Source organism: Calonectris borealis, chromosome W (genome assembly GCF_964195595.1).
Source record: "Calonectris borealis chromosome W, bCalBor7.hap1.2, whole genome shotgun sequence".
In the NCBI taxonomy this organism is placed as follows: domain Eukaryota; kingdom Metazoa; phylum Chordata; class Aves; order Procellariiformes; family Procellariidae; genus Calonectris; species Calonectris borealis.
The window spans coordinates 31,919,316-32,063,494 of NC_134351.1; the positions used below are offsets into that span (position 1 = coordinate 31,919,316).

Consider the following 144,179-nt stretch of genomic DNA (forward strand, 5'->3'; position numbering starts at 1 on the left):
GAGTGGTCAGGCCTTGGAACAGGCTGCCCAGGGAAGTGGTTGAGTCACCGTCCCTGGAAGTATTTAAGAGACGTGTAGATGAGGCCCTTAGGGACATGGTTTAGTGGGCATGGTGGTGTTGGGTTGACGGTTGGACTTGATGATCTTAGAGGTCTTTTCCAACCTTAATGATTCTATGCTTCTATGATTCTAAGACATGATAGAAGACATCAGATCCCTCCTCAGTCATCTTTTTCCTAGCCTGAGCCAGTGTGTCCTCAGGCCCCCTGGTTTGGGGGGTAAGGGGACTCTCACTGCTCTCCTCTGGGTCCCCCTGGCCTTTCCTACAACCAGTGCCCAGAGCCACTGTGCTCTGCACTCAGGGCAACCTTGCCAGCATCAAGCATAGCAGAGTCATTGCTGCTGGGGCTTAGTCCCCCTCAGACTCAGGCACAACCCCAGACACTGTAGCGACCTACAGCAATGACAGCAGTCGCAAGGCACCGTTGCCCTCTACTTTTCTCGTGATAATTCCAGCTCTCACACTATGCACTACCTCTAACTGCAGAACATTACCGGAGGCGCATGCATGCGCATTTTTTGAACTGGAGGGGGCCTCTCTCCTAAAGAGGGGGACGGAGGCATAGAAGGGATTTGTGGTGTGTGCGTGCGTGCGCCTGACCCTGAGGTCAGGTTCGGGTTCTTGGGTTGGTGTTGGCGGCGGTGGGTCTGCGCCTGTGTCGCGGCAGTAGTGGTCCAGCCACACTCCAAGGGCAGGAGGAAGTCGGCCTGCTGTGTGAGACTGAGGTGATGGGTTGGGTGAAGACATGTTGGGCTGTTTCTCAGGGCAGAAGAATCCTGTGGCGTGTGTGCGCGTTCCTTGCCTCACATCGGGGAGAAGGGAGAGTCGCGTCTCTGCTGCTGGTAGCAGCGCGACCTGCCTTCCTCGGTCTTGCCTTACCGGGGCTCCAGGTAGAGCGAGCCTCATAAAGGAAGTCAGGGTGCCCAGAAGCCTTCGGCGGCGGCCGGTGTGCTGGTGCTCTGCGGTGGGGCAGACGGGCGTCGTGCTGGCCCCTCCGCTGCGGCGGGGTGGAGGCGCCGCCTGGCCTGTCAGTGGGCAGCCCCGGCACAGTGCTGTGCCCAGCTCCAGAGTGTAGGGGGAAGGCTATATGGCTACTCCTGGTCCTTTAAATATGGCCTGGTGAGTTGCGAGGCGGTCGTGCAGTGTGTGTGCTGCGGTGCTCCTGGAGTCGAGGGCAGTGCTGGGAAGTGGGGACAGGTGATTGGGGGAAGGGGGAAGCTCGAGAGGGTCTACCTTTGCTGACTTTCATTTTAAAAAAAGGTATCACACTTTAGTTTTAGACTTTTTTTTTTTAATTAGCTTTCTACGTATTTCCTTGTCCCAGCTTGTTGAGACTGGAAGTTTCTGTGGTCATTTGAGAACTATTGACATGAGAGGAAGGGAAACTGAGTATTACTTAGGTGAAGGGACTTCTAGACTCGTCGTTCAAAATCGGATTTCCCCCTGCTGCCCTTCTGGTTTTGTCAATTGCTGTATGCCTGGGAGGTCTAATGTAATGGAGGCCTTTGATTAAAGGTGTTTAAAGCTCTCGGGCCTCATTTATATCTCAAAAATAAGGATCAACAAAAATAAGATGATAGTTGATGTTGCTGATATCTCAAAGGCAAAGCATAAAATTCTTCAGGGCTGCTCCACATGCTGTGAAAGCATAAAATCAGCTTGAAATAATCAGTGCAGTTAGCTTAAAAACTATATTTCAGATCAAAGTTGCTTAATATTGCTGTGGTAATCTTGGTGTTGCTTTATGCTGAAGAAGTTGGAGAAAACGTACTCATTTTCGAAATTTTGTTTTGATATGCTTTGGGCTCATAACAAACTTGTGTGTGGTCAGTTTTATACCTCCCTCTTTTTAATGTAGTGTAAAACACCCCCCAAAAAAATATTGTGATATCTACATCTGTTGTTGTCCTGGTTCCGGCTGGGACAGAGTTAACTTTCTTCCCAGTAGCTTGGGGGGTGTGCTCTGTTTGGGGTTTGGTATGAGAGGAGTGTTGATGGCCCATTGATGCTTTGGTTGTTGCTGGGTGGTGCTTGCACCAGGGAGTTTTTGTTTCTCTTTTCGGCCTCCCATGCCCTGCCACGTGCAGGGGAAGCTGTGGGGGGGGAGCCTAGCCAGGATGGTTGACCCAGCTGGCCAATGGGGTATTCTATACCATGTGACATCATGCTCAGTAGAAAAACCAGTTGGGGGGGGGGGCTCGCCCCCATTTGTGACACGCAGTCGGCAGTTGGTGAGCAGTTGCATTGTGCATCGCCTGCTTTGTATATTCTGTTATTGTTGTTGTTCTCATTGTTACTATTACTGTTCTACTTAGTTTTATTTCAATTATTAAACTGTTTTTATCTCAACCCGGGAGTTTTCCTACTTGTGCCCTCCCGATTCTCTCCCCCATCCTACTGGAGGAGGGGGGGTGAGCGAGCGGCTGTGTGGTGTTTATTTGCTGGCTGGGGTTAAACCATGACAGTTGTAAGGGAGGATTTTTTGAGGTTGTTTCCTGTTTTATTTCAATGTTGACTGCACTTTTTTTTAATGGCTCTCTCTTGCTAAAGTTTTGCTATCCTTGGCTTTTGAGGGTTCATAGCCAAGAAGCTAGTTGTAGGAAAACTGACTAAGAAAATAATATTTTTAAAAATTTTTTTAGGAATAAGTTTTTTTGGGCTGGTTGTACTTAACAATAGCTGTAATCAGATAAGCTTGTTTCCCTTTCTCTCCTCATTATTACAACCCTTTCTGTAACTTGTTCATAATGTGCAGTGTCCTTGATATGGATTTAAAGGTGTAATATCATGATTATGAAAGCTTCAGTAGAAGATGATGATTCGGGATGGGAACTTAGTATACCTGACATGATGCAAGAGAGTAATACAAGCTGGGTAGATATAACCCAGGATTTTGAAGAGGCTTGTAGAGGTGAGTTGTACTACTTGCATTCTGAAGAAAAATTGGAATCTTTTGGAGGACTAAGCATAGTTCTTGAGATCTTTTAGGCAATAGTTTGACCCTGGTTCAAGCTCCACATGAATGGACCAAATTGATTCTGGGTTTGCCTGTATTAAACTTGGGAATGTCAAAAGAACCATGCCTTGCTTCCCCTTCCAGATTATAGAAATATAGATATTTTTCATTCTGTTTTTCTCTTTGCAAAGATTTTCCCCTTCTCTTCTGCTAAACGGAAACCTTGTTCATTTAGGACCCAATGATTTGTTAATTTAATTGGTCAGTGCATCATTTTTAGTCTTTGAAACGAGACTGAGCTTCTGAGATGTAATGCATTCCAGTCACTTGGAAACAGTTGCTCTTCTTTAAACAGTGTCTTTACTAATTAATACTATTATTAGATATTACTTAGTGTTAGTTTACTCTGACAGTGACTTTATTTTTTTAACTGATTTTTATGATTATGCAAGCAGAAAAATAAATATAAACCTGAACTTACTACACGCAATAAGGTAGACAATGATAAACACAATTTCTATATACCACCGAAGGATTACTTTAAATTAATGATATAGGGCTTGTATACCCATGAAGTACAAGTAAAGGCTCCATGAAAAAATAACGAGGAAAACAAGCCTTTCACTAAACACCTCCCCTGGAGAAAAATAAATAAAAATTAGATGTCTGGTTAAAGGAGCCTTAAAACTACCGTCCTGTGTTTCAGGCTATTCAGAAGCTGTTGTTTGGTAATTTTAAAACCCCTTCAACCGCTGGAATAACAGAAAGGAATGAGAAAAGACTGTGAAGAACTGTTTTCTTAGCCTTTCAGTCTTGAAAGCACTTTATAAGTGAAAGCAAATAAAGGTGTAGTAGAAATGTCTGGTCTGCTTTGCACAGCTTGTTCTCTTCTAGCATGAGACAACTTGGTGAGTGATACAACTATCTTGGAAAAATTGCTTTAGAAGGATAATGGTAATTTATCCTGTTCTGTTCCTTTGTAGAACTGAAGTTAGAACTGCTTCACGACAAGCTGTAAGTATGCTATTGGGATAGTTCTGGTTCTTTATGGTTTCTTCTTATATGTATTAATGTTTACTAATGAACAAGTCATGCAGTGCCAACTAAGCTTTTTTAAACTTCTACTTTAAATAAAATAGTCAAAATAATTTGGAATAACATTAATTCTCTGCAGTATATACATGATGCATCTGTATGAATGCTAAATGCTTTTTCATAGTGCCAGTATAACATTACCTTTGCAGTTAATAGATTTAATACAAGCACTAGAATTTTATAGTGTATCTAATCATCAGTTGTGTTGACACTGCTGAACTATTTTACATGGTCGTACTTTTACACACAAAGGCCAGAAAGACTTTAAGGTTTTCATTCAGTTACCTTAAATGTCACCAGCAAGTTTAGGATAAATGGTCCATGTGGTTTAACATAACTCTAAAATGTAATGCTAAAATGGAAACTGAGTGCTCTACAGATCAAGAAAAGTATACTTAAAAAGCACGTGCTAAGATTTTGCTGATTCTTTTTTTTTAAAATACTTTAATCTTGCTTCATTTTAAAAATCAAGTAACTTGTATAGCCACATGGGTATGTTCATCTGCAAAAAGAAAAAATGTTGACTTAAGACTAATAGCTCAGAAAACAGAACCATGTTGTTAAATGCAAACTTGCTTAAAAACACTGGTGCAAGGATGTCACCAAGTAATTATTCAGTCATGCTGCATAATCTCTAAAAAGATGCTATGTCTTAAGCGGTTTATAGATAAAAGCATGCACAGATCTAGTAGCAGGGTATTTGGCTAAGAAGCATTCTTCAGCTTAAAAAACAAACCTATGATTTTTCTCTTACTTTTAGGCATATCTTTTCTTAGATACTTGTTGAGAGAACCTCAGACTCCTGAAAACCATGCCCTCTCAAGATCAATAATGTTTACAAGTCTTAGTTTATTGTTTATAGTAAGAATACAGTGTATTCAGGTTGTTGTCATATGTGTTCTTCTACATTTGTTTATACAAGAAAAAAATATTCATAAACCAAATTATTAAATTTGGAACTTTTTTGTATTGGTGTCCTTAGTTTTGGTCTTTTTGAAGCCATGTCTGCAATTGAAATGATGGATCCCAAGATGGATGCTGGTATGCTTGGAAACCAAGTTAGTAGAAAGGTTCTTAATTTTGAGCAAGCTATCAAGGTTCGTGTGACTTCCCTGGTTTTGCCTTTTCATTGTCTGTGTGTTTAAAAAAAAAAAAGTTTATGCTTAATTGTGCTTAACTGCGATTTGATTAATAAATGTTCTTAATATTTACATAAAATTTTTTTTTTTTTTAATAGTTAAGTAAGAAATAGGCTGTGGTGTTTGCCTTCTTAGTATCCTTGGAATTATCTAGGTTACAAACTCTTCTAGTGAAAAGTACTGTAAAATTGTTAGATATTAATACCTCAAATCCATTTCAGAAATGATGCTATAAGTTGTCCCACGCTTCTCTAAAATGTGTCTTTTATATGAAAATGTTTAGGTTAGCCCCCCTTTCAGCTGAAGGGAAACCAGCTTCTCTACAAAAGCTGTAAATTAACACTTTTTAATGTGACTGTCAGTTCATTAGCATTGAGCAGAAGCCAACTAATTTAACAAAATTATAGGGTAACCATTGACAGTACTGATTAACTTCTGATGCATGGTCAAAATGAACTGGTGAAGAGAGGTTGAAAGACTCTCCATCTGTTACTTTGGGAAAAAAAAGTATACTTGGAGAGGAAAAAATCTTTTTTTGTAATGGTACTTGGAATGGATTAAAAGAGAAGCCTTTGTAAAATAATAGCTGTCTAATTCTTGATGCAGATTTCACTGCTCTTAAGGTTGAATGTTTATGCTTTCAAAATGTTATCCCTTAATCCAGTTTAAAAAAAAAACACCAAACAAACAAAAAAACAAACAAAACTCAAGGAAAAATGATCCACTGAGAAATAATCCACAGAAAATACATACTTCATATTTTAATTTGCATTTATAGGATATGATAAGATGCTGCAATTTTGAGTTTGTTTGTTTTTTTTTAATTCTAAGAAATCATGGGAAAAATGGTAGCATTTTTGAATAATGTAAAAAGGTTATAGAACTTTTTTTTTTTTTGTGTATGATATCTGATTGCCTTTTGTATATTAGGGTTTATCTGTGTGGGAAAGTGAGTGCATAGTAACCTATAGCAATCCATTTCTCATTTTTGTACAGCCGATCTTCACTTTGAGCTTGCAGGGACATTTTGAAGAAAGGAAGTAACTAAATCCTTTTAGAAAGGAAATAGCTAAATTGTCAGTTATTTGCGAATTGTGGTGCTTTTGGTTTTGGGTTGTTTTTTTTTTTTTGCTATATATCTTAATTTCCTCAGTAAATGATATGAAATATGTTCAGATACTCTTTAACATGATATCCATAAAATTTACTTCAATTTGTAAAACATCATTTATTTTATTTGCAAAAAGCCATATAAAGGTCACTGTATATTTGATATGGTATAACATAATTCCTCTTCTTCCCTCTAAAAATATGTTGGGTGTTTTTTTTTTGTTGTTGGTTTTTTTTTTTGACTGGTCACTTTAAAAATCTGATCCTTCTGTGTTTCATGATATTTCAAGATGGAAACCATGTTTTAAATTACTGAAACTTTCCCTGTAGTTCATAGCAGCATGACAGTAATAGAGGGGATTATGAAAAGAAGCTATGAAGTTGTAGAAAAGAACATGCAAAGTATTGCTGAATTGTTTCAAAGCCACGTGCATTTTTGATTCTTTATTTGTATAGAGGAAGTTTACAGATCTGATGGTCTGTTAATGTCACGTCTATGCCACAAAAATTGGAGCTGAACTTTGTGGAGGAGGCTTACCAACCGTGAATTTGATAGTGTTTAGGGTTTAGTAACTTACTGACTTCCACAAATAGAGAACGGTTAAAGGGTGAGAGACCTTTGCCCCTTTTCCATAGATGGAAGGTTGCCATAATACAGACTTCCTTAAAGACTCACTGAAGCAGGGTAAGATGGAAAAAGAATGAGGATATAAAAACTTGGCTCTTGTAAGTAAAGCATTTAATTTTATTTTTCCTAGATAACATGGTTAGAGGGACATTCCTTGGCACAGACAGTATTCACTTGCCTTTATATTCATAATCTAGACTTCATAGAAGATCCTGCTATGAAGGCTTTTGCTCTGGGGATCCTAAAAATCTGCGATATTGCCAGAGAAAAAGTTAACAAAGCAACTGTTTTTGAGGAGGTATGTTTCAGTGTATATCCTGCATTTAAATGTGTAACACTATGTAGACTCCTTAACACACAAAAGTGTATTACAGGAATTTATTACTGTTTGATTTGGAGGGTATTGCAGGAGAAGCAGTGCATCCTCTTAAACTATTAAACTTGATCTCTTTTAAAATGCAGTTTTCTTTGATGAAAATGTTGCATGCTCTTTTCTGTATTTTGCAAGAATATTTGAGCAACATTAAAATATTTTAATTGGGAAAATGCAAAACTTGTTGCTAACCACTTGAAAATAGATTTTTCTGAAGTTTTCTTTTTGTTTAACAACTTTGGATTTTCTACTTTAGATACGCATGATTATATTTTGTCTAAAATGTCCTCTTGATGGAATGAGAATCTGGTTTTCTGTGAACTTAGACATATCACTTCTCACTAACTCTATATCTAAAATTGATTAAATAGTACTTTTCATCCATAGTTCTTGAAACATTTTGACAGGACAATGCTAGATAAGAATTATGATATAACTCTTGAAGTGCCTACTGGCATTAAGGATTTATGCAGACAATAATTGCCCCAAGCTCGATTTATGCAGGAAAGTTACCCAAACCATGGGTGTGTTCAGCTATGCAGAATAAAACTGAACTTCTATTTTATGCTCAGTGTAGTTTTAACCACCCCACCCCACCCCCCTTCTTTAAGCTGTAACCATTTGTTGTGGTTTAACCCGGCAGGCAGCCAAACACCACACAGCTGCTTGCTCACTCCCCCTCCCCCACAGTGGGATGGGGGAGAGAATCAGAAAAAAAAAAAAATCCGTGGATTGAGATAAAGACAGTTTAATAGAACAGAAAAGGAAAGGAAAATAATAATAATAATGATAGAATATACAAAATGAGTGATGCACAACGCAATTGCTCACCACCTGCCAACCCATGCCCAGCCAGACCCCGAGCAGCGATCGCCCCTCCCTGACCAACCCCCAGTTTATATACTGAGCATGACATCATACGGTATGGAATACCCTGTTGGGCAGTTGGGTTAGCTGTCTTGGCTATGCTCCCTCCCAGCTTCTTCTGCACCTGGCAGAGCATGGGAAGCTGAATGTCCTTGAAAAGGGAAAACACTACTTAGCAACAACTAAAGCATTAGTGTGTTATCAACATTCTTCTCATACTAAATCCAAAACACGGCACTATACCACCTACTAGGAAGAAATTTAACTCTATCCCAGCCGAAACCAGGACACTATTACTGTTTATATTTCATAAACATGTGCTTTTCTAACTTTTATTTTTAGGAAGATTTTCAGTCAATGACTTACGGATTTAAAATGGCCAACAGTGTGACAGATCTTAGAGTTACAGGTGCAATTTGTGCTTTGTGTGTGTCTGTCCATTAGTCTTTCTCTTTTGAGCATGTTGGTTATTTTTAACCAAATCTGATGAATCGGTAGGAATCGCAGATGTTAAGTTTTCTCTTAGTCTTATGAAAACTGATGGCTTGGTAAAAAGAGAGACCAAATTATTTTTCTTGGAAGAAAAGGGTTCAGCTGTTTTTTTCTGGGGATTTTTGTTTGCTTCTGTCGTGGTTTACCCTGGCAGGCAGCCAAATACCACGCAGCCGCTCACTCACTCCCCCCACCCCCAGCGGGACAGGGAGACAATCGGAAGGGTAAGAGTGAGAAAAACTCGTGGGTTGAGATGAAGACAGTTTAAGAGAACAGAAAAGGGAAAATAATAATGATAATATACAAAATGAGTGATGCACAATGCAATTGCTCACCACCCGCGCTGACCGATAACCAAGTAGCGATCGCTACTTCCTGGATCACGCCTACCCTTCATATACTGAGCATGACGTCACATGGTATGGAATATCCCATTAGCCAGCTGGGCTGGCTGTCCTGATTATGTTCCCTCCCATCTTGTGTACCTAGCTCAGTCAGTAGGCATGGGAGCTGTCCTTGGACTAGGAGGGCACTTAGCAACAACTGAAAACATCAGGGTGTTATCAACATTCTCCTCATACTAAATCCAAAACACAGCACTAGGAAGAAATTTAACCCTATCCCAGCCGAAACCAGGACAGTATACACCCCTTATTCTATACCATTTACGTCGTGCTTAGGTCTCACATTTTTCAATACATTTCAATTAATCACCACTATCTTTCTTTTTATATATACATATATATATATACGCACACACAGATATCATTCCCTTAGTCTATGGACTATCCCACTAAGATGTCAATTGAGTTCATCTAGTTCATGACTTTGGGCTCCATCTGTCATAACAGTCTTTCAGGGCAGAAGAGATGGTGTGTGGTTTTGGGCTGTTGCATGCTGAAGCCAGTTCTCATTTCGGTACTGCTGCGCTCATCCAGTTCTATCATCGTTGCACTTCGCTCGGTTTCATCGGAGTTAGTTCATTCTTCATTAATCTGGGTGATTTTTACTGCTATACCATTGATAGCAACCATAGAAATAATGATATACAATATCATATCACAACTGACATCATACAATCCAGTTCATTGGCTATTTTCACACAAAATCAAATCCCCTTGAGGTACACACCGGAACTCCCCATCCTTTCACATTACCCACCAAGTGCACCCAGGTCCTTCAGCAAAAGCAATCCCACGAAAGGGTTTTCCCTTGCCAGAGGCAGGAGTAACCCAGACTGTCTTCCCCAGCATATTTCTTATGTGCACGACAGGGACTTGATCTCCATCTACAGTACGTAAAAGTCTTGATTGGGCAGGGCCAGCTCGAATAACAGATCCCCTAGTGTTGACTAACCAGGTGGCTTTTGCTAAAAGTGTATCCCAATGCTTGAATGTCCCACCACCCATTGTTCTCAGCGTAGTCTTTAGCAGTCCATTGTATCGTTCGATTTTCCCAGAGGCTGGTGCATGATAGGGGATGTGATATACCCAACTATCTCCCGTTTAATTTGTTCAAAGGCTTGTTGTTGCTCAGGGCCCCATTTGAAGTCGTTCTTCTTCCGGGTCACTTGATAGAGAGGGCTTACAATCAGGCTGTAATTTGGAATATGCATTCTCCAAAAACCCACAACACCTAAGAAAGCTTGTGTTTCCTTTTTGCGAGTTGGTGGGGACATGGCTGTTATTTTGTTGATCACATCTGTTGGGATCTGACGACGTCCATCTTGCCATTTGATTCCTAAAAACTGGATCTCCTGTGCAGGTCCCTTGACCTTACTTTGGTTTATGGCAAAAGCGGCCTTCAGAAGCATTTGGACTATTCTCTCCCCTTTCTCAAAAAATTCTTCTGCTGTGTTTTCCCATATGATGATGTCATCAATGTATTGCAGGTGTTCTGGAGCCTCACCCTGTTCCAGTGCGGTGTGGATCAGTCCATGGCAAATGGTAGGGCTGTGTTTCCACCCCTGGGGCAGTCGGTTCCAGGTGTACTGGACGCCCCTCCAAGGGAAAGCAACCTGTGGCCTGCACTCTGCCGCCAAAGGGATTGAGAAGAACGCATTAGCGATATCCATTGTGACATAGCACTTGGCTGCCTTTGACTCCAGTTCGTATTGATGTTCTAGCATGTCCGGCACGGCAGCACTCAGTGGCGGCGTGACTTTGTTCAGGCCACGGTAGTCTACTGTTGGTCTCCATTCTCCATTGGACTTTCGCACTGGCCATATGGGACTGTTAAAGGGTGAGCGAGTCTTGCTGATCACTCCTTGGCTCTCCAGTCGATGAATCAGCTCATGGATGGGAATCAGGGAGTCTCGATTGGTGTGATATTGCCGCTGGTGCACTGTTGTGTTAGCAATTGGTACCTGTTGTTCTTCAACCCTCAGCAACCCCACAACAGAAGGGTCCTCTGAGAGACCAGGCAAGGTGGACAGCTGTTTAATTTCCTCTGTGTCCAGGGCAGCTATACCAAAAGCCCACCGGTACCCTTTTGGGTCCTTGAAATACCCTCTCTTGAGGTAGTCTATGCCAAGGATGCACGGAGCCTCTGGGCCAGTCACAATGGGGTGCTTCTGCCACTCATTCCTGGTTAGGCTCACTTCGGCCTCCAATCTCTCACTTCTTGCAAACAGAAGTCCAGAATTTCTTCATTAGAATCCAAAGAAAGGTCAGCCCTTCTACTCTGTCTGGGGAACCGTTCACTGGAAACTGGACCGTCATGAGATGGGTTTTTCCTGCAAACTGGAACAGCATTTTTGCTGGGAGAACCCCCTTGTGTCATTGTTTTTCCTTGCAACTCACGTACCCGTGCCTCTAGAGTGAAGGTAGGTTTTCCATCCCACTTCCTCATGTCCTCTCTGTGGTCACGCAGGTAAAACCACAGGGTGCCCCGTGGTGTGTACTTTCTATATCCTCTCTCTTGAGCAGAAGAACGCTGACTCCTAATGCCTGAGATACTGGTCCATACAGGTGGAGAATAGGACATATCCTCTTTGAAATGCTGGACCTCCCGGGACAGTTTCTCCACAGCCGAGACAAGGGAGGAGGAGACAGTTTCTTCATATTCCCGGAGTCTGCCAACCATGTCATCCACCGTTGGTGTTTCTTCCTCTTTCCAGGACAGTACTGCCAACGAACTGGCATATGACGCTGGTGCACTCCGTACCAACTTCCGCCACATGGGTCGCGTGCACTGGACGTCATCTGGATCTTTGGGCGTTTGGTTGTTGTCCAGGTCACTATAAACCACCTCCACCACGCCTAGTTCTCTCAGGTACTGGATACCTCTCTCCATAGTGGTCCATTTGCCTGGGCGATATATAACATCTTCCTTGAAGGGATACCTTCCCTTCACGCCTGATAGCAGTCGCCTCCAGAGACTGAGGGCCTGTGTCCCTCTTCCAAACGCTTTGTCAATGCCCCCTTCCCTATCAAGGGATCCCAGCTGTTTGGCTTCCTTCCCCTCTAATTCCAGGCTACTGGCCCCATTATCCCAGCATCGGAGTAGCCAGGTAATAATATGCTCGCCTGGACGTCGGCTGAAATCTTTCTGCATATCTCGCAACTCACTCAGGGATAGGGATCGTGTGGTTTCCGTCTCATTTATGAGTTCTTCCTCTTCCTCCTCCCCTCCTCGTGATGGCCCTGCTTTTCCATCATCCCTTTCTAAACGACTTGACTTCCGCTTCCAAGATTTCTTCTTCTGTACATGGGCTACAGATACCGGCAAGGGTTGGACCTCTGGTTCAGCTGTAGTACCCGTCGTGGGGGTTGGAGTAGCCGCAGTGACCGTCACGGGGTTGGAGTAGCCACAGTGCCTGTCGCGGGGGTTGGAGTAGCCGCAGTGACTGTCGTTTTGTCATCAGATCCGGAGACCTTCTCTCCCCCTTGAGGATTCTGAATAGTATTGAACACGGCTCGTCATGCATGGGCCAGGCCCCAGCACGTTGCAGTAATCTGGGTCTCTCTGGAATTGCCAGGGTGACAGCATACGTTTCCCAAACATTTTACTAGTTTTTCAGGATTCTGCACTTGTTCAGGGGTGAAGATCCAAAACATTGGAGGTGACCACTGTCCTAGGCACTTGCCCATAGTATCCCACACACCCTGCCACTCATAACTATAAAGCCTCGGGGTAGATCTCTGGGACGTATTCTTAAATACAAGGCCTGAAACACATTCAGGAGACATAGCAATAGGAACATGCTGGTTTGAACAACCCAAGGATATTCAAAATCCTCAAGAGCTATTGTAATCAGCCTGGAGGAGAAGGGGAAGGTGAAGGAAGCTGTCTCCACTGTAAATTGGCTCTCCAAGGAGAAGGGGTAAAAAGTGTAATTATTAATAGTTTCCAACAGATAGCTCCACGAGAACAGGAATGACGGCAGTGCTGAGTACAGGCTCCTGACCAATAATTTTACCATAACATAAACCAGTGTCACACAGTATAGCAAAGCGATGACCATAATCCATTTCCCCGAGGTGATAAACCCCACATAAATACTGATAGTCAGCAATATAGACAGCCAGTAAGGTGCTACATACCAAAACTCCAAGAAAAGGTCCAACAACTCTGAGAGCAAATAAACCAACATTGTGACCAGCGAGTACTAAACTGATATAATGAATGCTTATAACAAATTTGTTTTAACCCGTTCGGGTCAGATGTGTCGTTATCTCAACCCTTCATGCCCCACGTTGGGTGCCAAAAAGGCCTGTCGTGGTTTAACCTGACAGGCAGCTAAATACCACCAGCCGCTTGCTCACTCCCCCCACCCCCACAGTGGCATGGGGAGAGAATCAGAAGGGTAAGAGTGAGAAAAACATGTGGGTTGAGATAAAGACAGTTTAAGAGAACAGAAAAGGGAGAATAATAATGATAATAATGATAGAATATACAAAATGAGTGATGCACAATGCAATTGCTCACCACCCACGCTGACCGATAACCAAGTAGCGATCGGTACTTCCTGGATCACGCCTACCATTCATATACTGAGCATGACATCACATATATGGAATACCCCATTGGCCAGCTGGGCTAGCTGTCCTGGCTGTGCTCCCTCCTAACGCTTTTTTTGTTTTGTTTTTTTTTTTTCTTAAGCTGAATGTCCTTGAATAGCAGGTTACCTTGCAGCAACTGAAAATATCAGTGTGTTCTCAACATTCTCCTCATACTAAATCCAAAACACAGCACTAGGAAGAAATTTAACTCTATCCCAGCCGAAACCAGGACAGATGGAGAGGAACAAACAGTGGATGAATTGGCTGGCCAACTCCGGCAATAGGAAGAAAGTCTCTTCCTCCCTACGGGCCTGCATCCCGGGACGTCCAGCATCTCAAAGAGGATATGTCCTACTCCCCATCTGCACGGGCCAATATCTCAGCCATTAGGGTAAGCGTCCCTCTACTCAGGAGAGGAGATATCTTGGATACACATCCCGGGGCACCCTGTGGTTTTACCTGCGTGACCACGGAGAGGACATGAGGAAGTGGGATGGAAAACCTACCTTCACTCTAGAGGCACGGGTATGTGAGTTGCAAGGAAAAACAATGACACAAGGGGGTTCTCCCAGGAAAAATGCTGCTCCCGTCTCCAGTGAGCAGTTTCCCAGAAAGAGCAGAAGGGCTGATTCCACTTCCGATCTTAATAAAGGGACTTCTGATTCATACTTACAAGAAGTGGGTAGTGAATACAATGACCAGGACTAGAGGGGCCCTGCCTCCAGCCAGGTGGAGGAAAGGGACAACCGGGTTTACTGGACTGTGTGGATTCGATGGCCTGGCACATCAGACCCACAGGAGTATAAGGCTCTCGTAGACACTGGTGCACAGTGTACCCTGGGGCTATAAAGGGGCAGAACCCATCTGTATTTCTGGAGTGACAGGGGGATCCCAAGAGCTAACTGTATTGGAGGCCGAAGTGAGCCTAACCGGGAATGAGTGGCAGAAGCACCCCATTGAGACTGGCCCAGAGGCTCCGTGCATCCTTGGCATAGACGACCTTAGGAGAGGGTATTTCAAGGACCCAAAAGGGTACCGGTGGGCTTTTGGTATAGCTGCTCTGGAGACGGAGGAAATTAAACAGCTGTCCACCTTGCCCGGTCTCTCAGAGGACCCTTCTGTTGTGGGGTTGCTGAGGGTTGAAGAACAACAGGTACCAATTGCTACAACGGTGCATCGGCGGCAATATCGCACCAACCGAGATTCCCTGATTCCCATCCATAAGCTGATTCGTCAACTGACTGGAGAGCCAAGGAGTGATCAGCAAGACTCGCTCACCCTTTAACAGTTCCATATGGCCAGTGCGAAAGTCCAATGGAGAGTGGAGGCTAACAGTAGACTACCATGGCCTGAACGAAGTCACGCCGCTCTTGAGTGCTGCCGTGCCGGACATGCTAGAACTTCAATACGAACTGGAGTCAAAGGCAGCCAAGTGGTATGCCACAATGGATATCGCTAATGCGTTCTTCTCAATCCCTCTGGCGGCGGAGTGCAGGCCACAGTTTGCTTTCACTTGGAGGGGCGTCCAGTACACCTGGAACCGACTGCCCCAGGGGTGGAAACACAGCCCTACCATTTGCCATGGACTGATCCACACCGCACTGGAACAGGGTGAGGCTCCAGAACACCTGCAATACATTGATGACATCATTGTATGGGGCAGCACAGCAGAAGAAGTTTTTGAGAAAGGGGAGAGAATAGTCCAAATCCTTCTGAAGGCCGGCTTTGCAATAAACCAAAGTAAGGTCAAGGGACCTGCACAGGAGATCCAGTTTTTAGGAGTAAAATGGCAAGATGGACGTCGTCAGATCCCAATGGATGTGATCAACAAAATAACAGCCATGTCCCCACCAGCTAGCAAAAGGGAAACACAAGCTTTCTCAGGCATTGTGGGCTTTTGGAGAATGCATATTCCAGATTACAGCCTGATTGTAATCCTTCTCTATCAAGTGACCCAGAAGAAGAACGACTTCAAATGGGGCCCTGACCAACAACAAGCCTTTGAACAAATTAAACAGGAGATAGTTCATGCAGTAGCCCTTGGGCCAGTCCGGGCAGGACAAGATGTAAAGAATGTGCTCTACACCGCAGCTGGGGAGAATGGCCCTACCTGGAGCCTCTGGCAGAGAGCACCAGGGGAGACTCGAGGTCGACCCTTAGGGTTTTGGAGTCAGGGATACAGAGGATCCGAGGCCCGCTACACTCCAACTGAGAAGGAGATATTGGCAGCATATGAAGCATATGAAGGGGTTCAAGCTGTTTCGGAAGAGGTTGGTACTGAAGCACAGCTCCGCCTGGCACCCCGACTGCCGGTGCTGGGCTGGATGTTCAAAGGGAGGGTCCCCTCTACACATCATGCAACCGATGCTACGTGGAGTAAGTGGGTCGCGCTGATCACACAACGGGCCCGAATAGGAAACCCCAGTCGCCCAGGAATCTTGGAAGTGATCACGAAGGCAAAGATTTCGGAATATCCCCAGAGGAGGAGGTGACGCGTACTGAAGAGGTCCCACTGTATAATAAACTACCAGAAAATGAGAAGCAATATGCCCTGTTCACTGATGGGTCCTGTCGCCTTGTGGGAAAGCATCGGACGTTGAAGGCTGCTGTATGGAGACCTAAACACCAAGTTGCAGAAACTGCTGAAGGAGAAGGTGAATCGAGCCAGTTTGCAGAGGTGAAAGCCATCCAGCTGGCCTTGGACATTGCTGAACGAGAAAAATGGCCAGTGCTCTATCTCTATACTGACTCATGGATGGTGGCAAATGCCCTGTGGGGGTGGTTGCAGCAATGGAAGCAGAACAACTGGCAGCGCAGAGGTAAACCTATCTGGGCTGCCGCACTGTGGCAAGATATTGCTGCCCGGGTAGAGAACCCGGTTGTAAAAGTACGTCACGTAGATGCTCACGTACCCAAGAGTCGGGCCACTGAAGAACATCAAAACAACCAGCAGGTGGACCAGGCTGCTAAGATTGACGTGGCTCAGGTGGATCTGGACTGGCAACATAAGGGTGAATTATTTATAGCATGGTGGGCCCATTACACCTCAGGTCATCAAGGAAGAGATGCAACATATAGATGGGCTCGTGATCGAGGGGTGGACTTGACCATGGACGCTATCGCACAGGTTATCCATGAATGTGAAACGTGCGCTGCAATCAAGCAAGCCAAGCGAGTAAAGCCTCTCTGGTATGGAGGACGATGGTTGAAATATAAATATGGGGAGGCCTGGCAGACGGATTATATCACACTCCCACAAACCCACCAAGGCAAGCGCTATGTGCTCACCATGGTGGAAGCAACCACCGGATGGTTAGAAACATATCCCATGCCCCATGCCACCACCTGGAACACCATCCTGGGCCTTGAAAAGCAAGTCCTATGGTGACATGGCACCCCAGAAAGAATTGAGTCAGACAACGGGACTCATTTCCGAAACACCCTCATAGACACATGGGCCAAAGAGCATGGCATTGAGTGGATCTATCACATCCCCTACCATGCACCAGCCTCTGGGAAAATCGAACGATACAACGGACTGCTAAAGACTACAGTGAGAACAATGGGTGGTGGGACATTGTCCTGGTTCCGGCTGGGACAGAGTTAACTTTCTTCCCAGTAGCTGTTGGGGGTGTGCTGTGTTTTGTTTTTGGTATGTGAGGAGCATTGATGGCCCATTGATGCTTTGGTTGTTGCTGGATGGTGCTTGTACCGGGGACTTTTTTTTCTTTTCGGCCTCCCATGCCCTACCAAGTGCAGGGGAAGCTGTGGCGGGGGGAGCCTAGCCAGGATGGTTGACCCAGCTGGCCAATGGGGTATTCTATACCATGTGACATCATGCCCAGTATAAAAACCGGGGCGGGGGGGGGGGCTCGCCCCATTCGTGACACGCAGTTGGCGGTCGTTGAGCAGTTGCATTGTGCATTGCCCCCTTTGTATATTCTGCTATTGTTGTTGTTGTTATCATTGTTATTATTACTGTTCTACTTTGTTTTATTTCAATTATTAAACTGTTTTTATCTCAACCCGGGAGCTTTCCTACTTGTGCCCTCCCGATTCTCTCCCCCATCCCACCGGAGGGTGGGGGTGAGTAAGCGGCTGTGTGGGGTTTATTTGCTGGCTGGGATTAAACCACGACACCTAGGCAGGAGTCCAGCAAACCCTTTGTCCATTATATTTTCTTACCATAGTGGAGCACATAGTATTAGGTTCTAGATGAATGAAGCAACTCCTCTGTTTGTCTTCCCTAAAATCTTTAGGGTAAGGATTCCTAAAATTCTGACCAGGGAGTCTATAGGATGCATCCAAGGACTTCTTGTTACATCTATTGAGCTATTGCATTTTTAGATTAATTTTGTTGAGTAAGTAGACTGAGAGTCCTCTGTGGTGTCTGTAATCCAATGCTAATTCCATTCCTTGCACTGTCCTTCTTGTAACTGTCAATCTGTATAATGTAAGCAGAGAGGTGAATGAGCCTTCTTTACAAAACACTTGTAAAAACTCAGAATAACATTTAGCAATTTATATTGTAAAGTAAGTAGCTCTTAAATATGTGCTCCAACTGGTTTTGAACATTGCTCTGGAATAGGTGTTGAAAGAGCAGGGAGAAAGGTACATTTCCACTTGCTGGAAATGTATTTCTCTGGCAGTAAGGGTATGAAATAAGAAAATACTTTCCAAGTTGTGCATGATAAGTAGAACATTAGAGGAACTTGGGTGTGTGGAGGAGGGTGTTGGTTTTGTGTGCTCCAGGTTTGGTTGAGAGTTTGTTGCAGTGCTGTAGCTGAGACACACTGTGAGGGGTTGGGGGTGGGGGGAACACACACATGACACAGACGACTCATCCCCCTCGTAACAGGTTTTATGGATGATGTGTTCAGGACTATTGACAATATTCCAACTGTGGGAGACTTCATATCTTCCATACAGTTACTTTTTGAGACTGAATAGGTCTTACCAATACTTTAGCTTCTCTGGTGGGCCACAGTATGATTCTTGTTTTACCAAGCTTGTAATTTTTTTTTTTAATCTATGTGCAATGGAAAAAAGGTTATACATTGCTGCTGTAGCAAAATGTATAACATCTTGTTAGGGTTTTTGAGGTTTCCAGTACTCGCGTGACTGCTATCGGACAATACTTCTTAAAATGAAAGATTTCAATAAAACTAACGCTATTGCTGGTCAATAAAATTATCTTCCTGTATTACTGTATAGAATATTTGTTCAGCTGAATTGATTTCTAGTCATATGAATAACCTGTAGTAATTGATTCAGTGTTGTGACAGTTCTAGGCTAGAAAGGGTGACAATATCTGGAAAAAAATAATTTTGTCTTTTTTAATCTGGAGCATGGGTTTACTTAACAGAAATAGAATACAAATTGTGTCAGATTTTATTTCTGGCAGAACTTGAATGCTGTCTCAGCTATATGTTCTTTCCTGTCTGTTACTGAATAGTTGATTTTGCTCTTTTTTTTTTTTTGTAGGCAGAGAAAGTAGATGCAGCACTTCATAGTATGTTACTGAAGCATGAACCACAAAGGCAACATTTGGCTTGCTTGGGCACCAGGGTCCTTTATAATAACCTTCGTATTATGATACAGTATCTTCTGAGTGGCTTTGAGTTGGAACTTTACAGTATGCATGAATATTACTACATATATTGGTAAGAGGATGTTTTATTGAAAGCTATTGGGGAAGGGGTGTTCCCACGGAGCTCTAGTTGCAAATATTTAGAAGAGAGACTGCAACTACTTATTTCTAATCTCAAACTTGCTCAACACATTATTTAGTCAAAATACATTCTTTTCCACTTTATTTTTCATAATAGATGGCTTGGTCCAAAAGAGAAATAACGTTAGATGGTTCGCTTTTAATTCAGCATTTAAAAAATCAGTGTTGAATTTTTCTATGTTAAAGTGCTTCTGTACCTTGTTTTCTTTTTATGAAGCTACTAATAAACTACGAGGTAAGCTGTCATCAATTGTATTTGAAAGATTAGACCAGCTTAAAAGACTTGAATTTCAGCGAATCTTTTTTCCTTATGTACCGAAAGCTTAATTTCACTGTGCTTCAAATAATGTTTCTACATTGTTTCATCAGTGGATTAAACACTGAGTGGGAAAAATAATATTCTAGATAATTGCTAGAAGATGGCAATATTTATAAATAATATACTATTTTTACATGTCCATATTCCCCCACATTTTATTAAAATCACTCTTAATCAGAACTGTCTTCTCAAATGTTTTTATCTCCTTCCTGAGTGAAGAAAAAAAAAGAGGAAATCTGCAAATGAAACTTACATCATTATTTCTCAGTAACTTTTTCCTGAATTATGACTGTTTATGAAGCATTATTTCTTAATGTGCTTCAGATATGCAATTTTTCCACTTCCTTATTCCCTTTCCTTTTAATTTGAAGTCAGGCTAGATATTTATTGCAGGACCTACTGACACTCAGTAGGAAATCTCTCTTAAAGAATTCTTAAATTTTTCTCTTGGATCCACATGCAGTTCTTAAAGATTTAATGTTCCTGTGGGCTTGGCACTTTGATGTGATAATTCATGGTTTAATAATGATTAAAATAGATCAATATTAACCTTGTTTCCCTAAACAGTAACTCATAACAAAACTAGAAAAATAGAATTAAGATAGTACCTCTTTAAAAGAATGCTTGTTTTGCTTGGGAGGGGGAGGAGGAATTCTAGAAAAATTTGATCCTATTATGGGTTTTGAAAAAGTAAAAAGCTTGCATACTGTCATAGTTTAACCCCAGCTGGCAACTGAGCACCACACAGCCACTCGCTCACTGCCCCGCAGTGGGATGGGGGAGAGAATCGGAAGGGTAAAAGTGAGAAAACTCGTGGGTTGAGATAAAGACAGTTTAATAGGGAAAGCAAAAGCTGCGTGCACAAGCAAAGCAAAACAAGGAATTCATTCACTACTTCCCATTGGCAGGCAGGTGCTCAGCCATCTCCAGGAAAGCAGGGCTCCATCACGCGTAACGGTTACTTGGGAAGACAAACGCCATCACTCCAAACATCCCCCCCTTCCTCCTTCTTCGCCCAGCCTTATATGCTGAGCATGACGTCATATGGTATGGAATACCCCGTTGGCCAGTTGGGTTAGCTGTCCTGGCTATGCTCCCTCCCAGCTTCTTGTGCACCTGGCAGAGCATGGGAGCTGTCCTTGGACTAGGAGGGTACTTAGCAACAACTGAAAACATCAGTGTGTTATCAACATTCTTCTCATACTAAATCCAAAACACAGCACTACACCAACTACTAGGAAGAAAATTAACTCTATCCCAGCTGAAACCAGGACAGCATCCACCCCTTATTCCATACCATTTACGTCATGCTCAGGTCCCACACTATGCAATACATTCTCATTACCCACCACCCCCCTTCCCATCCTTTGATATAATACACAGATATCATCCCCTTAGTCTATGGACCACCCCTGTGAAATGTCCATAAAATATCCATAAATGTCCACAAAATGTCCACTGCATTCATTTAGTCCATGACTTAGGGTTCCGTCTGTTACGGTGGTCACTGAGGTCAGGAGAGGTGGTGTGTTGCGTGGAGTTATTGGGCACCAAAGCCGGCTCAGGTCGGGTCACTGCTGCACTTGCACTGCTGCTTGTGAGGCTTGTCCTCCATTGGTTCAGGTGGTTCCTGCTATAGTAATTCTTATAACATGCAACTCAAATCATGGGTTACAACAATTTAAAGGTATTTCCATTACAATCTCCACCCCTGGTCCCTTTGGACCAGACCATAGGGCTTAACGTTGCAATGAACTCCTCCCCTTGCCCCTGCTCCGGCTTGGACTTATCCACAGACTGCAGTCCCTTAGGGGTGTACCTGCTCCAAGTGGAGCCTTACCTATGAGCCACAGTCTCTCCAGGGGTATACCTGCTGTGGCACAGGCTTATCCACAGCCACAGTCGCTTCGAGGTGCACTGGCTCCAGCGTGGCCTTCTCCATGGGCCACAGTCCCTTCAGAAGTAAACCTGCTCCAACATGGCCGTACCCATGGCTGCAATCCCTCCAGGGGTGTACCTGCTCTGTCGAGGGCTCATCCATGTCCACACGCTTTGAGGTGCTCCAGCATGACCTCATGCACAGCCACTGACACTTCAAGGTGCACCTGCTGCAGCATGGACTCATCCACAGCCACAGATGCTTCAAGGTGTACCTTCTCCAGCGTGGACTTATCCTTAGGCCACAATCCCTTCAGAGGTATACCTGCTGCCGCACGGACATAATCACGGCCACAGACACTTCGAGCTGTACCTGCTTGGGCATGGGCTTATCCACGGCCACAGATGCTTCAGGGTGTCCTGCTCCCACGTGGACTCATCCACAGGTCACAGTCCCTTTGACTCAAGTTCACACCGGAGTTCCAGCCTGTCCAGTACAGCAGCACAGAAACAGCAGCGATGCCCTGGCCATCTGCCAGCCCAGGCACATCGCCATTGCTGTTATTAAAACGTTCCCAGGCACAGCAGTGTAAGGTGATAAGCAGTACAGCAGTACAGCAAGCAGCGAAAGCAAAAAGCAGCAACTAACGAGCACAAGACTCTAATATACAGTAAGGCAAGCAAGCCCCATGGCAAGCACAGGAGCCTGCGAATTAATAGCTAAACAGCAATAACAGCTATAAATTCGGTCTAGCACATTCCAATCAAACCTGTCGTTACCTTGAACCCTTCAAGCCCCACGTTGGGCACCAAAAAGGACTGTCGTGGTTTAACCCCAGCCAGCAACTAAGCACCACACAGCCGCTCACTTACTCCCCCCCCGGTGGGATGGGGAAGACAATCGGAAGGGTAAAAGTGAGAAAACTCGTGGGTTGAGATAAAGACAGTTTAATAGGGAAAGCAAAAGCTGCGCACACAAGCAAAGCAAAACAAGGAATTCATTCACTGCTTCCCATCGGCAGGCAGGTGCTCAGCCATCTCCAGGAAAGCAGGGCTCCATCACACGTAACGGTTACTTGGGAAGACAAACGCCATCACACCGAACGTCCCCCCCTCCTTCTTCTTCCCCCAGCCTTATATGCTGAGCATGACATCATCTGGTATGGAATAGCCCATTGGCCAGCTGGGCCAGCCGTCCTGGCCATGCTCCATCCCAGCCCCCTGCACATCTGGCAGGGCACGGGAAGATGAAAAGTCCTTGACTAGCGTAAACATTACTTAGCAACAACTAAAGCATCAGTGTGTTATCAACATTATTCTCATACTACATCCAAAACACAGCACTATACCAGTTAATAGGAAGAAAATCAACTCCATCCCAGCTGAAACCAGGACACATACCTTGCTGTCTAGGGTTGAATGTGTATGGAGTCTTTTTTAAAACAAACAAACAAACAAACACCCACAACAACACAAAAAACCAAACCAACCAAACAAAAATAATCCATGGAATGGGGAATAATTGGATAATTGGTTAATGTATAGGCTGGATGAGCAGACAGTGAGGTGGACTGAAAAGTGGCTGAATGGCAGGGCCTAGAGGGTGGTGATCTGTGGCACAAAGTCTAGTTGGAGGCCAGTAACTAGTGGTGGGTAACACAGGGGTCAATACTGGGTCCAGTCCTGTTTAACATCTTCATTAATGATCTGGATGATGGGGCAGAGTGTACCCCCAGCTAGTTAGCTGATGACTCAAAACTGGGAGGAGTGGCTGATACACCAGAGGGTTGTGCTGCCATCCAAAGGGACCTCAACAGTCTGGAGAAATGGCTGCAGTTCAACAAAGGGGAAGTGCAAAGTCCTGCATACCTGGGGAGGAACAATCCCATGCACCAGTACATGCTGGGGGCCACCCAGCTGGAAAGCAGCCTGGCAGAAAAGGACCTGGAGGGGCTGGTGGACACCAGGTTGAACATGAGCCAGCGATGTGCCCTTGTGGCAAAGGCGGCTAACGGTATCCTGGGCTGCATTAGGCAAAGCATTGCCAGCAGGTTGAGGGAGGTGATCCTTCCCCTCTCCTCAGCACTGGTGAGGCCACACCTGGAGTACTACGTCCAGTTCTGAGCTCCTCAGTACAAGAGAGACCTGGACATACTGGAGAGAGTCCAGTGAAGGGCCACAAAGATGATGAAGGGACTGGAGCATCTCTTCTATGAGGAAAGGCTGAGAGAGCTGAGGCTGTTTAGTCTGAAGAAGAGAAGGCTTAGGGGGGATCTCATCGATGTGTATAAATACCTGAAGGGAGGGTGCAAAGAGGACGGAGCCAGGCTCATTTCAGTGGTGCCCAGTGACAGGACCAGAGTCAATGGGGACAAAGTGAAACACAGGTGGTTCCGTCTGAACATAAGGAAAGACATTTTTACTGTGAGTGTGGTCAAACACTGGAGCAGGTTGCCCAGAGAGGTTGTGGAGTGTCCCTCCTTGGAGATATTCAAAAGCCATCTGAACATAGTCCTGGGCAACTGGCTCTAGGTGGCTCTGCTTGAGCAGGAGGGTTGGACCAAATGACCTCCAGAGGTCCCTTCCAACCTTAACCGTTCTGTGATTTCAGCCATCCATGTTCTTCAAAAAGAGAGATTCAAATGCCCTAAAAGTTGCCCCTTATCATTAGCTCTTTGAGTAAAAACTTGCACTGAGTGAGGATGTGTGCATTATGAATAAGTTTTGCTCTGTAACAGCTGTGTACTGTTTCTACCATAGGTATCTATCAGAGTTTCTCTATGCCTGGTTGATGTCAACACTGAGCCATGCTGACAGCTCTCAAAAGGCAGAAGAAAGAATAATGGAGGAACAACAGAAAGGCCATAGTAGTAAGAAAGCAAAGAAAAAGAAAAAAGGTATCTGAGGTGTGGAGTGTAACTCAGACTTCTCTGCCATGCAGCTGTGCAGAATTAAGAACTAATTTTTCAAAGTAAATGGAGTCAACACTGGTGTGGGTCGGAAAAATGTCCTAAAGTTTACATAGACTGGAAGTAAAACATTTCAACTAAAGAAGTCTTAGCCTCTGCATAAGAATTTTCCCTCTTTTTGTGTGTGTTGGGGTTTTTTTTGTTTTTTGTTTTAAAATAGGTCTTTCAAAAACCCCCAAACTCATTTATGTTCACAGCTCCACCAGTTGTATTGTTGGATGCTGTGAGATGTAATTAACAGGCACAGAGCAATTGCCTCTGAAAAATACTGCTATTTATAGTCTGGAATTCCTGTGGAAGCATGGTTTGTCTGACTGTAGTTAGATCCAAAGATTAAAATTTCAGCATATTTCTGTAATTTCTCTTTGGCTTCAGAAGGTGTTTAAGCATGTTTCTTAATCTTACAATGGTGAATTGCTCCCTTCCAATTCAGTGGTAGTACTATTGTGCAAAAGCCTCCTTTTAGTTATCTCACACCTTCTTTGGTGTATATGTATGAGACAAAATTAGAATTTCCCTTCCTGCATCATTGCAGATCAGCTCTGTGGTCAGAGCTGTAAAGCTGCGACCAAAAAGACTGCCAAAACCAATGTTTAAATTGCATTTGATACAAATTTGCCATGCCGAAGAGGCTGCTAAGACTGTGATATGTCAATGTTACCTTAGCATTAACATTGCAAACAAATGAACTGCGTGCAGAAGCTGTACTACTTTGCTATTCCTTCTTTTTTGTGTGTTTATCTTTGTCGTCTTTTCAAGGGGAATAAACAATTAGATATGTACAGCTCTAGATCATTTCAACTAAATTCTCTCTAAAAATTCAGAAAATTACTACCATATTCTATACTTATCTTAAAAAGGTGCCAAATGTGGGGGCATTTTGGCACTAATTAAACACTGGAAGATAAAGGGGAGCTTAAAGGAATATTAGGATAAAAATCTTCCTTGTTATAATGCTTTAACCTTCTAGTCTTAAATGTTTGTTTTTTAAAAAACCAAACAAACAAAACCTCCCCCCCCCCCACCACCCCCCAAAATAAAAACCACAAACATGCTGAATTAAGCAAATGGGCTTCTCACCTAAAAGTTCTAAACTTAAGATTATTGCTTAGTGTTGTATAGTGACATGTTCCATGGCTCAATGTCCAGATGGAGATCAGTGACAAGTGGTGTCCCACAGGGGTCTGTATTGGGACCAGTACTGTTTAATACCTTCATCAGTGACATAGTGGGATCGAGCACACCCTCAGCAAGTTTGCAGAGGACACCAAGCTGAGTGGTGTGGTTGACACACCTGAGGGATGGGATGCCATCCAGAGGGACCTGGGCAAGCTCGAGAAGTGGGCCCATGTGAACCTCATGAGGTTCAACAAGGCCAAGTGGAGGGTCCTGCACCTGGGTCAGGGCAACCCCCGGTATCAATACAGGCTGGGGGATGAAGGGATTGAGAGCAGCCCTGCCCAGAAGGACTTGGGGGTACTGGTGGATGAAAAGCTGGACATGAGCCGACAATGTGCGCTCGTAGCTCAGAAGGCCAACCGTATCCTGGGCTGCATCGAAAGAAGCAAGGCCAGCAGGTGGAGGGAGGTGATTCTGCCCCTCTACTCTGCTCTGGTGAGACCCCACCTGGAGTACTGCATCCAACTCTGGAGCCCTCAGCACAAGACAGACATGGACCTGTTGGAGTGGGTCCAGAGGAGGGCCACAAAAAAGATCAGGGGGATGGAACGCCTCTCCTATGAAGAAAGGCTGAGAGAGTTGGGGTTATTCAGCCTGGAGAAGAGAAGGCTTCGGGGAGACCTTATTGCAGCCTATCAGTACTTAAAGGGGGCTTCTAAGAAAGATGGGGACAGACTTTTTAGCAGGGCCTGTTGCGACAGGACAAGGGGGAATGGTTTTAAACTAAAAGAGGGTAGATTCAGACTAGATATAAGGAAGAAATTTTTTACAATGAGGGTGGTGAAACACTGGAACGGGTTGCCCAGAGAGGTGGTAGATGCCCCATCCCTGGGAACATTCAAGGTCAGGTTGGACGGGGCTCTGAGCAACCTGATCTAGTGGAAGATGTCCCTTCCCATGGCAGGGGGGTTGGACTAGATGACCTTTAAAGGTCCCTTCCAATCCAAACTATTCTATGATTCTATGTTAATACTCTTGACTGTCTGGACCAGTCTATTTCATTGAAGATTGTGGTGTTCATGTAATTGTTATTAAGTATGTTTTGAGATATTGTGCTTAATAGGGACTCGGGTGAGCAGACATGCATGTCCATGCCTTTTTATGCTTCAGTTTTCTTTCCTGAATTCTGGTGATATTTTATAACTAAATCACTTTCTGAAAAAAAAAAAAAAGAAAGCAATGTTTTTATCTGTAGTTATGTGCATTTATGTTAAATAAAACAAAAAAATCTTTTTATGTGAAATTTGCAGTTCGCCCTCTCAGTAGGGAGATCACTGTGAGCCAAGTGTACCAAAATATGTTTGCTGGGATGTACAAGGTAATTTATTTGTGCTTGCTGAACTCAACAATGACTTCAAATTTTTTAATAGGAATCAAGTGTACATTGCATGCCCTCTTGTTTTTATTGGGGGTGGAAACGAAGTTTAAGTTTGTGGTAAACTCTCTACTCCCCCGTTATAGCTAAATCATGACTTTCATCTTGCATACAGCAAAACATGACGTAAAGCTAAGTTTTTTTTCATTATATTCTCTTTTCCTCTCTTCTCCTCTTTAGACAATGATCACATTTGACATGGATAGCAAAGTAAGAAAACCTAAGTTTGAACTAGACAGTGAACAAGTTCGATACGAGCACAGGTTTGCTCCATTCAACAGTGTTATCACGCCACCCCCAGTGCAGTACTTGCAGTTTAAAGTGAGTAGTCAAAACAAGATGACATTCATGCTTTTATAAAAAAATAATCATATTCCACCTGTTTTAGACATTGTTGTCGTTGTAAAAAGGACCTTTTAACATTTCCAAGTTCATATTAAGGCGTAAGTCATCATGGCAAGGACTTCTAGCTTTAGTTGCATGTTTGTATATCATCAGGAAAATATATTGCTTTGAATTCTTATGAAAATTAGACTCTTATGTTTAAAAGTTGGACTGCTGTGGCAGTTTGAGATACTTGTGTTGGTTTGCATGAAAATAAAGTCCATTGACAGACTCTTTGGTTGTGGTGTATGTAGCAGAATGTTTTTATTAGTGCAGCAAGCAAACAGGAAAATGAAATAAATACAAAAGTAACTTTGAGTGTTATATCACAGAAGTGTTGGTCGGAAGGGACCTGTGGAGGGTTATCTCATCCAGTCTCTTCCTTGAAGTAGCATTACAGATCAGGTCAGCTGTGGCTTTGTCTAGCCATGTCTGAAAATCTCTAAGGATGGAGGTTCTCCAACCTCTTTGGATAACCTTATTCATTTACTTTTTTTGATCTGGTTACTCTTTGCATAACCTCATTCAGTGCTGCACTGTTCTCCCTTTCTCCTAGTGTCCAGCCTGAATCTCCCAATCCACAATTTGTGGCCATTTCCCACTAGTTATATTATCTGCCACCATCAAGAAGTTTTTGTCTTCTGACAACTTTGTAACTGCCTTTCAAGTAGTTATAGGCTGCTATTAGATTACCTGTTAGCATCCTTCTCAAACTAACCAAGTCCAGGTCCGTTAAACTCTCCTCATGGGTCATGTGCTCTAGGCCTCTAGCCATCTCCATAGCTCTCCAATTTCTCAACACCCTTCTTGAACCGAGGGGACCCGAAACTGGATGCAGTATTTCAGTTACAGCACAAGTACCAAGTACAGGGGAACAATAACCTCTCAATCTGCTGGCAAAACTCGTGCTCATGTAGTCCTGTATGAGGTTTGACTGATTTGTAATAAGAGCACTCTGTTGGCTTGTATTCAACTTAGTGTTCACTGTTAACTCTACTGCTCAGCCAGTCAGTTACCAACCTCTATTGATATGTGGGGTTTATTCTGCCTCAGGTGCAGAAATTTGGACATTTCCTTGTTGAACTTGGATTTCTGGTGGCCAATCTTTAAGTTTCTGAAGGTCTCTCTGGACTGAAGCTGTACTATTTTGTATGTCAAATGCTCCCCCTCATTTAGTGTCATGAACAGTTATAGTAGAAATTAGACTATCCTTGCTTCTTCCCTGTCACTGAAGTTATTTCATCTCTGATATTATTTAAAAAACAAACAAACAAAAAACCCCACCAAAAAAAACCCCCAAGTATCAAAATTATATAAAATGAAGTTTTGAAAAGTGTTCAGTATATTGCTTGCTATAAATGTGCATTGAGTAATTATACAATATCATATTTTTTTTCCCCCTGCTTTCTTCTTACCTATAGTTTCACTCCTTACTGCATGGCATTATTAGAGCAAATAAATGGCAAGTTGTTCAGAACAGGATCCAGAGTATGAGAAGTTCATTGCATTTTGTGGAGCTATAAAATAATCATTAAATGGTGTATTGTAGCTTGATATTTACAATTTTCAATAAATATTTTTAACTATACTATTTATTCTTAAAGTAGTTGACATAACTTTTTTCTTGAATACAGTAATTTGTTTTCAATTTAAGGTGATAAAAATACAATTTGTTGGCAATTAATTTTAATAAAGACTTTTTATATTTTTGTAACATGCTAGGAAATGTCTGATTTAAATAAGTACAGCCCCCCTCCTCAGTCATCAGATCTCTACGTGGCAACTAGCAAACACTTCCAGAAAGCTAAAATGATTCTTGAGAATATTCCTAATCCAGATCATGAGGTAAGGCTGAAATACTGGAAAAAGGAGTAGATGCTAATAATGGAATGCAAGCGTATTTGTCCTTGGCTGGATCTGCTTGAGATCCAAAATGTCTGTACTCCATCAAAATGCTGAGCAAAGCTGAGTGTTTTAAGTAAGGTGTGGAAAGATATGGGTGGTGGCAGCTTATACGGTGGTTTGTTCTAATGTTTGATAACTAAATCTGGGTTGTGCTCACTGTTCCAGAATCTTTTCCTGCTGAGTATCTTAAGTGTTAGACGGCAACTTAGTTCCTTCTTGTATGCTGCTTTCTGTCCACATTATACAGTCATATGCCCCTTTACGGAAAGAGTTATAATTTCAACAAGGTGTGTCGTGGTTTAACCTGGCAGGAAGCCAAATACCATGCAGATGCTCGCTCACTCCCCCCGCCCCCCACAGTGGGACAGGGAGAGAATAAGAAGGGTAAGAGTGAGAAAAACTCATGGGTTGAGATAAAGACAGTTTAATAAAACAGAAAAAGGAAAATAATAATAATAATAATAATAATAATAATAATGATTATAGAATATACAAAATGAGTGATGCACAATACATTTGCTCACCACCCACGCTGACTGATAAACAAGTAGCAATCGCTACTTCCTGGAACACACCTACCATTCATATACTGAGCATGACGTCACATGGTATGGAATACCCCGTTGACCAGCTGAGCTAGCTGTCCTGGCTATGCTCCCTCCCAACACTTGTAGTTTTTTGTTTTGTTTTTCTTTTTGTTTTTTGTTTTTTGGGTTTTTTTTAAAGCTGAATGTCCTTGACTAGCAGGGTACTTAGCAACAACTAAAAACATCAGTGCGTTATCAACATTCTTCTCATACTGAATCCAAAACACAGCACTAGGAAGAAATTTAACTCTATCCCAGCCGAAACCAGGACAGTATCCACCCCTTATTCTATACCATTTACGTCGTGCCCAGGTCTCACATTTTCCAATACATTCCAATTAATCACCACCACCTTTCTTGTCTTTTTTTATATATATATATATACACACGCACAGAGATATCATTCCCTTATTCTATGGGCCATCCCTCTAAAATGTCCATTGAGTTCATTTAGTCCATGACTTAGGGCTCCATCTGTCATAACAGTCTTTCAGGGCAGGAGAGATGGTGTGTGGTGTTGGATTGTTGCATCCTGAAGCCAGTTCTGATTCGATTATCACTGCGCTTCTCCAGTTCTATCATCATTGCACTTTGCTCGGTTTCATCAGAGTTCATTCTTCATTAATCTGGGTGATTTTTACTGCAATACTGTTGATAGCAACCATAGAAATGTACAATATCATATAACAATTAACATCATACAATTCAGTTCATTGGCTATTTTCACCCAAAATCAAATCCCTTTGACGTACACATGGGACTTCCCCATCCTTTCGCATTCGTCCTTGAGCAAAAGCAATCCCACGAATGGGTTTTCCCTTACCAGAGGCAGGAGTAATCCAGACTGTCTTGCCCAGCATATTTCTTATGTGCACGAGAGGGACTCTTGCCCAATCTAGAGTACATAAGGATTTTGATTGACAGGGCCAGCTCGATTGAAAGATCCCCTGGTGTTGACTAGCCAGGTGGCTTTGCTAAACGTGTATCCCAATGCTTGAATATCTGTCATGGTTTAACCCAGCCAGCAAATAAACCCCACGCAGCCGGTGGGATGGGGGAAAGAATCGGGAGGGCACAAGTAGGAAAGCTCCCGGGTTGAGATAAAAACAGTTTAATAATTGAAATAAAACAAAGTAGAACAGTAATAATAACAGTGAGAACAACAACAACAATAGCAGAATATACAAAGGGGGCAATGCACAATGCAACTGCTCACCGACCGCCAACTGCGTGTCACGAATGGGGCGAGCCCCCCCCCCGCCCCGGTTTTTATACTGGGCATGATGTCACATGGTATAGAATACCCCATTGGCCAGCTGGGTCAACCATCCTGGCTAGGCTCCCCCCGCCACAGCTTCCCCTGCACTTGGTAGGGCATGGGAGGCCGAAAAGAAAAAAAAGTCCCCGGTACAAGCACCACCCAGCAACAACCAAAGCATCAATGGGCCATCAATGCTCCTCACATACCAAAAACAAAACACAGCACACCCCCAACAGCTACTGGGAAGAAAGTTAACTCTGTCCCAGCCGGAACCAGGACAATGTCCCACCACCCATTGTTCTCACTGTAGTCTTGTATCCTAATGCTTGAATGTCCTACCACCCATTGCCCTCAGGGTAGTCTTTAGCAGTCCATTGTATCCTTCGATTTTCCCAGAGGCTGGTGCATGGTAGGGGATGTGATAGACCCACTCAATGCCATGCTCTTTGGCCCATGTGTCTATGAGGGTGTTTCGGAAATGAGTCCCGTTGTCTGACTCAATTCTTTCTGGGGTGCCATGTCGCCATAGGACTTGCTTTTCAAGGCCCAGGATGGTGTTCCGGGTGGTGGCATGGGGCACGGGATATGTTTCTAACCATCCGGTGGTTGCTTCCACCATGGTGAGCACATAGCGCTTGCCTTGGTGGGTTTGTGGGAGTGTGATATAATCCGTCTGCCAGGCCTCCCCATATTTATATTTCAACCATCGTCCTCCATACCAGAGAGGCTTTACTCGCTTGGCTTGCTTGATTGCAGTGCATGTTTCACATTCATGGATAACCTGTGCGATAGCGTCCGTGGTCAAGTCCACCCCTCGATCACGAGCCCATATATATGTTGCGTCTCTTCCTTGATGGCCTGAGGTGTCATGGGCCCACCAAGCTAAAATAATTCACCCTTATGTTGCCAGTCCAGATCCACCTGAGCTACTTCGATCTTAGCAGCCTGGTCCACCTGCTGGTTGTTTTGGTGTTCTTCAGTGGCCCGACTCTTGGGTACGTGAGCATCTATGTGACGTACTTTTACAACCAGGTTCTCTACCCAGGCAGCAATATCTTGCCACAACGCGGCGGCCCAGATGGGTTTACCTCTGCACTGCCAGTTGTTCTGCTTCCACTGCTGCAACCACCCCCACAGGGCATTTGCCACCATCCATGAGTCAGTATAGAGATAAAGTACTGGCCATTTTTCTCGTTCGGCAATGTCCAAGGCCAGCTGGATGGCTTTCACCTCTGCAAACTGGCTCGACTCACCTTCTCCTTCAGCAGTTTCTGCGACTTGGCGTATAGGACTCCATACAGCAGCCTTCCACCTCCGATGCTTTCCCACAAGGCAACAGGACCCATCAGTGAACAGGGCATATTGCTTCTCATTTTCTGGTAGTTTGTTATACAGTGGGGCCTCTTCAGTACGCGTCACCTCCTCCTCTGGGGATATTCCAAAATCTTTGCCTTCTGGCCAGTCCCTGATCACCTCCAAGATTCCTGGGTGACTGGGGTTTCCTATTCGGGCCCGTTGTGTGATCAGTGCGACCCACTTACTCCACGTAGCATCAGTTGCATGATGTGTAGAGGGGGACCCTCCCTTTGAACATCCAGCCCAGCACCGGCAGTCGGGGTGCCAGGAGGAGCTGTGCTGCAGTACCAACCACTTCCGAAGCAGCTCGAATCCCTTCATATGCTGCCAATATCTCCTTCTCAGTTGGAGTGTAGCGGGCCTCGGATCCTCTGTATCCCCGACTCCAGAACCCTAAGGGTCGACCTCGAGTCTCCCCTGGTGCTTTCTGCCAGAGGCTCCAGGTAGGGCCATTCTCCCCGGCTGCGGTGTAGAGCACATTCTTTACATCTTGTCCTGCCCGGAGAGGCCGAAGGGCTACTGCATGAACTATCTCTCGTTTAATTTGTTCAAAAGCTTGTTGTTGCTCAGGGCCCCATTTGAAATCATTCTTCTTCCGGGTCACTTGATAGAGAGGGCTTAAAATCAGGCTGTAATCTGGAATATGCATTCTCCAAAAGCCCACAATTTCTAAGAAGGCTTTTGTTTCCTTTTTGCTAGTTGGTGGGGACATGGCTGTTATTTTGTTGATCACATCCATTGGGATCTGACGACGTCCATCTTGCCATTTTATTCCTAAAAACTGGATCTCCTGTGCAGGTCCCTTGACCGTAGTTTGTTTTATGGCAAAACCGGCCTTCAGAAGGATTTGGACTATTCTCTCCCCTTTCTCAAAAACTTCCTCTGCTGTGTTGCCCCATGCAATGATGTCATCAATGTATTGCAGGTGTTCTGGAGCCTCACCCTGTTCCAGTGCGGTGTGGATCAGTCCATGGCAAATGGTAGGGCTGTGTTTCCACCCCTGGGGCAGTCGGTTCCAGGTGTACTGGATGCGCCTCCAAGTGAAAGCAAACTGTGGCCTGCACTCTGCTGCCAAAGGGATTGGGAAAAACGCATTAGCGATATCATTTGTGGCGTACCACTTGGCTGCCTTTGATTCCAGTTCGTATTAGAGTTCTAGCATGTCCGGCACGGCAGCACTCAAGAGCGGTGTGACTTCGTTTAGGCCACGATAGTCTACTGTTAGTCTCCATTCTCCATTAGACTTTCTCACTGGCCACATGGGACTGTTAAAGGGTGAGCGAGTCTTGCTGATCACTCCTTGGCTCTCCAGTTGATGAATCAGCTTATGGATGGGAATCAGGGAGTCTCGTTTGGTGCGATATTGCCGCCGGTGCACCGCTGTGGTAGCGATTGGTACCTGTTGTTCTTCAACCCTCAGCAACCCCACAACAGAAGGGTCCTCCGAGAGATTTCTGCCACATGGGTCACATGCACTGGACTTCATCTGGATCTTTGGGCGTTTGGTCATTGTCCAGGTCACTATAAACCACCTCCAGCAGGGCTAAATCTCTCAGTTACTGGATATCTCTCTCCATAGTGGTCCATTTCCCTGGGCGATATATAACATCTTCCTTGAAGGGATACCTTTCCTTCACGCCTGATAGCAGTCGCCTCCAGAGACTGAGGGCCTGTGTCCCTCTTCCAATTGCTTTGTCAATGCCCCTTTCCCTAGCAAGGGATCCCAGCTGTTTGGCTTCCTTCCCCTCTAATTCCAGGCTACTGGCCCCATTATCCCAGCATCCTAGCAGCCAGGTGACAATGTGCTTGCCTGGACGACGGCTGAAATCTTTCCGCATATCTCGCAACTCATTCAGGGATAGCGATCGGGTGGTTTCCGTCTCATTTACGAGTTCTTCCTCTTCCTCCTGCCCTCCTCGTGATGGCCCTGCTTTTCCATCATCCTTTTCTAAATGAGCTGACTTCCACTTCCAAGATTTCTTCTTCTGTACAGGGGCGATGGATACCAGCAAGGCTTGGTCCTCTGGTTCAGCTGTAGTACCTGTTACTGGGTTTGGGTAGCTGTAGTGCCCGTCGCGGGGGTTGGAGTAGCCGCATTGCTTGTCGCGGGGGTTGGAGTAGCCGCAGTGCCTGTCGTTTTGTCATCAGATCCGGAGACCTTCTCTCCCCCTTGAGGGTTCTGAATTGTGTTGAACACGGCTCGTCATGCATGGGCCAGGCCCCAGCACGTTGCAGTAATCTGGGTCTCTCTGGAATTGCCAGGGTGACAGCATACGTTTTCCAAATATTTTACTAGTTTTTCAGGATTCTGCACTTGTTCAGGGGTGAAGCTACAAAACATTGGAGGTGACCACTGTCCTAGGCACTTGCCCATAGTATCCCACACACCCTGCCACTCATAACTATAAAGCCTCGGGGTAGATCTCTGGGGCGTATTCTTAAACAGTTGTTTAACCTTAAACAAGGCCTGAAACACATTCAGGAGACATAGCAATAGGAACACGCTGGTTTGAACATCCCAAGGATATTCAAAATCCTCAAGAGCTATTGTAATCAGCCTGGAGGAGAAGGGGAAGGTGAAGGAAGCTGTCTCCCCTGTAAATTGGCTCTCCGAGGAGAAGGGGTAAAAAGTGTAATTGTTAATAGTTTCCAACAGATAGCTCCCAAAGAACAGGAATGACGGCAGTGCTGAGTACAGGCTCCTGACCAATAATTTTATCATAACATAAGCCAGTGTTACACAGTGTAGCAAAGCAATGACCTTAATCCATTTCCCCGAGGTGATAAACCCCACATAAATACTGATAATCAGCAGTATAGACAGCCAGTAAGGTGCTACAGACCAAAACTCCCAGAACAGATCCAACAACTGTGAGAGCAAATAAACCAACATTGTGGCCAGCGACTACTAAACGGATATAATGAATGCTTATAACAAATTTTTTTAACCCGTTCGGGTCAGATGTGTCGTTATCTCAACCCTTCATGCCCCACGTTGGGCGCCAAAAAGGCCTGTCGTGGTTTAACCTCACAGGCAGCCAAATACCATGCAGCTGCTCGCTCACTCCCCCCACCCCCCGCAGTGGGACACGGAGAGAATTGGAAGGGTAAGAGTGAGAAAACTTGTGGGTTGAGATAAAGACAGTTTAATAGAACAGAAGAGGGAAAATAATAATAATAATAATAATAATAATAATAATGATAATGATAGAATATACAAAATGAGTGATGCACAATGCAATTGCTCACCACCCGCGCTGACTGATAACCAAGTAGCAATCGCTACTTCCTGGAACACGCCTACCATTCATATACTGAGCACGACGTCACATGGTATGGAATACCCCGTTGGCCAGCTGGGCTAGCTGTCCTGGTGTCCTGGTTCCAGCTGGGACAGGGTTAACTTTCTTCCCAGTAGCTTAGGGGGTGTGCTGTGTTTTGGGTTCGGTGTGAAAGGAGCGTTGATGGCCCATTGATGCTTTGGCTGTTGCTGGGTGATGCTTGCACCGGGAGGGGGGAGCACAGCCGGGGTGGTGGACCCAGCTGGCCATTGGGTATTCTATACCATGTGACATCATGCTCAGTATAAAAACCAGCTGTGTGTGGGGGCTCGCCCCCCGTTCGTGACACGCGGTCGGCGGTCGGCGAGCGGTTGTGTTGCGCACTGCCTGCTTTGTGTATCCTGTTATTGTTGTTGTTCTCATTGTTATTACTACTGCTCTACTTAGTTTTATTTCAATTATTAAACTGTTTTTATCTCAACCCGGGAGCTTTCCTACTTGTGCCCTCCCGATTCTCTCCCCCATCCCACCGGAGTGGGGGGGTGATCGAGCGGCTGCATGGCGTTTATTTTTGCTGGCTGGGGTTAAACCACGACAGTCCTTTTTGGCGCCCAACGTGGGGCACGAAGGGTTGAGATAACGACAGATTATTTAGAGCATATTAAGGAATTTATATCTGGTAACATATTAATTTGTTCTGCACCATGCTCTTGTTTTTACTGTACCTGTTAAAAATTGGAGTTGGGTTTTGTAGTCTGTTGTGCTCTGCCGTGATTAATGATGTTTTGCCTGGGAGATTTGTTACTAAAACGCTGGCATTGGGGGTTATTTGGTATTTGGGATTCGTAATGAAGCCGTTTCTGCATTTCGGGTACCACCTCATGGAGACCATTAGCAATTATACCTTTTCCTCCGAGAGATTTTTTATGGAGGAAATAGAGAATGGCACCCTCGCTACCTTCCTCTATGATGTCATCTCCTTTGTTAAAATAACTTGCCAGTACCTTGAACATCCCTGGGTAGTTAAGATACATCTATTGGTACTCCTTGGGAATATTGTTGCGGTTTTATCCAAGGTTAGTAAGCAATTTAAGAATGTCATCCAGAGATCTGCCCCAAGGCTGGATAGTTATGAGTGGCAGGGCGAGTGGGATAGCATGGGCAAATGCCTAGGACGATGGGCACCCCCAGTGTTCTGGAACTTTACCCCTGAACAAGTGCAGAACCCTGAAAAATTAGTAGAATATTTGGAAGAAGTATGCTGTCACCCTGGCCATTCTAGGGAGACGCAAATCACTACAATGTGCTGGGGCCTGGCCCACGCCTACCGAGCCCTGTTTAACACCACTCAGAACCCCCAAGGGGAAGGAAACGTCTCTGCAGCTGATGACAAAGCAACAGGCCCTGTGGCTACCCCACCCACCACGGCAAGCACAGGGGCTCCCTCACCCCCCAGGGCAGGCACGGCAGCTACTCCGCCCCCTGCGACAGAGAACCAACCCATGCCGGTATGAGTCGCCCCTATACAAAAAAGAAAATGCACAAGAAAATCAGCTCGTCTAGTAAGGGATGAAGATGAACCAGGGCCATCACGAGAACAGGAGGAGGAGGAGGCAGAACCCGTAAATGAGATGGTGACCACCCGATCCCTATCTCTGGGTGAGCTGCGAGATATGCGGAAAGACTTCAGCCGTCGTCCAGGTGAGCACGTTGTCACCTGGCTGCTCCGATGCTGGGATAACGGGGCCAGTAGCCTGGAATTAGAGGGTAGGGAAGCCAAGCAGCTGGGATCCCTTTCTAGGGAAGGGGGCATTGACAAAGCAATTGGACAAGGGGCACAAGTCCTCAGCCTCTGGAGACGACTCCTGTCAGGCGTGAAGGAAAGGTATCCCTTCAAGGAAGATGTTATATGCCACCCAGGCAAGTGGACCACCATGGAGAGAGGTATCCAGTACCTGAGGGAATTAGCCGTGCTGGAAGTGATTTATGATGACCTGAACAACGAGCAGTTATCCAAAGACCCAGATGAAGTCAAGTGCACCCGACCCATGTGGCGGAAGTTTGTACGGAGCGCACCAGCGTCACATGCAAACTCATTGGCAATAATGACCTGGAGAGATGGAGAGGAACAAACAGTGGATGAACTGGCTGGCCAACTCCGGCAATATGAAGAAAGTCTCTCTTCCTCCCTACGGGCCTGTGTCTCTGCTGTGGAGAAACTGTCTCAGGAGGTCCAGCAACTCAAAGAGGATATGTCCTGCTCCCCACCTGCACGGGCCAGTGTCTCAGCCATTAGGAGCAAGCGTCCCTCTGCTCAAGAGAGGAGACATCGTGGGTACACACCCCGGGGCACCCTGTGGTTTTACCTGTGTGACCACGGAGAGGACATGAGGAAGTGGGATGGAAAACCTACCTCGACCCTAGAGGCAGGGGTACGTGAGTTGCAAGGAAAAACAACCACAAAAGTGGGTTCTTCCAGGAAAACTGCTGCTCCAGTCTCCAGTGAGTTCCCCAGACAGAGTAGAAGGGCTGATTCCACTTCCGACCTTAACAAAGGGACTTCTGACTCATACTTACAAGAAGTGGATAGCGAATATGATGACCAGGATTAGAGGGGCCCTGCCTCCAGCCAGGTGGAGGAAAGGGACAACCGGGTTTACTGGACTGTGTGGATTCGATGGCCTGGCACATCAGACCCACAGGAGTATAAGGCTCTCGTAGACACTGGTGCACAGTGTACCCTGGGGCTATAAAGGGGCAGAACCCATCTGTATTTCTGGAGTGACAGGGGGATCCCAAGAGTTAACTGTATTGGAGGCCGAAGTGAGCCTAACCGGGAATGAGTGGCAGAAGCACCCCATTGTGACTGGCCCAGAGGCTCCGTGCATCCTTGGCATAGACTACCTCAGGAGAGGGTATTTCAAGGACCCAAAAGGGTACCGGTGAGCTTTTGGTATAGCTGCCCTGGAGACGGAGGGAATTAAACAGCTGTCCACCTTGCCTGGTCTCTCAGAGGATCCTTCTGTTGTGGGGTTGTTGAAGGTCGAAGAACAACAGGTACCAATTGCTACCACAACAGTGCACCGGCGGCAATACCGCACCAACCGAGACTCCCTGATCCCCATCCATGAGCTGATTTGTCGACTGGAGAGCCAAGGAGTGATGAGTAAGACTCGCTCATCCTTCAACAGTCCCATATGGCCAGTGCGAAAGTCCAATGGAGAGTGGAGACTAACAGTAGACTATCGTGGCCTAAACGAAGTCACACCGCTCTTGAGTGCTGCCGTGCCGGACATGCTAGAACTCTAATACGAACTGGAATCAAAGGCAGCCAAGTGGTACGCCACAAATGATATCGCTAATGTGTTTTTCCCAATCCCTTTGGCAGCAGAGTGCAGGCCACAGTTTGCTTTCACTTGGAGGCGCATCCAGTACACCTGGAACCGACTGCCCCAGGGGTGGAAACACAGCCCTACCATTTGCCATGGACTGATCCACACCGCACTGGAACAGGGTGAGGCTCCAGAACACCTGCAATACATTGATGACATCATCGTGTGGGGCAACACAGCAGAAGAAGTTTTTGAGAAAGGGGAGAGAATAGTCCAAATCCTTCTGAAGGCCGGTTTTGCCATAAAACAAACTACGGTCAAGGGACCTGCACAGGAGATCCAGTTTTTAGGAATCAAATGGCAAGATGGACGTCGTCAGATCCCAACGGATGTGATCAACAAAATAACAGCCATGTCCCCACCAACTAACAAAAAGGAAACGCAAGCTTTCTTAGGCGTTGTGGGCTTTTGGAGAATGCATATTCCAAATTACAGTCAGATCGTAAGTCCTTTCTATCACATGACCAGGAAGAAGAACGACTTCAAATGGGGCCCTGAGCAACGACAAGCCTTTGAACAAATTAAACAGGAGATAGTTCAGGCAGTAGCCCTTGGGCCAGTCCGGGCAGGACAAGATGTGAAGAATGTGCTCTACACCGCAGCCGGGGAGAATGGTCCTACCTGGAGCCTCTGGCAGAAAGCACCAGGGGAGACTCGAGGTCGACCCTTAGGGTTCTGGAGTCGGGGATACAGAGGATCGGAGGCCCGCTACACTCCAACTGAGAAGGAGATATTGGCAGCATATGAAGGGGTTCGAGCTGCTTCGGAAGTGGTTGGTACTGAAGCACAGCTCCTCCTGGCACCCCGACTGCCGGTGCTGGGCTGGATGTTCAAAGGGAGGGTCCCCTCTACACATCATGCAACTGATGCTACGTGGAGTAAGTGGGTCGCGCTGATCACACAACGGGCCCGAATAGGAAACCCCAGTTGCCCAGGAATCTTGGAGGTGATCACGAACTGGCCAGAAGGCAAAGATTTTGGAATATCCCCAGAGGAGGAGGTGACGCGTGCTGAAGAGGCCCCACCATATAACAAACTACCAGAAAACGAGAAGCAATATGCCCTGTTCACTGATGGGTCCTGTTGCCTTGTGGGAAAACATCAGAGATGGAAGGCTGCGGTATGGAATCCTATACGCCAAGTTGCAGAAACTGCTGAAGGAGAAGGTGAATCGAGCCAGTTTGCAGAGGTGAAAGCCATCCAGCTGGCCTTGGACATTGCTGAACGAGAAAAATGGCCAGTCCTTTATCTCTGTACTGACTCATGGATGGTGGCAAATGCCCTGTGGGGGTGGTTGCAGCAGTGGAAGCAGAACAACTGGCAGCGCAGAGGTAAACCCATCTGGGCTGCCGCGTTGTGGCAAGATATTGCTGCCTGGGTAGAGAACCTGGCTGTAAAAGTACGTCACATAGATGCTCATGTACCCAAGAGTCGGGCTAGTGAAGAGCACCAAAACAACCAGCAGGTGGATCAGGCTGCTAAGATTGAAGTAGCTCAGGTAGATCTGGACTGGCAACATAAAGGTGAATTATTTATAGCTCGGTGGGCCCATGACACTTCAGGCCACCAAGGGAGAGATGCAACATATAGATGGGCTCGTGATCGAGGGGTGGACTTAACCATGGACACTATTGCACAGGTTATCCACGAATGTGAAACATGCGCTGCAATCAAGCAAGCCAAGCGAGTAAAGCCTCTTTGGTATGGAGGACGATGGTTGAAGTAGAAATATGGGGAGGCTTGGCAGATTGATTATATCACGCTCCCACAAACCCGACAGGGCAAGCGCTATGTGCTCACCATGGTAGAAGTAACCACAGGATGGCTGGAAACATATCCTGTGCCCCATGCCACTGCCCGGAACACCATCCTGGGCCTTGAAAAGCAAGTCCTATGGTGACATGGCACCCCAGAAAGAATTGAGTCAGACAACGGGACTCACTTCCGAAACACCCTCATAGACACCTGGGCCAAAGAGCACGGCATTGAGTGGGTCTATCACATCCCCTACCATGCACCAGCCTCCGGAAAAATTGAACGATACAACGGGCTGTTAAAGACAACACTGAGGGCAATGGGTGGTGGGACATTCAAGCATTGGGACACACATTTCGCAAAGGCCACCTGGTTAGTCAACACTAGGGGATCTGTCACTCGAGCTGGCCCTGCCCAATCCAAACCCTTACATACTGTAGAGGGGGATAAAGTCCCTGTCGTGCATATGAGAAATATGCTGGGGAAGACAGTCTGGGTTGCTCCTGCCTCTGGCAAGGGAAAACCCATCCGTGGGATTGCTTTTGCTCAGGGACCTGGGTGCACTTGGTGGGTGATGAGAAAGGATGGGCAGGTCCGGTGTGTACCTCAAGGGGATTTAATTTTGGATGAAAATAGCCAATGAACTGAATTGTACAATGTTAGTTATTACATAGTACTGTATGTCATCACTTCTATGGTTACCATATGCCATATTAACAGTATTACAGCAAGAATCACCCAGATTAATGTAGGATGAACTCCGATGAAACTGAGCAAGGTGCAACAATGATAGAACCGGACGAGCGCCCAGAACTGGCCTCCGCATGCAAGAGCCCAACACCACACACCATCTCTCCTGCCCTGCAAGACTGTTATGACAGGTGGAACCCGAAGTCATGGACTAAATGAACTCAACGGACGTTTTAGAGGGATGGCCCATGGACTAAGGGAATGATATCTCTGTGTGTGTATATATCAAAAGGCAGGGAAAAGTAGCGGTGACTAATTGGAATGTATGGGAAAATGTGAGACCTGGGCATGATGTAGATGGTATAGAATAAGGGGTGGGTATTGTCCTGGTTCCAGCTGGGACAGGGTTAACTTTCTTCCCAGTAGCTTAGGGGGTGTGCTGTGTTTTGGGTTCGGTGTGAAAGGAGCGTTGATGGCCCATTGATGCTTTGGCTGTTGCTGGGTGATGCTTGCACCGGGAGGGGGGAGCACAGCCGGGGTGGTGGACCCAGCTGGCCAATGGGGTATTCTATACCATGTGACATCATGCTCAGTATAAAAACCATTTGGGGGGGGGGCTTGCCCCCCGTTCGTGACACGCGGTCGGCGGTCGGTGAGCGGTTGTGTTGCGCACTGCCTGCTTTGTGTATTCTGTTATTGTTGTTGTTCTCAGTGTTATTATTACTGTTCTACTTAGTTTTATTTCAATTATTAAACTGTTTTTATCTCAACCCGGGAGCTTTCCTACTTGTGCCCTCCCAATTCTCTCCCCCATCCCACCGGAGGGGGGTGATCGAGCGGCTGCGTGGCGTTTATTTTTGCTGGCTGGGGTTAAACCACGACACCTGGCTATGCTCCCTCCCAATGCTTGGTGTTTTTTGTTTTGGTTTTTTTTCTTAAGCTGAATGTCCTTGACTAGCAGGGTACTTAGCAACAACTGAAATCATCAGTGTGTTATCAACATTCTCCTCATACTAAATCCAAAACACAGCACTAGGAAGAAATTTAACTCTATCCCAGTCGAAAGCAGGACAAGGTGACATATGCCTGTCCTACTTACCTGTAACCTGGTAATTCACACGTTCTCCTGAGAGACGGGAAAAATAGGTTTTAATGTCACCAGGCTGAAAAGAGCATTTGAATTTGGCCTTGTTTTCTGGAGCAATTTTCTGTGCACTAGGCTGTAAACATGGGTAGGAATTTCTCCTTCTTTGTCCTTAGCCTAAAAACAAAGCATCTCTGACTTTTTTTTGGAGCAAAGAGGAGGACACTGATTCTGTCGCATCTGAGCAGGTTAACAACAGTTATAGGATTAGGTCCTCCTGAGAATTAAGGAATCCCTGCCTGTTCTCTGGAACCTAGTAGTACTTAGGCAAGCGCTAGGTGGTTGACCTTGGCTGGCTGCCAGATGCCCACTCAGTTGCTCTCTCACTCCCCCTCCTCAACAGGATAGGTGGAGAAAATAAGATGGAAAAAGCTTGTGGGTTGAGATAAAGACAGGGAGATCACTTAACAATTACTGTCACGGGTAAAACAGACTCAACTTGGGGAAATGAATTTAATTTATTGCCAGTTAAAATAGAATTGGATGGTGAGAAACAAAGAGAAACACTAAAACACCTTCCCCTCACACTGTCCCCCTCTTCCCCTCCCCCCCCAGCTCAACTTCACTCCTCCATTCCTGACTCCTCTCCCCTTTCCCCCAGCAGCACAGGAGGAATGGAGGAGTCACATTCAGTTCATAACAGTTCCTCTCTGTCACTCCTTCCTCCTCATGCTTTTCTCCTGCTCCAGGTTGGATTCTTTACAGGCTGTAGCTCCTGTCAGGAGAACCTGCTCCAGCATAGGCTCTCCACAGGCTTCAGTTCCTTCAGGGAATATCCACCTGCTCCACTGTGGTCTCTTCCAGGGGCTGCAGGAGAATATCTCCTCTGGCACCTGGAGCACCTCCTTCCCCTCCTTCTCTGACCTTGTTGTTTGCAGGGTTGTTTCTCACACTTTCCCCCCCTCACATTTTTGCCCTTTCTTAAATATGTTATCACAGAGGCACCACCAGCTTTGCTGATTGGCTGAGCTTTGGCCTGTGGTGGGTCTGTTTTGGAGCTGGCTGAAACCGGCTCTGTCAGGCACAAGGCAGCCCCTGACCTCTTCTCAGAGGCTACCCTTGGAAACCCCCACTACAAAAACCTTGCCACATACATCCAATACATTGGTTTAGGCTAACGGTGTAATTAGGGGTAGTTTGAGTGTGCTCAGAGCACTTCCAAGCAAAAGGCCATCTTTTTGTACTTGAGTTGCCCCTTCTCATAGGGTTTGCATCAGTACTGGGGGTAGATGCTTAGAGTCTGTCTAAACCTTAATTGAACAAGTGCCCCAGAACCTGCCATATTTTATCAGTCTTTGAACATATCCATGGAAAGCAGTGGTTTCTATGGTCTGTTGAATAAAAAAGCAACTACTGAAATACATGTCTCCTTCATTAAACTTCACTAATCCAACTGATATACTTAAAAGTGAATCCAAAATGCCTTCGCCTCTGTCAAAATAAACTGAGAGGACTGCTGTTTCCTGTTTAGGTCAGTCAAATTCTAAAAGTTGCTAAACCCAATATTGTGGTCATGAAACTGCTGGTAGGAGGTCACAAAAAAGACTCTAAGGTAAGAAAATTACAATTGAATTGAATGTAAAATGTAGTATTATGTACAGTGTTATCACAAATCTTATAGCTGAATTAATAGATTCAGGCCATAATTATTCCAGCTCTTATAAGAACTGAGGAAGTGGCATAATTAATTTTTTCCCTATTTTGCTTTTTTAAATGTAGAATTAAAAAAATTGGAAATAGTCTGTTGCAGTTATTTAAATAAGGAAAGCTTTCCTTCTTTAAGTGTCTTGGAAAAAAAAAATTAACTGGGAAGCTTGTGTGGGATGACGTGTACAAACATGGGTAGTCTTCAAGAGCGGGAAGGAGAGAAGTACTTGGTAGGAGTGTATCAGCAGCTTGTGTCAACACAACAGGGAGAATGCTGGCTTGGAGGATCAGGAGGTGCCACGTGGGTCGGGGGAGGAAAGGGCATTGCATGCTTCAAGCTTAATGGAGGGTAGGCACAGAAGAAGGAAGGAGCACCCTGAAATAAGAGACACACTGGTGCTCTCAAACTCTGTGCCAATCACTAATGGAGAATGACGGGCAGATCCAGAACTGGGTTGGAATATTTTTTGGATATGATTTAAAGAGTTGGGATTATTTTATTTTTTCAATTTCTTGCTATTTAAAAGCATTTCTCCCATCTGTAGGGTATCCCTCAATTCAGGTATTAAATTCAGTAGTACTTCAGTGTAATGTTTTAAACCTTCTAGGTTCCTCCAGAATTTGACTTCTCCCCTCACAAATATTTTCCAGTTGTGAAGCTTGTTTGAAAGAAGAGATTATTGGTAGGGTACCTGAAGCATAATCTGTACATCAGATACCAGCTGTGGGATGGAATATCTAGTGCTGTACTCGGACTGAAAGGGATCTCTGGGATAAAAGTAGTTACATGAAATCTCTCTAGTCTGCTGCCTTTATACAACCTGAATGACAACTGCTGTTTCAAAGTGGTTTGTATAATGTTCTATGGGTGAAAGTGATCTTAATCAACTGTGTTGTTGAAAAATGTTGTACCTTATTTGATTTTTATTACAAATTTAATCATAAATCACTGTTATGAATGAAGACTGACTGAAAATAGTGTTTTAAGGATTTAATAACACTCTTGACTGAATAAAAAAAAGTAATAGCGCCTTATGCCTGATAGGCACATCTGAGTTACTGAAATTCTGCTTTGAACAAAGCCACTTGGAAAAAGTGTTAATTTCCATGCCTAAATTACATCAAACTTGCTCATTTTGCAAGTAGAAAGATTTGGGTTTTCTTGGGAAGTCCTCAAAACTAAAACAATCTTTATAGAAATTAAGGCCAGATGACAACTAGACTGTTTCATTTAGCTCCTATTGCACTGAATTCAGTGTTGCTGGGGGTTTTTTGTTCCTCTGTGTGTGTTTTTGGTGTGTGTGGGTGTGTGTGGTGGTATGTTGTGGGTTTTTTGTTTTTTTGGTGTTTTTTTTTTTCTCCTCTCTTCTCCTCCTGAAGTCAATTGTCTAGGAGGTATTTCTGTCTTGAATAGAGACATCCTTGAAGACAGGAGGAAATGGAGTCAGTTATTTCTGGTTGCAGTTCATTCCTTTATCTTAATTCTTCATGGTGCTGGAGAATCTGTATAGCTAACACTAGAATAGTCTTGAGCAACACAGGAACAGAAGACACTAGCAATGTATTTTAACTACTCTGCAACTTTATTTCAATCCTGTTGCAACTTTGCCATTACAAAGGAGGGATTGCTCATATGCTCCATTGCTCAGTAAGCTGTTGTATGACCATCACTCTAGATTTGACTGCAGTGCTGCTGCTGGGATTCTACTAGCTGCTTTTCTGCAATGGTTTATATAGGCAGAAGTACCAAACAGGAGGAGCCCCCAAACCTACCTTTCTCAGAAGAAAGTTCTTGCTCCTGTCCTCTTCTGGATCTGAAAGAACCGAGGTAGGCTCTTGTGTTGAGCAACTTTCTACTGCAAGAGGACAAAAATGTTTAAAAAAATTGATTTGTTCCTTGATGAGCCATACGGCCTAGTCTTACCTGGGACCTAAAAGCAAGGCCTCCAGGTTTGACTGTGTTGAAAGGGACAATTCTTCCTTCCAGTGCAAAATAGTTTCCTCCATAGTGATGAGCTTGTAACTTCCTTTTGGCCATGCAGGACATTGGTTCATCTTTCTCCTAACATATTTGTAGCATAGAGTAATACTGGTTTAACTCCCTCACCTAAGCAGCAGCACGGGCATGCTAGAGCAGGAAAACAATAAAGAAACCCTGAAGTGGAATACTTCGCTTGACTGTTAATGACTTGTAGCTTCTTGGAATAAGCATTAGTACTGCCCTCAAGACATGCTTTTTCCGATTTTTCTGTTAAGGAGGTTGCATAGCATTTTACAAGTTTGCTTATCTTGATTCATACACTTGAATGCTTCTATATCAGTTCCATAGGAGTGGAAATCCTGGAAATGTAGTTTTAAAGATGGCAAACTGGTATTAGTGCAGGGCACTGAGAATTCATCTGCCTTACCACTTTCTTGTAAGTTATCACAAAAATCTTTCCCCTCTTCAAAATCTTGAACTACATGACAGTGGCTCAAGGACAGCCTTCTGTATTTCTCCAAAGGAAGCAGCAAGTGAAAGAGAAGCCAAGTTCTACATCATACCACATTTATAGAACTAAAAACATAGAATAGACATATTTCCATTTTGATTACCATGGAAAGTGGATCAACTGTACAAAACAAGGTAATACACAGTAGAGAAGATTATTTTTATTTTTAAAATGCTTATCTAATCAATATCAGGCTTTGTTTTAAAAACATCAAGAACAAGTGTTAATTTAACCCCGAGATGATTACAGTCAAGAAGCTTTCTCTCATGCAAGTAAAAGTTTTAGCGATAAACAGTGCTATGTAAGCCACAGTTCCAAGCGAGTCTCCTGTTTTGTTCAACTAAAAGTCCTTTAATTTTAAAATTGTATATAGTAGAGTTATAGGCCCCTTGTCTACTAGAAATCCACCACCCTAGTTATATTCCTGTAGCACTTGAAGCCATTGAAATCAAGGTTGTATTCCTTTATGCTTTTGAACATTGCTTTTATATAGGCTTTCAGACACCTAGTGTCAGAGGTATAACAACTGTGCTGTGTATAAAGGGGATCTTATGGAGAGGACACCATCTAACTGGCTAGAGAGGATCCCAGTCAGGTTTGGGTACTGTACAGAAGTACAGCCAGCAAGACTTGTTTTAAAAGAATTCTATGACAATATATTAGTTACCTTAAGGATTTCCTTTTTGTGGGGGATTTTACTAGTTTAAAGTTAAAGCCCATTAATTCAACTTGAATACACTGCTTCACTGTACATTTCATATTGTTAGAATGTACGATCTTTTAACAATCACTATTAAACTTCAGATTAACTTTACCTCAGCTAATAGTTTACAGGTTGTCCTAAGTTGATGCCCATTTTACTCTGAATATGTGTAAATATTTTGATGTTAAAACATACCTTGGGTTGCAGAAAAATAACTTAAAAGGACCAGTAAAACAAACTTTCTGAATGTCTGTCTTTCAGGAGAGGTTTTCATATCTCCTCCTTTTCTCTCTTGCTTACAAACATTTGTTTCCTTGCTATATTGACTATAGTAGCCCAGCACAGTTAAATTGGACTTAAAAGGTAAAAAACCCACAGTAACCAAGATTAACTTGGTAACAGAGGTTGATGCTTTTCTTAGAACAATTAAAGTTACACTTGGCAAGTCTGTCAGTGATTAACTGTTTGTGGATTTAGGCATAATAGGTACTGTTTAACTTGAGCCCTTGTGTGTGGTGGGTTAACCTTGGCTGGTTGCCAGATGCCCACCAAGCTGCTCTTTCACTCCCTCTCCTTAACAGAACAAGGGGAGAAAATAAGATGGAAAAGCTCATGGGCTGAGATAAAGACAGGGAGATCACTCGCCAATTAGCGTCATGGGCAAAACAAATGTGACTTGGAGGAAATTAAATTAATTTATTGCCAATTAAAAAAATGACTCAGTGATGCATAAGTCATAATAAAATAAAGTGCATTAAGAGAAAGCTCTGACAAACACATGTTTTCTTAAACAAAGTTTCTGGTTGGGGAGTTAGTTATGTCTGTCTGTGTGTCTTCCACCATGTCTTGATGGAAGGTAGTTCGTACTTGCAAAGGTGGTTCTAAACATGGATGTCTGTCTTAAGATCATATTTGTGTCTGTTCTTTAAAATAGTTGGTAACACAATACAATTAAGACTTGGTTTGGTTTTTTGCACTGTGGTATGCATACTGCTGTCAGCAGCACCAAATAGTAGGAACCAACACTCCATATTATCTTTGCTGAGCATTTACAGGTGAGCACTGACAAATACTAAAGAGTACCTGAGTAACGGTAGGGATAAACTTGATCCCATAGAAACTGTCCCTCATCAGGATTTAACTTATGAACAGTCCATAGTGATTTGAAAACTCCTATTTGCAGCAGAAGCCTGGCCACACCATACTTTTCAAAAAAACTTTCCTGTACAATTACGTTAATCTCTTACTGAGAAGATACTGTTATCACGATCTTTGTTTACCTAAAAGCTAAGAACACAAGCAGGACACTGATTTAGTCCTGCTACAGATAATGTAAGTTAATATGTTTAGTCTATGAGGCTGAAGAAAATATATTATACTGCATAATATCTGAGAGTCTACCTTGCAGTATAAAGGTGCTGGAATTGGCATGAGAGTAGACTGCAGCATGGGCCAGTTAAATTTATTTCTTCCTTTGCATGTTTTGTCAGGGTAAGAAGTTAGTCTAAGCTCCTCCTAAAGTTAGGTTGGGGATCTCTGTACTGCATTGTGCCGGAGGGAGATCCTTAGCAGAGGACTCTTTCCCACCTACTACCCATCCACACACACTGTTGTTGTAGTATGACTGTACAAGTTAGCTGACTTCAAAGTTACTACACTTACTACTAACTCATTTCAATTTTATAATCAGGAGGGAGAAAAGTCATTACAGAGAGAGAATTAAATCTGGCCAGGGACATCAAGGGCAACAAGAAAAGCTTCTACAGGTATGTCGGGGATAAAAGGAAGACTAGGGAAAATGTGGGCCCTTTCCGGAAGGAAACGGGAGACCTGAGCAACCTGATCTAGTTGAAGATGTCCCTGCCCACAGCAGGGGGCTTGGACTAGATGACCTTTAAAGGTCCCTTCCAACCCAAACTATTCTATGATTCTATTGTATTAAGCCAGGTGTTGTTGGGCCTTTCTTATTGAGATCCAGAAAGAACCCTGCACTGTCTCTTTCTCTCACCTCTCCCCCTCCACCTCCAGTGTAGAACATTGTCTGCCACTCTCTTTCGCTACATCTCTCTGTTCCATTCCGTCTCTCTCCCCCCATCCATCTTTTTCTCTCTTTCAAACTCTCTCTCCCACTCTTTCACTCAAATTTGCCTCTCTTTTACTCTCACACTCACATCTCTGTTTCAGTCCATATCTTTCACTCCATCTTTCACTCCGTGTCTCTCTCTTCACTCCATCCCTCACTCTTTCATTCCACCCCCTCTCTCTTACTACATCCCCCCTCCCTCCCCCTCTGTCTCTCTCTCACTGTCTCCCTGTTTCACTACATCTCTCTCTCACTCCATCCCGCTCTGTCCTTTACTTTGTCTCTCTTGTTCATTCAATTCCTATCTCATTCCATCTCTCTTTCACGCCCACTCTCTCACTCTGTCTGTCTCTCTCTCAAGCTCACTCAAGCTCTCTCTGTCTCTGCTCCACCTCTCTCATTCTCTTTGCATTTGCACCTCTCTTTCTCACTCCAGATCTCTCACTCTTTCAGTTTGCATATCTCTAGCTCTGTCTCACACTCACTATCATTCTCTTTCACTCCACATCTCTCCCTCTTTCACTTCATATCTCTCTGACACCATCTAGCTCTCACTCCATCTGTCTCTCATGCTCATTTCAGTTCACAGTTCTCTCTCTCTCTCATTCTGTGATGGCTTGACCCTGGGATAGAGTTAATTTTCTTCACAGTAGCTTGATGGTGCTAGGTTTTGGATTTGTGCTGGAAACAGTGTTGATAACACACCAATGTTTTAGTTATTGCTGATAAGGGCTTACACAGTGTCAAGGCCTTTTCTGCTTCTCACAATGCTCTGCCAGCAAGTAGGCTGGGGGTGCACAAGAAGCTGGGAGGGGACACAGCTGGGACAGCTGACCCCAACTGACCAAAGGGATATTCCATACCATATGACATCATGCTCAGCAATAAAAGCTGCAGGGAGGAAGGGGGGGAAACGTTCGGAGTTATGGCATTAGTCTTCCCAAGCAACCGTTACACATGATGGAGCCCTGCTTTCCTGGAGATGGCTGAACACCTGCCTGCTGATGGGAAGTAGGGAATGAATTCCTTATTTTGCTTTCCCTATTAAACTGTCTTTATCTCAAACCACAGGTTGTCTCACTTTTACCCTTCCAATTCTCTCCCCCATGCCACTGTGGGGGGAGTGAGCGAGTGGCTGTGTGTGTGTGTGGCTTAGCTGCTGGCCAGGGTTAAACCATGACACTGCTCCATCTCTCTTGCTCCATCTCCATCTTTCTCTTCCTCTGTCCCTCTCTCACCCCATCTCTCTCTTTCCCTTCACCTCTCTTTTCCTCCATCTGTGTCTTACTTCATATCTCCTTTGTGCCTCTCTCTTTCTCTCCATCTCTCCCTTCCCCCCTCTTCCTCTCACCCCCTACATCTCTCACTCTCCACTGCCATTTCTCTCTCACTTCACCTCCCTCTCTCCATCCATCTCTTTCCCCTTTTACCCCATCTCCCCCCCACCCGCGGTGCGCTCTCCGCCACCACCCCTCTCTCTCTCTCTGTGTCCACATCCTCCCCATCTCTGTCTCCCTCCCTATGGTCCCCTCTCTCCCTCCATCTCTGTCTGTCTCTCCCTCTCCATCTCTGTCTGTCTCTCCCTCTCCAACTTGCTCCCTCTTCCTCAGTCTCTCCACCTCCATCTCTTTCTCTCGCTTTGTTTCTCTCCTCTCCCTATCTCTCCCCATCTCTCTCTCTCAATCTCCCTCTCTGTCCCTCCATCACTCCTTATCTTCCTCCATCTCTCTCCTACCCTCTGCCCCTCCATCACTCCTTATCTTCCTCCATCTCTCTCCTACCCTCTGCCCCTCCCTCTCATTCCACCCCCTCCCCTCAATCTCTCTGCCAGCCAGCCACCCGCTCTCGCGCTCTCTCTATCCACCCCCCCGCCGCCCTGCTGCCGCTGCCGACCCCCATCTCCCCCCCCCACTTCCCCCTCTCTCTTCTCCCTCCCCCGCTCTCTTCCCCCTTCCCCCTCTCTCCCCCTCCCCCCTCTCTCCCCGTCCCCGTCTCTCCCCTCCCTCTCTCTGCCCCCTTCCCCCTCTTTCCCTCCTTCCCCCTCTCTCTTCCCCCTTCCCCCAATCTCTTCCCCCCTCTCTTTCCCGCCTCCCCCTCCCTTGCCCACTCTCATCCCCCCTCCCCATCTCTCTTCCCCCTTCCCCCTCTCTCTCTCTTCCCCCCCTTCCCCCTTTCTTCCCCCCCTTCCCCAATCTCATCCCCCCTTTCTTTCCCGCCTCCCCCACCCTTCCCCACTCTCTTCCCCCCCATCTCTCTTCCCCCCTCTCTTTCCTGCCTCCCCCTCCCTTGCCCACTCTCATCCCCCCTCCCCATCTCTCTTCCCCCTTCCCCCCTCTCTCTCTCTTCCCCCCTTCCCCCTTTCTTCCCCCCCTTCCCCCAATCTCATCCCCCCTTTCTTTCCCGCCTCCCCCCTCCCTTCCCCACTCTCTTCCCCCCCACCATCTCTCTTCCCCCTCTCTCCCCCACTTCCCCCCCTCTCTCCCCCCTTCCCCCTCTCTCTTCCCCCCTCTCTCCCCGCCTTCCCCCCCTCCCTATCTTCCCCCCCCCACTCTCTCCCCCTCCCGCTCTTCCCCCCTCTCTCTCTTCCCCCCCTTCCCCCCTCTCTCTTCCCCCCCTCCCTATCAAAATGGGGACCCGATGCAGCGGAGCCCTGCTCGGGAGTGAAGCTCAAGGGAAAGCACTGCAGGGGTGGATAATAAAACTCGCACCGATTAACATATCGTACATATGCAATGTCTTCTTTTGCTCATTAGCAAACTTGCTGATGTAATGCAGGTCCTGTTGTCCGAATTCCAAGATCTGGCACCTGTGCAAGGGTATGTGCAGATAGGGGGAAATGAACTATCCCGGGTTACCGTGACAAAGTCTTCTCACATCCTACAGGGACTCTATGTAATTGTTCCATAAGGCAGCTTTAGCAGAAACAATGAATATTTCAGGGCTTCATAGGTCTAAACTAATTCTGGGCACTGAAGAGCATCCCAAAGATTAACTCTGTTCTTACTAGCCAATTTGACCAGCGTAATATTGTCAGATTTCCCAGATTTCCTTATTATTTGCACTGCATTTATTTTGATGTTTGCACCATTTGGGGGCAAACTAATTCTCTTCTTTTTCCTTGTTTGCTGTCAGGATGCTGTTCAATAACAAAGCTTTTCACATCAGCTGCACAAGATAGAGCTATTGTGTCCCAGCTGTAAGTTATACTAAGGCATCTTTAGCTCTAAGTTATTCTAATATAAGTGACATGATGTTTCTATATACAAAACTCTTCCACTGCTTTTAATTCAACACACAAGGCAAAAGTCTGAAAGCTGAGCACCCACAAACTCCCCCTGAAGCCTATCAGTATTGCAGATATAGAAGTTGAGATACTTAAATATACAGAAAACGTTCTTTATTATTCCCACTCTATAAGGACACTTGTCTCCTGGATCAAGCTCTACTTGACATGGAGTTGGAGGAGATTTCTAGACCTGGTTAATATAAAAACCCTTATGAGGTTTTTCCTAATTTCTTATTTTAGATTTTACCCAGTCCTTGCTGAGTCAACCCCCCTGCCCCAATTTCAGATGACTGAAGACAGCCTGTAGTTCACAGCTCTCCTGTATGCTCGAGAAGGGCAACGAAGCTGGTGAAGGGCCTGGAGCACAAGTCTTATGAGGAGCGGCTGAGGGAACTGGGACTGTTTAGCCTGGAGAAGAGGAGGCTGAGGGGAGACCTCATCGCCCTCTACAACTACCGGAAGGGAGGTTGTAGCGAGGTGGGTGTTGGTCTCTTCTGCCAAGTAACTAGCGATAGGATGAGAGGAAATGGCCTCAAGTTGCGCCAAGGGAGGTTTAGACTGGACATTAGGAGAAATTTCTTTACTGAAAGAGTGGTCAGGCCTTGGAACAGGCTGCCCAGGGAAGTGGTTGAGTCACCATCCCTGGAAGTATTTAAAAGACGTGTAGATGAGGCGCTTAGGGACATGGTGTAGTGGGCATGGTGGTGTTGGGTTGACGGTTGGACTCGATGATCTTAGAGGTCTTTTCCAACCTTAATGATTCTATGATTCTATGATTCTATTCTAAAATTCATTATCATTTTGGAGCTGAATTTCATTTTGTGGATGGCAGAGTTAGGCCTTACATTACGACTTCCCAGATGTTGGCTGTTCTATGGCCTAGGGTCTCTCAAGATAGACAGCAAATATGTAGTTTCATCACTTCTTGAAAACATGCTGAAAATGAGCTGTGTTCACACTTTCACAGGTGTTCTCTGTTAAAGAGACAGTCATGTACCTAGAGCCCTTCACATTTTACCTACTACTTACTTTTAGCCTTCTCAGGATAAAAAATTTATCATAAAATTTATTGGCATGACATATTGAAGGGCATAATATATCATCACAGCAAAGATCAATATGAAGAAATATGGCCTTAAAATACATTCTCCTACTTGAAACCTAAAATGAACGGAGAGATTCTGTTCTTTGCCCAGAATGCTGCCCTGCAAACGCAAGAGGCCCTGCACAAAACTCTGCAGGCAGACTAGTTTCCCAACAATATTTGGCTCTACTTTCAGAAACAGCAGTATAGTAAACAGGCATCCCTACCTTCTTTCCAAATTTTTGCCTGTTAATGTCCAGAACCATATTATATTTTCAGTACCTTTTACTACTGTTCCATGCAAGCTCTGTGGAGGCAAGTGCCCACAACCATTCAGCAACAGCAGGCAAAAATGTTCCCATGTTCAGATAAGAGAAAAAAGCATCAATTACCTTGTCCCTGCAGTTGCTGATGGCAACGATGTTTGCATTCTCAAGTTCTGTAGAACAATGCCTCCCTCCCTTAATGTCCTAAAAGAGGCATCCAGCCTGGTGTACATGTTGCAGCTGATGCATCTAGAGGCCTTTTCACTTTTCATTACTGCTTTCTCATTTTTTGTTAAGCAAAGGTTTTCTCAGTAGAATTTCCACAGCCATCACAGAAGAGCAATGTGGTAGAGTCATTCACAATTTAGAAGGTGGGGGGGTGGGGCAGCACAGTCCCATGAGGACTACTGGGCAACAAGAAGAGGCTATTACCTTCTTTGATTTCTTGATATATATGCCCTGAGTTTTGGACAAATAACAATATACTCTTGCTATACACATCACTTATGTCCTGGTTTCGGCTGGGATAGAGTTAATTTTCTTCCTAGCAGCTGGTATAGTGCTGTGTTTTGGATTTAGTATGAGAAGAATGTTGATAACACACTGATGCTTTAGTTGTTGCTAAGTAGTGTTTTCCCTAGTCAAGGACTTTTCAGCTTCCCATGCTCTGCCAGGTGCACAAGAAGCTGGGAGGGAGCATAGCCAGGACAGCTAACTGTCGTGGTTTAACCTGGCAGGCAGCCAAATACCACGCAGCCGCTCACTCACTCCCCCCGCCCCCCAGTGGGACGGGGAGAGAATCGGAAGGGTAAGAGTGAGAAAAACTCGTGGGTTGAGATAAAGACAGTTTAATAGAACAGAAAAGGGAGAATAATGATAATAAATAATGATAGAATATACAAAATGAGTGATGCACAATGCAATTGCTCACCACCCGCGCTGACCGATAACCAAGTAGCGATCGGTACTTCCTGGATCACGCCTACCCTTCATATACTGAGCATGACGTCACATGGTATGGAATACCCCATTGGCCAGCTGGGCTGGCTGTCCTGATTATGTTCCCTCCCATCTTGTGTACCTAGCTCAGTCAGTAGGCACGGGAGCTGTCCTTGGACTAGGAGGGCACTTAGCAACAACTGAAAACATCAGTGTGTTATCAACATTCTCCTCATACTAAATCCAAAACACAGCACTAGGAAGAAATTTAACCCTATCCCTGCCGAAACTAGGACAGTATCCACCCCTTATTCCATACCATTTACGTTATGCTTAGGTCTCACATTTTTCGATACCTTTCAATTAATCACCACTATCTTTTTTATATATATACATATATAATACATATACATACATATATACATATAATACATATACATACATATATATACATAAATATATATAAATGTCCATTGAGTTCTTTTAGTCCACAACTTTGGGCTCCATCTGTCATAACAGTCTGTCAGGGCCAGAAGGATGGTGTGTGGTGTTGGGCTGTTGCATCCTGAAGCCAGTTCTCATTTCGGTACTGCTGCACTCGTTCAGTTCTATCATCGTTGTACTTTGCTCGGTTTCATCGGAGTTAGTTCATTCTTCATTAATCTGGGTGATTTTTCACTGCTACACCATTGATAGCAACCATAGAAATAATGATATACAATATCATATAACAATTGACATCATAAAATTCAGTTCATTGGCTATTTTCACCCAAAATCAAATCCCCTTGAGGTACACACCGGACTTGCCCATCCTTTCGCATCACCCACCAAGTGCACCCAGGTCCTTGAGCAAAAGCAATCCCATGGATGGGTTTTCCCTTGCCAGATGCAGGAGTAACCCAGACTGTCTTTCCCAGCATATTTCTTATGTGCACGACAGGGACTTTATCTCCATCTACAGTACGTAAAAGTCTTGATTGGGCAGGGCCAGCTCGATTAACAGACCCCCTAGTGTTGACTAACCAGGTGGCTTTTGCTAAATGTGTATCCCAATGCTTGAATGTCCCACCACCCATTGCCCTCAGTGTTGTCTTTAGCAGCCCGTTGTATCGTTCGATTTTCCCGGAGGCTGGTGCGTGGTAGGGGATGTGATAGACCCACTCAATGCCGTGCTCTTTGGCCCAGGTGTCTATGAGGGTGTTTCGGAAGTGAGTCCCGTTGTCTGACTCAATTCTTTCTGGGGTGCCATGTCGCCATAGGACTTGCTTTTCAAGGCCCAGGATGGTGTTCCGGGCGGTGGCATGGGGCACAGGGTATGTTTCTAGCCAGCCGGTGGTTGCTTCCACCATGGTGAGCACATAGCGTTTGCCGTGCCGGGTTTGTGGGAGTGTGATATAATCAATCTGCCAGGCCTCCCCATATTTGTATTTCAACCATCGTCCCCCATACCAAAGAGGCTTTACTCGCTTGGCTTGTTTGATTGCAGCGCACGTTTCACATTCGTGGATAACCTGTGCAATAGCGTCCATGGTTAAGTCCACCCCTCTATCACGAGCCCATCTATATGTTGCATCTCTTCCTTGATGGCCTGAAGCATCATGGGCCCACCGAGCTATAAATAATTCACCCTTATGTTGCCAGTCCAGATCCACCTGGGCCACTTCAATCTTAGCAGCCTGGTCCACCTGCTGGTTGTTTTGATGTTCTTCAGTGGCCCGACTCTTGGGTACGTGAGCATCTACGTGACGTACTTTTACAACCAGGTTCTCTACCCGGGCAGCAATATATTGCCACAATGCGGCAGCCCAGATGGGTTTACCTCTGCGCTGCCAGTTGTTCTGCTTCCACTGCTGCAACCACCCCCACAGGGCATTTGCCACCATCCATGAGTCAGTATAGAGATAAAGTACTGGCCATTTTTCTCGTTCAGCAATGTCCAAGGCCAGCTGGATGGCTTTCACCTCTGCAAACTGGCTCGATTCACCTTCTCCTTCAGCAGTTTCTGCAACTTGGCGTATAGGACTCCATACAGCAGCTTTCCACCTCCGATGCTTTCCCACAAGGCGACAGGACCCATCAGTGAACAGGGCATATTGCTTCTCGTTTTCTGGTAGTTTATTATACAGTGGGGCTTCTTCAGCACATATCACCTCCTCCTCTGGGGATATTCCAAAATCTTTGCCTTCTGGCCAGATCGTGATCACCTCCAAGATTCCTGGGCGACTGGGGTTTCCTATTCGGGCCCGTTGTGTGATCAGCGCGACCCACTTACTCCACGTAGCATCGGTTGCATGATGTGTAGAGGGGACCCTCCCTTTGAACATCCAGCCCAGCACCGGCAGTCGGGGTGCCAGGAGGAGCTGTGCTTCAGTACCAACCACTTCCGAAGCAGCTCGAACCCCTTCATATGCTGCCAATATCTCCTTCTCAGTTGGAGTGTAGCGGGCCTCCGATCCTCTGTATCCCCGACTCCAGAACCCTAAGGGTCGACCTCGAGTCTCCCCTGGTGCTTTCTGCCAGAGGCTCCAGGTAGGACCATTCTCCCCGGCTGCGGTGTAGAGCACATTCTTCACATCTTGTCCTGCCCGGACTGGCCCAAGGGCTACTGCATGAACTATCTCCTGTTTAATTTGTTCAAAGGCTTGTTGTTGCTCAGGGCCCCATCTAAAGTCGTTCTTCTTCCTGGTCACTTGATAGAGAGGGCTTACAATCAGGCTGTAATCTGGAATATGCATTCTCCAAAAGCCCACAACGCCTAAGAAAGCTTGTGTTTCCCTTTTGCTAGTTGGTGGGGACATGGCTGTTATTTTGTTGATCACATCCATTGGAATCTGACGACGTCCGTCTTGCCATTTTATTCCTAAAAACTGGATCTCCTGTGCAGGTCCCTTGACCTTACTTTGTTTTATGGCAAAACCGGCTTTCAGAAGGATTTGAATTATTCTCTCCCCTTTCTCAAAAACTTCTTCTGCTGTGTTGCCCCACACGATGATGTCATCAATGTATTGCAGGTGTTCTGGAGCCTCACCCTGTTCCAGTGCGGTGTGAATTAGTCCATGGCAAATGGTAGGGCTATGTTTCCACCCCTGGGGCAGTCGGTTCCAGGTGTACTGGACGCCCCTCCAAGTGAAAGCAAACTGTAGCCTGCACTCTGCTGCCAAAGGGATGGAGAAGAAGGCATTAGCAATGTCAATTGTGGCGTACCACTTAGCTGCCTTTGACTCCAGTTCGTATTGAAGTTCTAGCATGTCCGGCACAGCAGCACTCAGTGGCGGCGTGACTTCGTTCAGGCCACGGTAGTCTACTGTTAGTTTCCACTCTCCATATAGACTTTCGCACTGGCCATATGGGACTGTTGAAGGGTGAGCGAGTCTTGCTGATCACTCCTTGGCTCTCCAATCGACGAATCAGCTCATGGATAGGGATCAGGGAGTCTCGGTTGGTGCGGTATTGTCGCCGATGCACTGTTGTGGTAGCGATTGGTACCTGTTGTTCTTCAACCCTCAACAACCCCACAACAGAAGGGTCCTCTGAGAGACCGGGCAAGGTGGACAGCTGTTTAATTTCCTCCGTCTCCAGGGCAGCTATACCAAAAGCCCACCGATACCCTTTTGGGTCCTTAAAATACCCTCTCCTGAGGTAGTCTATGCCAAGGATGCACGGAGCCTCTGGGCCAGTCACAATGGGGTGCTTCTGCCACTCATTCCCGGTCAGGCTCACTTCGGCCTCCAATACAGTTAACTCTTGGGATCCCCCTGTCACTCCAGAAATACAAATGGGTTCTGCCCCTTTATAGCCTGATGGCATCAGGGTGCACTGTGCACCGGTGTCTACGAGAGCCTTATACTCCTGTGGGTCTGATGTGCCAGGCCATCGAATCCACACAGTCCAGTAAACCCGGTTGTCCCTTTCCTCCACCTGGCCGGAGGCAGGGCCCCTCTAGTTCTGGTCATAGTATCCGCTTCTCACTTCTTGCAAACGTGAGTCAAGAATTCCTTCATTACAGTCCAAAGTAAGATCAGCCCTTCTACTGTGTCTGGGGAACTGTTCACTGGAAACTGGACCGTCGTGAGACAGGGTTTTCCTGAAAACTGGAGCAGCATTTTTCCTGAGAGAACCCCCTTGTGTGATTGTTTTTCCTTGCAACTCACGTACACGTGCCTCTAGGGTCAAGGTAGGTTTTCCATCCCACTGCCTCATGTCCTCTCCGTGGTCACGCAGGTAAAACCACAGGGTGCCCCGTGGTGTGTACTTTCGATATCCTCTCTCTTGAGGAGAAAAACGCTGACTCCTAATGGCTGAGATACTGGTCCGTACAGGTGGAGAATAGGACCTATCGTCTTTGAGTTGCTGGACCTCTCGGGATAGTTTCTCTACAGCCGAGACAAGGGAGGAGGAGATAGTTTCTTCGAAATCCCGAAGTCTGTTAACCACCTCATCCACCGTTGGTGCTTCTTCCTCTTTCCAGCACAGTACTGCTAACGAACTGGCATACGATGCTGGTGCGCTCCGTACCAACTTCCGCCACATGGGTCGGGTGCACTGGACGTCATCTGGATCTTTGGGTGTTCGGGTGTCGTCCAGGTCACTATAAACCACCTCCAGCACGCCTAGTTCTCTCAGGTACTGGATACCTCTCTCCATAGTGGTCCATTTGCCTAGGCGATATATAACATCTTCCTTGAAGGGATACCTTTCCTTTACGCCTGACAGCAGTCGCCTCCAGAGGCTGAGGACCTGTGTCCCTTTTCCGATTGCTTTGTCAATACCTGCTTCCCTAGCAAGGGATCCCAGCTGTTTGGCCTCCTTCCCCTCTAATTCCAGGCTACTGGCCCCATTATCCCAGCATCGGAGCAGCCAGGTAACAATATGCTCGCCTGGACGACGGCTGAAATCTTTCCGCATATCTCGCAGCTCACTCAGGGATAGGGATCGGGTGGTTTCCGTCTCGTTTATGAGTTCTTCCTCTTCCTCCTCCCCTCCTCGTGATGTCCCTGCTCTTTCATCATCCCTTTCTAAACGACCTGACCTCCGCTTCCAAGATTTCCTCTTCTGTACAGGGCCAACGGATACCAGCAAGGGTTGGTCCTCTGGTTCAGCTGTAGTGCCTGTTGCTGGGGTTTGGGTAGCTGCAGTGCTTGTCATGGGGGTTGGAGTAACTGTAGTGCCTGTTGCCGGAGCTTGAGTGGCTGCAGTGCCTGTCGCAGGGGTTGGAGAAGCTACGGTGACTGTTGCCGGGGTTTGAGTAGCCACAGGGGTTGTCATGGGGGTTGGAGTAGCCGCAGTGCCTGTCGTGGGGTTTTGAGTAGCCACCGTGTCTGTAGCCGCCCCCGAGACTCGCCGCTCCGCCCGCCCCAATGAGGCACCACTGCTTGCCCTCCCTCTTTTCTTGTTCCTGAGGGTTGATCTCTGGACAGTATTCCTGAATAGTTGTTTAACCCTAAACAAGGCCTGAACCACATTCAGGAGACATAGCAATATGAACATGCTTGTTTGAACATCCCAAGGATATTCAAAATTCTCAGGGAATATTGTGGACATCTTTGTGAAGAGGATAGAAGAAAAAGGAGTTTCTGACGATATGGAAGGGAAGATGAACAAGTGGGAGAGAGTGTCCCATCCCGTCTCCCCCTTAAATTCATTCTCCGAGGAGGAACAAGTGCAATTACCAATAATCTCTAAGAGGTGGTTCCCGAGGTACAGAAATGACGGCAGTGCCGAGTACAGATACCAGATTAGACTTACGACCAATGATTTTATCACCTCATAAAACAGCAACAAAATGATAATCTTGGCCCAGTTCCGACTGATGATAAACAGCACAAAAGGGAACACATACTGCAAGCAAGGTATTACATGACCCAACATTGAGAGCCAGCCCCACAACTTTGACAGCCAATACATCAACATTGTGACCAATCAATATAATGGATGCTTATAACAATTTTGCCTTAACACACTTTGGTCAGATCTATCGTTATGTCAACCCTTCGAGCCCCACGTTGGGCGCCAAAAAGGACTGTCGTGGTTTAACCTGGCAGGCAGCCAAATACCACGCAGCCGCTCACTCACTCCCCCCGCCCCCCAGTGGGACGGGGAGAGAATCGGAAGGGTAAGAGTGAGAAAAACTCGTGGGTTGAGATAAAGACAGTTTAATAGAACAGAAAAGGGAGAATAATGATAATAAATAATGATAGAATATACAAAATGAGTGATGCACAATGCAATTGCTCACCACCCGCGCTGACCGATAACCAAGTAGCGATCGGTACTTCCTGGATCACGCCTACCCTTCATATACTGAGCATGACGTCACATGGTATGGAATACCCCATTGGCCAGCTGGGCTGGCTGTCCTGATTATGTTCCCTCCCATCTTGTGTACCTAGCTCAGTCAGTAGGCACGGGAGCTGTCCTTGGACTAGGAGGGCACTTAGCAACAACTGAAAACATCAGTGTGTTATCAACATTCTCCTCATACTAAATCCAAAACACAGCACTAGGAAGAAATTTAACCCTATCCCTGCCGAAACTAGGACACTAACCCAACTGGCCAACGGGGTATTCCATACCATATGACGTCATGCTCAGCATATAAGGCTGGGCGAAGAAGGAGGAAGGGGGGGATGTTTGGAGTGATGGCGTTTGTCTTCCCAAGTAACCGTTACGCGTGATGGAGCCCTGCTTTCCTGGAGATGGCTGAGCACCTGCCTGCCAAAGGGAAGTAGTGAATGAATTCCTTGTTTTGCTTTGCTTGCGTGCGCGGCTTTTGCTTTACCTATTAAACTGTCTTTATCTCAACCCACGAGTTTTCTCACTTTTACCCTTCCGATTGTCTTCCCCATCCCACCGGGGGGGGAGCGAGCGAGCGGCTGTGTGGTGCTTAGTCGCTGGCTGGGGTTAAACCACGACAACTTATATCTTACAAGCTGTTAAAAAAAGGTTTGAGAAGCTAATGAAATAGAAAAGAATAGAACAGAATAGTTCAGTTGGAAGGGACCTACAAGGATCATCTAGTCCAACTGCCTGACCAATTCAGGGCTGACCAAAAGTTAAAGCATATCATTAAGGGCATTGTCCAAATGACTCTTAAACACTGACAGGCATGGGGCATCAACCACCTCTCCAGGAAGCCTGTTCCAGTGTTTGACCACCCTCTCGGTAAAGAAATGCTTCCCAACGTCAAGTCTGAACCTCCCCAGACACAGCTTTGAGCCATTCCCACGCGTCCTGTCACTGGAACCCAGGGAGAAGAGATCAGCACCTCCCTCTCCACTTCCCCTCCTCAGGAAGCTGTAGAGAGCAATGAGGTCGCCCCTCAGCCTCCTTCTCTCCAAACTAGACAGACCCAGAGTCCTTAGCCGCTCCTCATAGGACATGCCTTCCAGCCCTTTCACCAGCTTTGTTGCCCTCCTCTGGACGCATTCAAGGACCTTCACATCCTTCTTAAATTGTGGGGCCCCGAACTGCACACAATACTCAAGGTGAGGCTGCACCAACGCTAAATACAGAGGGATAATCACCTCTTTTGACCAGCTGGTTATGCTGCGTTTAATGCACCCCAGAATGCAGTTTGCCCTCTTGGCTGCCAGGGCACACTGCTGACTCCTATTGAGCCTGCTGTCAACCAGCACCCCCGGATCCCTTTCTGCAGGGCTGCTCTCCAGCCACTCCTCTCCCAATTTATACTTGTGCCTGCCGTTACTGCGTCCCAGGTGCAGAATCCGGCATTTGGTCTTGTTAAATTTCATGCCATTGATGATTGCCCAATGCTCCAATCTATCTAGATCCCTCTGCAAGGCATCTTGTCCCTCAAGAGAGTCAACAGCACCTCCCAGTTTAGTATCCTCAGCAAACTTGCTAAGGGTGCATTCAACTCCTGCATCCAGATCGTTGATAAATATATCGAACAGAACTGGCCCTAGGATTGAGCCCTGAGGAACACCGCTGGTGACTGGCCGCCAGCCAGATGGAGCCCCATTCACTACAACCCTCTGAGCCCTGCCGTTCAGCCAGTTCTTCACCCAGCGCACCGTGTACCTGCTCGTTTCACAGTTGGACAACTTGTCCAGAAGGATGCTGTGAGGGACGGTATCAAAAGCCTTACTGAAACCCAGAAAAACTACATCCACCGCCTTCCCTTCATCCACTAGGCGGGTGACCTTATTTTAGAAGGATATCGGATTATTTAGACAGGACTTTCCCTTTGTGAACCCACACTGACTGTGCCTGATGATTGCATTGTCCTTTAAATGCCTTTCAATAGCACCCAGTATGACCTTCTCCATAATCTTCCCAGGAACTGAGGTTAGACTAACAGGTCTGTAGTTTCCTGGGTCTTCCCTCACGCCCTTCTTGTAAATTGGAATAACGTTGGCTAGCTTCCAGTCAGCGGGGACCTCCCCAGGCTCCCAAGGCCTTTGGAAGATGATCGAGAGGGGTCCTGCTGTAACATCCACTAGCTCCTTCAGTACTCTGGGATGAATCCCTTCAGGCCCCATGGACTTGTAAACATTCAGCTGATACAGCTGGTCCCTTACATTTTCAGTGTCCACAAATGGAAAGGCACTGTTCCCGCAGTCGTGGTCCTCCAACTCAGAGGACCGGGCAGCCCAAGGTCGATCAGTATCATTAAAGACTGAGGCAAAAAAAAGCATTGAATGCCTCTGCTTTTTCTTCATCCCTATTTGTCAGGTGACCATCTTCAACAAGTATCCGTCCAATGTTTTCTTTAGACCTCCTCTTGCTATTAACATACTTAAAAAAGCCTTTTTTTTGTTGTTGTTGTCTGACACAACACTGGCCAGTTTCAACTCTAGTTGAGCTTTGGCCTCTCATGTCTTCTCCCTGCATATGCGAACCAGGGCTCTGTAATCTTCCTGCGAAGCCTGACCTCGCTTCCAGAGATCCTACCATTTCTTTTTCCTCCCGAGTTCCAAGAGGGGTTCCCTGTTCAGACGAGCTGGTCTTCTGCCCCGCTTGCTTGACTTGTGGCACCATGGGATGGCCTGCTCCTGTGCTTTTAAAAGGTGGTTCTTAAAATCTGACCAGCTCTCATGGACCCCCTAAGCCCTCAAAACCAGTTTCCCAGGGGACACTGCTAACTAGCTCCCTGAGTAGCTTAAAGTTTGCTCTCTTGAAATCCAGGGTAGCAACCCTGCTGACCTTTTTTCTCATTACCCCGAAAATTTTAAACTCGACCATTTCGTGATCACTGTGGCCAAGACAGCCACCTACCATCACATCTCCCACGAGTCCTTCTCTAGTCACAAACAACAAGTCTAGGAGGGCATCTTTCCTAGTTGGCTCACTGAGTACTTGTGACAAGAAGTTATCTTCCACAAACTTCAGGAGTTTCCCAGACTTGCTTGTCACAGCAGTATGGTATTCCCAGTTGATGCCTGGGAAGTTGAAATCTCCCATAAGGGCAAGGGCTACCGATCCAGAGATTTCTCCTAATTGCCTATAGCATCACTCAATCAGTGCCTACATCCTGGCTGGGCGATCGGTAGTAGACACTCACTATGACAGCTGCTTTGTTTTCCATCCCCCTAATCCTCACCCAGAGGCTCTCAGCCACATCATCCCTAACTGTAAGGGCTGTACAGTCACACCTCTCCCTTACATACAGTGCAACTCCTCCACCTCGCCTGCCCTGCCTATCCCTCCCGAACAGCCTGTAGCCCTCCACCCCAGCACTCCAGTCGTGGGACTCATTCCACCAAGTCTCACTAATACCAACGACATCATAGCTCTGGGGACTGATCAACGCTTCCAGTTCATCCTGTTTGTTTCTCATACTGCATGTGTTGGTGTACAAGCATTTCAGATGTGCTCCTAAGCCCTCAGTGCTCCCTGGAGCAGCATAAAAGTTCCCATTAGCATTGCCACGCCCAGGCAATGCCATGCCAACCCTTGGCTTACCTTCAGCTCTCCTGTTGGTATCCCCTTCCCCCATCGATTCTAGTTTAAAGCCCTCTCAATCAGTCCTGCCAGCTTATGAGCAAAGAAGTGTTTCCCCCATCGGGACAGATGGATCCTGTCAGGCCCCAGCATACCTTGTGTCTCAAAGACTCTTCCATGGTTATAAAAACCAAAGTTCTGGTGGAGGCACCAGTCCTGGAGCCAGGTATTGATGTCTTGAGCACACCTGTTTCTTCCAAAGCCTCTCCCCATTACTGGGAGGATTGAGGAAAACACTACCTGTGCTCCTGAATCTTTTAGCATTCTTCCCAGGGCCCTGAAATCTCTTTTGATCGACCTTGGACTTCTTGTTGCAACATCATTAGTACCCACATAAAAGAGCAGGAGTGGGTAATAGTCCAAAGGCTGTACTAAGCTCATCAGTCATCTGGTGACATCCCTGATTCGGGCCCCAGGGATGCAGCAAGTTTGGTTGATCTGACCTTGGTGAGAGTACTTGCATAGGTTCCTCCTCATCTATCTCATTATGCGCTTCGTCTACCATACGCAGAGCCTCATACCTATTCTGTAAAGGTAGCTGAGAGGGTAAGGAGGGGTTCCTCTTGCAGCTCCATGCAGTAACCTGCTTCCACTCCTCCCTATCCCTTGTAACGCTGCCTTCCTCCTGGCACAAAACAGAACCTGGACCTACCTCCATATTGGCCACACTGAGTTGGCTTGTCTGTCCCAGAGGTGGCAGAGCACAGCTCCATTGATCTATCTCCTTCTCAGACTCTCAGATGCTCCTCAGTCTGCCCACCTCCTCCTGAAGCTCAGCCACTAGGCAGAGCAGTTCATCTACCTGGTCACACCTCCCACATGCGTGATTGCTATCACCCTCCATCGCCAGGAATACCCTTACACATCCCTTACAATCAGCTAGGCTGATTGTTTCAGCCTGTTTTAATCATCCGCGTGGCCGAGTGCAGGCTCCGCCCCTTTCTGGCACATCCAATCAGAGGGTCCGGGCTCAGTCGCTCGGGGAACGTCCCCTGTTCAAGCCGCAGTCTCTCCCTGTCCTGTGTATCCCTCGTTGCTGCTTGCTGCCGCTGCTCTTCACGCTGCTCCGGTGTCCGCTGCAATCAGCTGGTGCCGTGACTCGGACTTCCTCCGTCTCTCTCTCCCTCTCTTGCTTTCTCTTGCTCCCTTTCTCTCTGTCTCTCCCTCCGTTACTGTCTCCCTCCCTCTCCATCTCTCTCCTTGCACGCTTTCTTTCTCTTCCTCTGTCTCCCTCACCCTCCCTCCCTCTTTGTCTCTCTCGTCCTCCATCTCTCCCCCCGTGTTTTACTCACTTTCTCTTGCCCTGTTTTTCTCTATCTTTCCCCTCTGTCTCTTTGCTTTCCTCCAGCTCTCTTCCCTCTTCCTCTCTCCCCCTCCATCTCTCTCTCAATCCCTGTCTTCCCCTCTATGTCTCTCCCCCTCCATCAACTCTCTCCTCCCCTCCATATCTCTATCTCTCTCTGCCCCCCCCCCCCCCCCCCCCGCACTCTGGGAGGCTTGATGTGAGAGAGAGATATGGAGCAGGATTCTTTCTGGATCTCAATAAGAAAGGCCCAACAACAAAGGGCTTAATAAAATAGCTGTTTTGATATGACAAAATAAAGAGAGGGATATAGATAGTGAGTAAATCTTATGTCCCTTCAGATGCTGGGCACCCCGTTTTTGTGCTGCATCAGACAGACCCTGGATGGATTTCTCTTTCTCTCTCCCCCCTCATCTCTCACTGCCTCTTTATCCATCTCTCTCTCCATCTCGGTCTGTCTCCCCCATCTCTCCCCCCCCTTCCATCTCTCTCTCCATCCCCGTCTCCCCTTCTCCCCCCACCTTTCTCCCCCCATCGTTCTCTCTCCAGCTGTGTCCCTCTGTCTCTCTCCCCCCATCACCTCTCCCTGTCTCCCTCCGTCTCTCTCCCTCACTCCATTGCTCTCTCCCCCTATGCCCCCTCTCCCTCCATCTCTCACCCCCCTCCATCTGTCTCCCCGTCTTGCTCTGCCTCCCTCCCTCTGTCTGTCCACCCCCCTCTCTCTGTCTCCTCCCTCGCCCCATTTCTCTCCCTCTCCCTTTCTCTGTCCCCCAGTCTCAGTCTTTCTCTCTCTCCCTCCATCTGTCTTCCTCCGTGTCTCTCTTCTTCCATCTCCCTCTCTCCCCCTTCCTCTCTCTCCCTGTCTCCCTCTCTTTCTTTCTCCCTCCCTCCCCCTTTCCTTTAATCTCTCTGCCACCTCTCTCTAAATCTCTCCCCCTCCCCCTGCCTCTCCATCCATATCTCTCTCCCCATCTGTCTCCCCCCGTCTCACTTTCTCCCTTCATCTCCCTCTAGCCGTGTCCCTCATTCTCTCTCTCTCTCATTCTCTCTCTGCTTTTATTTTTTTCAGAGTACATGACTGCATAGAAGTGAAAGGACTTTCAAGCTTACTTTGGGGGAAATATACAAGACGATACAGTAAATCAATAAAAGTAAACAGAATCTTATTCCACTAGGTTATTGAGCTCAAGAATAAGCTAGTACAGTAATAATTTTTTCCTCACTATTAGCTACCTCATGATTGTGCTACAAAGTTTCAGTAGTCTTGACACAGCTACTAACATCTGGTAGACACCATCCTGAGGCCAGTGACTAAAGGAAAAACAAGAGTTGAACTAAGCCCCAGAAGTCATGACATCATACCTCTCCCACTAACGGAAAGCTAAGACATACCCTTAACTGCATGACCAAAGACATGTATCCTGCTTGAATCATAAAATTCTGTTAAGAAAATAAAGCTTTAATTGTAACTATGACTTAGTGCCATCATCATTCTGCCACGGATCCCTAAAGAACCTGTCTATCCCCTTAGTGTCGGGTGACAGTGGGCCATTTAAGGATTATAATCCCAAGATCACAAGTCACAGAAAATATATTTGCCATTACAAAATAGCAGACAGAGTAATTATTCCATGTGTTGTGTGTTGCCTTAGGAGATGTTTCTAAGAAATACAAATTCAGATTTTTAGGCACTGTCTCTGAATGAGCTAGATTTCCTTGTACTTGGTAGGAAAGAGTGTGTGCATGGGAAAGTTGCCTTGCATCCTTATTTGTTCAACATATTAAAATAAGTTAATCTTATACTATACAGAGCAACAGAGGTGTACTGGGATGGAGTTAACTTTCTTCATAGCAGCCTGTATGGTGTTGTGTTTTGGATTTGTGACTAAAACAATGTTGATAACACACCAGTGTTTTGGCTATTGTTGAGCAGTGCTTGCACAGCATCAAGGCTTTCTCTTTTTCCCATTCTGCCCCCCAGCGAGTAGTACGCTCTATAAATAGGCATTCCTCCTGTTCCCCCTATCTCTACTGATAAGCAACAAGTGTAATAGTTGTGAAAACTCCTACAACAAGCCAAAGTTTCTAACTCACCACATGCAGAGGGAAGCATTCTTCTTGTTGTGGACCATGTTTATGAACCACACAAGCACAAGACCACATGCAGAGCAATAGGAATGTTACCTGCAGATCCATGCTGTGAGAGCTTGCAATCCAGTACTTGAAACCCAAAACAATGATGCATGCCACGAGTGCAGCTACAAGAAGAGATAGAGACTTCATCCCTTGGTGACCGTTTCCAAGCCCTACCATTTACTAAATAAATAAAGTGTGGAAACCTGCGGATTCAAATATATACGTTACATTGCATCCTCTGCTACGACTACTTTATACACACAATCAAACTTCTACTGTAATTCTGCAATAGCTCTCAGCTGAATGGACTACATCTAGCAAGGAAGGCATTCTGTCTAGATATTTCCATCTGAAGGATGAAAAAAGGCAATATCATACTATTAGCTTCTACATAAAGATTCACATGGACTTCAGTGGGAAGTCTCGAATATTCCTAACAATATAATGAAAACCTGCAATAAACTGATTAAACCAGCCATCTTCCTATCATGTATTTCATCCAACAAGTTGATTAGACTATACTGGTCTACAGACAGAGGATGGATTCCTTGTTATCTCATTCTAGTCAGTATTCAAATTTAGTCTCTTGGTTTCAGGAGTAATTTACACTCTGCTTTCCAAACTTGCGTAGTTTCAATTTTTCCCCCTGAAAATACTATTCTAACTTTTTGGAGTTAGACAAACGCTTCTGTTGATTTCAGTGGGAAATTGTACAAAGAAGTGTTTTTCATCCTCAGCTTTCTTCTGCTCCTAACAGAAAATAAATAACTTTGCTTTGACAAACCAGCAGGTACTGCTTGCTTTTGAGCCTTGGATTGTTTCTATGAAACAGTGTATTTTAACAAAAAACTGTGGACAAAGGGCAGTTGCAATTCTACCTGAAACAGGTCATATCTGTCCTGTGAGATGATAAAAATCTGGTGTTAATGAGCGTATTAGCACCTAGCTCAGCAAATCCTCAAACTCCACTGGGAACCTTCAGCACCATTTGTACTACAAATTGCTTTCTTGCAAACTGAGATCAACTTTTTTTTTAATTTTTTGTGCTACTGCAGACAAAGGCCAGCAACAATGAGCACAGAAAATCAGACAGCAAACACTGATGCATTGCAAGACACTAACTCAATGTGAAATGGGTGCATTTACTATTAATATATTTTACAGTCTCTGAAGGTACATGCTCTTAAATAATCCAATTTCTTTTTTCCTACAAATGCAATTCACAGGTTGTAATGTATTTAAAAATTAATAATGGTAGCAACTCTCAAAAGGTTTACATGTAGACATATACTATAATCACGGGGGGGGGAAGATGATGTCAGCAGTTAACAAGCAACAGAGATGTTGGTTTTACTACATGCCCAGTATTTAAGTCCTTCAATAGCTCACCTACATTTAACATGCACATGCACTGAGCAAAATCTCCTCTGAAACACCCCCTCATTGTATTCAAATTAAGATGTAACTGTTCTTCCTCTTTCCTCAGCAGGGAGTGCACAAGACCGCCAAACTGCTGAACATTTCAAAACTATTTGTTCATTTGAAAAGTTTATGTGCATTTATTTACAATTGGGGATGGAGCCTAAAAGTAAAACATGGCTTCCTGAAAATTCCGCCTCTTCACTCATGCTGTAGCTTCTGCAGCAGCTGGCTGACTTGTAAAACCATTACTTTTCGTGCATACACACGTATGTGTGTGTGCACGCGTGTGTAGGCACACAGGTCCAACACCCAAAGCCTGAGTTCCTTGCTTAAGCAAAATTCACTTAAGGAGCAGACAGACACATGCAGCACAGCCCCAGCAGACAACCATAGGGCCATATACAACTGAGGTAAGGTCAATGGAAAAAGCAAAGGCCAGGGACACACATGCATTTGTGTTGTGTAGAGCACAAAACCAAGATGCAGTAGATTAAAACACACACAAACACATACAAATTTCCAATATACATAGCTAAGAATTATGGAAAGACATACATCTTTGCACAGACTGCTTTCCTGCTATGCCATCTCAAGAGGAACACCAGAGAATTACATAGTCTCCTCATCTTGCACAGATTTGCTGAAAACCAAGAACCACAGATCTCCAAAGTGACAAAAACAAGAGGTAGAAAATTGGGATAATCAGCATCGCCACGTCAACTAAGAACATGATAATTCATTTCTTTGTGCTTATGTCCTGGTTCCGGCTGGGACAGAGTTAACTTTCTTCCCAGTAGCTTGGGGAGTGTGCTGTGTTTGGGGTTCGGTGTGAAAGGAGCATTGATGGCCCATTGATGCTTTGGTTGTTGCTGGGTGGTGCTTGCACCGGGGACTTTTCGGCCTCCCATGCTCTGCCAGGTGCACGGGAAGCTGGTGGGGGGGAACCTAGCCAGGGTGGTTGACCCAGCTGACCAATGGGGTATTCTATACCATGTGACGTCATGCTCTGTATAAAACAAAGCGGGGGAGGCTCGCCCCCCGTTCGTGACACGCGGTCAGCGGGTCGGTGAGCAGTTGCATTGTGCATCACCTGCTTTGTATATTCTGCTATTGTTGTTGTTATCATTGTTATTATTACTGTTCTACTTCGTTTTATTTCCATTATTAAACTGTTTTTATCTCAACGCACGAGTTTTCCTACTTGTGCCCTCCTGATTCTCTCCCCCATCCCACCGGAGGGTGGAGGTGAGTGAGCGGCTGCGTGGTGTTTAGTTGCTGGCTGGGGTTAAACCACGACAGCTTACCAGAGTAAAATATTATATTTCATGACAGATTCCAATATATTTTTGAAGTCATTCATATCCTGTTCTTCATTGTAAGAGTATTAGTTGGTACACTCGAAAACATGGAAAAATTAGTAAATGTAACACTGCCAGATATATTGCATCACTCCAAGTGTTATTTGAATTAAATAATTGATATTTTTCTGCTGGCAGTTAGTAGTAGAGAAAGCAATCCATTTTATTAGCAATAAGAACTCGCACTGGAAATTAACTACTGGACAAATATATTGGACTAGCTATTCAGTTTGAAAAGACTCAGAGGTAAAGCAACTATATTGTTCAAAAGAAGAATTATTTAGTTCATGCACCTTAAAGCACAGGCTCAAAGCAATGTTAAAGGAATGCTGATAAACCTTCCCAGAGCACAAACCAAATGACTCTTCTGTTGCTTTCAGTTATTAAAAACAAGCAGGCAAGCATTGATTTCATTAAAGTATATTTGACTTTTTCCCTCTAGAAAACACAGTGTTGTTTGCCCTTAAATAATTGATGTTAATTAGGAATATTTTTATACTCAACAGAAGGAAAGGCAAAACAAGGAGGAAAGAGAAGGAATATGGAGTTGAAACACACAGAAGAATCTTCCATCTAAATAGTGTTGACCCAAAACATTACCTCAGTTGCAGTATTGATATTTCCTCCCTCACCAGTTTAAAAAAAAAAAACAACTGTTTAATTTTCTATCACAAATACACACACACACTTCTGTTACAGAAATGAGCAAATCAGCTTAGCAAATATATTTATATGGAAATGTATTTGTACACACAGTTTTCCAGGTAATATCTGACTTGGCACAGTTATTTGAGTTGAAAAGAAAAAGCTTCTGATGTTATGGGTAAGAAAGTGATTTTACTGAACATGAAGGAATCCATCTTTCATGACTGTTTACTACAGATGTAAAAAACAGATGCTGTATCACATACATAATGCTCTACATTTGGTAGAGCATAACATTCCTGACTTCTGAACAGTAGATTTCAGTCTTCTGCTTTGCCAATCTAGCAGTACTTCATCAAGAGGGAAATATTTTAGACTCTGGGATATTCAAGTAAACTAACATATACTGTAGCTTTATTTCCCATATTATATTACTATCTTTGTGAGTTATATCTAAAATAAACTACACAGTCTGAGCAATTCCTTATTTACTGTAATCTGCTGGATATCAACTATCCTACTTCAGCTATCTCCCACTACAGATAAAATTAACAAATGCACTGACTCAAAATGAAGACATTAAAGGCAAAGACAAAGCAAGACATTTTGTGCATTTTAAACTCCCAAAAGGAAAGTCAAGTCTCTCTGCTCACAGGGTCCAAATCTGTATATTCGCATGAGACTTGCTGAGTGGGAACAAGCAGAACAGATGCAGTACTCAATAAAAACCTGGGGGGGAAAGCTTTCTGGGTAACACTTCTGCCTCCATTCAACCACAGTAATCTAGAAAAACTATCAGGGACTTGCAGAATTGATATCTAAATTTCTTATTGAATGAACCAGTGTATCTACCTTTGGAAAAATCATATAATGGATTACTAGATGAAGCTACATCAGATAAAAATAAGAAAGACTTCCCAATCAAATTTTCTTGTTCATTAAGATCAGTTATTGTCATTTCAGTGGCATATCCTAGACCTACAAGTTAATTAAGCAGACTGCATGTAGCCTGACTAGGCTATTCAGATCGACTGTCTGCATGTACCTGTCACGCTGCTGGTTATACCCATGCCATGTTAAGCAGCTGCATCTCAGGCCCACGGGCAGCAAGTCCAGCCTCACGAACCACACAACACACAACCTGCTGCAACAGCACAGGGTGGCAGATGTGCTGAGTGCACATGGCCAAGCTGATGCAGCTATGAGACCACCTTCAGCCCAGCAGCCAGGCCACTCAGCCAAGGCAATGCACAGTCAGGGAAAAAGCAAAAGTGATCTTCTGAGTACTGACCACCTCCTCAATTATCCAACCACTACATGGTACAAACCCAGCGTAAACTGGAGTAGCTCAGGACCATGTGAAGTTGAAGCAGCAACTGAAAAGCAAAGGCACGTCTTAGCAGTCTACACCTCTCTCCCAGACCCCCTGAAAAGATGGCTAACAGCAGGAACAGAGCACTGGGAAAACCCTTAGGAAAGGCAGGGCCATAACCAGAGACAAAGAGGGGAAAAAACAGAGGGCGATAGCTCTAATTGCCTGAATAAACCCGAGTGCCACATAACAGCACACGAGAAGGGAAACTGAAGAGGGAAACATAGCAGCTGTCATGGGATTGCTCACGGCCTTTTTCCAAAGCAGCCTCAACTCTTATTCCAGATTTACACCATGGACAACACTGAATACAGTAGTTCAGAGTTACATGCATAATTATGACCTGGACAGAATGGCTGGCCTGTAGAACAAAGTCCTCTCAGCATATCCAAATGGTGTAGCAATTTGCTGCCTGCTCTTTCTAATTTCAATGTATTATTCATTACCAATATCTCACAGAGACCAACTATTGCAACCCTTTCTCTCAAGGGACATCTAAGCATAGAGCATATCCCCCGGGTTTTCCCCCCCACCAGCAATGGGCTGGTTTAATCAACTGAAACAAGTTCAAAGAAGGAAGAGCTAACCAAAACTTACAGTTCTTCATCCACAAGCGGCGCGGCCAGCCCTCGCCAGCCACCTGCCTCACCCGCCGCTGGCTGCCCTTCGCCGCAGAGGCTGCGGCGCCGCTCTCCCCGCCCGCCAAACCTACGGTGGGCAGAGGGGTCGGGGATCCCCAGGAGAACGGACTAGGGGAAGCCCTTCCGGGCCCCGCCCCAGTCCCCCACCGCCCCCCTCACGCGGAGCGACGATGTCAGGGCCAATCACCCTGCCGTGGCGCTGGCGGCGCCTCCCGCCGCCGGCAGCCCCCCGGCGCGGCGGGCAGCCGCTGGCTCCCGGCCGCTGCCGTGCCTCCCGCAGCTCCCCAGTACCTCCTGTAAGGGAGAACGGCGCTGGCGACCACAGCGGAGGCAGCAGCAGGAGGCACCGCGGTTAGAGCAAGAAGTGCGGAGAGAGGAGGGCGAAGCAAATCTGCCAATTACAAGGGCAGCGGAGCGCTAATTAATGATAAAGGGGTTTCTTTACGAAATCCACAGGGAACTGCTGTATTCATTCTTGATCGTTCACTTGGGATACCTATGTAGTCAGAGTTAAGTCATTCTTTTATCTTCTAAAACGATATATAAAAGAGCAAAGGAAGAGGAGGCGCTGTTGCAGGCAAAAACAGTTTAGTGATTCAGGGAATTTCAATCAGTTTAAATTATTTGTAAAAATAAATTTTGAAAAATAAAACCAACCAACCAAACAAACCCTTAGGAAAACATCCCTGCTTCCCTCTGGACACTTCATCCCCCGCCTTTTTTGTTCTCCAGTCCCCTTGCTGCACATTGCATTCAGTCCCTTCCGTAAGGCAACGGGCAGCGCAGGAGACTGGGGTCAGTGCATTCTGATTCCTCCACTGAGAGCAGTCCCTTTAGAGTTAGAATCATAGAATCATAGAATCATTAAGGTTGGAAAAGACCTCTAAGATCATCGAGTCCAACCGTCAACCCAACACTACCATGCCCACTAAACCATGTCCCTAAGGGCCTCATCTACACGTCTTTTAAATACTTCCAGGGACGGTGACTCAACCACTTTCCCTGGGCAGCCTGTTCCAAGGCCTGACAACTCTTTCAGTAAAGAAATTTCTCCTAATGTCCAATCTAAACCTCCCTTGGCGCAACTTGAGGCCATTTCCTCTCATCCTATCGCTAGTTACTTGGCAGAAGAGACCAACACCCACCTCACTACAACCTCCCTTCAGGTAGTTGTAGAGTGCGATGAGGTCTCCCCTCAGCCTCCTCTTCTCCAGGCTAAACAACCCCAGTTCCCTCAGCCGCTCCTCATAAGACTTGTGCTCCAGGCCCTTCACCAGCTTCGTTGCCCTTCTCTGGACACGCTCCAGCACCTCCATGTCCTTCTTGTAGTGAGGGGCCCAAAACTGAACACAGTATTCAAGGTGCGGCCTCACCAGTGCCGAGTACAGGGGCACGATCACCTCCCTGCTCCTGCTGGCCACGCTGTTTCTGATACAGGCCAGGATGCCTTTGGCCTTCTTGGCCACCTGGGCACACTGCCGGCTCATGTTCAGCCGGCTGTCAACCAGCACCCCCAGGTCCTTTTCCTCTGGGCAGCTTTCCAGCCACTCTTCCCCAAGCCTGTAGCGTTGCCTGGGGTTGTTGTGGCCGAAGTGCAGGACCCGGCACTTGGCCTTGTTGAACCTCATACAGTTGGCCTCAGCCCATCGATCCAGCCTGTCCAGGTCCCTCTGCAGAGCCTTCCTACCCTCGAGCAGATCAACACTCCCGCCCAACTTGGTGTCGTCTGCAAACTTACTGAGGGAGCACTCGATCCCCTCGTCCAGATCATTGATAAAGATATTGAACAAGACCGGCCCCAAAACTGAGCCCTGGGGAACACCGCTCGTGACCGGCCGCCAACTGGATTTAACTCCGTTCACCACAACTCTCTGGGCTCGGCTGTCCAGCCAGTTTTTTACCCAGCAAAGAGTGTACCTGTCTAAGCCGTGAGCCGCCAGCTTCTCTAGGAGAATGCTGTGGGAGACAGTGTCAAAGGCTTTACTGAAGTCCAGGTAGACCACATCCACAGCCTTTCCCTCATCCACTAGGCGGGTCACCTGGTCATAGGAGGAGATGAGGTTGGTCAAGCAGGACCTGCCTTCCATGAACCCGTGCTGGCTGGGCCTGATCCCCTGGTTGTCCCGGACATGGCTCGTGAGTGCCCTCAAAACGAACCACCCCATGATCTTCCCCGGCACCGAGGTCAGGCTGACAGGCCTGTAGTTCCCCATATCCTCCTTCTGGCCCTTCTTGTAGATGGGCGTCACATTGGCAAGCATCCAGTCGTCCGGGACCTCCCCAGTTAACCAGGACTGCTGGTAAATGATGGAGAGTGGCTTGGCAAGCTCCTCCGCCAGCTCCCTCAGTACCCTCGGGTGGATCCCATCCGGCCCCATAGACTTGTGCGCGTCCAGGTGGCGTAGCAGGTCGTTAACTGCTTCCTCTTGGATTATGGGGGGTTTATCCTGCTCGCCGTCCCTGTCTTCCAGCTCAGGGGGCTGAATACCCTGAGGATAACTGCTCTGACTATTAAAGACTGAGGCAAAGAAGGCGTTAAGTACCTCAGCCTTATCCTCGTCCTTGGTGGCAACGTTCCCCCCCCGCATCCAATAAAGGCTCTCCTTTTGTCATTAATATACTTGTAAAAACATTTTTTGTTGTCTCTCACGACAGTGGCCAGGTTGAGTTCTAACTGGGCTTTTGCCTTTTTAATTTCCACTCTGCACGACCTAACGAGATCCCTGTACTCTTCTTGAGTTGCCTGCCCCTTCTTCCAAAGGTGGTAAACTCTCCTTTTTTTCCTGAGTCCCAGCCAGAGCTCCCCATTCAGCCAGGCTGGTTGTCTTCCCTGCCCGTTCTTCTTAGGGCACATGGGGACAGCCTGCTCCTGCGCCTTTAAGACTTCCTTCTTGAAGAACGTCCAGCCTTCCTGGACCCCTTTGCCCTTCAGGACTGTCTCCCAAGGGACTCTCTCAACCAGCGTCCTGAGCAGGCCAAAGTCTGCCCTCCGGAAGTCCATGGTAGGGGTTTTGCTGGCCCCCCTCCTTCCTTCACCAAGAATCGAGAATTCTACCATTTCATGGTCGCTAAGCCCAAGCCGGCCTCCGACCACCACATCTCCCACCAGTCCTTCTCTGTTTGTGAACAGCAGGTCAAGCGAGACATCTGCCCTGGTAGGCTCACTTATCAGCTGCGTCAGGAAGTTATCTTCCACACACTCCAGGAACCTCCTCGACTGTTTCCTCTCTGCCGTGTGGTATTTCCAGCAGATGTCCGGAAAGTTGAAGTCCCCCACGAGAACAAGGGCTAGCAATTGTGAGACTTCTGCCAGCTGCTTGTAGAATGCTTCATCTGCCTCTTCATCCTGGTTAGGTGGTCTATAACAGACTCCCAGCAGGATATCTGCCTTGTTGGCCTTCCCCCTCATCCTTACCCACAAGCACTTGACCTTATCATCACAATTGTTGAGCTCTAGACAATCGAAGCACTCCCTAACATACAGAGCTACCCCACCGCCTCTCCTTCCTCGCCTGTCCCTTCTGAAGAGCTTATAGCCATCCATTGCAGCACTCCAATCGTGAGAGTCATCCCACCATGTTTCCGTGATGGCAACTAAGTCATAGCTATCCCGCTGCACAATGGCTTCCAGCTCCTCCTGTTTGCCGCCCATGCTGCGTGCATTGGTGTAGATGCACTTGAGCTGGGCTACCGATTTCACCCCCAACATTGGCATGCCATCCCTAGGTTCATCTCTAGTGAGCCTGGTTTTATCCCCTTCCCCCTTCGAACCTAGTTTAAAGCCCTCTCTTAGCACCAAGACAAAGTGAAGCATTTCCACCATAGCTGCTAGTTAATTGTCCACACTTGTACCGAAACTGCTGCCAATATTAACTCACTGGCTATATGAGTCAAATCCCCTTTTGCCACCAGCAGTTTAAAGACAGTATTTACAGGATGCCACTGAAATGGAGAAAAGGGTTATTCTACCTAATCCAGGTGATAGACAGCATGACCAGAGGAGAAGCATTACTGGACCTGTTGCTCACCAACACAGATGAACAGATTGGTGGCAGCCTGGGCTGCAGCGATCATGCCCTGGTGGAATTCACAATCTTGAGGGATATGGGGCAGGTGAAGAGTAGAGTGAGAACCCTGAATTTTAGGAGAGCAAACTTTCAGTTGTTTAAGGAATTAGTGGAGTTGAGGAGGAAAAAAAAGGAGAAGGAAAAAAAAAAGCGCCCTATCTTAGGCTAGGGAAAATGAGTTATATTGACAGATTTTTGTATTTAACTTCCACTTTTATCACTGGTTGGAACAACATTTCAAAGTGAATGATGAACAGTTTTGCTGTATGTAATATTTTTTTTTTCTTTGTTGTCTTTAAGGGATTAGAATCTTTATTGAGAAGAAAGCACAGCTGACACTTCTAGGAACTGAAATGGACTATGTGGAAGACAAACTGTCCAGTGAATTTGTCTTCAATAATCCAAACATCAAAGGAACATGTGGCTGTGGAGAAAGCTTTAACATTTGAAATTTCAGGACTATTTCTTTGACTTTGAAAGCCACAAAACACTTGCTGAATATGTGGCTTTCAAAAGCAAATGCATTTTCTTCAGGTTCTTAGGCTGTGTAAAGTGTGGATGCCATTAAGGAAAATAAAGTTAATTCACTTTTTCATTTTGAAAATTTAAATTGTGTGTTAAATCCCCGCACTGATGTTTTTACACTGCAATTTGTGATTAATTGGGACCCAGAAGGTAAGAACATTAAGTGCTGTAGCATTTCTGTGTTTTCATGTATCATGGAAGTAAAATCTCACTGTTCTTTTCCTTTGCCATTTTCTTTGTCCACTCCACTTGCACTTCTCCATCCAAAAGCCATTTGCAAGAATATATTGCCTATTTATTCTGCTTTGAGTTGAAAAAAATTACCACTTCTATGTTTGTATGTGTTTAAATATTTATATATACAGACACACACTCCTCGACTTCAAAGTTCACTATGATTATGTAGATAAATAATTTGTTTTATTAGGTTTCTGATGTTTTTATATATAGACTTGTCTGGTGGTTTATTTTCCCATAAATCTAGGGAAGTCCAGAAAGCAGTTCATGTGCAAATTTAACAGTAGGCTGCCATAGCACTGCTAGTAGCAATAGTTCAAAATATGCTAACCCAACTTCAGTCTTGTTCCTTGCCTTGTTGAAGGCAGAGTCTCTGCTGTAGTTACTAAGTGGTTTTCAAGAACAAAATATATTCAGGCACTGAAATATTAAAGCAGAATATATACAGGCTTCTCGTGTTTCTGTTGTTTCTATTTGTCTTGACTGACTTAAATCACAAAACTGGTAAAACTGCCTTCAAATTCTGATTCCCGGTGTTCACAGAATGTGTATATATTCTCATATGCTGTCTGTGCACAAAAAGCTATGAACGTATTTTTTTGAGAGAGGAAGGAATCTCGTAACTTTCATTAGCTATTTGTAGTAATGTTTGTTACTAATTTTGTTACAACTTGCTCTATTTAGCAAGTTGACTCAGTACTAGGGTTTTTCCACTTACAAAGTTTATGGTAACTTCTGTTTAACTTCTCTCATGAGATTAACTTGCTAACAGGAAAACCATTTATAATTTTAAAAGGCTTCTATTTTAAAAAAAAAAGTTTAATACAGTCAGTAATTAAAATCCTATTATTATAGGAGGCCATTTTTTTTCTTTGGAAATTAAACTAATTTATTTTCTCATAATCAGAGTTGTTCTGCAAGCCAGTCCTTTTTTCAAGCTGATAAGTCTTCAGCACTTCCTCCACTGGTGCTCAGGCAGAAGTGGAAACCTCTCTATGGGCCTTCCCTAAAGCTAGTATGATAGAAATATCATTCCATCCTTTTTATATCCCTGTTTCCCTGATTGTTTAAAAGTGACATTGTTTAGCGAAGCTATTCACTTGTGCAGAAGAGAAGATAACTTGTCTGTCAGGCAATTGATCTGAACAGTTATTTAAAAGAGTAGAAATGAAATGTAGTGGACAACAAGGACCATGATATTGTAGTTAGACAGGAAGGCATTGAGATGGGAGGGAACTGAATACTGAGGCTGGAAAATCCAGAGGTCACACTGGTCTAGAGAATTGTTCGTAGACGTGGGTATGACAACTTTGGAGTACTAACATACTGAAGACATAGGAATGCAGATAGGTAGACCATGCTTGAGGGAAAGGTGTAGAGGGAAGACTAAAACTGAAAATAAAATCGTTCTTGATATATTTTATTTAGTGCACAGGAGTAGAAAGTAAAAATTTCCACAGGTATACTTTAATACTACATACTTGAATTTTAATTATATACTATATCACTTTGTGATGGAAAAACACTTGTTCCTTTAATAGTCAACTGTCATACACAGTTACTTTATTTTATATAGTAATTCAGGAAGAACTAGTAATACACTGGCTAGGTAAATTTATAATGCCGTAAGTCTTTCAGTCTTGCTGAAAAAAATCCAGTTAATGTGATATAGTTGAGGTTGTATGTCTAAAGCTCAAAGATAAAGAGCGTTTTTTCAGATTGCACTTCTCTGCTTCTTGTTAGAAGATAAGACTAGGAATGTAGCACTGGTGGTTGTTAAGAATGCTGTTACTTTATTCATTTAATTTTGGGTTTAGGTGTTTTTAGGCTTTTGGCATATTTAGCATACTTTCATGTGTTTTATGTACATGCCTTCAATACAAGCTTGCACTCCTTGAAATAATGCCCTCATTTGTCAATTTACTAAAGCACCTAATGCACAATATATTAAACTTTTGTAAAAGTGCTAATTACAGTTATATAGGAACATGGGTTTGTTGATTTGTCCATTATAACTTTGTGTAATACTGTATGTAGAGTTCTCAGTTATAATAATAAATGTTGCCTGTTGGTAAATGTGAAATATTCCTCTATTGAAATTATTGTTTACCAGAAAAAACAAGCACTGTGGCATAGCATTAGGCCAGTAGATACATTACTGTTACCGAATTCAATATTTCTGAGAAATATTTAATACTTCCAAATATTAACACTATTGGAATAGTATAAGAATATATTAGGAAAAAAAAAAGTATTAACTACCAAGTACAGGAAGGCATTTACACATACTGGAAGGGTGGGCTGTTAATACATAGACTTCTGTTACCCTTTTCTACACACTGTTGTCAGGGTAAAAATTCTAATAGGCAGATGTTTATCTTAAAAATTTCTATATACCAAAAAATTATTTTGGTACACTTTGATGCTGAAAATTATTTCAATCGAAGTAACTGTTTGCATAAAAGGTGTGGGTTTTTTTAATCAAACAGGCAATGTGAGTGGGAGAATCAACAGCTTCCCCCCCCCCCCCAATTTTCAATGGTAATCTCTCTTCCCATCTTCTCACATCTCTCAAGTCCCTGAAACTCAAGGCTCCCCCCAAGGGGGAGGAAAGTCCCTCCCATCATAGGAGATCAGGTTCAAGACCACCTGAGGAACCTGAACATACATAAGCCCATGGGACCTGACAAGATGCATCCCAGGGTCCCGAGGGAATTGGCTGATGTAGCTGCCAAGCTACTCTCCACCATATTTCAAAAGTCGTGGCAGTCAGGTGAAGCCCCCAGTGACTTGGAAAAAGGGAAACATCACACCCATTTTTAAAAAGGGTAAAAAGGAGGACCCTGGGAACTACCAGCCAGTCAGCCTCACCTCCATGCACGGTAAGATCATGGAACAGATCCTCCTGGAAGACATGCTGAAGCATATGGAAGACAGGAAGGTGATTAGAGACAGCCAACATGGCTTCACCAAGGGCAAATCGTGCCTGACTAATCTAGTGGCCTTCTATGTCGGAGGGACTGCATCAGTGGACAAGGGAAGAGCTACAGATATCATCTACCTGGACTTCTGCAAGGCCTTTGATATGGTCCCCCACAACATTCTTACCTCTAAAATGGAGAGATATGGATTTGACAGATGGACTGTTAGATGGATAAGGAATTGGCTGGATGGCCGCGTCCAAAGAGTTACAGTCAGTGGCTCAATATACAAGTGGAAACCAGTAACGAGTGGTGTCCCTCAAGGGTCTGTACTGGGACCAATACTATTTAATATCTTCATCAATGACAGAGACAGTGGGACCGAGTGCACCCTCAGCAAGTTTGTGGATGACACCAAGCTGAGTGGTGCAGTTGATATGCTAGAGGGAAGGGATGCCATCCAGAGGGACCTTGACAGGCTTGAGGAGTGGGCCCATGTGAACCTCATGAAGTTCAACAAGGCCAAGTGCAAGGTCCTGCTCCTGGGTCAGGGCAATCCCCAGTATCAATACAGGCTGGGGGATGAATGGATTGAGAGCAGCCCTGCAGAGAAGGACCTGGGGATACTGGTGAATGAAAAATTGGACATGAGCCGGCAATGTGCGCTTACAGCCCAGAAAGCCAGTCGTACCCTGGGCTACATATCATAGAATCATACAGGTTGGAAAAGACCTCTAAGATCATCGTGTCCAACCGTCAACCCAACACACCATGCCCACTACACCATGTCTCTAAGGGCCTCGTCTACACGTCTTTTAAATACCTCCAGGGATGGTGACTCAACCACTTCCACATAAAAAGAAGCATGGCCAGCAGGTCGAGGGAGGTGATTCTTCCCTCCTTACTCTGTTCTCATGAGACCCCACCTGGGGTACTGCATCCAATTCTGGGGTCCCCGGTACAAGAAAGTCATGGACCTGTTAGAGAAGGTCCAGAGGAGGGCCACAAAAATGATCAGAGGGCTGGAACACCTCTCCTGTGAAGAAAGGCTGAGAGAGTTGGGGTTGTTCAGCCTGGAGAAGAGAAGGCTCTGGGGAGATCTTATTGTGGCTTTTCAATACTTAAAGGGGGCTTATAAGAAAGGTGGAGAGAGACTTTTTAGCAGGGCCTGTAGTGACAGGACAAGGGGCAATGGTTTTAAACTGAAAGAGGGTAGATTTAGATTGGACATAAGGAAGAAATTTTTTACGATGAGGGTGATGTTACACTGGAACAGGTTGCCCAGAGAAGTTGTGGATGCCCCATCATTGGCAGTGTTCAAGGTCAGGTTGGACAGGGCTTTGAGCAACCTGATCTAGTGGAAGATGTACCTACCCACGGCAGGGGGGTTGGACTAGATGACCTTTAAAGGTCCCTTCCAACCGAAGTCCTTCTATGATTCTATACACTGCTAACATGGCAGCAGGAATAAGATACCTTTGGAATGTGTCATGTCAACAGCATTTCCAGCTTTTGCACTGCACATAAACACCTTTCACGAGCTGGTTGCCCTACAGCACAGACAAGCACATATGGACCAAAACAGTCTTGGAGCTCATCAGATCTGTATGTCATTCATTGCACTATCCCGGTTAGCTCTTTAGGCCACCCTCTGTAGAGGTGTAGTCAGAGCTGGCCCTGATCCAACATCCATAGCTCTTTATAGACTTGAAGGATCATGCATTTGAAATAATACACTCAAAACCAGAATGCAACAGCCAGCTGGATCATAGCTCAGCACAGACTGTCTCACCCAGTGCCTGAGGAGTAGTAAGTGGGGACTAATTGCATTGATCATTTCTCTTCCCTGATTGTATGAATGTAATTTTTAAGAGTCTGAGATCAGCTGCAAGTACAAGCAATTACAGATCTGAGAACCATTTCCTAATCTATTGCTGCCAACAGACTTGTGCCTGCCCTGAAATACTCCAGGACATGAGTGTGACCAATCAATGAACCTCTACGATGGAAGAAGACTCAGAGAAGATAGACAAGGATGATGAAGCTCATGAAGCTCAGAAAAGAATGTAGGAAGTGACCACAGCTATCTTAAAGGAAGCTGAACTTATCTCAATACTAAGGGGACTGGAGGGTGGTCTTTGTTGTAGATAAATGGCTGTATCATCTGAGCGGGTCAAGTGGTTATGTAAATGGCCTTCCTAAAACAATCAGTAGATAGTATTATCTTCCTAAGCCAGACAGACCAACATGGGGGAAGGGTATATGTATCTCAGCCCAACATAGAGTATAGAAATTGAACACCCAACAAAATGAACTTTGAAGAGAGCAATGGGCTTGAGCTGGCTTCAACCCACTTATTCCTTCCCAGCGATTGGGGATGCCCAGCATCATGATGGTGAGCATATAGAGACCGGTAATGAGAATCATGTTTGTATTGTGATACAACTGTATATTGCAATTGCTATATTGTGCTTGTGTTGTGATTTCAGTATATTGCTGTATCACTTTTCTAAATCAAAATCCCATTTAATGTCAAATATCTTCAAATAAGTAAATTTAGTATTAAAACTTTAAACCCTCCTCATATGGAATATCTAAAAGAACCTGGTCAGAGAGTATTGGACTCTGACACTAATGAGAATGCAAATGTTCTCACTTCTTTTACAATGGCTGCACAGCAGTGTTCTGAGTCTGCAGCCCCACTGTCAGGCATGATCTGTGTGCTGCTCTTCCCACTAATATTATTCTCCCACCACACAAAGAAAGAACTTTTCAAAATCTTCCCTTATAACAAAACAACCTTAGCAGAAAAATAATAAGCATTCAAGAAAACAACAGTTTCCTAGCTAGACCCATAATACTCTCCTATATCTGCTTTCTGAGTGGTTGCCATTTCAGGTGGGAAATGGCATTCTTTAGGTGTCTCCATCAAATGTAATCACCCTCCTCTCTATCTATACATAAGGCAACCCCTTGAAGCAATTAGTAGAACAGCCTAGCAACTGTTCTTTTGTGAATCTCAGTATATCTGCTGTGATTTGTGCCACATCTCCTATTTCTACCATGCTTCAGGCTCTATTATTTTTTTCAAAAACATGCAAATTCTTAGTATAAATTCTGCAATCCCTCAAGAAAACACAGACAGGGCCTTGCAGCACCTGCATTACATAAAATTGATAACTGTAAGATGTAACAATCATTTACACATAGCCCCATTCATGCTACTCTGGCAACACACAGGGCCTTTTACAATCAAGGGAAGCATAGTTTATATCTGCTTTGGGGAAATGCGTGTTTTACAAGGCATAATAAATAAAAGAGACTAAAGGCAAGAGCTCTTGAAAATAGTTTCCAGCTGTGATACTATGTCCATCTGACCTTGGGAGAGCAGGCTCTATACTTAAGTTTGCATGCATGTATTTGTTCTTTACAGTGGCTGTAATGTTTTTTAGCTGGTGAGGTCAGTAGTTTTCCAGTGTGTATATGTGCACCATTCATATAACACAACAGAAGCTTTACAGAACAACATCATGCAAAACAAAACAAGTACGTTATCAAGATAACACTAACAAGACAGGAATATTTACTTGTTGTACATTGGGAAACAAAAAAAAGGCCATTACCTTGTAAAAGTTTTTGTAACTTTCTCTTACACTCCCATGATCCTTATGGGTCCCTTCCAACTTGAGATATTCTATGATTCTATGATTCTGTTTGTGATCACAGCTTGAGTTGACACATGCCTATTTCTGAGAGCTTGGGGATAGCCAGTGAAATCCCCACTGAGGGTTCTAAGCAGGTGCATGAATGCAGGAGAACACTGTCACTGTCAAGCATTACTTAAAAAAAACTAACTATGAAAGCTTGTTACATGTTATAACAAGTTGTTACATATTATAGCAAATCTGTACAAGGTAAATAGTTACTCTGCTATATAACAGAAGAAAACTGCTGCATCATGCCACCACTGCATGCTACTCTTGAAACAGAATGATAAAGCAAGTTTTTAGTGAGGATTATAAAGTTCTGGTGGGGATGGACCCTTTTTTACCAAGGCAAGAAATGTCCCTGGTTCTTTATTTTTTACATATCATTTGCAAAAGAGCCTGGTCTTCTGTTCCCTCTACGGTATAACTTTATGGTGAAGCTGTGCTTCTGATGTGAGAAAAAACAACCCACTGTGACACAGCCATTCCTAACTAAGCAAGCTGGCACAGTACCAATCCTGGAGCAAAGAAAACTGGTATTGCTGCACTGTTAGATCACAGACAGAGGCAGTCTTAAAAGGACAAAAAAACCTCTTTTTGTTTTATATATTCAATTTGTTGCATGAGAAGCTAAAAATACTTGACTAGAGTGACTAGGGGAGAAAGGAGGAAGAGAAGGGAGAGGTTTAAGATCAGCTTTAAAGATCTAACTTTTAATCACCTTGCTGCATAGCTGAATTCAGAGATCCACATTAAACAGTGAGGCTCCTTATTCAGTGCACAGAATGAGGTGAGCAAGTTCCAGCACCCTGAGTGGAATAAAGCACTTCAGACTTATACATCCAACATCACAACAATCACTGAAAGTTACACACATTTTTTAATAAAGGTAACTAAAGCTCCTATTACTCCTCAAAAGGAGCAGCAGATATTGAAAGCTTTTAGAAATAGACTGCATTTCTGCCATATAGTTTTTGGTTACTCAGTTTCAGCAACAATGTTATAATAATTTTTATTAAATTCTTCACCGTAAAAACTTCTACATCAATAAAAGCATTGATGCAAAATATAGGTAAGAATGCCTTCCTCCTTCTCATTTGCTTTCCCTCCATTGACTTCTCAAAAGACATTTACAGTAATTTAATGTGTTTTAGCTCATCCATGAATGTTAAGCATCAGAAATAAAGACAGCATAAGCTGACCTCCTTGACATTAAGCGATTTTTTGTTTCGTACTAAGAAATCTTCAAACACTTCAAGAAAGCTGGTCTTTCCTGCAAATTACAGACAGTGAACCATTATGATAGTGCTACCACTGAAATGCAAGCACTACAAGTGCTGTTTTCTTTTTTTTTATAGGCACTTGTTTTAAGATCTACATAAGCTTTAATTTGTGTTACAAATCCTACACTGTCAATATGAAATGGTCTAAATAGAAATAAGATTTACATTGTGCATTTATTACTATATGCAGGAGGAATGAGAGGTACAGAGTCTGCTTTATCTTTCTGTAGATCACGCAATCTCCAGGAGCTGTTAGAATCTAAGGCACAGTCTTGCTTTTGGACCACATTAAAACAACTCCTTCTTTTTAAAGGAATAATTTCTATAGCAAATTTCTATGATCCTCCTTCAGCTAGTACCCTTTTGCACACTTTTTCAGAGGCAGTGCTTTCTCCCAGCAGTACATGTCTGGGGAATCAAGCTACATGTCTTTGAAATCAAAATTCTAAAGCAGGGACAGCTATTATCAGAAAATGGCCAGGAAACTCAGTGAATAATTATTTTTCTTAAGTCAGAAGAAATCCATTTCATGCTTTATAGTCCTAATCCAAAATTCACCGAAGTCTGTGGTTTTTCATTGCCTTTGATGGGTTTCAAATCAGGTCTTTAAAAAAAAAACCACAAAATAATACACCACCACCTAGCTGCCAACCTCTGGGTGGGGTTACAATAAAAGCTGTGCAAAGAACAACCCAGCTGAGGTTTTTCACTCAGCTCTTTTCCACACACCACCTTATGCATCTGAGAAGAATCCTTTACAGCTTTAAAGTAAATCTGAAATCCTTACATAGCTCTCATCCTGTTGAATTTCTGTGAGAATGACTAGAGGTGGGTAGCTAAGGGAGCTTTAGCCCTCTTTCCTCACATATCTTCATAAACACCATCTGATGCAGCAGGGCTGCATCCATGCTTGGTATCTCATCTGTGCAGAAAAGACTCTCCTCACCTGCTGTGTTTAACAGTCATACGTATCTCCAGGGAATCACTTGCATGATGAAGACAGAAAAAGAGCACAGTTGGGCAACTACCAGCAGTGGAGACCTCTGAGAAGCTTAGAGAAAACAGTTGTAGCACCTGGAAAGAGGGGCATCTTTGTGGAGAGGCAACACCACTGGGCTAACTGATTAGAAATAACAACCAGGCAAGCCAGAGATGTTGCTAAACACTTATGGACTGGGCTTTGGGTCTGGCAGAGAGGAAATCTCCTCTGTAATCAGAACTGAGGGGATCCTGTTATAAAACAGGAGAGCCTGATGAGTCAAATGAGAATTGATAGCAAGAGGAGGGAGGAATACACCTGGGAAATTCACCCCTGAAGCAAGACAAGCTGAAAGAGGGGTTGTCCCTTGGGCATTTGCAAGCAAAGCCTGCTTCATGACTGACAGGGAGAGACATTGAGAGAAAAGGTGATTAAAAAAAAATGCAAGGCATTGTTTGGGAAGAAGGTAGAAGACAATGGAGAAATAGAGAAGTGAGGGATTAAAAAAAATAAGGAGAGAGAGAAATGAAAGGAGGACAGAGGAGGAAGGACAGACTTGAGTTCCTTAGTCTGGGCAATGATTCCATAGCACAGGGCACAACCTGTTTAGATAAGTGGGCTGCCTAACCTAGAACATGCCTGAGCTCAAGATCACATCTGACCCAGGGACATCTCAGACAGCAGTTAACTGAGCCAAGCTCCCTAGATTGGGAATTATGTTCAACAGAAAAAGACATAATACTTGTTATATAAGCACTGACATATTACTTTCTTGGAGAGACAAAGAAATACATGTTCTTTGTCTGAAGGCTTAGATTTCCCTCCCTCAAGCTATTCCACATCTGAGGAACAGTGAAATCTTTGGAAAAGAGAGTAATTTTTTACTACTGTGTTTGTACAGCATGAAGAGGTTATGCTCCAGGCTCAATTTCAAGCTACTACCACAGCCCAAAGAATAACAAAAAATAATGATAACTTCTTAATTGTCTAAGGCACTTAAATTTTTATTTGCTTTCTCTGTTGATCTGCAGTCATTCCCATTTACATTCATGACATAGAACAGCATATGCAGGATAAACAGAGACAATTATTGAATCCTTAAAACTCAAAGGGAGGATGTAGTGTGTCTTCTTAGATGTTCCCTCTAGTATCTTGAAAGGTCTGTCATTTGCTTCTCCAAAAAATTTGAAAAGGCTCCTTCCTTTTCATTTATACAATTTCCATTGTAGTCCCCTCAGATTGTGGAAGATTGCATATATTATTTCTAACACTGGCAATAGGGTACATATTATGTTAGCATATATGTAATACTACTGTTTCTCAAAAAGAAGTAGGAGTATACTGTAACAAGGCAGAACACTGAACTCTGCATGCTAGAAACTAAATTGAAGTTCAGGACCTAACTCTGTAGTGAGGTATCTGTCCTGGTTTCGGCTGGGATAGAGTTAAATTTCTTCCTAGTGCTGTGTTTTGGATTTAGTATGAGGAGAATGTTGATAACACACTGATGTTTTCAATTGTTGCTAAGTACCCTCCTAATCAAGGACAGCTCCCATGCCTACTGACTGAGCTAGGTACACAAGATGGGAGGGAACATAATCAGGACAGCCAGCCCAGGTGGCCAACTGGGTATTCCATACCATGTGACGTCATGCTCAGTATATGAATGGTAGGCGTGATCCAGGAAGTACCGGTCGCTACTTGGTTATCGGTCAGTGCGGGTGGTGAGCAATTGCATTGTGCATCACTCATTTTGTATAGTCTATCATCATTATTATTTTCCCTTTTCTGTTCTATTAAACTGTCTTTATATCAATTCACGAGTTTTTCTCACTCTTACCCTTCCGATTCTCTCCCCGTCCCACTGTGGGGGGTGGGGGAAGTGAGCGAGTAGCTGCATGGTATTTGGCTGCCTGCCAGGTTAAATCACGACAGTATCCAAAGAGATAAATGCCTACATTGTTTTTTATTGATGGGGTTTTATTTGTTGCTTTTGTTTTTTTATAAAAAACATAGGCCTAGTCCTGCTTCCAATGAAGTGGGTGGAGAAATTCTTACTGATTACAAAGTCAGGAGGAAAAATAATTCATATATCATCATCACTGTTTGGTACCCATGTTTCCAATCTCAGTTATTAGGCCAAAAAATGACTAGCCTCAACACTTAATGACTGCACGCTCTTGCAGATGTGGGATGCTGGCAGATCAGCGAAGACAGGTTTGTACTGATGCTGCCTATGTTGCATCTGTTATTTGAAGTAAAAAACAGACCTTATCTCAGTTCAGCTTGTTTCATCCTATTCCCATGTTAAAGCCTCCTTGGTCATCTAGGCATGGATTTTATTGCTGTTGGCCTCCAGGGAACATCTTGACAGAGAAAGCATGAGAACTAATTGAAACCAGATGCCTAAATGGTTGCCTGCTTCTTGAGGATCATAAGGAAGTGGATGCTATGGCAGTCCTCAGATGCAAAGTAACCTACCTAAAAGTACTGTAACAGTAGAAACCATGCTGTATCTCCTCCAAATTGTTCCTTGGAGATTTGAGGTTACATCTGAGAATCCAGAAGCTATAAAGATGGCTTTAACTTTTTCTGAGTTATGCAGGAAGGCCACTCACTGCTATTAAACTGGTATTTTTCTTAGACACACACACTCAGAGCAAGAGTAAGATATGAAAAAGAGATACGAAGCCAAAAGTACTTTGAAGTCATGGGGATGGGGAGTAGGGGAGGAATATGGTTAGTTTGACACAGATTCTCCACTCTGCTGTTCAAGTGGGAGCAAAGATGCTCTGGTGTAGACTCTCCAAGCAGAATGGTCACAGTGTATGCAAGCCATCAGTTGTAGCAGATCCATAAAAAAGCCTGTTAATCTACTTCAGGGCCAATGTAGAGTTAAAAAAACAAGATGTCATTCAAGCACTATTGATTTGAGAATCCACTCCTTTGTTTAAATTAGGAGAAAATTGTTTTCATTGATCCAACTCCCACTGAAATCCAAGCCAAGATTCCCACTGAATTCAATGTCAGGAGCAACTAACAAGCTTAGAATAATTAACTGCCCCTGTGCATAAGGGCCAAACATAAACCACCATGAATCTGAGCAAGTTCCCAAATGTCTATCATGATTTTGTTTACCTTTTCAGTATTTGTTACAGGCTTTTATAGACAAATAAATATTTGGCATAAATACATGTAGCAGAACGTTTGCTTACTTTTGCTTTGATGAGCCTCTTTTTTCATGTCCCAGCTATTCAGGTTTCTACTATTTGGAAATTATTTCAGAGTGTAATGTCTGAGTTCTCATATTCAGGAACTGTTTCTTGAAATTCAGTCTCAATTATTTTCCTTCTTTTAATTTTTATTCTGTTGTTCCTGGCTAATCCCATTTGTGCTATTCTGAGACATCCATAAATAACTATCAATACAGGCTGCTCACCTTCAGAAGTGTGTAATTTAGAAATGGAAGAAATCTCAAATGATGGCTGGAGCGTTTCCTCTTTCCTGAAATGCTGTATTTTGCATAATACCTCCCCACTGAAACATATGTCTTGGATCAAAGAAACTGGCATAGGAAGGCAATTTCTGATCAAAAACACATAAGGGAGTATAAGCTTTTGCAGTGGGTCACAAACAAGATTTTTTGGTGCCTTCCAGCAACAGATATTTTTTACTTAGATTTAAACAGCTGCTTGAAGTCTTCAGATATGAAACTGTCTGGGATTCTCATTCCTGCTCTTGGTGATTCAGCATTTTCCTTTGCAACATCTATATGTGAACAACTATTACTAAAAGACTCGTCAGAAAAAAGCTTTGTTACATGCTGCAGCATCCCAGCTGTTAGACTTTACTGCTGACTGTATAATATGGAAGAGAGAGATTGGAAAATATTTGGAAAATATTGGAAGAGAGAGATGTGCGCTTGCTCCAAAAGTAAATAACTGGTACTTTTGCTGCTCATTTTTAGTATTTGCGAGGGATGACAACAATTCTGACAACTGAAAAAATATAGGAAATTTTCCACATTAATGGCCCAGGACTGTAAAGTTTTCTTTTTTATTATTATTACTTATGTTTTTTAAAGACTAGAAGTTTTGATAAGAGTCTGTGGTGGGTTGACCTTGGCTGGCTGCCAGGTGCCCACCAAGCCACTCTATCACTCCCCCTCCTCAGCAGGACAGGGAGGGGAGAAAATAAGATGAAAAAGAACTCGTGGGTGAAGATAAAGGCAGTTTAATAAAGAAAAAACAAAGGCTGCACGCAGAAGCAAAGGAAAACAAAAGATTTATTCTCTACTTCCCATCAGCAGGCGATGTCCAGCCACTTCCTGGGAAGTAGGGCCTCAGTACACATAGCGGTTGCTCTGGAAGACAAATGCCGTAATAACGAACGCCCCCCTCTCTTCCTCCTTTCTCTTAGCTTTTATTGCTGAGCAAAATGTCACATGGTATGGAATATCCCTTTAGTCAGTTTGGGACAGCTGTCCTGGCTATGTCCCCTCCCAAGATCTTGCCCACCCCCAACCTACTGGCCTTTGGGGGTGAGGGGGGGAATGTTGGAGAGACAGCCTTGATGCTGTGTGAGCACTGCTCAGCAGTAGCCAAAACACTGGTTTGTTATCAACACCTTTCTAGCTACAAATACAGAGCACAGCACTATGAGGGCTGCTATGGGGAAAGTTAACTCCATCCCAGCCAGACCCAATACAGAGTCACAGTTTGGTAGCCATTGATCTGTATACAATACAAAAAATCATCCTTGCCACAAAGATCTTACAATCTAAACAAAGGATAAGAAGTAAACAAGGGCTAGAGATAAAAGCAAGATGATCATATAAGATTATAAAGAACTACGTTCCCAGCACTCCAGAATAATGACAATATTCATTCCCTTTGGATTGATTTGTATCATTATGCATAGATGTTTCTTTTCTGATGTTTATAACAGATTGAGATGTCAACCACATCATGAAAAAAATCTCAAATTTTCCTACTTCACGCCCTGATTAATAAAATTGTCCAAAACTAGTTTAAAAATGTAATTTGCCTGGAATGATGTGTAAGGCTACATATATAAAACAGATCACTAAGGGTGACAAAGCAAATCTAAGGAAGCTGTAACATTTTGGATCCCCCTGTTTATCTTGTGTCAGCACGCAGTGCCAGCCAATCTCTTTCTAGGAAGCTGCAAAGATGATGCACTAAATCATGAGAAGGATGTGATATCTGCTTGCTGTCATATGCTATTAGGTACTGGATCCAAATATTATGCAGTAAAAATCATTTTATGTTACTGAAAACTCAGAGAAACTGAGCATTTCTGTATAGATGTAAATAGCATTGCTTAGAATAGAAACTATTTGAGGCAGAATGCCAGTTGATGAGATTGCAATTGAAAAAAATGGATTTTTGGTTTATTCAGATATTACTCAAAGATTATGAAACAAAGAAAGCAAGTGAACTGCTTCCATTAAGATAAACAGGTATTAAAGGAGACACAATCTAAAGTACAAAACAGAATCAGTGTTCTGGTTTCGGCTGGGATAGAGTTAAATTTCTTCCTAGTGCTGTGTCTTGGATTTAGTATGAGAAGAATGTTGATAACACACTGAAGTTTTCAGTTGTTGCTAAGTTCCCTGCTAGTCAAGAACATTCAGCTTAAAAAAAAAAAAAAAAAAAAAAAAACAAAAACCAAAACATAAAACCCCCAAAAAAAGTCTTGGGAGGGAGCATAGCCAGGACAGCTGGCCAACGGGGTATTCCATACCATGTGACGTCATGCTCAGTATATGAATGGTAGGCGTGATCCAGGAAGTAGCGATCGCTACTTGGTTATCGGTCAGCGTGGGTGGTGAGCAATTGCATTGTGCATCACTCATTTTGTATATTCTATCATTATTATTATTATTTTCCCTTTTCTGTTCTATTAAACTGTCTTTATCTCAACCCACGAGTTTTTCTCACTCTTACCCTTCCGATTCTCTCCCCGTCTCTCCCCGGGTCCGGGGGGGGGAAGTGAGCGAGCGGCTGCGTGGTATTTGGCTGCCTGCCAGGTTAAACCACAACAGTCCTTTTTGGCGCCCAACGTGGGGCACAAAGGGTTGAGATAATGATAGATCTGACCAAAGCGTGTTAAGGCAAAATTGATTATAAGAATTCATTATATTGATTGGTCACAATGTTGATTTATAGGCTTTCAAAGTTGTGGGGCTGGCTCTCAATGTTGGGCTATATAATACCTTGCTTACAGTATATGTTCCCTGTTGTGCTGTTTATCGTTATTCGGAACTGGGCCAAGGTTATAATTTTGCTGCTGTTTTATGAGGCGATAAAATCATTGGTCGTAAGTCTAATCTGGTATCTGGACTCGGCACTGCTGTCATTTCTGTACCTTGGGAACTGCCTCTTAGAAACTATTAGTGATTACACTTTTTTCTCCTCGGAGGATGAATTTAGGGGGGAGACAGGATGGGACACTTTCTCCCACTTGTTCATCTTCCCTTCCATATCGTCAGAAACTCCTTTTTCTTCTATCCTCTTCATGAAGACATCCACAATATTGCCTGAGAATTTTGAATATCCTTGGGATGTTCAAACAAGCATGTTCATATTGCTATGCCTCCTGAATGTGGTTCAGGTCTTGTTTAGGGTTAAACAACTATGTAGGAATACTGTCCAGAGATCAACCTCGGCAACAAACATGGTGCCTACTCAAACCCCACGACAGGCACTGCGGCTACTTCAACCCCCACGACAACCCCTGTGGCTATTCAAACCCCGGCAACAGTCACCGTAGCTTCTTCCACCCCTGCAACAGGCACTGCAGCTACCTAAACCCCAGCAACAGGTACTACAGCTGAACCAGAGGACCAACCCTTGCTGGTATCCGTTGCCCCTGTACAGAAGAAGAAATCTTGGGAGCGAAAGTCAGGTCATTTAGAAAGGAATGATGAAAAAGCAGGGCCATCACGAGGAGGGCAGGAGGAAGAGGAAGAACTCATAAACGAGACAGAAACCACACGATCCCTATCCCTGAGTGAGTTGCGAGATATGCGGAAAGAATTCAGCCGTCGTCCAGGCGAGCATATTGTCACCTGGCTGCTCCGATGCTGGGATAATGGGGCCAGTAGCCTGGAATTAGAGGGGAAGGAAGCCAAGCAGCTGGGATCCCTTGCTAGGGAAGGGGGCATTGACAAAGCCATTGGAAAAGGGGCACAGTCCCTCAGCCTCTGGAGGCGACTTCTGTCAGGCGTGAAGGAAAGGTATCCCTTCAAGGAAGATGTTATATATCGCCTAGGCAAATGGACCACTATGGAGAGAGGTATCCAGTACCTGAGAGAACTAGGCGTGCTGGAGGTGGCTTATAGTGACCTGGACGACAAGCAAGCGCCCAAAGATCCAGATGAAGTCCAGTGCATGCGACCCATGTGGCAGAAGTTGGTACGGAGTGCACCAGCGTCGTATGCCAGCTCATTGGCAGTACTGTGCTGGAAAGAGGAAGAAGCACCAACGGTGGATGAGGTGGTTAACAGACTCTGGGAATACGAAGAAACTGTCTCCTCCTCCCTTGTCTCGGCTGTGGAGAAACTGTCCCGGAAGGTCCAGCAACTCAAAGAGGATAAGTCCTATTCTCCACCTGTATGGACCAGTATCTCAGGCATTAGGAGTCAGCGTTCTTCTGCTCAAGAGAGAGGATATAGAAAGTACACACCCCGGGGCACCCTGTGGTTTTACCTGCGTGACTACGGAGAGGACATGAGGCAGTGGGATGGAAAACCTACCTTCACCCTAGAGGCATGGGTACATGAGTTGCAAGGAAAAACAATGACACAAGGGGGTTCTCCCAGGAAAAGTGCTGCTCCAGTTTTCAGGAAAAACCTGTCTCACGACGGTCCAGTTTCCAGTGAACAGTTCCCCAGACAGAGTAGAAGGGCTGACCTTACTTTGGATTGTAACAAAGAAATTCTTAACTCGCGTTTGCAAGAAGTGAGAAACGGTTACTATGACCAGGACTAGAGGGGCCCTGCCTCTGTCCAGGTGGAGGAAAGGGACAACCGGGTTTACTGGACTGTGTGGATTCGATGGCCTGGCACATCAGACCCACAGGAGTATACGGCTCTAGTAGACACCGGTGCACAGTGTACCCTGATGCCATCAAGCTATAAAGGGGCAGAACCCATCTGTATTTCTGGAGTGACAGGGGGATCCCAAGAGCTAACTGTACTGGAGGCCGAAGTGAGCCTAACCGGGAATGAGCGGAAAAAGCACCCCATTGTGACTGGCCCAGAATGGCCCTACCTGGAGCCTCTGGCAGAAAGCACTAGGGGAGACTCGAGGTTGACCCTTAGGGTTTTGGACTCAGGGATATAGAGGATTCGAGGCCCGCTACACTCCAACTGAGAAGGAGATATTGGCAGCATATGAAGGGATTCGAGCTGCTTCGGAAGAGGTTGGTACTGAAGCACAGCTCCTCCTGGCACCCCGACTGCCGGTGCTGGGCTGATGTCCAAAGGGAGGGTCCCCTCTACACATCATGCAACCGATGCTACGTGGAGTAAGTGGGTCGCACTGATCACACAACAGGCCCGAATAGGAAACCCCAGTCACCCAGGAATCTTGGAGGTGATCACGAACTGGCCAGAAGGCAAAGATTTTGGAATATCCCCAGAGGAGGAGGTGACGTGTGCTGAAGAGGCCCCACTGTATAATAAACTACCAGAAAATGAGAAGCAATATGCCCTGTTCACTGATGGGTCCTGTCGTCTTGTGGGAAAGCATCGGAGGTGGAAAGCTGCTGTATGGAGTCCTATACGCCAAGTTGCAGAAACTGCTGAAGGAGAAGGTGAGTCGAGCCAGTTTGCAGAGGTGAAAGCCATCCAGCTGGCCTTGGACATTGCTGAATGAGAAAAATGGCCAGTACTTTATCTCTATACTGACTCATGGATGGTGGCAAATGCCCTGTGGGGGTGGTTGCAGCAGTGGAAGCAGAACAACTGGCAGCGCAGAGGTCAACCCAGCTGGGCTGCCGCACTGTGGCAAGATATTGCTGCCTGTTTAGAGAACCTGGCTGTAAAAGTACGTCATGTATATGCTCACGTACCCAAGAGTCAGGCCACTGAAGAACACCAAAACAACCAGCAGGTGGACCAGGCTGCTAAGATTGAAGTGGCCCAGGTGGATCTGGACTGGCAACATAAGGGTGAATTATTTATAGCTTGGTGGGCCCATGACACCTCAGGCCATCAAGGAAGAGATGCAACATATAGATGGGCTCGTGATCGAGGGGTGGACTTAACCATGGACGCTATTGCACAGGTTATCCATGAATGTGAAACATGCACTGCAATCAAGCAAGCCAAGCGAGTAAAGCCTCTCTGGTATGGAGGACGATGGTTGAAATATAAATATGGGGAGGCCTGGCAGATGGATTATATCACACTCCCACAAACCAGCCAAGGCAAGCGCTATGTGCTCACCATGGTGGAAGCAACCACCGGGTGGTTGGAAACATATCCTGTGCCCCATGCCACCACCCGGAACACCATCCTGGGCCTTGAAAAGCAAGTCCTATGGCGACATGGCACCCCAGAAAGAATTGAGTCAGACAACGGGACTCATTTCCGAAACACCCTCATAGACACGTGGGCCAAAGAGCATGGCATTGAGTGGGTCTATCACATCCCCTACCACGCACCAGCCTCTGGGAAAATCGAACGATACAATGGACTGCTAAAGACTACCCTGAGGGCAATGGGTGGTAGGACATTCAAGCATTAGGATACACATTTAGCAAAAGCCACCTGGATAGTCAACACCAGGGGATCTTTCAATTGAGCTGTCCCTGCCCAATCAAAACTTTTACGTACTGTAGATGGGGATAAAGTCCCTGTCGTGCACATGAGAAATATGCTGGGGAAGACAGTCTGGGTTACTCCTGCCTCTGGCAAGGGAAAACCCATCCGTGGGATTGCTTTTGCTCAAGGACCTGGGTGCACTTGGTGGGTAATGCGAAAGGATGGGGAAGTCCGGTGTGTACCTCAAGTGGATTTGGTTTTGGGTGAAAATAGCCAATGAACTGAATTGTATGATGTTAATTGTTATATGATATTGTATATCATCATTATTTCTATGGTTGCTATAGCAGTAAAATCACCCAGATTAATGAAGAATGAACTAACTGCGATGAAACCGAGCAAAGTGCAACGATGATAGAACCAGACGAGCACACCAATACTGGAATGTGAACTGGCTTCAGGATGCAATAATCCAACTCCACACATCATCTCTCCTGCCCTGAAAGACTGTTATGACAGATGGAGCCCTAAGTCATGGACTAAATGAACTGAATGGACATTTTAGAGGGATGGCCCATAGACTAAGGGAATGATATCCGTGTGTATATATAATCATAAAGACAAGAAAGGTGATGGTGATTAATCAGAATGTATTAGATAATGTGAAACCTAAGCATGATGTAAATGGTATGGAATAAGGGGTGGATACTGTCCTGGTTTCGGCTGGGATAGGGTTAAATTTCTTCCTAGTGCTGTGTTTTGGATTTAGTATGAGGAGAATGTTGATAACACACTGATGTTTTCAGTTGTTGCGAAGTACCCTCCTAGTCCAAGGACAGCTCCCGTGCCTACTGACTGAGCTTGGTCCACAAGATGGGAGGGAACATAATCAGGACAGCCAGCCCAGCTGGCTAATGGGGTATTCCATACCATGTGACGTCATGCTCAGTATATGAATGGTAGGCGTGATCCAGGAAGTACCGATTGCTACTTGATTATCGGTCAGCATGGGTGGTGAGCAATTGCATTGTGCATCACTCATTTTGTATATTCTATCATTATTATTTTTATTTTCCCTTTTCTGTTCTATTAAAATGTCTTTATCTCAACCCACGAGTTTTACTCACTCTTACCCTTTCCGATTCTCTCCCCGTCTCTCCCCGGGGCTGAGGGGGAGAGTGAGCGAGCGGCTACGTGGTATTTGGCTGCCTGCCAGGTTAAACCACAACAGTTAGATATCTGGCTCTTACTGACCTGACCAAATAGACTGATACATACAGCACCACTGAGAAACAAACAAAATAATCTTTCCATTTATACTATGCACGTAAGACAAATAATTATTTTTCTCAGTACAGTGGCAGATGATAGGATCTGAAATACTATGTCCATAAATATTGAGCTTGTAACGTTGAACTGCTGTAGTTCTGATATGAATTCTTTTTTTGCTACAAAAATTCAGTGCAAATGTACTTGTGAGACTTAAAAATTAATTTGTATTTTCTTGTTAGACATCATTCCATCAAAGCCTAGAATACCTTTTCACTCTGACAATGCCACTAGACATATCAAAGAGGGTTTTGAACGAATAATTTAGTACTGTAGAGGTACCTAGCTAATAATTTTACAAAAAAGACCCTGAAGATAAAAGGAAGTAGATGGCACAGAAAATCTGCAAACTGGTTATATGCTGTTATAATACTCACTTTCCAACCAGGAGAGAACAATTGTCTATCCTGCTCTGTATCTTCTGGCAGTATATCATTCCCTGTTTGACCCATTGTGCCTTCGCTGTGCTGATAATAGAAAAGCAAGTTTAATTATTACTTAAAAGATGTGAAAATTATAGTGAAACAGAATTAAAAGAGGAAAAAATGAACAGGAAATATACAAATGCCCAAAATTAGGCAGATAGTGAACAGGTCAATCCCTTATTCCCAAGACAGTGTCCTATAAGTTAAAAATATGCCTTTTCTATTATGCATCACAGTACTTTGCCCACTAGAGTTTAAAACATTCTCAAAGTGGACGGGATTTCTCACTTTCCTTGTGAGATGAGTCTCAGGCCAAGGGATTTCAGCAGCAAGTTCATCCTAAAATGCTAAGTTTTCCTTCCTTGGCTTCATTCTTTTTAACTTGGTTTCCCTTTTCCTGCCATAAACAAATCCCCTGCTTGCTTGCTGCCTACTTGCTCTTGTAGACAACCATTTTTCTCTCCTTTAGTTATATTTTGCCAAGATTCACTGGTGCTTTTTAAGTTTGCTTCGTGGGTTTCATAACACCCTTCTGCTGTTGATACACTCTACCCTGAATGTCTTTCCCACCCCAAGAAGCTTGAAGGCAAGCTAAGAAGAATCCTCCAGGGGTTTCTTGCTCAGGGTGATGGCCTACAGGTTGCTGATATCCCTGTTAAAACCTGGGCCCATCCCACCCACCATGGCTCCAGCTGTGGGCCCTGCCATGCACCACCCACAAACCACTGCGTTCCCACAGGGAGAATGGTGAGATGGAGTTCATTAGGAAAAGAGGAAAACCACTGCTCTAAGAAACACTCCTTGGCCAGAGCCCTGCCACCCCAGGGCCTGTGAGGATGGCAGGCTCAGCTGCCCCAGAGCCATCTCAGAGGATGCCCTCAGCCACAGGCCTCAGGTTTCTGCCACCCTCACGGTGGCCTCACAGAGCCCTGTGCCACTGAGGAGTGGGGCCCTAAGGGTTGCATTTTGAGAGATGCATGTATGCAAATCCTCTTTATTATGACATGGGCCTAATTATAACGCAGCCCTGTTCTAACTAGCTTAACTAATGCCTCGGTATCACAAATTTCGGTAACACACAGGATGACATACATGTCGCTCTACCATGAATAATTTTCTTTGAAATTTTCAAAACCTGCAATACGCAACTATTGCTCTGAGTCTTTTTATACTACTTTACAGTTCTGCCATGGGCTATGTCGATCAAATGAGAATGGCAAAGACCTCTGTTAAATGTTTAATAATCTTTGGGTTTAAGGGTTATAATGTTCTAAATTATTTGTAGAAACCAGAAGTTCTTCATAAAAAGAATATTGTAAGAGTCAGATTACAATGTCCTTGCAGAATATATTTCAGGCTCCCAAGGACATGGGCAGATGATCCCTAGCTCATCTTGATATGGTAATTTAAGTAACCTACACTCACTATATAGTTATTTGTCACTTCGCTGGAGTTTTCCCGCATTTTAGCAAAAGAAAACAGGTGCCTCTCTTGGAGCAACTAAGTGCACAACACAATACAACATATTAACATAAACTCATCCTCATCAACTGAGGTTCAGGCACTTTTTTCCCACATCTGCTGCAGGAGTGGCAACCTCAAACAGAGGGGACAAGTACACAGGAACTTCTCAAAATCATTTCAGCAAGATTTGCCAGAGGTTTTTCTGTTTGGTTGAATCTCAGTTCATAGCTTGAATAGTAAAGGCAGAAATTTGGGAAATATATATCTCAAGGAGAAGCAATGTGTGATTTCTCTTTTTAACAAAGTTTCCAAACAGCAGTTTTTAAATTATTACTATTTACACCTGAGTATTGGATTTTTTTGTATTCATTAAAAATTCACTAGAAAATAAACTTTGATTATACAGTTCAACCAGCTCTAATTTGCAAACATGAGGACTGTACTCTGCAAATCTCTTATGAAAATGGAGGATGACAGTTTCCAGGAGGGACTGAAGCACATAACACCTATGGGCTTCATAAGATCCCACAACATTAAGTCCATTAGTACCTCGCCTTTTCTCCTCATTTGATTACTTGTTTGCATTTAAGCTTCTTATGTTAAACAAGCACAAGGAAGGAAAGAATATAATTAACAGCAAAGTAATCTAATGTAAACACAGTTTTGCCACACTTCATACAACAGGTCTATGCAAATGATTCACCATGAACAAATGAAAGACTAAAACAGATGTCTGAAGAAGGAAGTGGCTGGGTGGAAATCCTCTGTGTGAAATGAATTCTACTAAGGTTATTTCAAATTTTTGGAGGCTGACTCATTGTTTCATTAGCTAATAAGAGGAACTTATTCCTGCTATCTAGACCTGGTTTCAGTAAGATACAGAAGGAAATTATTACTATGCAATACAATCATTATGCAATCAGTAAAAACCCAAAATAAGTAAGGTATAGGGAATGAGAGTATTTCTGCTGTGAATGGAGACTATACAGTCTCATTAGATTCTTTGCCCCATTGGACTGCATCATTCCAACAAGGAACTTCTGTTATCCTGGAGATTAAAGCTAACAATCAGAAACAAATCTGCAGTAATTTGGAGTCAGGCACAACAGTAATGAAGTACATTAGCACACTACTAGCAGGTGGAGGAATGCTTAAAAAAAACCCAAACAAAAACAAAAAACCCAATGCTTTAATAGTAAAAAGAATTGCCCTTGGACACAGCTGGTCAGCAAGCTATGCTCTGCTTGTCTGTTACTCTTTGCATCAGGAGGTCTAAAGCAATTTGATATTCTGCGTTTCTACAGCCAACAGTCATCCTTCAAGAACAGATAAAAAGCACAGGATGGAATACACAGAAGGACAAACAGCACAACTTAACAATTGTTATCATCAGTATAAGAAAAAGTACCTCAGTATACAATAGGAAATTTAGAACATGGGTATCAGGAGAGAAGTGACTCTTTTTTTGAAATGGACGGACTGGAAACTTGCTGTCACTCTGTGGCAATAGGTATCTGTTCCCATGAACTACTATTTCAAGTCAAGCCTGTGAAAAGAAGCAGTGGTTAGGACACTGCAGCTGGACATGGTCTAGGACTCTTGGATACCACAGTTTGAGGGCTTGGTGAGCACTATTATTAAAGACACACACATGCTAAGAAATGGCCCACTGAAACGGACTGTAAAAGATGAAGGTGAAGAGCTTGCTTAAATTCAGCTGATAATCTTCCAGCACTCTATTCCTATTTAAGAAAAATGCCAGATATTTGTATATAAAAATTACTATTCACATGCTGCTCAAACCCAAATGTACTGGTTTTGGCTGGGATAGAGTTAATTTTCTTCATAGCAGCTTGTATGGGGCTATGTTTTGGATTTGTGCTGAAAACACTGTTGATAACACACTGATGTTTTCGTTATTGCTGAGCAGTGTTTACACAGAGTCAAGGCCTTTTCTGCTTCTCACACCACCCCACCAGTGAGTAGGTTGGAGGTGCACAGGAAGTTGGGAGGGGACACAGCTGGGACAGCTGACCCCAACTGACCAAAGGGATATTCCATACCGTATGATGTTATGCCCAGCATATAAAGCTGGGGGAAGAAGAAGGAGTGGGGATGTTCAGAGTGATGGCGTTTGTCTTCCCAAGTAACCATTACGTGTGATGGAGCCCTGCTTTCCTGGAGATGGCTGAACACCTGCCTGCCAAAGGGAAGTAGTGAATGAGTTCCTTGCTTTGCTTTGCTTGCATGCGCGGCTTTTGCTTTACCTGTTAAACTCTTTATCTCAACCCACGAGTTTTCTCACTTTTACCCTTCCAATTCTCTCCCCCATCTCACTGGGTGGGGGGAGTGAGCGAGCAGCTGTGTGGTACTTAGCTGCCTACTGGGGTTAAACCACGACACCAAATGCATGTGAAATTGCGCTAAGTACTTGCATTTTAGCTCACCAAGTTGAATCAACATTATCTCACATATCATAAAAGTGGAAGTTATGAACAAAGCAGGCCAAACTGCTCATATGAGAATTTACACTGTAGAGCAGATAATTTTATAGATGAAAAGCTGTACAGGCCATGGCTAAAATTAATTTTTCAAGTAATTTTTGGAGTGCTCTTTTGGAACAAACACACAAATATGCACTTTGCCACATTAGTCAGAAGAGACTGCAAAATTGTAGTGTCATAAAGAACGTATCTACCAAGTGGCCATGCAGACAGGGCAAGTGCAATAGCGGTATAGTTAGCAAATTTTTCCACTAGTGAAGTTGCTGATTTAAATACATGGGGAGAATAATAATCACAATAAGAAACAAATAGAAACAACCTATGGCAGATAGGATTTAACTCCAAAAATTTGTACGTTTCTTCAACATTAAATTTTACAGTCCCATTACTTAAATCTTATTTTTTAGTTCAAATTCATTCAGTCCCATAATCTGTTGTTAGGATGACTTGCATATTGAACTTTCCAACATTTTCCTAAACAAGTCTTTCTTCTTCCTGAGCCAAAGAGAGCTATGAAGGGGTGGATCAGGTACAGTGACTCACTGCAATTGACCCTGCGCAAGTAGTGTGGTGTGGGGGCGTTTTTTGTTGTTGAGTTTTTTTTGTTTGGTTGGTTGGGGTTTTTTTAAGTTTTATAAGAATTCCAATAGAAAGATATCTGTTGCATTTCCAGGCTCTTGACAACAATTGGTTGTCTCTCTCAATCTCCACAGTATTATGAATACAAAAATTTATCAATTATCTCTAGCATATTTCCAAAATGTATTACGTTCCCTCAACATTCTGAAGCTTCACATAACAGGAAAGTGGAATTTAGATTTAAAGATGAACAGACCCAAAACATGGCATAAACATAACAGACTAAGGCATATTAGCATCATTAGATAGCACGGATGTGGAATGGCCAGGGTATTTCATTGATTCATAGAAGGACTTCGGTTGGAAGGGACCTTTAAAGGTCATCTAGTCCAACCCCCCTGCCGTGGGTAGGTACATCTTCCACTAGATCAGGTTGCTCAAAGCCCTGTCCAACCTGACCTTGAACACTGCCAATGATGGGGCATCCACAACTTCTCTGGGCAACCTGTTCCAGTGTAACATCACCCTCATCGTAAAAAATTTCTTCCTTATGTCCAATCTAAATCTACCCTCTTTCAGTTTAAAACCATTGCCCCTTGTCCTGTCACTACAGGCCCTGCTAAAAAGTCTCTCTCCACCTTTCTTATAAGCCCCCTTTAAGTATTGAAAAGCCACAATAAGATCTCCCCAGAGCCTTCTCTTCTCCAGGCTGAACAACCCCAACTCTCTCAGCCTTTCTTCACAGGAGAGGTGTTCCAGCCCTCTGATCATTTTTGTGGCCCTCCTCTGGACCTTCTCTAACAGGTCCATGACTTTCTTGTACCGGGGACCCCAGAATTGGATGCAGTACCCCAGGTGGGGTCTCATGAGAACAGAGTAAGGAGGGAAGAATCACCTCCCTCGACCTGCTGGCCATGCTTCTTTTTATGTGGAAGTGGTTGAGTCACCATCCCTGGAGGTATTTAAAAGACGTGTAGACGAGGCCCTTAGAGACATGGTGTAGTGGGCATGGTGTGTTGGGTTGACGGTTGGACACGATGATCTTAGAGGTCTTTTCCAACCTGTATGATTCTATGATATGTAGCCCAGGGTACGACTGGCTTTCTGGGCTGTAAGCGCACATTGCCGGCTCATGTCCAATTTTTCATTCACCAGTATCCCCAGGTCCTTCTCTGCAGGGCTGCTCTCAATCCATTCATCCCCCAGCCTGTATTGATACTGGGGATTGCCCTGACCCAGGAGCAGGACCTTGCACTTGGCCTTGTTGAACTTCATGAGGTTCACATGGGCCCACTCCTCAAGCCTGTCAAGGTCCCTCTGGATGGCATCCCTTCCCTCTAGCATATCAACTGCACCACTCAGCTTGGTGTCATCCACAAACTTGCTGAGGGTGCACTCGGTCCCACTGTCTCTGTCATTGATGAAGATATTAAATAGTATTGGTCCCAGTACAGACCCTTGAGGGACACCACTCGTTACTGGTTTCCACTTGTATATTGAGCCACTGACTGTAACTCTTTGGACGCGGCCATCCAGCCAATTCCTTATCCATCTAACAGTCCATCTGTCAAATCCATATCTCTCCATTTTAGAGGTAAGAATGTTGTGGGGGACCATATCAAAGGCCTTGCAGAAGTCCAGGTAGATGATATCTGTAGCTCTTCCCTTGTCCACTGATGCAGTCCCTCCGACATAGAAGGCCACTAGATTAGTCAGGCACGATTTGCCCTTGGTGAAGCCATGTTGGCTGTCTCTAATCACCTTCCTGTCTTCCATATGCTTCAGCATGTCTTCCAGGAGGATCTGTTCCATGATCTTACCGTGCATGGAGGTGAGGCTGACTGGCTGGTAGTTCCCAGGGTCCTCCTTTTTACCCTTTTTAAAAATGGGTGTGATGTTTCCCTTTTTCCAAGTCACTGGGGGCTTCACCTGACTGCCACGACTTTTGAAATATGGTGGAGAGTAGCTTGGCAGCTACATCAGCCAATTCCCTCGGGACCCTGGGATGCATCTTGTCAGGTCCCATGGGCTTATGTATGTTCAGGTTCCTCAGGTGGTCTTGAACCTGATCTCCTATGATGGGAGGGACTTTCCTCCCCCTTGGGGGGAGCCTTGAGTTTCAGGGACTTGAGAGATGTGAGAAGATGGGAAGAGAGATTACCATTGAAAATTGGGGGGGGGGGGAAGCTGTTGATTCTCCCACTCACATTGCCTGTTTGATTAAAAAAACCCACACCTTTTATGCAAACAGTTACTTCGATTGAAATAATTTTCAGCATCAAAGTGTACCAAAATAATTTTTTGGTATATAGAAATTTTTAAGATAAACATCTGCCTATTAGAATTTTTACCCTGACAACAGTGTGTAGAAAAGGGTAACAGAAGTCTATGTATTAACAGCCCACCCTTCCAGTATGTGTAAATGCCTTCCTGTACTTGGTAGTTAATACTTTTTTTTTTCCTAATATATTCTTATACTATTCCAATAGTGTTAATATTTGGAAGTATTAAATATTTCTCAGAAATATTGAATTCGGTAACAGTAATGTATCTACTGGCCTAATGCTATGCCACAGTGCTTGTTTTTTCTGGTAAACAATAATTTCAATAGAGGAATATTTCACATTTACCAACAGGCAACATTTATTATTATAACTGAGAACTCTACATACAGTATTACACAAAGTTATAATGGACAAATCAACAAACCCATGTTCCTATATAACTGTAATTAGCACTTTTACAAAAGTTTAATATATTGTGCATTAGGTGCTTTAGTAAATTGACAAATGAGGGCATTATTTCAAGGAGTGCAAGCTTGTATTGAAGGCATGTACATAAAACACATGAAAGTATGCTAAATATGCCAAAAGCCTAAAAACACCTAAACCCAAAATTAAATGAATAAAGTAACAGCATTCTTAACAACCACCAGTGCTACATTCCTAGTCTTATCTTCTAACAAGAAGCAGAGAAGTGCAATCTGAAAAAACGCTCTTTATCTTTGAGCTTTAGACATACAACCTCAACTATATCACATTAACTGGATTTTTTTCAGCAAGACTGAAAGACTTACGGCATTATAAATTTACCTAGCCAGTGTATTACTAGTTCTTCCTGAATTACTATATAAAATAAAGTAACTGTGTATGACAGTTGACTATTAAAGGAACAAGTGTTTTTCCATCACAAAGTGATATAGTATATAATTAAAATTCAAGTATGTAGTATTAAAGTATACCTGTGGAAATTTTTACTTTCTACTCCTGTGCACTAAATAAAATATATCAAGAACGATTTTATTTTCAGTTTTAGTCTTCCCTCTACACCTTTCCCTCAAGCATGGTCTACCTATCTGCATTCCTATGTCTTCAGTATGTTAGTACTCCAAAGTTGTCATACCCACGTCTACGAACAATTCTCTAGACCAGTGTGACCTCTGGATTTTCCAGCCTCAGTATTCAGTTCCCTCCCATCTCAATGCCTTCCTGTCTAACTACAATATCATGGTCCTTGTTGTCCACTACATTTCATTTCTACTCTTTTAAATAACTGTTCAGATCAATTGCCTGACAGACAAGTTATCTTCTCTTCTGCACAAGTGAATAGCTTCGCTAAACAATGTCACTTTTAAACAATCAGGGAAACAGGGATATAAAAAGGATGGAATGATATTTCTATCATACTAGCTTTAGGGAAGGCCCATAGAGAGGTTTCCACTTCTGCCTGAGCACCAGTGGAGGAAGTGCTGAAGACTTATCAGCTTGAAAAAAGGACTGGCTTGCAGAACAACTCTGATTATGAGAAAATAAATTAGTTTAATTTCCAAAGAAAAAAAATGGCCTCCTATAATAATAGGATTTTAATTACTGACTGTATTAAACTTTTTTTTTAAAATAGAAGCCTTTTAAAATTATAAATGGTTTTCCTGTTAGCAAGTTAATCTCATGAGAGAAGTTAAACAGAAGTTACCATAAACTTTGTAAGTGGAAAAACCCTAGTACTGAGTCAACTTGCTAAATAGAGCAAGTTGTAACAAAATTAGTAACAAACATTACTACAAATAGCTAATGAAAGTTACGAGATTCCTTCCTCTCTCAAAAAAATACGTTCATAGCTTTTTGTGCACAGACAGCATATGAGAATATATACACATTCTGTGAACACCGGGAATCAGAATTTGAAGGCAGTTTTACCAGTTTTGTGATTTAAGTCAGTCAAGACAAATAGAAACAACAGAAACACGAGAAGCCTGTATATATTCTGCTTTAATATTTCAGTGCCTGAATATATTTTGTTCTTGAAAACCACTTAGTAACTACAGCAGAGACTCTGCCTTCAACAAGGCAAGGAACAAGACTGAAGTTGGGTTAGCATATTTTGAACTATTGCTACTAGCAGTGCTATGGCAGCCTACTGTTAAATTTGCACATGAACTGCTTTCTGGACTTCCCTAGATTTATGGGAAAATAAACCACCAGACAAGTCTATATATAAAAACATCAGAAACCTAATAAAACAAATTATTTATCTACATAATCATAGTGAACTTTGAAGTCGAGGAGTGTGTGTCTGTATATATAAATATTTAAACACATACAAACATAGAAGTGGTAATTTTTTTCAACTCAAAGCAGAATAAATAGGCAATATATTCTTGCAAATGGCTTTTGGATGGAGAAGTGCAAGTGGAGTGGACAAAGAAAATGGCAAAGGAAAAGAACAGTGAGATTTTACTTCCATGATACATGAAAACACAGAAATGCTACAGCACTTAATGTTCTTACCTTCTGGGTCCCAATTAATCACAAATTGCAGTGTAAAAACATCAGTGCGGGGATTTAACACACAATTTAAATTTTCAAAATGAAAAAGTGAATTAACTTTATTTTCCTTAATGGCATCCACACTTTACACAGCCTAAGAACCTGAAGAAAATGCATTTGCTTTTGAAAGCCACATATTCAGCAAGTGTTTTGTGGCTTTCAAAGTCAAAGAAATAGTCCTGAAATTTCAAATGTTAAAGCTTTCTCCACAGCCACATGTTCCTTTGATGTTTGGATTATTGAAGACAAATTCACTGGACAGTTTGTCTTCCACATAGTCCATTTCAGTTCCTAGAAGTGTCAGCTGTGCTTTCTTCTCAATAAAGATTCTAATCCCTTAAAGACAACAAAGAAAAAAAAAATATTACATACAGCAAAACTGTTCATCATTCACTTTGAAATGTTGTTCCAACCAGTGATAAAAGTGGAAGTTAAATACAAAAATCTGTCAATATAACTCATTTTCCCTAGCCTAAGATAGGGCGCTTTTTTTTTTCCTTCTCCTTTTTTTTCCTCCTCAACTCTTGCTACAAAATTCTAGTAACAGTCTAGTGCTGGTATTTGTGTACATGTGCTCATTTATTTTCATTCAGATTTAAAACCATGATACCCAGAGTAATCAGTTGTAGAACTTGGGAATCAATCTCAGCTTTGATACTTCCTTTTCCATGCATTATAGTCAGTAACCCATTTACTACTGTTCTTAAAGCCTGTGCATCCAACAAGATGTTAAAAAAAAAAAAAAAACAACAAAAAACCAACCCCAAACCAAAGCAAAAAACCCTAAAAAAACCAACTGAAGAACCCTTCTCTCATAAGGAATGTCCTTTGCTCTGCCAAAATTATTAGGTCTATATGAATTATTAGCAATATTGAATTCTATACCGAGGTAGATGATGAGTGAAATTTTGAAGATATCATAACCTTTAAGAACTAAGAATTGGTAGTTCATCTGCAGAACTAGAAAGATCTCCTTTTTCTAAAGTATGCAAAGTATCTACCAGCCTGGAAAGTTATTGAACTTTAAAACTGCAAGTATGGTATAAAGTGGTTAGTATGAATAGACTGCTTTAGCTGTCCATAGACTAGGAAATAATAAAAATAAAAATTTAAAAATAGCATCAGTAGCAGCAACAAGAAGTCATTAAGTTATAGGAGAGTGCTGGAAAGCTGTTTCATCATAGTAGAAGTTGAGATGAAACACTTTAGTGAAACAACTCAAGTCTGTGGGCAACTAAGTTGAACCTCCACATTTTTCTTGGTCAACCCAGACAGTAATACACAGGGAAGGCTAAATCTAATGAAAAAGGACCTGAACCCTGAAGCAGAACCACAATTCTGTATTAAGCATCAGCACTTGCTAACTAAAAGCCAGGAGAATTGGGTTGGTATCCAAAGCCACCAGCTCACTGAGCAAAGCGCTATATAAAAGTCAGAGCCTTCAGTGGAAAGCTGTCTAGAAGCAATCAAAATAAAACAGAAGGTACACAGCCACAACTGAAACATCATCTGGCTTTGGAGATCAAGGCCTCTCATGACTGAGGGAAACTGCTTTCATCTCCCTTAAGAACCAAGACAGGAATTGCCTTCTGAAAAATGTGTTTTCAGCCCTGTAAAGCCAGAGCAGCTCTGGAGCCAAGCAGAAGAGGCAACTCTAGGAGCCAGCTAAATCTGAAGTCAAGAAGCACCTGCAAAATTAGGTGGCAGTCCTGATCTCATCTACTCTATTTCAATTTAATAATTTGCTGAAGTTCCAACTAATATTTTTTTTAAGACAAAACCAAATTTTATGAGTTGGTCACAGATATTTTCAAGGCAGCTGGAATTTGAGCTCTGCTAAGCAGCACAGCTTCTATAAGAAAGTAACTGTGATATCCCACTCTTATTCAAATCTCCTACTTTGCCACCAGTTGAAAAGTAATCTTTCTGGATGCAAACACAGCACAGTTCAATAATGTATAAAAAAATTTAGCAATTTTTAGAAGAACAGAAACCAAGACAAACATTATTATGCCTTTCTAAAAATTCATGCTTGACAAAAATATCACTGAGAGAAGTTTCTATAAAAATTGGAAAGATGTATGGAACTTTCAGTACTTTAACAATAGACCTATGATGGGACTACTCAATGAAATTATCAGGCAGCAAGCCTAAATACCAACCTAAGAAAACAGTTTCAAACATAACGCTTAATTAAAATTATAGAATGCATTGTCACAAAACAATGTCAAGATCAAAAGCATAAAGACATTAAAAAAAAAGTCATTTATAAGGCTAGTTATAGAAGACAGCTGGGAAAACTCTTTGCAAATAAAACCTTTACTTTGCCAAGCCTTATTTTAGGTATGTTAGTAAAGTATCCTTCTGTCCATGCCTTGTTCTGTATTCTCTCAGATATTTGCTATTGGTCACCTCCAAAGACAGGAATAAAGGGCTAGACCATTTATTCTGACCATTTATTCTGACAGAGACTTTTTTGTTGTTATCATAGGGAACTCCATCTTAACCCAACATGGGCATGAAATGAAGGTTGAATCAAGGATATTCCTTATTTCCTCTACAAAGCTGCAGATTTTAACAAACTGATTAATTTTACATCTTCACAACAGAAACTAGGGTGACAACTCCTGTAACAGAACACTAGAACCTCTTACAATAACTTGTTACTTTGAAGTCCTAACCTGCCCCTTGGCAAACCTGTAATTAGGCTATTCTTCCCCCCCCCCCAGTTTTGCTTTACTGCATCAGAAACTTACCATCTTGAACTACTTCTTCATCGGAGTCTCCTTTTGACTTTGTATATTCTAGTGTGTAAGAAAGTCCATTGCATCCTCTTGTACGAACACCTACTTTCACACCTACCTAAAATAAAACATTTTTTTTTTAAACCTATTCTTGAACACCAAAATAAGAAGTATGCAGAACAACAAAAAGCTGACATTTATTCTCCCTTGCCTCAAGGCCAGTGCTAAAACAGAAGTGAACTAGTTTAATGGATTAAAAGGTAACATTTTTCCTCTTATAAAATTGACCACCAAGGTAAAAGCAGACATCAGATGTTTGCTACTGTGGACCAAGCCCTGAAGTATGTTTTGATTTTTTTTTTTTTTAAAAAAAAAAAAAAATCAAAGTAATGAACTGTTGACACTCCTTGGTGCTTTATCTCATAAAAGTCAAACTTCAAAGACAGATGTTTTTGCAACTTCAAATGAAAGTTTATTCAGATGGTAATTCAGGCACTATTTTAAGATTGTTGACAGTAACATAATTATGAAGTTGTGAGGCCAAGTCAAGGGCAGCTGCTAGATTTTTACATAACTCCTATAATGACCATTAGAAATCTACTACTTCAATCCAAAGTTCTGAAAACATTACTTTAAGATCTTCATTATCCGCATTACCATTCACACTTAAAACTTAATCCTCTCCTTTTTGCAAGTAAGTTTATTCATTTACTGTGTTAATCAATGTTAAAGCCCAAGCTAGTCAATATGTTTGCGGATAATGGATATGGATAATTTGCAATTATCCAACACAAGCCTGTAAGTCAAACAGAGCATCTATGCAAGTAAACAGCTGAGAAAAGGTTGTCGAAGAGGTTGATACAGGTTGTTGAAAATGAACTGGAAAATTATTTATGCACAAGGATCTTCCAAAAGTATCTGTACCACTTTTCACACAAAAATACTTCAGTACATAATTTGAAAAGTATAATCATCTATGGAACCAATGTTATGATTAAAAACATATCAAAATGTATCGCTTGATGACAAGTGGAATCTCAGACAAACAGCACTCATTCTTTTCAGACTAAATACCCTCCTCTACAAGAAGGGCTAGAAATAATGGGTTGGAAAACATGAGCACCATTTATAACAAGGGGGATGACTGATCAGCTAAGCTGTAGGCTTTGGGCTTCCTTAAGATGGTTTAAAACATTAGAATGAAGAGTCTAGTTAGTTGCAGATGTGCAGGAAGCAAAAGAAACAATGGGTTTTATACAAAAGTTGAGGGAAATAATCTTCTTGAACTAGTACTTGCTGTAAAGAAGAAAACCTAATGCTTGCTTTTATAATGGTTAGAAAGCAAGACTGTGCTCTTCTCAAGAAGATGACATTCTCAATCAGCTATTTGTTGAAATACCAATTATTTACAGAAAAAGACATTGTCTGGCAAGTTTCATAAGAATTATACCTTTTCCAATGGGTATGAATCTAACATTATTATCTATTTCACAACCAGAATGCCTTCAAGAATTTAATAACATCTTAGTATCAACAGCTGAAGATCTCTAGCCCTACCAGAAGTCACCACTATGCCATACTAGAATAGTTGATCAAAATATGGCTTAGAAATATTTTTCAAGCTTAAGGTGTTTTTTTTTTTTCTTCAGTTTTACCCATCTCAAAAGTAACTGTACAGTGAAAGGTCATTACAGTCAATTATTTTCTGCATTTTACTTTATATAGAAATGAAGCTTGATAGATAAACAAACTTATACAGTCCCATCCAAAAAAAAAGACATCAACATCTCCAAGTTTTTCAGTGTTTATTTCAAGCTGCTAGGTTAGCCAGAAACGCTTTGTAATAATCATCAGTGCTAATACCTTAGTATAATCTGCAAGATAGCCCTGTTTGCACTTACATGCTCAGGTTTATCTTTAAGAAGTTGTTTTATCTTCTGAACAGCTGATGGGGTCTGAAAGACAAATATATGCATATGCTTGTATGTAGTTTAAAAAAAAAATTCAAGTATGCTACACGCTTTGTAATACATGCAAGTCACACACTACAAATAAAAAGTTCTCTTTGTGCAATCAAATTTTGTCTTAGTTTACAGTTAAGTTTTGTCTCCTATCTGCGAAGTCCACCTACAGCACCAACCATCTGACACTGTCAACTAGCCTTTCTTCTACTTGAAACCGATGCCTCAAGATACATACTGCAAAATTACTACAACTCAATTAAACAGTTCTGTTCTAGTCAAAATGTTGTCATATATGCATTACAGAAAAATCAGCCAGGCACAGAAATATTTATTCCCTTCTTTCCCATTAACTTATGAGAGGAACTATGATTTTACAGAAGATAAACTCATAGTTCATATAGATCTATCTAGTTGCTGCAGAAATGCAAGACTACATACACAAAATATACATAAAAAAGTTCCCCTTACATACTTACAAGTTTCCAGGATATTGAGTAAGGTGAAGTTTTTATTACTAGCAGTTTCAAACACACAAAGCAAACGTCTACTAGATTTACATTAGAATACCTTTTCTAATTAGCGCTATTAATATTCAATTGCTACAAGATCACTACAATACAGGAATTACCTGCTCAGACAAATGACTGAACTAGATATATTTAGTCTGCCCCCGTCAACGCAGAGGGCTGCACCTCCCTCCGGAGTAAGCCTTCCCAACTGTACGGCCTCTGCAATACTGCCACAACTAGTAAATGCACTTTCTCAATTAACACAGGGATAGAGAGTCTCCTTGGGAACAACCTACTTGCCAGTTTCTGTACTGAATTTCCATTCTTCAGAATAAATATACTTCTTAGAGTGACTGTGCAAAACATCACCCCACATGAAAGTGACCGCACCGGTCTTTCCCCCTTTTCCTACTGCCTGCCGGCCGTTATCAGGCCAGAGACTGCCCATCGCTAGCACACCGCACCGCAGTTCGGATTTCTCCAAACCCCAAGACAGTCCCGCTTTCTCTAAGCATCGTCTCTACACAGGCGCAGATGAGGAAACACCAGAGTCCTCACCGGGAGCACAAACGCCCCCAGCAAGCTCACAAGCGGGAATAGGTCCTTTCCAATTCCTTGTAGACCCTTCCTAGCGACTAAATCCCAACGCCAACGCGCAGCTGGCAACCTCGGAGGGTTAACAGCGCTCGCCCTCAGGCCTACGGCCCTGCGCAGCAGCAGCACTCAGAAGCGCTGGGCGCAGGTTCGCCTGCTGCTAGGCCAGGCGTGCAGCACCGCCAGCCACGTACACAGGCTCGACAGCACGGCCCGCGCCGTCCCAGTCACTAGCAGCCTAGAGGCGTCGGCGTAGCATCTGCCTCGGGGCGAACGGACAGTCAGGCTGACAGAGACACTTCAACGCAGCCCTGCCCGTAGCACAGTTCTAACGCCCGCTCTCAGGACAAAGGCACAGGTCAGAGAGGCCTGTGAGCGGCATCCCACAGGGCGGTGAGGGGCCCGCCACACCTCCAGCACTGACCAGGGTGAGAGCAGCGCGGGTAGCCTGGATCTTCCTCTTACTCACGGCCCGCACCGTAGCCCTCACGACGGACGAAGCCATGACCATCTCAGCCCTCTCCTCTCCCATCTGCCATCTGCCATGGACACAGCCGACATGACGCCACGACGCATGACGCCACGACGCATAGCGCACTCCCTGCGCCCACCCCTATTGGGCAGCAGCCCATGATTGGCAACTAGCAACGACCCTGCCTCCTTCCCCGGCACGCCCCCGGCTATTACCGAGAGGGAGCTGTGCCGTCAACTGTTATAACCCCGCTGCCAAGCGGAGTGTACATGCCTTTTTATTTTAAACTCTTAGACGTTGTGCACCCAGGAAAAGAAGGGCGTTGCACGCAGGAGGGCTGTTCGCAGAGATAAGCAGGCGGGTGGTGCTGAGACTTCGCCAGGGGAGCAGGAGTAGGAAGCCCTTCCCTTCAGGCCTCTGCTGGCAGTCCCGAGGGGAAGGCAGGGAGAGTGAAAAAAATAAAATCTCCCCTTTTTTTCAGGAACAGCATCAGATACTAGTTTCTAACCCTATTCCACCCCCACCCCCCAGACTCCCACTAAAATCAAATTAGTATATAGTCCACCCCTCCATGTCTACAAAAAACATAGTAAAAAACCATAAAGATTTATTGACGATAACATAGAGAAACATTTTAAAGCAGCTTGGCATAAGGCTATTCAATTTTAAATTGGCATCTCAGGCAAAATCTAAGCATAGAATAGTTTAGCTTTGGACAAATTATTTAAAGTATGCAAAACCAGGAAACGGTCACCTGTAGGAGAGGGTAAAGTTGATGTATCACAGCTGGATAATGAATGCATATAGTATATGCATACAAGCAAATATTTTTTCCTCTGTATGTCCTCTTCCCCTTGAAACTTCCTCTTTTTTTGCTCCCCTTCCCTTCTGGATTTATGTCCAACAGTGGTTTGGTGACTGCGCTGTGGTCGCAGACTTCAGGCACTCTTCACCACTTACATGGGCCTAAGATGCATGCCTGGTTCACGCTCATCATGTTATTTCTTCCAGCCCCAGAAGATGCTGAAAGAACTGTATTCTGCCACTCCCAAACTGCTCGTGGCAGCCCTGTGGAGGTACATTGGGGTAACTTTTGATACTCGGGAGAAACCTTGAGAGCCTTGGCACAGGAAGAGTAATCACATTACTTTAATTTCAATGATGGCTATACCAGAAGGAAAAAAAATGCCTGTTTTCCATTTCCTTTGACAGCATCCTTAAACATGCTAGACAATACTTTAAACATATATTTACCTTTAATTTACAAAGTTCAAACACAAGCAACATTTCTGCATCTCATTACTGGATCTCGTTTGAGTAACGGACTCATTGCATGCTTAGCCAGTTCTAAATAGCTTAATACTAAACGTGCAGGTTTTTTAAATTTTTTTTACATACATAATTATGCCACTACTCTTTAACACTAGGACTGAGTGCCCTGGTTTCGGCTGGGATAGAGTTAAATTTCTTCCTAGTGCTGTGTTTTGGATTTAGTATGAGAAGAATGTTGATAACACACTGATGTTTTCAGTTGTTGCTAAGTACCCTGATAGTCAAGGACTCCTCAGAAGCTGGGAGGGAGCATAGCCGGGTGTCCTGGTTTCGGCTGGGATAGGGTTAAATTTCTTCCTAGTGCTGTGTTTTGGATTTAGTACAAGAAGAATGTTGATAACACACCGATGTTTTCAGTTGTTGCTAAGTGCCCTCCTAGTCCAAGGACAGCTCCCGTGCCTACTGACTGAGCTAGGTACACAAGATGGGAGGGAACATAATCAGGACAGCCAGCCCAGCTGGCTAATGGGATATTCCATACCATGTGACGTCATGCTCAGTATATGAAGGGTAGGCGTGATCCAGGAAGTACCGATCGCTACTTGGTTATCGGTCAGCGCGGGTGGTGAGCAATTGCATTGTGCATCACTCATTTTGTATATTCTATCATTATTTATTATCATTATTCTCCCTTTTTCTGTTCTATTAAACTGTCTTTATCTCAACCCACGAGTTTTTCTCACTCTTACCCTTCCAATTCTCTCCCCGTCCCGCTGGGGGGGCGGGGGGAGTGAGTGAGCGGCTGCGTGGTATTTGGCTGCCTGCCAGGTTAAACCACGACAGTCCTTTTTGGCGCCCAACGTGGAGCACGAAGGGTTGAGATAACGATAGATCTGATCAAAGTGTGTTAAGGCAAAATTGTTATAAGCATCCATTATATTGATTAGTCACAATGTTGATGTATTGGCTGTCAAAGTTGTGGGGCTGGCTCTCAATGTTGGGTCATGTAATACCTTGCTTGCAGTATGTGTTCCCTTTTGTGCTGTTTATCATCTGTCAGAACTGGGCCAAGATTATCATTTTGTTGCTGTTTTATGAGGTGATAAAATCATTGGTCGTAAGTCTAATCTGGTATCTGTACTCGGCACTGCCGTCATTTCTGTACCTCGGGAACCACCTCTTAGAAATTATTGGTAATTGCACGTGTTCCTCCTCGGAGAATGAATTTAAGGGGGAGACGGGATGGGACACTCTCTCCCACTTGTTCATCTTCCCTTCCATATCGTCAGAAACTCCTTTTTCTTCTATCCTCTTCACAAAGATGTCCACAATATTCCCTGAGAATTTTGAATATCCTTGGGATGCTCAAACAAGCATGTTCATATTGCTATGTCTCCTGAATGTGGTTCAGGCCTTGTTTAGGGTTAAACAACTATTCAGGAATACTGTCCAGAGATCAACCCTCAGGAACAAGAAAAGAGGGAGGGCAAGCAGTGGTGCCTCATTGGGGCGGGCGGAGCGGCGAGTCTCGGGGGCGGCTACAGACACGGTGGCTACTCAAAACCCCACGACAGGCACTGCGGCTACTCCAACCCCCATGACAACCCCTGTGGCTACTCAAACCCTGGCAACAGTCACCGTAGCTTCTCCAACCCCTGCAACAGGCACTGCAGCCACTAAAACTCCGGCAACAGGCACTACAGTTACTCCAGCCCCCGCGACAGGCACTGCAGCTACCCAAACCCCAGCAACAGGCACTACAGCTGAACCAGAGGACCAACCCTTGCTGGTATCCGTTGCCCCTGTACAGAAGAGGAAATCTTGGAAACGGAGATCAGGTCATTTAGAAAGGGATGATGAAAGAGCAGGGCCATCATGAGGAGAGGAGGAGGAAGAGGAAGAACTCATAAATGAGACGGAAACCACCCGATCGCTATCCCTGAGTGAGCTGCGAGATATGCGGAAAGATTTCAGCCGTTGTCCAGGCGAGCATATTGTTACCTGGCTGCTCCGATGCTGGGATAATGGGGCCAGTAGCCTGGAATTGGAGGGGAAGGAAGCCAAACAGCTGGGATCCCTTGCTAGGGAAGGAGGCATTGACAAAGCGATTGGAAAAGGGACACAGGTCCTCAGCCTTTGGAGGCGACTGCTGTCAGGTGTGAAGGAAAGGTATCCCTTCAAGGAAGATGTTATATATTGCCTAGGCAAATGGACCACTATGGAGAGAGGTATCCAGTACCTGAGAGAACTAGGCGTGCTGGAGGTGGTTTATAGTGACCTGGACAACAACCAAACGCCCAAAGATCCAGATGACGTTCAGTGCACGCGACCCATGTGGCGGAAGTTGGTACGGAGTGCACCAGCATCATACGCCAGTTCGTTGGCAGTACTGTGCTGGAAAGAGGAAGAAGCACCAACGGTGGATGAGGTGGTTAGCAGACTTCGGGATTTTGAAGAAACTATCTCCTCCTCCCTTGTCTCGGCTGTGGAGAAACTGTCCCGAAAGGTCCAGCAACTCGAAGAGGATAGGTCCTATTCCCCACCTGTACGGACCAGTATCTCAGCCATTAGGAGTCAGCGTTTTTCTCCTCAAGAGAGAGGATATCGAAAGTACACACCACGGGGCACCCTGTGGTTTTACCTGCGTGACCACGGAAAGGACATGAGGCAGTGGGATGGAAAACCTACCTTGACCCTAGAGGCACGGGTACGTGAGTTGCAAGGAAAAACAATCACACAAGGGGGTTCTCCCAGGAAAAATGCTGCTCCAGTTTTCAGGAAAAACCTGTCTCACGATGGTCCAGTTTCCAGTGAACAGTTCCCCAGACAGAGTAGAAGGGCTGATCTTACTTTGGACTGTAATGAAGGAATTCTTGACTCATGTTTGCAAGAAGTGAGAAGCAGATACTATGACCAGAACTAGAGGGGCCCTGCCTCCGGCCAGGTGGAGGAAAGGGACAACCGGGTTTACTGGACTGTGTGGATTCGATGGCCTGGCACATCAGACCCACAGGAGTATAAGGCTCTCGTAGACACCGGTGCACAGTGTACCCTGATGCCATCAAGCTATAAAGGGGCAGAACCCATTTGTATTTCTGGAGTGACAGGGGGATCCCAAGAGTTAACTGTATTGGAGGCCGAAGTGAGCCTAACCGGGAATGAGTGGCAGAAGCACCCCATTGTGACTGGCCCAGAGGCTCCGTGCATCCTTGGCATAGACTACCTCAGGAGAGGGTATTTCAAGGACCCAAAAGGGTACCGGTGGGCTTTTGGTATAGCTGCCTTGCAGACAGAGGAAATTAAACAGCTGTCCACCTTGCCCGGTCTCTCAGGGGACCCTTCTGTTGTGAGGTTGTTGAGGGTTGAAGAACAACAGGTACCAATCGCTACCACAACAGTGCACCGGCGGCAATACCGCACCAACCGAGACTCCCTGATCCCCATCCATGAGCTGATTCGTCGACTGGAGAGCCAAGGAGTGATCAGCAAGACTCGCTTACCCTTCAACAGTCCCATATGGCCAGTGCGAAAGTCTAATGGAGAGTGGAGACTAACAGTAGACTACCGTGGCCTGAACGAAGTCACGCCACCACTGAGTGCTGCCGTGCCGGACATGCTAGAACTTCAATACGAACTGGAGTCAAAGGCAGCCAAGTGGTACGCCACCATTGACATCGCTAATGCGTTCTTCTCCATCCCTTTGGCGGCAGAGTGCAGGCCACAGTTTGCTTTCACTTGGAGGGGCGTCCAGTACACCTGGAACCGACTGCCCCAGGGGTGGAAACACAGCCCTACCATTTGCCATGGACTGATCCACACCGCACTGGAACAGGGTGAGGCTCCAGAACACCTGCAATACATTGACGACATCATCGTGTGGGGCAACACAGCAGAAGAAGTTTTTGAGAAAGGGGAGAGAATAATTCAAATCCTTCTGAAGGCCGGTTTTGCCATAAAACAAAGTAAGGTCAAGGGACCTGCACAGGAGATCCAGTTTTTAGGAATAAAATGGCAAGATGGACGTCGTCAGATCCCAATGGATGTGATCAACAAAATAACAGCCATGTCCCCACCGACTAGCAAAAGGGAAACACAAGCTTTCTTAGGCGTTGTGGGCTTTTGGAGAATGCATATTCCAGATTACAGCCTGATTGTAAGCCCTCTCTATCAAGTGACTCGGAAGAAGAACGATTTCAAATGGGGCCCTGAGCAACAACAAGCCTTTGAACAAATTAAACAGGAGATAGTTCATGCAGTAGCCCTTGGGCCAGTCCGGGCAGGACAAGATGTGAAGAATGTGCTTTACACCGCAGCCGAGGAGAATGGCCCTACCTGGAGCCTCTGGCAGAAAGCACCAGGGGAGACTCGAGGTCGACCCTCAGGGTTCTGGAGTCGGGGATACAGAGGATCCGAGGCCCGCTACACTCCAACTGAGAAGGAGATATTGGCAGCATATGAAGGGATTCGAGCTGCTTCGGAAGTGGTTGGTACTGAAGCACAGCTCCTCCTGGCACCCCGACTGCCGGTGCTGGGCTGGATGTTCAGAGGGAGCGTCCCCTCTACACATCATGCAACCGATGCTACGTGGAGTAAGTGGGTCGCGCTGATCACACAACGGGCCCAACTAGGAAACCCCAGTCGCCCAGGAATCTTAGAGGTGATCACGAACTGGCCAGAAGGCAAAGATTTTGGAATATCCCCAGAGGAGGAGGTGACGCGTGCTGAAGAGGCCCCACTGTATAATAAACTACCAGAAAATGAGAAGCAATATGCCCTGTTCACTGATGGGTCCTGTCGCCTTGTGGGAAAGCATCGGAGGTGGAAAGCTGCTGTATGGAGTCCTATACGCCAAGTTGCAGAAACTGCTGAAGGAGAAGGTGAATCGAGCCAGTTTGCAGAGGTAAAAGCCATCCAGCTGGCCTTGGACATTGCTGAACGAGAAAAATGGCCAGTACTTTATCTCTATACTGACTCATGGATGGTGGCAAATGCCCTGTGGGGGTGGTTGCAGCAATGGAAGCAGAACAACTGGCAGCGCAGAGGTAAACCCATCTGGGCTGCCGCGTTGTGGCAAGATATTGCTGCCCGAGTAGAGAACCTGACTGTAAAAGTACGTCATGTAGATGCTCACGTGCCCAAGAGTCGGGCCACTGAAGAACACCAAAACAACCAGCAGGTGGACCAGGCTGCTAAGATTGAAGTGGCTCAGGTGGATCTGGACTGGCAACATAAGGGTGAATTATTTATAGCTTGGTGGGCCCATGACACCTCAGGCCATCAAGGAAGAGATGCAACATATAGATGGGCTCGTGATCGAGGGGTGGACTTAACCATGGACGCTATTGCACAGGTTATCCACGAATGTGAAACGTGCGCTGCAATCAAACAAGCCAAGAGAGTAAAGCCTCTTTGGTATGGGGGACGATGGTTGAAATACAAGTATGGGGAGGCCTGGCAGATTGATTATATCACACTCCCACAAACCCGACACGGCAAGCGCTATGTGCTCACCACGGTGGAAGCAACCACCGGCTGGCTGGAGGCATACCCTGTGCCCCATGCCACTGCCCGGAACACCATCCTGGGCCTTGAAAAGCAAGTCCTATGGCGACATGGCACCCCAGAAAGAATTGTGTCAGACAACGGGACTCACTTCCGAAACACCCTCATAGACACCTGGGCCAAAGAACACGGCATTGAGTGGGTCTATCACATCCCCTACCATGCACCAGCCTCTGGGAAAATCGAACGATACAACGGGCTGCTAAAGACAACACTGAGGGCAATGGGTGGTGGGACATTCAAGCATTGGGACACACATTTAGCAAAAGCCACCTGGTTAGTCAACACTCGGGGGTCTGTTAATCGAGCTGGCCCTGCCCAATCGAGACTCTTACGTACTGTAGATGGAGATAAAGTCCCTGTCGTGCACATAAGAAATATGCTGGGAAAGACAGTCTGGGTTACTCCTGCCTCGGGCAAGGGAAAACCCATCCGTGGGATTGCTTTTGCTCAAGGACCTGGGTACACTTGGTGGGTGATGCGAAAGGATGGGCAAGTCCGGTGTGTACCTCAAGGGGATTTGATTTTGGGTGAAAATAGCTAATGAACTGAATTTTACGATGTCAATTGTTATATGATATTGTATATCGTTATTTCTATGGTTGCTATCAATGGTATAGCAGTGAAAATCACCCAGATTAATGAAGAATGAGCTGACTCCGATGAAACCGAGCAAAGTGCAATGATGATAGAACTGAACGAGTGCAGCAGTACCGAAATGAGAACTGGCTTCAGGATGCAACAGCCCAACACCACACACCATCCTTCTGGCCCTGAAAGACTGTTATGACAGATGGACCCCAAAGTTGTGGACTAAAAGAACTCAATGGACATTTGTATATATTTATGTATATATATGTATGTATATGTATTATATGTATATATATGTATGTATATGTATTATATATGTATATATATATAAAAGATAGTGGTGATTAATTGAAATGTATCGAAAAATGTGAGACCTAAGCATAACGTAAATGGTATGGAATAAGGGGTGGATACTGTCCTGGTTTCGGCTGGGATAGGGTTAAATTTCTTCCTAGTGCTGTGTTTTGGATTTAGTATGAGGAGAATGTTGATAACACACTGATGTTTTCAGTTGTTGCTAAGTGCCCTCCTAGTCCAAGGACAGCTCCCGTGCCTACTGACTGAGCTAGGTACACAAGATGGGAGGGAACATAATCAGGACAGCCAGCCCAGCTGGCTAATGGGGTATTCCATACCATGTGACGTCATGCTCAGTATATGAAGGGTAGGCGTGATCCAGGAAGTACCGATCGCTACTTGGTTATCGGTCAGCGCGGGTGGTGAGCAATTGCATTGTGCATCACTCATTTTGTATATTCTATCATTATTTATTATCATTATTCTCCCTTTTTCTGTTCTATTAAACTGTCTTTATCTCAACCCACGAGTTTTTCTCACTCTTACCCTTCCGATTCTCTCCCCGTCCCGCTGGGGGGGCGGGGGGAGTGAGTGAGCAGCTGCGTGGTATTTGGCTGCCTGCCAGGTTAAACCACGACACCGGGACAGCTAGCCCAGCTGACCAACGGGGTATTCCATACCATGTGACGTCATGCTCAGTATATGAAGGGTAGGCGTGTTCCAGGAAGTAGCGATCGCTACTTGGTTATCAGTCAGCGCGGGTGGTGAGCAATTGCATTGTGCATCACTCATTTTGTATATTCTATCATCATCATCATCATCATCATCATCATCATCATTATTATTATTATTATTTTCCCTTTTCTGTTCTATTAAACTGTCTTTATCTCAACCCACGAGTTTTTCTCACTCTTACCCTTCCGATTCTCTCCCCGTTCCACTACGGGGGGTGGGGGGAGTGAGCGAGTGGCTGCGTGATGTTTGGCTGCCTGCCGGGTTAAACCACGACAGTCCTTTTTGACGCCCAACGTGGGACTCGAAGGGTTGGGATAACGACACATCTGACGAAAGCGTGCTAAGGCAAAATTGGTTATAAGCATTCATTATATTGATTTAATAGTAGCTGGTCACAAAATGTTGATTTATAGGCTCTCAAAGTTGTGGGGCTGGCTCTCAATGTTAGGTTATGTAATACCTTACTTGCAGTATATGTTCCCTGTTGTGCTGTTTATCACTATTTAGAACTAGGCCAAGGTTATCATCTTGCTGCTCTTTTATGATGTGATAAAATTATTGGTCATCAGTCTAATGCCGTCATCTCTGTACCTCGGGAACCACCTCTTAGAAACTATTAGTAATTACACTTTTTTCTCCTCGTAGAATGAATTTAGGGGGGAGACAGGATGGGACACTTTCTCCCACTTGTTCATCTTCCCTTCCATATCTCCGGAAACTCCTTTTTCTTCTATCCTCTTCATGAAGACGTCCGCAATATTCCCTGAGAATTTTGAATATCCTTGGGATGTTCAAACAAGCATGTTCCTTTTGCTATGTCTCCTGAATGTGGTTCAGGTCTTGTTTAGGGTTAAACAACTATTTAGGAATACCGTCCAGAAATCAACCCCAGCAAGAGACACCACAGGTACTCCAACCCCCGTCACAGGAACTGCAGCCACTCAAACCCTGGCAACAGTCACTACAGTTACTCCAACCCCCAGCAACAGGTACTACAGCTGAACCAGAGGACCAACCCTTGCTGGTATCCGTCACCCCTGTACAGAAGAAGAAATCTTGGAAGCGGAACTCAGGTCGTTTAGAAAGGGATGATGGAAAAGCAGGGCCATCACGAGGAGGGGAGGAGGAAGAGGAAGAACTCATAAATGAGATGGAAACCACCCGATCCCTATCCCTGAGTGAGCTGCGATATATGCGGAAAGATTTCAGCCGTCATCCAGGCAAGCATATTGTTACCTGGCTGCTCCGATGCTGGGATAATGGGGCCAGTAGCCTGGAATTAGAGGGGAAGGAAGCCAAGCAGCTGGGATCCCTTGCTAGGGATGGGGGCATTGTCAAAGCGATTGGACAAGGGACACAGGTCCTCAGCCTTTGGAGGCGACTGCTGTCAGGTGGGAAGGAAAGGTATCCCTTCAAGGAAGAAGTTATATATCGCCCAGGCAAATGGACCACTATGGAGAGAGGTATCCAATACCTGAGAGAACTAGGCGTGCTGGAGGTGGTTTACAGTGACCTGGATGACGAGCAAGTGCCCAAAGATCCAGATGAAGTCCAGTGCACGCGACCCATGTGGCGGAAGTTCGTATGGAGCGCATCAGTGTCATATGCCAGTTCATTGGCAGTACTGTGCTGGAAAGAGGAAGAAGCACCAATGGTGGATGATGTGGTTGGCAGACTCTGGGAATACGAAGAAACTCTCTCCTCCTCCCTTGTCTCAGCTGTGGAGAAACTGTCCTGGAAGGTCCAGCAACTCAAAGAGGATATGTCCTATTCTCCACCTGTACAGACCAGTATCTCAGCCATTAGGAGTCAGCGTTCTTCTGCTCAGGAGAGAGGATATAGAAAGTACACACCCTGGGGCACCCTGTGGTTTTACCTGCGTGACCACGGAGAGGACATGAGGCAGTGGGATGGAAAACCTACCTTGACCCTAGAGGCAGGGGTACATGAATTGCAAGGAAAAACAATGACACAAGGGGGTTCTCCCAGGAAAAGTGCTGCTCCAGTTTTCAGGAAAAACCTGTCTCATGACGGTCCAGTTTCCAGTGAACAGTTCCCCAGACAGAGTAGAAAGGGCTGATCTTAATTTGGATTGTAATGAAGAAATTCTTGACATGCGTTTGTAAGTGAGAAACGGATATTATGACCAGAAATAGAGGGGCCCTGCCTCCTGCCAGGTGGAGGAAAGGGACAACCGGGTTTACTGGACTGTGTGGATTCAATGGACTGGCACATCAGACCCACAGGAGTATAAGGCTCTCGTAGACACTGGTGCACAGTGTACCCTGATGCCATCAAGCTATAAAGGGGCAGAACCCATTTGTATTTCTGGAGTGACAGGGGGATCCCAAGAGTTAACTGTATTGGAGGCCAAAGTGAGCCTAACCAGGAATGAGTGGCAGAAGCACCCCATTGTGACTGGCCCAGAGGCTCCGTGCATCCTTGGCATAGACTACCTTAGGAGAGGGTATTTTAAGGACCAAAAGGGTACCGGTGGGCTTTTGGTATAGCTGCCCTGGAGACAGAGGAAATAAAACAGCTGTCCACCTAGCCTGGTCTCTCAGAGGACCCTTCTGTTGTGGGATTGCTGAGGGATGAAGAACAGCAGGTACTGATCGCTACCACAACAGTGCACCGGCGACAATATCGCACCAACCGAGACTCCCTGATCCCCATCCATGAGCTGATTCGTTGACTGGAGAGCCAAGGAGTGATCAGCAAGTCTCGCTCACCCTTTAACAGTTCCATATGGCCAGTGCGAAAGTCCAATGGAGAGTGGAGATTAACAGTAGACTATCGTGGCTTGAACGAAGTCACGCCGCTGTTGAGTGCTGCCGTGCCGGACATGCTAGAACTCCAATATGAACTGGAGTCAAAGGCAGCCAAGTGGTATGCCACAAGTGATATCGCTAATGCGTTCTTTTCCATCCCTTTGGCGGCGGAGTGCAGGCCACAGTTTGCTTTCACTTGGAGGGGTGTCCAGTACACCTGGAATTGACTGCCCCAGGGGTGGAAACACAGCCCTACCATTTGCCATGGACTGATCCACACCGCACTGGAACAGGGTGAGGCTCCAGAACACCTGCAATACATTGATGACATCATCGTGTGGGGCAGCACAGCAGAAGTTGTTTTTGAGAAAGGGAAGAAAATAGTCCAAATCCTTCTGAAGGCCGGTTTTGCCATAAAACAAAATAAGGTCAAGGGACCTGCACAGGAGATCCAGTTTTTAGGAATAAAATGGCAGGATGTATGTTGTCAGATCCCAATGGATGTGATCAACAAAATAACAGCCATGTCCCCACCGACTAGCAAAAGGGAAACACAAGCTTTCTTAGGCGTTGTGGGCTTTTGGAGAATGCATATTCCTGATTACAGCCTGATTGTAAGCCCCCTCTATCAAGTGACTCGGAAGAAGAACGATTTCAAATGGGGCCCTGAGCAACAACAAGCCTTTGAACAAATTAAACAGGAGATAGTTCATGCAGTAGCCCTTGGGCCAGTCTGGGCAGGACAACATGTTAAGAATGTGCTCTACACCACAGCCGGGGAGAATGGCCCTACCTGGAGCCTCTGGCAGAAAGCACCAGGGGAGACTCGAGGTCGACCCTTAGGGTTCTGGAGTCGGGGATACAGAGGATCCGAGGCCCGCTACACTCCAACTGAGAAGGAGATATTGGCAGCATATGAAGCATATGAAGGGGTTCAAGCTGCTTCGGAAGAGGTTGGTACTGAAGCACAGCTCCTCCTGGCACCCCGACTGCCGGTGCTGGGCTGGATGTTCAAAGGGAGGGTCCCCTCTACACATCATGCAACCGATGCTACGTGGAGTAAGTGGGTCGCACTGATCACACAATGGGCCCAACTAGGAAACCCCAGTCGCCCAGGAATCTTGGAAGTGATCACGAACTGGCCAGAAGGCAAAGATTTTGGAATATCCCCAGAGGAGGAGGTGACACGTGCTGAAGAGGCCTCACCATTTAATAAACTACCAGAAAATGAGAAGCAATATGCCCTGTTCACTGATGGGTCCTGTCGTCTTGTGGGAAAGCATTGGAGGTGGAAGGCTGCTGTATGGAGTCCTATACGCCAAGTCGCAGAAACTGCTGAAGGAGAAGGTGAATCGAGCCAGTTTGCAGAGGTGAAAGCCATCCAGCTGGCCTTGGACATTGCTGAACGAGAAAAATGGCCAGTACTTTATCTCTATACTGACTCATGGATGGTGGCAAATGCCCTGTGGGGGTGGTTGCAGCAGTGGAAGCAGAACAACTGGCAGCGCAGAGGTAAACCCATCTGGGCCGCCGCACTGTGGCAAGATATTGCTGCCTGTTTAGAGAACCTGGTTGTCAAAGTACGTCACGTAGATGCTCACGTACCCAAGAGTCGGGCCACTGAAGAACATCAAAACAACCAGCAGGTGGACCAGGCTGCTAAGATTGAAGTGGCTCAGGTGGATCTGGACTGGCAACATAAGGGTGAATTATTTATAGCTTGGTGGGCCCATGACACCTCAGGCCATCAAGGAAGAGATGCAACATATAGATGGGCTCGTGATCGAGGGGTGGACTTAACCATGGACGCTATTGCACAGGTTATCCATGAATGTGAAACATGCACTGCAATCAAGCAAGCCAAGCGAGTAAAGCCTCTCTGGTATGGAGGACGATGGTTGAAATATAAATATGGGGAGACCTGGCAGATTGATTATATCACACTCCCACAAACCAGCCAAGGCAAGCGCTATGTGCTCACCATGGTTGAAGCAACCACCGGGTGGTTGGAAACCTACCCTGTGCCCCATGCCACCACCCGGAACACCATCCTGGGCCTTGAAAAGCAAGTCCTATGGTGACATGGCACCCCAGAAAGAATTGAGTCAGACAACGGGACTCATTTCCGAAACACCCTCATAGACACCTGGGCCAAAGAGCATGGCATTGAGTGGGTCTATCACATCCCCTACCATGCACCAGCCTCTGGGAAAATCGAACGATACAATGGACTGCTAAAGACTACCCTGAGGGCAATGGGTGGTGGGACATTCAAGCATTGGGATACACATTTAGCAAAAGCCACCTGGTTAGTCAACACCAGGGGATCTTTCAATTGAGCTGGCCCTGTCCAATCAAAACTTCTGCGTACTGTATATAGGGATAAAGTCCCTGTCGTGCACATAAGAAATATGCTGGGGAACATATTCTGGGTTACCCCTGCCTCTGGCAAGGGAAAACCCATCCGTGGGATTGCTTTTGCTCAAGGACCTGGGTGCACTTGGTGGGTAATGTGAAAGGATGGGGAGGTCCGGTGTGTACCTCAAGGGGATTTAATTTTGGGTGAAAATAACCAATGAACTGAACTGTATGATGTTAAATGTTATATGATATTGTCTATCATCATTTCTATGGTTGCTATCAATGGTATAGCAGTAAAAATAACCCAGATTAATGAAGAATGAACTCTGATGAAACCGAGCAAAGTGCAACAGTGATAGAACCAGATGAGCGCACCAATACTGGAAATCAGAACTGGCTTCAGGATGCAACAGTCCAACACCACACACCATCTCTCCTGCCCTGAAAGACAGTTATGACAGATGGAGTCCAAAGTCGTGGCCTAAATGAACTCAATGGATATTTTAGAGGGATGGCCCATAGACTAAGGGAATGATATCTCTGTGTGTATATATCAAAAGGCAGGAAAAGCCGTGGTGGTTAATTGGTATGTATTGGAAAATGTGACACCTGGGCATGACATAGATGGTATAGAATAAGGGGTGGATACTGTCCTCGTTTCAGATGGGATTGAGTTTAATTTCGTCCTAGTGCTGTGTTTTGCATTTAGTATGAGAAGAATGTTGATAACGCACTGATGTTTTCAGTTGTTGCTAAGTACCCTGCTAGTCAAGGACATTCACTTTAAAAAAAAAAAAAAAACCAAAACACTCAAGTCTTGGGAGGGAGCATAGCCAGGACAGCTGGCCCAGGTGGCCAACGGGGTATTCCATACCATGTGACGTCATGCTCAGTATATGAATGGTAGGCGTGTCCCAGGAAGTAGCGATCGCTCCTTGGTTATCGGTCAGCGGGTGGACACCAATTGCATTGTGCATCCCTCACTTTGTATATTCTTTGTATATTATTAACATCATTATTTTTATTAATAATAATAATAATGGGAGCAGCTGTGCTTTAGTACCAACCACTTCCGAAGCAGCTCGAATCCCTCCATATGCTGCCAATATCTCCTCAGTTGGAGGATAGCGGGTCTCGGATCCTCTGTATCCCCGACTCCAAAACCCTAAGGGTCGACCTAGAGTCTCCCCTGGTGCTTTCTGCCAGAGGCTCCAGGTAGGGCCATTCTGGGCCAGTCACAATGGGGTGCTTTTTCCACTCTTTCCCTGTCAGGGTCACTTCGGCCTCCAGCACAGTTAGTCATCGAATCCACAAAGTCCAGTAAACCCGGTTGTCCCTTTCCTCCACCTGGCCAGAGGCAGGGGCCCTCTCTATCTCGTCATAGTATCCGTTTCTCACGTCTTGCAAATGCAAGTCAAGAATTTCTTCTTTACAATCCATAGTAATATCAGCCTTTCTACTCTGTCTGGGGAACTGTTCACTGGAAACTGGACTGTCGTGAGACAGGTTTTTCCTGAAAACTGGAGCAGCATTTTTCCTGGGAGAACCCCCTTGTGTGATTGTTTTTCCTTGCAATTCACGTACCCATGCCTCTAGGGTCAAGGTAGGTTTTCCATCCCACTGCCTCATGTCCTCTCCGTGGTCACGCAGGTAAAACCACAGGGTGCCCCAGGGTGTGTACTTTCTATATCCTCTCTCTTGAGCAGAAGAACGCTGACTCCTAATGGCTGAGATACTGGTCCATACAGGTGGAGAATAGGACCTATCCTGTTTGAATTGCTGGACCTCCCAGGACAGTTTCTCCACAGCCGAGACAAGGGAGGAGGAGACAGTTTCTTCGTATTCCCAGAGTCTGCCAACCACATCATCCACCATTGGTGCTTCTTCCTCTTTCCAGCACAGTACTGCCAACGAACTGGCATATGACGCTGGTGCACTCCGTACCAACTTCTGCCACATGGGTTGCATGCACTGGACTTCATCTGGATCTTTGGGCGCTTGCTTGTCGTCCAGGTCACTATAAGCCACCTCCAGCATGGATAATTCTCTCAGGTACTGGATACCTCTCTCCGTGGTGGTCCATTTGCCTGGGCGATATATAACATCTTCCTTGAAGGGATACCTTTCCTTCACACCTGACAGGAGTCACCTCCAGAGGCTGGGGGCCTGTGCCCCTTTTCCAATCGCTTTGTCAATGCCCCCATCCCTAGCAAGGGATCCCAGCTGCTTGGCTTCCTTCCCCTCTAATTCCAGGCTACTGGCCCCATTATCCCAGCATCGGAGCAGCCAGGTGACAATATGCTTGCCTGGATGACGGCTGAAATCTTTCCGCATATCTCGCAACTCATTCAGGGATAAGGATCGGGTGGTTTCCGCCTCATCTACGAGTTCTTCCTCTTCCTCCTCCCCTCCTTGTGATGGCCCTGCTTTTCCATCATCCCTTTCTAAACGACCTGAGTTCCGCTCCCAAGATTTCTTCTTCTGTACAGGGGCGACGGATACCAGCAAGGGTTGGTCCTCTGGTTCAGCTGTAGTGCCTGTTGCTGGGGTTTGGGCAGCTGCAGTTCCTGTCACGGGGGTTGGCGTAACTGTAGTGACTGTTGCCGGGGTTTGAGTGGCTGCAGTGCCTGTGACGGGGGTTTGAGTACCCACGGTGTCTCTCGCTGGGGTTTGAGTAGCCACAGTGCCTGTCACGGGGGTTGGAGAAACTGTAGTGACTGTTGCCAGGGTTTGAGTAGCCGCAGTGCCTGTTGCAGGGGTTGGAGTAGCTACAGTGCCTGTCGTGGGGGTTTGAGTATCCCCAGTGCCTGTCGCAGGGATTTGGGTAGCTACGGTGCCTGTCGTGGGGGTTTGAGTAGCCACAGTGGTTGTCGTGGGGGTTGAAGTAGCCGCAGTGCCTGTCACGGGGCTTTGAGTAGGCACCGTGTTTTTTGCCGGGGTTGATCTCTGGATGGTATTCCTAAATAGTTGTTTAACCCTAAACAAGACATGAACCACATTCAGGAGACATAGCAATATGAACACGCTTGTTTGAAAATCCCAAGGATATTCAAAATTCTCAGGGAATATTGTGGACATCTTCATTAAGAGGATAGAAGAAAAAGGAGTTTCTGAAGATATGGAAGGGAAGATGAACAAGTGGGAGAGAGTGTCCCATCCTGTCTCCCCCTTAAATTCATTCTACGAGGAGAAAAAAGTGCAATCACTAATAGTTTATAAGAGGTGGTTCCCGAAGTACATAGGTGACGGCAGTGCTGAGTACAGATACCAGAGTAGACTTACGACCAATGATTTTATCGCCTCATAAAACAGCAGCAAAATGATAATCTTGGCCCAGTTCCGAATAGTGATAAACATCACAACAGGGAACATATACTGCAAGTAAGGTATTATATAACCCAACATTGAGAGCCAGCCCCACAACTCTGAGAGCCAATAAATCAACATTGTGACCAGTGATTATTAAATCAATGTAATGAATGCTTATAGTTTTGCCTTAACACGCTTTGGTCAGATCTATCGTTATCTCAACCCTTTGTGCCCCACGTTGGGTGCCAAAAAGGACTGTCGTGGTTTAACCTGGCAGGCAGCCAAACCCCACGCAACCGCTCGCTCACTCTCCCCACCCCCCGTAGTGGAACGGGGAGAGAATCGGAGGGGTAAGAGTGAGAAAAACTCGTGGGTTGAGATAAAGACAGTTTAATAGAACAGAAAAGGAAGGGATAATAATAATAATAATGATGATGATGATGATGATGATGATGATAGAATATACAAAATGAGTGATGCACAATGCAATTGCTCACCACCCGCGCTGACCGATAACCAAGTAGCGATCGCTACTTCCTGGAACATGCCTACCATTCATATACTGAGCATGACGTCACATGGTATGGAATACCCCGTTGGCCAGCTGGGCCAGCTGTCCCAGCTATGCTCCCTCCCAGCGTCTCATGGGCTTGGCAGAGTATGGAAGCTGAATGTCCTTGATTAGCAGGGTGGGTACTTAGCAACAGCTAAAAACATTAGTGTGTTATCAACATTCTTCTCATACTAAATCCAAAACACAGCACTAGGAAGAAATTTAACCCTATCCCAGCTGAAACCAGGACACAGCGTATCACCTAATGACACATCACTGTGTTTAAAATGCCCAAACTTAAGTCTCAAAAAAGCCTTGTAGTGAAAACAGAACATATCCTGCCCCCAAACCAAACTGAGAATCTAATTGAAGATATTTAATTGCTTGCAGTTTAGCTTTCAGAAGTTTGTGAAAACTGTTATATTGAACTCCCCCTTCAGGTGCTCTTTTGGGTGTATGTGACATGGTTTTGTTGGTGGTGGGGTGCTGCATGGGTGGCCCCTTTGGGAGAAGTTCAGGGGCTGCCCTGTGCTGGACACAGGCAGTTCCAGATGGCTTTGCAACAGCCCCATCACAGGCCACAGCTGAGCCAATCAGGTAAGTTTGTGGCACCTCTGTGAAAACATTTAAGAAATTGCAACAAATGCCAGACAGGCAGAGGAGGAGGGAACAAAAAGAGTGAGAAACAACAGAGGGAACAGGGAACACTAAGGTCAGAAGAGGAGGAGGTGCTCCACAGCAGAGCACATATTCCCTGCAGCCTGTGGCTGATCCACGTCAGAGCAGAGGAAAGGCATGAGAAGAAAGGAACAGCTGAAAGAAACCACTATGTACTGACCATAACCTCTGCCCCCCCCACTTTGTGCTGCTCCTTGCCTTGCTGAAGGGACTGAGTGTAACCTGTGGTGATAAGACGTGGGGGGAGGAGAGGAGTCTGGAGTGAAAGAGTGAAGTTCAGCATGGGAAAGGGGAGAGGAAAGGTGGTGTTTTAATGCTTGCCTTTTTGTTTCCCACTACCTGAATCAGTAATTAAATATTTATTTTAATAGGTAATAAATTAAGTTACTTTTCCCCAAGTCAAGTCTGTTTTGCCTGTGACAGTAATTGGTAAGCAATCGCCTTGTCTTTATCTCAACCCACGAGATTTCTCATTCCTACTCTTCCTATTTTCTTCCCCTGTTCCACTGGAGGGGGAAATGAGCAATTGGTTGGGTGCTAGCCAAGGCTAACCCACCACAGGTGCCCCAGAAGAGATCTATACATCTTATGATTCTAGATGATTACTCTGAGGAAGCCTCACGAGAACGTGCAGCCTGTCCAGACTGCTTCTGTGATTGACAGTTTAGGCAGAGTTCCCTTTTCTCCTCTGAGAGGCATTCGGTGGAGGAAAAACAGAATGGCACTTTCACCACCTTCTTCTGTGTGGTAGATGTGGTAGATGTTTTCTCCCTCGTTACAATAACTCTTCACTATCTTGAACATCCTTGGGTAACCAAAATACTCCTACTGGTACTTCTCAAGAATATTGTTTCGTCTTTTTCTAAGGTTAACCAACTATTTAGGAATATCACCCAGGCCCCGAGGCAGTGTGGTTATGGGTGGCAAGGCATGTGGGAGAATATGGGCAGGTATCTAGAAAGGTTGCCACCTCCGATGGTCTGGGACTTCACTTCCAAACAAGTGTGGGATCCTGATGAAGTGATAGAATGTTTGAAAAAAGGATGCCTTGACAATTTCAAAGAGGCACAACTTATCGCACTGTGATGGGTCCTGGCCTATTGTCCTGGTTTTGGCTGGGACAGAGTTAATTTTCTTCCTAGTAGCTGGTATAGTGCTGTGTTTTGGATTTAGTATGAGAATAATGTTGATAACACACTGATGTTTTCGTTGTTGCTAAGTAGTGTTTTTGCTAGTCCAGGACTTTTCAGCTTCCCATGCTCTGCCAGGTGCACAAGAAGATGGGAGGGAGCACAGCCAGGACAGATAACCCAACTGGCCAACGGGGTATTCCATACCATATGACGTCATGCTCAGTATATAAGCTGGGGGGTTGGCGAGGGAGCAGCGATTGCTGCTCGGGGACTGGCTGGGCATCAGTTGAGGGAACTGGGGTTGTTTAGCCTGGAGAAGAGGAGGCTGAGGGGAGACCTCATCGCGCTCTACAACTACCTGAAGGGAGGTTGTAGCGAGGTGGGTGTTGGTCTCTTCTGCCAAGTAACTAGCGATAGGACGAGAGGAAATGGCCTCAAGTTGCGCCAAGGGAGGTTTAGACTGGACATTAGGAGAAATTTCTTTACTGAAAGAGTGGTCAAGCCTTGGAACAGGCTGCCCAGGGAAGTGGTGGAGTCACCATCCCTGGAAGTATTTAAAAGACGTGTAGATGAGGCGCTTAGGGACATGGTTTAGTGGGCATGGTGGTGTTGGGTTGAAGGTTGGACTCGATGATCTTAGAGGTCTTTTCCAACCTTAATGATTCTATGATTCTATATGCGAAAAGATTTCAGCGGTCAACCAGGCAAGCAAATTCTCAGCTGGTTGCTCTGATGCTGGGATACTGGGGCCAAAAATCAGGAATGAGAGGGTGAGGAAGCCTGGCAGCTGGGATCCCTTGCTAGGGATAAGGCCATTGACAAAGGGATTGGAAAAGGGGAAGCAGTCCTCAGCCTCTGGAGACAACTCCTGTCGAGTGTGAAGGACAGGTATCCCTTCAAGGAAGATCTTGTAAATTACTGAGGCAAGTGGACCTCCAGTCCATTTCGGAGGTATCCAGTATCTGAGGGAATTAGCCATGGTGGAGGTGATCTACAGCAACCTGGACAACAACCAGGCATCCGAAGACCCAGATGAAATCTGGTGCATGCGGTCCATATGGCGAAAGTTTATACAAAGTGCACCGATGTCATATGCCAACACCCTGGCGATAATGAGCTGGACAGACATGGAGGCACCAACTGTGGATGGATTGGCCAGCCAACTCCTACAATTCAAAGAGAATCACGCTTCCTCCCTATGGGCCTGCGTCTTGGCTGTGGAGTAACTGTCCCAACAGTTCCAGCAATTCAAAAAGGATATGTCGTCTTCCTCGCCCATACCAACCAACATCTCAGCTATTAAGTCAGCCTTTTTCTGCTCAAGAGAAAGGGTACCGGTGGCACACACCACATGCCACCCTGTAGTTCTATCTGCATGACCAGGGGGAGGACATGAGGAAGTGGGATGGTGAACCTACCTGGAGACTAGAAGCTCGAGTACAGGAACTGCAAGAAAAAAACAACAGACAAAAGGCATCCATCCAGGAGAATTACTGCACCAGTTTCTATGGGGCAGAGTAGAAGGGCTGATCTGACTTTCTACCCTGATGAAGGGACTTCTGGTTTGCAGTTACCAAAAATCAAGTAATGAATACTCTGACCAGGAATAAAGGGGCCCTGCCTCTGGCCAGGCGGAGGAAAGGGACAGCCAGGTTTACTGGACTGTGGGGGTTCGATGGCCTGGCACATCAGCCCCACGGGAATATAAAGCTCTGGCGGACACTGATGCACAGTGTACTCTAATACCATCTGTATTGAGTCTGGCTGGGATGGAGTTAACTTTCCCCATAGCAGCCCTCATAGCGCTGTGCTCTGTATTTGTAGCTAGAAAGGTGTTGATAACACGCCAGTGTTTTGGCTACTGCTGAGCAGTGCTCACACAGCATCAAGGCTGTCTCTCCAACATTCCCCCCCTCACCCCCAAAGGCCAGTAGGCTGGAGGTGGGCAAGATCTGGGGAGGGGACATAGCCAGGACAGCTGACCCAAACTGACTAAAGGGATATTCCATACCATGTGACATTGTGCTCAGCATTAAAAGCTGGGGGAAGAAGGAGGAAGGGGGGACATTCGGAGTTATGGCGTTTGTCTTCCAGAGCAACCGCTATGTGTATTGAGGTCCTACTTCCCAGGAAGTGGCTGGACATCGCCTGCTGATGGAAAGTAGAGAATAAATCTTCTTGTTTTCCTTTGCTTCCACACATGGTCTTTGCTTTTTCTTTATTAAACTGCCTTTATCTTGACCCACGAGTTCTTTTTCATCTTATTTTCTCCCCTCCCTGTCCTGCTGAGGAGGGGAGTGATAGAGCAGCTTGGTGGGCACCTGGCAGCCAGCCAAGGTCAACCCACCACAGTCCTTTTTGGTGCCCAATGTGGGGCACAAGATAACGGCAGTTTTGTATTAAGCGTGCTATAGTTATAGTAGTTATTAAGTGGCAAGCTTCTGCGCAGGTCACGGAGTTTGCTGGCTGCACTGCCTATCTCTCTATTTTGCTGAGCTTGGGCACATGTTAATACAAACAATTGCTATGCACTTTGCCCTGGCATTGATGCCCTTACTGTGCTGGGAGAGCTATCTTGTGGAGAGGATGAGGGAATACATCTCCCTCTTCCTAACCAGGATTGATGTGGGTGGTTTTATTATGCAGGCTCCTGAGGTCCTTCTTCACCCTTACGTGAGCTGTTTAATACTACTAATTAACACTGTTGGCATATTGTGGGGTTTGTGGAATCTGGTGTCGTCCTGGTGTAGGAGCAGACAACTTTTGGGTGAGGCAATACTGCAACATGCCCTGAGGCGGCCGGTCCCTGGGTGGCAGGGTGTGTGGAAGGATTTGGGCAGGTGCCTAAGGCAGTTATCACCTCCCATAGTCTGAGACTTTACACCTGAACAGGCAAGTAACCCTGGTAAACTGACACACCACCTGAAGGGTGCCTTGCCTACCCCAATGAAAACCAGCAGCTTCTAGCACTGTACTGGGGCTTGGCCTGTGCCTACCGAACCACAATTCAGTACTATCAGAGGACTGTGGTTAAGGCAGGGCCCCAAACCACCTCTGAGAATGCCATGATTGAGACCGGGATGCATACTACATCTGAGGACATGATAGTAGAGATAGGGACCCAAACAACAACTACAGTAATTGCCCCAGTAGTGAAAAAGAGACGGCTCCTCTCAAGTGTGAGAGCAAGATATCCATTCAAGGAAGATCTTGCAAACTACCCAGGAAAGTGGACTACCGCAGATGAAGGCATCCAGTACCTGAGAGAATTAGCAGTGCTGGAAGTCATCTACAGTGATCTAGACAATGATGAGGTCTCCAAAGATCCAGAGGACGTCCTGTGCACACAGGCCACGTGGAGGAAGGTGATTCAAAGTGCCCCAGCGTAATTTTCTAACAGCTTGGCAACAATGTATTGCCCAGATTCAGATACACCAACTGTGGAGAGAATGTCTTCTTGGCTCCAAAACTTTAAAGAAAATCTCTGTCCCACCTCATCTCCATGGGCCAGCACCTTGGCTGTCAGGGGTGTACCAAGAAGTCAGTCCTCTCCTGCCCTGGTCAGAGGGAAAGGGAGCCCCAGGCGCGTGCTGCATGGCACACACTGATTCTTCCTGCGTGACCAGGGGGAGGACATGAGGAAGTGGGATGGTGAACCCACCTTTAAGCTGGAAGCCCGTGTACGCGAACTGAGAGGGAAGACAGCAGCTAAGAAGGGGCCACCCAAGAAGGCTGTCAGCTTAGTTGTTGTAGAGACACAAGAAGGCAATCAGCGATCTCCCACACATAGAAGAAGGACTGAGATCACCCTCCCTTGATCCTGGTGAAGGGACTCGTGGTCTGGCACTGCAAGGGTCAGACAGTGAATACTCCGACCAGGAACAGGAATAGAGGGGCCCTGCCTTTGGCCAGGAGGAGGAAAGGGATGACCAGGTATACTGGACTATGGATTCGATGGCCTGGCACATCAGACCCACAGGAGTATAAGGCTTTGGTAGACACTGGTGCACAGTGTACGGCTGGTGCCATCAGGGTATAGGGGCACAGAACCCATCCGGATATCTGGAGTGACAGGGGGATGCCAATAATTGTCTGTATTGGAGGCCAAAGTGAGCCTAACTGGGAATGAGTGGCAGAAGCACCCCATTGTGACTGGCCCAGAGGCTCCGTGCATACTTGGCATAGACTACCTCAGGAGAGGGTATTTCAAGGACCCAAAAGGGTATTGGTGGGCTTTTGGTATAGCTGCCCTGGAGACGGAGGAAATTAAACAGCTGTCCACCTTGCCTGGTCTCTCAGAGGATCCTTCTGTTGTGGGGTTGCTGAGGGTCGAAGAACAGCAGGTACCAATCGCTACCACAGCAGTGCAGCAGCAGCAATATCGCACCAACCGAGACTCCCTGCTTCCCATCCATAAGCTGATTCGTCGACTGGAGAGCCAAGGAGTGATCAGCAAGACTCGCTCACCCTTTAACAGTCCCATGTGGCCAGTGCGAAAGTCCAATGGAGAGTGGATACTAACAGTAGACTACCGTGGCCTGAACGAATCACACCACCACTGAGTGCTGCCGTGCCGGACATGCTAGAACTCCAATACGAACTGGAGTCAAAGGCAGCCAAGTGGTATGCTACAACTGACAATGCCAATGCTTTTTTCTTTCAATTCCTTTGGCAGCAGAATGCAGGCCACAGTTTGTTTTCGCTTGGAGGGGTGTCCAGTACACCTGCAATCGACTGCCCCTGGGGTGGAAGCACAGCCCTACCATTTGCCATGGACTGATCCAGACCGCACTGGAACAGGGTGATGCCCCTGAACATCTACAATACATCAATGACATCATCATGTGGGGCAACAAGGCAGAAGAAGTGTTTGAGAAGGGAAAAAGTGTGATTCACATTCTTCTGAAAGCTGGTTTCACCATAAAAAGAAGCCAGGTCAAGGGACCTGCACAGGAAATCCAGTTATTGGGAATAAAATGGCAGGATGGATGCCGTCGTGTCCCTATAGATGTGATCAACAAGATAGCAACTATGTCTCCACCAGCTAACAAGAAGGAAACACAAGCTTTCCTAGGCCTTGTGGGATTCTGGAGAATGCATATTCCAGGTTATAGTCATCTTGTGAGCCCTCTCTATTGAGGAACCTGAAAGAAGAACTATTTCGAATGGGGCCTTGAGCAACAACAAGCCTTTGAGCAGATAAAGCAGGAGATAGCTCGTGCGGTAGCCCTTGGGCCTGTCCGTACAGGACCAGCTGTGCAAAATGTACTCTATACTGCAGCCAGGGAGCATGGTCTCACCTGGAGCCTCTGGTAGAAAACACCAGGAGAAACCTGAGGTCGACCTCCAGGGTTTTGGAGCCGGGGGTGTCAAGGATCGGAAGCCCACTACACCCCGACTGAAAAAGAGATACTAGGAGCATATGAGGGGGTTCAAGCCGCTTCAGAAGTTGTTGGTACAGAAGCCTATCTCCTCTTGGCACCTTGATTGCCTGTGCTGCACTGGATGTTCAAATGAAGGATCCCCTCTACCCATCATGCAACCAAAACTACATGGAGTAAGCAGGTAGCGTTGATCATGCAACAGGCTCAAACGGGGAACCCCAACCGCCCAGGAGTCCTGGAAGAGATCATGGACTGGCCAGAAGGCAGAGATTTTGGAGCATTGCCTGAGGAGATGGCTCATGCCCAAGCAGCACCACCATATAATGAGTTATCAGAAGATGAAAGGCGTTATGCTTTGTTTACTGATGGATCCTGTCGTGTTGTAGGAAACCATTGGAAGTGGAAAGCTGCTGTGTGGAGTCCCACACAAGTCGTTTAAGCCATTGAAGGAGGTGAGTCAAGTCAGTTTGCAGAAGTGAAAGCCATCCAACTAGCCCTAGAGATCGCTGAACGAGAAAAGTGGCCAGTACTCTATCTCTATACTGACTCCTGGATGGTGGCAAATGCCCTATGGGGGTGGCTACAGCAGTGGAAGAAGACCAATTGGCAGCAGCGCAGAGGTAAACCCATCTGGGCTGCTGCATTGTGGCAGGACATCACTGACTGGGTAGAAAACATTGCTCTAAAGGTATGTCATGTAGATGCTCACATGCTGAAAAGCCGCGTCACTGAAGAACTTCGAAACAATGAACAGGTAGACAAGGCTGTCAAAATTGAAGTGGCTCAGGCTGACCCGCACTGGGAGCGTAAGGGTGATCTATTTGTAGCTCAATGGGCCCACAAAACATCGGGACATCTAGGGAGAGATGCAACATACAGATGGGCTCGTGATTGAGGGGTGGACCTGACCATGGAGGCCATCACACAGGTCACTAATGAATGTGAAACATGTGCCGCAATCAAGCGAGCCACGTGAGTAAAGTCTCCCTGGAATAGAGGGCGGTGGCTGGATTTTCAATATGGCGAGGCCTGGCAAATTGACTACATTGGAGCACTGCCACGAACCTGCCAAGGCATGTGCTACGTACTCACCATGGTGGAAGCAACTACCGGTTGGCTAGAAACATATCCTGTAAAGCATGCCGCTGCCCGAAAAACCATCTTAGAATCATAGAGTCATAGAATCATTAAGGTTGGAAAAGACCTCTAAGATCATCGAGTCCAACCGTCAACCCAACACCACCATACCCACTAAACCATGTCCCTAAGCGCCTCATCTACACGTCTTTTAAATACTTCCAGGGACGGTGACTCCACCACTTCCCTGGGCAGCCTGTTCCAAGGCCTGACCACTCTTTCAGTAAAGAAATTTCTCCTAATGTCCAGTCTAAACCTCCTTTAGCGCAACTTGAGGCCATTTCCTCTCGTCCTATCGCTAGTTACTTGGCAGAAGAGACCAACACCCACCTCGCTACAACCTCCTTTCAGGTAGTTGTAGAGCGTGATGAGGTCTCCCCTCAGCCTCCTCTTCTCCAGGCTAAACAGTCCCAGTTCCCTCAGCCACTCCTCATAAGGCTTGTGCTCCAGGCCCTTCACCAGCTTCGTTGCCCTTCTCTGGACACGCTCCAGCACCTCCATGTCCTTCTTGTAGTGAGGGGCCCAAAACGGAACACAGTATTCGAGGTGCGGCCTCACCAGTGCCGAGTACAGGGGCACGATCACCTCCTCACCTCCCTACTCCTGCTGGCCACGCTATTTCTGATACAGGCCAGGATGCCATTGGCCTTCTTGGCCACCTGGGCACACTGCCGGCTCATGTTCAGCCGGCTGTCAACCAGCACCCCCAGGTCCTTTTCCTCTGGGCAGCTTTCCAGCCACTCTTCCCCAAGCCTGTAGCGTTGCATGGGGTTGGTGTGGCCGAAGTGCAGGACCCGACACTTGGCTTTGTTAAACCTCATACAGTTGGCCTCAGCCCATCGATCCAGCCTGTCCAGGTCCCTCTGCAGAGCCTTCCTACCCTCGAGCAGATCAACACTCCCGCCCAACTTGGTGTCGTCTGCAAACTTACTGAGGGAGCACTCGATCCCCTCGTCCAGATCATTGATAAAGATATTGAACAAGACCGGCCCCAAAACTGAGCCCTGGGGAACACCGCTCGTGACCGGCCGCCAACTGGATTTAACTCCGTTCACTACAACTCTCTGGGCTCGGCCGTCCAGCCAGTTTTTTACCCAGCAAAGAGTGTACCTGTCTAAGCCGTGAGCCGCCAGCTTCTCTAGGAGAATGCTGTGGGAGACAGTGTCAAAGGCTTTACTGAAGTCCAGGTAGACCACATCCACAGCCTTTCCCTCATCCACTAGGCGGGTCACCTGGTCATAGGAGGAGATGAGGTTGGTCAAGCAGGACCTGCCTTCCATGAACCCGTGCTGGCTGGGCCTGATCCCCTGGTTGTCCCGGACATGGCTTTTGAGCGCCCTCGAGACGAACCGCTCCATGATCTTCCCCGGCACCGAGGTCAGGCTGACCGGCCTGTAGTTCCCCGGATCCTCCTTCTGGCCCTTCTTGTAGATGGGCGTCACATTGGCAAGCCTCCAGTCGTCCGGGACCTCCCCAGTTAACCAGGACTGCTGGTAAATGATGGAGAGTGGCTTGGCAAGCTCCTCCGCCAGCTCTCTCAGTACCCTCGGGTGGATCCCATCCGGCCCCATAGACTTGTGCGCATCCAGGTGGCATAGCAGGTCGTTAACTTCTTCCTCTTGGATTATGGGGGGTTTATCCTGCTCGCCGTCCCTGTCTTCCAGCTCAGGGGGCTGAGTACCCTGAGGATAACTGCTCTGACTATTAAAGACTGAGGCAAAGAAGGCGTTAAGTACCTCAGCCTTTTCCTCATCCTTGGTGGCAATGTTCCCCCCTGCATCCAATAAAGGATGGAGATTCTCCTTGGCTCTCTTTTTGTCATTAATATATTTGTAAAAACATTTTTTGTTATCTCTTATGACAGTAGCCAGATTGCATTCTAGCTGGGCTTTTGCCTTTCTAATTTCCACTCTGCATGACCTAACGAGATCCCTGTACTCTTCTCGAGTTGCCTGCCCCTTCTTCCAAAGGTGGTAAACTCTCCTTTTTTTCCTGAGTCCCAGCCAGAGCTCCCCGTTCAGCCAGGCCGGTCGTCTTCTCCGCCCGTTCTTCTTAGGGCACATGGGGACAGCCTGCTCCTGCGCCTTTAAGACTTCCTTCTTGAAGAACGTCCAGCCTTCCTGGACCCCTTTGCCCTTCAGGACTATCTCCCAAGGGACCCTCTCGACCAGTGTCCTGAGCAGGCCAAAGTCCGCCCGCCGGAAGTCCACGGTAGCGGTTTTGCTGGCCTCCATCCTTACTTCACCAAGTATCGAGAATTCTATCATTTCATGGTCGCTAAGCCCAAGATGGCCTCCGACCACCACATCTCCCACCAGTCCTTCTCTGTTTGTGAACAGCAGGTCAAGCGAGGCATCTCCCCTGGTGGGCTCGCTTACCAGCTGCGTCAGGAAGTTATCTATCTTCCACACACTCCAGGAATCTCCTCGATTGTTTCCTCTCTGCCGTGTGGTATTTCCAGCAGACATCCGGAAAGTTGAAGTCCCCCACGAGAACAAGGGCTAGCGACTGGGAGACTTCTGCCAGCCTCTGGTAGAATATTTCGTCTGCCTCCTCATCCTGGTTAGGTGGTCTATAACAGACTCCCAGCAGGATATCTGCCTTGTTGGCCTTCCCCCTCATCCTTACCCACAAGCACTCGACCTCATCATCACTATCATTGAGCTCTAGACAGTCGAAGCACTCCCTAACATACAGAGCCACCCCACCGCCTCTCCTTCCTCGCCTGTCCCTTCTGAAGAGCTTATAGCCATCCATTGCAGCACTCCAATCGTGAGACTCATCCCACCATGTTTCCGTGATGGCAACTAAGTCATAGCTATCCCGTTGCACAATGGCTTCCAGCTCCTCCTGTTTGCCGCCCATGCTGCGTGCATTGGTGTAGATGCACTTGAGCTGGGCTACCGATTTCGCCCCCAACATTGGCGTGCCGCCCCTAGGCTCTTCTCTAGTGAGCCTGGTTTTATCCCCTTCCCCCTTCGAATCTAGTTTAAAGCCCTCTCGATGAGCCCTGCCAACTCATGAGTGAGAATCCTTTTCCCCCTGTGAGACTGCTGAACTCCATCTGTCGCCAGCAGGCCCGGTGCCGTGTAAACCTCCCCATGATCAAAGAAGCCAAAATTCTGCCGATGGCACCAGCCCCTAAGCCACGTGTTGATCCGATGAGTTTTCCTGTTCCCTTCAGTATTCTTCCCTGCCACTG

At 45.2% G+C, this 144,179-nt stretch overlaps 2 protein-coding genes across 4 annotated transcripts; one reads left to right on the forward strand and one right to left on the reverse strand.

The window, feature by feature from the left end:
• Positions 1–2,848: 2,848 nt before the first annotated feature.
• LOC142074953 (N-alpha-acetyltransferase 35, NatC auxiliary subunit-like) lies at positions 2,849–45,245 on the forward strand. Its single transcript, XM_075135964.1, has 14 exons — positions 2,849–2,972; positions 4,001–4,031; positions 5,095–5,251; positions 6,206–6,211; positions 7,120–7,287; positions 8,572–8,638; positions 18,583–18,626; positions 19,209–19,387; positions 24,413–24,549; positions 27,051–27,118; positions 27,356–27,496; positions 29,282–29,404; positions 44,402–44,482; positions 45,186–45,245. The coding sequence occupies exons 1-14, from the start codon at positions 2,849–2,851 to the stop codon at positions 45,243–45,245; spliced, it is 1,386 nt and encodes a 461-aa protein (XP_074992065.1).
• Positions 45,246–108,943: 63,698 nt separating this feature from the next.
• Positions 108,944–115,297, reverse strand: LOC142074703 (iron-sulfur cluster assembly 1 homolog, mitochondrial-like). Of its 3 annotated transcripts, none has more exons than XM_075135505.1 (4): positions 115,192–115,297; positions 113,557–113,610; positions 111,668–111,773; positions 108,944–109,247 (listed from the first exon to the last, which is right to left on the reverse strand). In XM_075135505.1, the coding sequence occupies exons 1-4, from the start codon at positions 115,252–115,254 to the stop codon at positions 109,099–109,101; spliced, it is 372 nt and encodes a 123-aa protein (XP_074991606.1). In that variant the 5' UTR covers positions 115,255–115,297; the 3' UTR covers positions 108,944–109,098. The 3 variants fall into 3 exon arrangements, with proteins under 3 accessions (XP_074991606.1, XP_074991605.1, XP_074991608.1); XM_075135504.1 differs by having other exon boundaries at positions 115,147–115,297; XM_075135507.1 differs by lacking the exon at positions 115,192–115,297 and adding an exon at positions 114,425–114,764.
• Positions 115,298–144,179: the final 28,882 nt, after the last annotated feature.

Coding starts and splice junctions, on each gene's coding strand:
- LOC142074703 (XM_075135504.1), bottom strand. CDS start 115,254: ATGGGAGAGGAGAGGGCTGAGATGGTCATGGCTTCGTCCGTCGTGAGG. Junction 111,774..113,556: donor TTAAAGATAAACCTGAGCAT/GTAAGTGCAAAC, acceptor GTTTTATTTTAG/GTAGGTGTGAAAGTAGGTGT. Junction 109,248..111,667: donor TGAAGAAGTAGTTCAAGATG/GTAAGTTTCTGA, acceptor GTTGTCTTTAAG/GGATTAGAATCTTTATTGAG.
- LOC142074953 (XM_075135964.1), top strand. CDS start 2,849: ATGATTATGAAAGCTTCAGTAGAAGATGATGATTCGGGATGGGAACTT. Junction 4,032..5,094: donor GAACTGCTTCACGACAAGCT/GTAAGTATGCTA, acceptor TGGTGTCCTTAG/TTTTGGTCTTTTTGAAGCCA. Junction 44,483..45,185: donor GTCACAAAAAAGACTCTAAG/GTAAGAAAATTA, acceptor TAAACCTTCTAG/GTTCCTCCAGAATTTGACTT.